Here is a 121,896-nt window from a genome sequence, read left to right on the forward strand (position 1 = left end):
ATAATTTACAACAATAATTTGCAGACAAAACAACGCCCAGAACCAACAGAGGATTTATCTGAATGGAAGTCGGACAGCCAAGAAGTTGAAGTAGACGCGTTCATCCAGACTGGTAGGAGAAGACGAGCCGGGCGGGCGTGGGGCTGGCGCGGTTCGGCGGCGCGCAGAGGTCGGGGAAAGTTTGTTGCGAAATCAGCGCGACAGCCATCTGGGGTGCTAGAACGCAGCGGTGATCCCTGAGTACGCAAGCTGCGGCTGGCAGACCCAGAGGGACAGCGATTGTGGACCAGGGCAGAACTCGCAGCCCGGGAGCCCAGAGGAGGGTCTGAGCCCAGGAGAATGAACTACCGCCATTGTTCCCTCCCGCTCCCGCCCCGCCCCGCCCCTGCCCCCACATATAACATCACAATCTAGCAACTGGTGTGCCCAGCCCCGGTGAACACCTAAGGCTCCACCCCCAACTGTAACAAGAGTGACCAGAACAGGAAAAAAAAAAAAAAGGAGAGACAGGGGAAAATATGTTTTCAACAGAGCAGATCAGTCCCCCAGGACTCATCCTTTTGAGCGACCAAGAAATAGCCAATCTATCAGATGCGCAGTTCAAAATACTGGTGATCAGAAAGCTCACGGAATTAGTTGATTTTGGACGCAATCTAGGCGAAAAGATGCAGGTTACCATAAAAGAGAGGCAGGAAGAGACCTGGAGATACGCGGAGATACGCGGGGAGATACGCGGAGGAGAGCCAATAGTGAAAGGGAGGAATCTGAGTCTCAAAACAATACAGTGGACCAGAAGGAAGATAGAATCAACCAAGCAGGAAAGCATGATGAAATAAGAATTCAAAAAATTGAGGAAAAGCTTAAGAGCATCCAGGACACCTTTAAACATTCCAATATCCGAATTATAGGGGTACCAGAATCGGAAGGGGAAAAGCAACAAATTGAGCACGTATTTGAACAAATAATAAAGGAGAACTTCCCCAATCTGGCAAAGGGAACAGTATTCCAAGAAATCCAAGAAGCTCAGAGAGCCCCAAAGAAGTTGGACCCAAGAAGAAACACACCAAGGCACATCATAATTACATTAGCCAAGGTAAAAATGAAGGAGAGAATCCTAGAAGCAGCAAGAGGTAAGGGGACAGTAACCTACAAAGGAGTTCCCATCAGACTGTCAGCTGATTTCTCCAAAGAGACCTTACAGGCAAGAAGGGGCTGGAAAGAAATATTCCAAGTCATGAAAGACAAGGACCTACATCCCAGATTGCTCTATCCAGCAAAGCTCTCATTTAGAATGGAAGGGCAGATAAAGTGCTTCTCAGAGAAGGTCAAGTTAAAGGAGTTCATCATCACCAAGCCCTTATTTTATGAAATGCTAAAGGGACTTATCTAAGAAAAGAAGATAAAGAAAAGACATGTATAGTAAAAGGACAGCAAACTCACAAATATTAACAACCACACCTAAAGCAAAACCAAAAGAAACTAAGTAAACAATTAGAACAGGAACAGAACCACAGAAATGGAGGGCACATGGAGGGTTAGCAGCAGGGGGGTGGGAGGAGGAGAGAGGGGGAAAAGGTATGGAGAATAAGTAGCATAGAATGTAGGTTGAAAATAGATAGGGGGAGGGCAAGAATAGTACGGGAAATGTAGAAGCTAAAGAACTCAAGTATGACACATGGACATGAACTAAAGGGGGGAAACGTGGGTGGGAGGGGGGTATAGGGTGGAGGGGAGAGAAGGGGGGAAATGGGACAACTGTAATAGCATAATCCATAAAATATATTAAATAAATAAATAAATGTAAGAAAAAAATGTTGAACTTAACAACTCATAATTCAAGATGCAACTATTCTAAGTTGTTTTGCCTATCCATCAGATTGACAAAATATTTAGAAATTTGGTAACACACTTTGCAGTCTAGACCTTGGGAAGGAAAACCTTTGCATTATAGGTGGAAGAATAAATTGGTACAGCCTCAATAGAGGACAATTTGTCACTCTCTTTCAAAATACAAATGCACATAGCCCAAGGCAGATTTACTGTGAAACTAATAAAGCACGAGCTTCAGGGCCCCTTACTTGCACAAGCCACTTTTGAGGCTTTAAGCAGAATTCCAACAATTTTTCAACATGTTGTTTTTGAAAACTTTGCAAATTAAGATATTTTATTCAAGATTTGTTAAGACCACACTGTTTTCTTTTCACTCAGACTTCCTCTGCATCACACTTTCCCTTGTGAAGGAATGGCATCAGCAACTTTTTGAATTTGGATAACTGGAAGTTGGAGATACACTTAGTTTGGATTTAATGGGATCTATTTATGTGGTATGTAGTCACCTCCATTATAGCCAGGTTTTTGCTAGGTGTCTTGCTGTGGAAAAAGTTTCCAGGAATAATATTACCATCTACTTTACCAACCACCTGCTATTTGGATTAAGAGTTGAAGGACTAAAGGTCATATTGAAATACAAACATGTCTTATGGTGCCTGATACCATAATTATGTAGGTAGTAGAAAAGAAACAATGCTTGAAATATATACAGCCAAAACCAACCTGTGAAAAATTATTTTAACCATCAGATATGTAAAATTATAAGCAGAATGTTTAGTTTTTAATAGACATCTGGTCAAAATGAATGTTCTCATCTGTTAGGATATACTTGATAATATAGCAATTATAAATGCACCATATATTTATAATCTTTTTATAAATAGAAATCATGTGAGATAGAATTTATCAAAATTTCTGGGTTGTAGACCACATGCCTATAGCTGAACTACAAGTAACAAGCATGCTTGTATGAAATTGAATACTTTATCCTACCTTTTAGATGGGCAGGTAAACTGGTACTGAACAAACTTACCACTAAGTTTGTTGGGCCCTCATCAACTGGTGGAATCTGTCAGGGACACTTCACCATGGCTCATCAGCTGGAACTGACCAGTGAGTGTCTCTGCCTTTGGTGGTTAAGTTTTTGGAATTATTATGAGCAGATTACCATAAATTCAACACCCAGGGTCTATGATCTGCTTTGGCTGAACTCACAAAGGACTGAGAAAGAGATGGGCATTTAACCAAGAACAGCCAAATATAATCTGGCTGAGTGACCACTGATGTAGCCTGAAGTAAAAACTGAATCTAAGTAAGCAGGGTGCTAATTAGCTGACCTAATGAGATTGCCTCTGTGGGGAAAATGAACTGAAAATATGAAAGGAATTTAGGAGTGGGTAATGGGAGCAGAAGACAAAACAGATCAGTTGTTAATGGCAGAGCTCTAGGGCAAAGCTTCCTAAATTGCTATTGATGATGGGTGACAACATGACAACCTGGTTCTTAGAGCTCTCTGCATCTTGAACAACCTTTACTTTTAGCCTGTGTGGCTCAGCTAGCTCTTGTTCATTCTGTGTTACATGAGGCAGAACTTCATGGACTGGATTCATGTCCTGTATATTTCTACAATTGTCATTCCTGGTGACTGAGGTAATCTGAGTAATTCCTTGCATCTAAAAACGCTTAAGGAAAATACCTCTGAAAAGAAGTTAGGTTGCAGATTCAAGAGCTTTATAATTATTTATACTATCTGATTTAAAAGTTTCTCTTGGGAACACAGTCTCAGATAACAATTCCAAAGTCAGCAAATATGCACAAAGAAGGTAATGTCAATTTTAGTTTAATGCAAGAAGTTAGAAACATGTTCAAATGTGGGCATATGATAAAAACAGAAAAATATAAAGTTACCTAAGTTATATTAAATATTTATTCAGTTTTTATGTATAAATAAGTATATGAAGAGTTTTGTATTAACATTGACATTGTCACATTATAATCTCAATTGGCAGAAAGCAAGAAATATCTATTCCTGTATAAAACACTTATAGAAAGAAACATGGCAAAATATAGTGATTATCTATGTGTGATTTCCCCCTATATTTAAATTTTTAAATGAAATGTGCATATGTTGCTTTTATAATGAGAAAATGCTTTTTAAAATAAAAGCAGAATGTAATGTGGCTTTTAGACAAAAATTTTCCTAAGGTGATATTTACATATTAGAAAATATGGTGTGAGTAGAAAAATAAAAGAGAACGATTAGGAAGAGTTGAAAGATTCAGTCTCTACTGTATTCTTGGAAGATGACATTCTGCTTTTCCAGAAAGTATAGGATACTGCCTTTTGTGGCAAAGACAAAGAACAGTTGGGGTAGCTAAGGATACCACCATTCTGGCAAATCTAAGCCTTTAATGTCCCAGATGGGTCAAGAAACAAGAGTTTATTAGAAAAAGCTTGTGTCAGACGGGAGTTCCAGATGACCCATGTGTGTCAGAAACATATGCCCATGATGCAGCCCTGTAGCAAGATTAGAATAGCAGGTTATGGAAACTATTTGAATATTTGTTTAACATAAATTTTATTTACTTTTCAAATATGCTACTAAAGAGTGCTCCTCAGTGCTGAGCAAGCTTCCATAGCTCATATAATGTCAGAATGGGCCAAAAGCTTAGTGTTGTGACCTGTTTTAAAAATAAAGTCTTGAAATAGTGTAAAAAAAAAAGGAAAAAATGATGAAAGGGAGAGATCAAGTACTTAATTAAATTAAGCACATACTTGTTGAGTGTTTACTGTATGCCAAGCACTATTTTGAACCTTAGGAATAAAAATTTCTGCTCCTGTGGGTGTACACATTCTACAGTGTGAGTTGCAAGGTGGGAAGAGGGGGATATAATAAACAAAAATAATAAATAAATTATATAACGTATTAGCTATTCAGAAAAAAAAGTGGAAGAAGGTAAGAGTCAGTTATCAGTTTCTTTCTTTTTAAGAATTTTACTTATTTATTTTAGAGAGATGGGAAGGGAGGGAGAAAGAGAGGGAGAGAAATTTCAACTGGTTGCCTCTTACACCCAACCCAATCCAGGGATGTGCCCTGACCAGGAATTGAACCAGTGACCTTTGGCTAAGCACTGTACGCCATGCTGGGGAGAGCAGTTATCAGGGTCTTAGAGTTTAAATAAGGTGATTAGGAAATGTGGTTCAAGGATATTTGAGCAAAGATGTGAAAAAGATGGGGGATAGAAATATAGAAAGCATTCCAAGCAAACAAAACAGTAAATGCAAAAGTATCAGTCCAGTTGAAGGAACAGCAAGGTCAACATGGCTAGGAGCAGAGTAGGCTCAGGTATGGTAGAGGGGGAAGAAGTAATGGGGGAGGGCCACTATAAGGAGAACAAAGGGAGCAAATCCATCACCAGATACTGATTAGCTACAGAATTTGGTAAAGACAGATGTAAAGGCCAATCACTCCAAGATCTCTAGCCCAAGTGACTAAGAGTAGACTATGACATTAGCTGAGACAGGCAACACAAGAGGAGGGAAAGATTTGTGCCAGGGAAGGTGGGAGTGAAGAGAAAGGGGAGAAATCATGAGTTTGTTTGGAAGATAGTTTTTTTGAGGGCCTCAAAAGTTATAGTTGGTACCTTCGAAAACAGGTCAGGGTGGAGATGTCACTGGTGAATTCCCAGCAGAGAGTGAGAGGAATGCTCAAGTTATGGGATTGGATGACCAATAGCAAATGCTAATAAATGGCATTTTGAATCAACCTAGTAAAATGGCTCAGGAAATGTATTGGTTAAGTTCTCCCACACAAAAAACAGATAAGTGATCTCAGATATTGAGGTTATTGTGAAGCTGCACAAAAAGCTAGAAGACATTTCTTAAATAGCAGCAGGACTCAGAGAGCCTGAAAGATTATCAAGATACAGTGAAGTTCTTGTAACCAGGCTATGTGTTTATCTGCCCAGCACAGGCATCCTTGTGGCCATGGAGTTACTCTCTGTCCCAACTTCTACTGATCCTGATATAGTATGTCTCTCATGCTGAAATTCAAAGCAAAGTTTGTCAATATCCAAAGATCAAGTCATTGATATATTCTCCAACATTATTTACTGATTGTACATTTGACACTATACATTGTTCTAGACACTCTCATGGAGCTTACATTCACGAGAGAAAAACAAGTCATAATTATTCTAAGTGAAGTAAGCCAGTCAGAGAAAGACAAATACCATTTGACCTCACTCATATGTGGAATGTAATGAATAAAATAAAGTGACAAAAAAATAAGACCAATAGGATCAGAGGCATGGATACATGGAACAGACTGACAGATCTTGGAGGAAAGGGGCACTGGGAAAAATCAACCAAAGAACATATATGCATATATCCATAGTCCATGGACACAGACAACAATGAGGTGAAGTCTAGGGGCAGGCAGCTGTGTGGAGGGGAGCAAAACAGAAGGGGGAAATGGGAGATATCTGTAATAGTGTCAATAATAAACAAACAAACAAAAAATAATTAAACAAAAATACATATGATTTTAAAAAGCAAAAAATGCCACATAAAATAAAACAGGATAGTAAACTATGAATTGATTGGAGATGGATTGCAGGGGGCAGTGTTCTAGGTTAGATAGACAGAGGAATCCTCCCTGGAGAAATGAGATTTGAGGTGAGATTTGAGGTTAGATATGAGTGATGATGAGAGGGAACCAACCATACAAAGACCTAGGTTACAAAGACAAAAGTTAAATAGCTTAGCCCTAGCTGGCATAGCTCAGTGGATTGAGCGCGGGCTGCGAACCAAAGTGTCACAGGTTCGATTCCCAGTCAGGGTACATGCCTGGGTTGCAGGCAATGACCCCCAGCAACCACACATTGATGTTTCTCTCTCTCTCTCTGTCTCTCTCCCTTCCCTCTCTAAAAATAAAAAGTTTTTAAAAATCTAAAAAAAAAAGAAATTTTAAAAAAAGTTAAATAACTTGAGGTTTTTTTCAGGCTAAGCAGTGAGATAAAGCCATTTACTTAAACAGAAAGTGTTCAGGAGGGGAAGGTGAGGGTGGGGAGAATCAAGAGATTTGTCCAAGTTTAGTTTGAAATGCCCATCTTACATTCAAATGGAGATATTATGGGCATTGAGATATCTAAGACCACATCTCAGTGAAAAGGTCAGGGCTATTGTGGCAGAGGCTGACATCCACTACAGAACCCTGATATTTAACTAGCTATGGTGCTATCTGAAATAAAGACTACATTTCCCAGCTTTCCTTGTAGCCAGGTATGACCTTATAACTCAGTTCTGGACAATAAGATTAAATGGAAGTTTTGAGAAGAAACTTAAAAAGCTCCTAAGTGTGAACTAACTCAATTGAAAAGTGAGCTCTTTTTTTTTTTTTCATCCTCTTTTCTCCTGTCTGCAGCCCAGGATGTGGATAATATTGCTAAAGCTTCAGCAGCCATCCTGAAATAATGAGATGCCCCTGAGGACAGAAGCCAAGGGAGAGGACAATAAAACAGATCAAGTTCTCTGGATCTCTGATGACTATTAAGCCACTACACACATCCAACTTTACTTTCCTTCAAATTTCTCATATATTAAAAAAAAAACCTCTTGTTTAAGCCATTGTCATTTTGGGTTTTTTTAAATATATGTAACCTAAACTAATCCTAAGGACTATTACTAGAGATTTATTTGAGAGTCAATACAGTACTAATGGTTTTCAAAGCAGTGAGATTGGTAAAATTACCGAGTAGAGACTGTAAAAAGGAGAAAGCTTGAGATTAAGCCTGGAATTAATCAACATTTAGAAATCAGACGCAGAAGGTGGGACCAGGAAAGAAGTCTGAAAAGGAAGAGTGAAATAAATGGGAAATCAGAAGAACAGTTCAACAGAGGCTAAGAGTAGAAATTATTTCTGGAAGGAAGCAGGAGTGAATTATGTCAAATGCTACTGGGAAATGAAGATGAGGAGAGAGAATTGATTATTAGATTTAGCAAAATAGAAGTCATCACCGACTTTGATAAGAGTCCATGGATTGATGAAGACAAGGTCTAGCTGAGCAAATTGAAAAGAACTGAAGTGGAGAAGGCAAATATAGCTTTTTCTCTAGAGACGTTTTACTATGCAGAAGTTCAGAGAGGAAGTCATGGAGTTAAGGAAGATTTGAAGATAAGCAATGTTAAAGCAGGTATGCAGACTGAAGGTTTACTATTGGAGTGATCCAATAAAGGGGAGAACTGATAATGCAAGAAAAGGTGAATAATTCCAGGAGTCAAGTTCTTTTTTTAAGTATTTTATTGATTATGTTATTATAGTTTTCCCAATTCTTCCCCCTTTATTCCCCTTCTGCCCTGCAATCCCCAACCCTCCAGCATTCCCTCCCCCACCTAGTTCATGTCCATGGGTTGTACATATAAGTTCTTTGAGTACTTTGTTTCCTATACCATTTTTATCTTTTATCCATTTTATGCCTACTAATTATGCTTCTTCTTCCCTGTACCTTCCCCCCTCCCAATTCCTCCCTTCCCCCTCCCCACTGAAAGTCCTCCATGTGATGTCCATTTCTCTGATCTGTTCCTGTTCTAGTTGCTTGCTTAGTTTTTGTTTTCATTGTTTTTCTTTTCTTTTAGGTTCATTTGTTGATAGTTATGAGTTTGTTGTCATTTTATTGTTCACATTTTTTATCTTCTTTTTCTTAAATAAGTCTCTTTAACATTTCATATAATAAGGGCTTGGTGATGATGTACCCCTTTAACTTGACCTTATCTGGGAAGCAATTTACCTACGCTTTTGTTCTAAATGAAAGCTTTGCTGGAAAGACTAATCTTGGATGTAGGTCCTTGCCTTTCATGACTTCAAATACTTCTTTCTAGCCCCTTCTTGCCTGCAAGGCTTGTTTTGAGAAATCAGCTGACAGTCTAATGGGAACTCGTTTGTAGGTAACTGTCTCCCTTTCTCTTGCTGCTTTTAGGATTCTCTTTTTATCTTTAATCTTGGATAACTTAATGATGATGTGCCTTGGTGTGTTCTCTTTGGGTCCAACATTCGTCTTTGGGACTCTCTGTGCTTCCTGGACTTCCTGGAAGTCTATTTCTTTTGCCAGCTTGGGGAAGTTTTCCTTCATTATTTGTTCAAATGAGTTTTCAATTTCTTGCTGGTGTTCTTCTCACTCTGGCACCCCTATAATGTGGATATTGGAACATTTCAGGTTGTCCCAGAGGTTCATAAGTCTCTCTTCATTTTTTTGCATTCTTGTTTCTTCATTCTGTTCTGGTTGATATTTATTTTTCCCTGTTGTTCCAAATCATTGCTTTGAGTCTTAGTTTCCTTCTTGTTCCTCTTGGTTCCCTGAATATTTTGCTTTACTCATTTTGGGTATCTTTCACTTGTTTTTTCATTTTTCAACCAGGCTTAATCAGTTCTGTGAGCATTTTGATTACAGGGCTGTAAATTCTCATCAGATAGGTTGGCTATCTCCTCATCACTTAGCTCTCTTTCTGAAGTTTTGCTCTGTTCTTTCATTTTTTCCAAATTTCTTTGTCTCAGTGCACCTGCTAAATTGTATGGGGGCAGGGGGGCTTAGGTATTCACCAGGGCAAGACAACCCGCTTTGCTGCAGCACTGCCTGTGGGAGATGGGCCAGAGAGGGAACAATGTAGCTCACCTGGTCAGCTCTAGCCCACTTTCCAATGAACTCTCATGTGAGACTGGGAGTTTCTCCCACCACAGCAACCACCATAGTTCACAGTCAACTCTGAGTCTCAGTTTTGCCTTCAGCCAGCCCTGCCCTCGTGGTCCACTGCCTCACCAGGCTTTTTCTCAGCCGGCCCAGCCCACATTGTCTGCCACCTCACCATGAGTTCTTAGAGGTCCAGTTGTTCTGGTTTGCTTTTTTCTTTAATTCCTTGGTTGTCAGAGTTCCATGCAGTTTGATTTTCTGGCACATCTGGTTGTTTATTGATTTTAGATTGGTTGTTATCCTCCTTTTGGTTGTGCGAGGAAGAGAAGAGTTTCTACCGACACCTCCATCTTGGCCGGAACTCCCCAGAAGTCAAGTTCTTGAGAAGGGAGATGAAATAGAATTCAGAGCACACCAGCAGGTTGCCTCTGACAGACAATGAACTATGAAAGACCAGTTTCAGGAAAATGGAGGAGGCAAAATCCAGTGGTGTGAGGTTCAAGACTAAATACAGAGCTAACATGACATTAGTGGTTGCCTCTGGATAATAAAGCATTTGGAATGATTTTTTTGTGTGCTTTTAAAAAGTATTTCTGTGACTTGCAAATTTTATAGAAAGAATACTTACAACTATCTTAATTAGAAAAAATTTTAAAAATAAAAGTCAGCAAGTGTGTTCATTTTTATCTGTCTTAGAATTAGGAAAGTCTTGTTCATCATGAAACCATTTCTTTTTTTTTTTTCCTACTCTATTCTCCTATCTATGTTGGGAGCTACTAACCCAATTACTCCAGAGAGAGGAGGAAGTCAGTCTCAAAGGCAAAACACAATGGCTACAGTCATTTCAGTTGTTCAGCACTGTGGCTGGTCCAGGCCAATTTCTGGGTACTCAATAGGTGAGCAGAAGATAGAAATGGAACATCACCAGCAGGTGAGGCTTGGAAGTCCAGGTAAACAGGCAGTTAGCACTAGAAATGTTTACCTTCAGGCAGCCATCCAATTCGAGTTCAAGAGTAGGATTGGTGGGGTCAAAGGTAAGCTTAGAAAAACAAAGCTAAGAACCAGTAGAACCCACTGTAGTGCTCCATTTAATGAATGCCTCACTTCCATGAAGGGACTCTGAGCCTGTTCTTGCCAAATGAAGTGTCATGTACATTACAGAGATGAACTTAGATGAATGAAAGAAGTCATCATACATCTTGGATCATGATTCTCATCACCAGACTATTCATCTGCTGTGCATAATGAATTATATTTATAATCACACAATTATCTTGTGAGCATCACAATTATATGGCATTATATTTTTGTTTTAAAAGCACCAACTTTTAAAATGGAGATATTTGAAATATACCAAATTTTAAATGAAAGCTGTTTTAGTGTTTTTTAATTAATCAACCTAACTTTTTAGAACAGTTTTAGATTTACAGAAAAATTGAGCCAACAGTATGGTTCCTATGGTACCTTCCCCCACTCCCACATACAGTTTATCCTATTAACATTTATATTAATGTGCTATATTTGTTATAATTGATGAACCAATGTTGATATACTATTTTTAGTTAAAATTCATAATTAACATTAAGGTTTACTCTTTATATTGTACAGATCTATGGATTTTGACGACTGTACAATGTCATATATCCACAATGTTATATACCCACCATTACAGTAGAAGAGTTTTGTTGTTTCAAAAATCCCATATTTTATCTATTTACCCCTCAACCCTACCCCTGGACTCTTGATAACCACTGATCTTTTTACTGTCTCCTTAGTTTTCCCTTTTACAGAATGTCATATACAGTTGGCCCTAGATAACAGGTTTGAATGGCACAGGTCCACTTATATGGGAATTTTGCATGTAAGTGAAATGGCATAGTTCAAACTCATTGTTCAAAGGTCAACTGTGTCTTCAATTCATGGTTGGGAATCCATAGATATGGGGGACTGATTGCAGTTATACAGGAATTTCTGACTGCTCAGGGATCAGCATCTCTAATCTCTGACACTGTTCAAGAATTAACTGTAGTTGAAACCATACAGTGCATAGCCTTTCCAGAGTGGCTTCTTTCACTTAGCAATAAGAATTTAAGGTTTCTCCATGTCTTTTCATGGTTTGATGGCTCATTTCTTTCTTCATTTTGGCAGGGGGGGATAACTACTTTTATTTATACATTATAGGTAAATAATTTATAGAATTGCAGCCCTCACTGGAAACCATGAGATTCCTCCACATACTGACAGGAGTGCACAGATGGTTGGGGTTGGGTTTTATTTTTTTCAGTTTTATTAAGAAATAATGGTCATATATAACTGTATAAGTTTAAAATATACAGTATGATTGTTTGACTTATAGTGAAATTATTACCACAATAAACTCAGGTAACATCTTTTCATATAGCTACACTAAAATAGTAAAAAGAAAAAAGGAATAATTTATTTTTATTACTGGATAAGATTCCATTGTCTGGCTGTATCACAATTTATTTATCCATTAATTTAATGAAGAACACCTTAGTTGCTTCCAAGTTTTAGTGTTTATGAAGAAACCTGCTACAAGAATCAATGTGTAGATTTTTGTGTGAACATAAGTTTTCAACTCATTTGGGTAAAATCAAGTACTGTGAATGCTAGATCATATGTTAAGAGTATGTTAAGCTTTGTACGAAACCACTAATCTGTCTTTCAAAGTGGCTATCATTTTGCATTTCCACCAGCAATGAAAGTTTCATTACTCCACATCTTCAACAGTGTTTCAGATTTTAGCCATACTAATAGGTGCATAGTGGTGTTTCTTATTTTAATTTGCAGTTTCCTAATGACATATGATGTTAAGTATCTTTTCATATGAGTGTTGTCATCTATATACCTTCTTTGGTGAGGTATCCAGGTCTTTGCCCACTTTTTAATTGGGATGTTTGGTTTTTTATTTTGAGTTTTAAGAGTTTTTGTGTATTTTGAATATAAGATATATCTTATATAAGATGAATATAATATATATCTTCATTAGATACATATTTGTTTTGCAAATATTTTCTCTTGATATGTATCCTGTTTCTTCATTCTTTTAACATTTATTTAATCTTGACCTCTGGGGAAATGGAGATGAGGTAGGTAATCTAGATGAGAATTTCTGGACCTATTTGGTCATGAGACATGTGGGGTTCTTAGCCCCTGAGACTAATAGTCACTGGGGAGCAAGTAAGAAAAAAGAAATAAGAATATCTCCCTATCATGTGCCAAGTATAAGACATTTTGCATACATTATCCCACCATTGCCTTATGAAGTAGATTAGATCATTTAGATGGGGAGAAACCATCAAATCTCTCAAGGATCAAAGAAGTTAAGCAAAATGTCCAAGGTCTCACATTATAACATGGTAGAATTGTGACTCAACCACATCACACCACAGGGCCAGATGAAGAATGGATGACAGCAAACCACTGTACCAGAGGATGCTGCAGCTGAAACATACCCTGGGCCAGTATGATCTAGGAGGCTCCTATCTCAGGAGGATAGGGGGAACTGCTCACATTAAGATGGATCCAGAAGGTCTGTTTATTTGAAGCAGGATCTCAGTGAGCAGATTATAGGGAATGGGGTCTAATCCTGGGGGGAGAAGACACACAAAAATGAACAGAGAATTAAGACTCCAGATGAACAGGCTGGGGCTCAACACAAGGCTGCTAACAGAGCTGGGAGACTGGAGCCCAAGTGAGGAAGTCCCAGGCATATGCGTGTACAGGGATGTCTAGGAATTCCAGAGAGTCTATAGTATAGGTTGAGGGAGGCCAGGCCATCACAGGTTCCTGCTCTGGAGAACAAGGACACTCCTATGCCACTGGTTGGTGGGTCTTAGTCTATCTTGTCAAGCATAAGCTCAGAGTCTGCACCATGGCTAAGGTTTCAAGTCAAACATCCTCAAAGCCTGCCATTGAGAGAAGCAGTAAGAAAGCTCTTAGGAAAACAGAAACCCCAAAAGAAGTTCAAGCTATAGGCCGATTTGGGGAAGAAAGCTGGAGTCCAGTTACCAGAAGTGAGGACCTCAGGGCTATTTGATATTTGTTCTTAGTGCCAAGCTGGAGATATTGAAATTCCTGGGACCTCAGGATTTATCCTGGGGATTAGCCCAGGGCTGAACCTGAAGGTGGGCCAGGTGGACCCCACTACAGAGACAAGGGCAGAGCCAAGAGAACACAAATGTGGGAGACTGATAATTGGAACACGATGGGGAAGAAGACTTGAGTAACAGACTATAGACCAGTAAGATTATACACTGCAAGTACAATTCCTTTAAGGTTCATGTGCACCACACTTAATGGAATGAAAATGTTCCTGTAAAAGATGGTTGCAGAGTAACTGGAAGCTCCATCCACTTAATCCCAGCCCTGGACCAGACTTGCAGCTAAATTGCAGAGCAATCAACTTGAAAAACCAGCTGAAGTGTAGCAAATCTAACATTTTATAAATAAGAGCTTGGAAGAAGATGGGAAGACACAAGAACAGGGTGAGCCCCTGACGCAGTTGCAGCGATTAAGTCAGAGGGATATTGCAGCAGTGGAGCTCCCTCCCCATGGGAGTGTAGGGTCTCACTCCCATGCAGGCGTCCCTAATCCAGATCCACAAGATACCGGAAGGGGTCCCTGTGTAGTACGAAGCAGTGGGAATCAGTGGGGATTCTGTCCACCTGGGAGACTCGGACAAAGTACAGCATCTCAAGGAAGGAGCAAGCCCATCATGACATGGCCAGTTTGGGAAGTGTGATCCAATCTCTGGCTGCTGAAGAGACCATGGGGGTCAGAGGAGGGGTCTGCTCCTACACCTAGCAGTGACTTTGAGGGATCCTCTATTATCTAGAAGAACTTTGGGCACAAAGCCAATTGGAATCTAGACTGTGAGGCTTGAGGAAGAGGACTACTCTTGCCCACATTGAGCACACACATGGTGCCTCTCTCCACACCTCCTGAATTGCTTGGTCAGCCTGTAGTCCTGTGATCAGTCTTCATAGGCAAATGAGTACAAGGTTGGGCTGAAAATTTGGCCTTTTGGTCAAACCCTGGTCTAACCAAAGCCTGTTTGGTTAGATGATATGGGGGAGTGGGACATTTGGGCCATTTGGACCCCAGGTGGAACTGGGAGTTTTGGCCCTCCTGGTTGTTGCTAACTGTGCTCAGATAGATTGAAATGCCAAGCAGGGCTAAGTTTTTTTTGATCCCCTTCTTGGTTAGGTGGTGCAGATGTGTCAGCCATGTGACTGTGTCTCCAGGCAGGCTTCCGTCTGGGAGTCGGAAGGGCATATGCTGAGCTCTGTGGCTGCATTACAGGAAAGTAGCGCTGAGCTCCATAGTGAGTTCATCCTGCTCAACCACTGGAAGGAGAGGAAGTGTCCCCCACCAGAATGTGTGCACACCCCCCCAAGACTATTTGAATCACTTCTGTCTGGTCCTAGATACCCTCGCTGTAGGCAGTTCCCTGGCAGAAGGGAGAGGAGTTCAGACAGCAACATTCCAAGGGCAAGACCTACAGCAGACCCAACCTCTGGACTCCAGAAGCTCTATCCTTGAGTCTACTAGAAGCTCCATCCTGGCGGGGAGGGGCATCTGACATGACTTACAACAGAGAAACGCTTGAGAGTCCAGAGACCAGCACAAGTGGCCAGCTTCAGGCAAGACTGGAGCAGAATCCAGCAAGCTTCACAATCAGCATATCCAGAGGCAGATTGCAGCAGGCACAGCAATATGCTGAGGCGAACCATATTTTTTTAATCTTTCTTTATTTTTTAATTTTTCTTCTTTTTCTTTCATGTTGTTTATTTTCTCTTTCCTAGTCTTACCTAGGCTTTCCTAGTATTTTTTTAATTATTTTTTCCCATTTTCATTTCCTATCTTTTAAATCCTCGGAGGATATATTTCCATTGATTTCTTTAGAGAAAGAGGAAAAAGGAGCCAATGAGAGAGAGAGAGATTGATGTGAGAGAGAAACATTGATTGGCTGCCTCTGGTATGCACCCCAACCAGGGATCAAACCCACAACCTATGTATGTGCCCTGACCAAGAATCAAACCTGCAACCTTTTGGTATACAGGATGACACTTCAATTAACTGAGACTCTTGGCCAGGTCCTGTTTTTATTTTATTTCATTTTTATTTTTTCCTCTCTGTATATATTTTTAATTATTTATTACAATTATTATTTTTCTTTTCTCTTGCTTCTTGCCTTTCATATTCTTTCTGTTTTTTCTTGTCTTTTATTATTCTTTTTTATTTTTATTTTCTTATTGTTGTTGTTTTTGTCTCTATTCTTTTTCTGATTCTTTTGTTTTAGTTGTTGTTGCTTCATTTTTTTCTTGAATTGTTTTCAGTTTTGTTTTGTTTTGTCTTGTTTGGTCAGCACCTGTACAACAGTTTTCAAAACAAGGTAGGTATTCAGTTGCACAATCAACTAGCCTGAGGATCAAGCACACCCAGGAGTGGGGCAACCATAATTAAGAAGCAATTACAACAGAAGGGTCCACATAACCCACATAAGGGTCATTCCTAAAGCACCCAATTTAGGAGATTAAGGAGAGTGCACCACTGGGTTCCAAGGACATCTATTACAGAAGGCCACCCCACAAAGTCTGGGAGTCATAGAAGTTCTATTTAATACATAGAAACAAACACAAAGAGATAGCCAAAATGGGGAAAACAAAGAGAAACAGGCCCAAAATAAAGAACAGGAATGCTCTCTAGAAAAATAGCTAAATGAAATAGAGGTAAGCAATTTATCAGAAGCAAGGTTCAAAGTAATGGTTATAAGGATGCACAACAACATGAAAAAAGACATAGAAAACATGGAAAATAATCAGGCAGAAATGAAGAATACAATATCTGAAATAAAGAAGACACTGGAAGGCATAATCAGTAGGTTGGGTGAAGCAGAGGATGAAATCAGCAAATTAGAACACAAAGCAGAAAAAAATCAACCAGAGCAACAAAAGGAAAAAGGAATTAAAAAACAGAAGGGTGTTTGAAGGGACCTTTGGCACAACATGAAATGTAACAACATCCACATCCTCTGGGTACCAGAGGATGTGGTACCAGAATGAGAAGAAAGAGCAAGAAATAGAGAACCTGTTTGAAGAAAGAATGGCAGAAAACTCCCCTACCTTGGTGAAGGAAAAACTCACACAAGTTTAGGGCAGCATGGAGTCCTAATCAAGATGAACCCAAAGAGACCCATACCAGGACACATAATTAAAATGGCAAAGATTAAAGACAAAGAGAAATTCTAAAGGCAGCAAGAGATAGGCAGTTAGTTACCTACAAGGGAGTTCCCATAAGGCTGTCAACTGACTTCTCAACAGAAATGCTACAGGCTAGAGGGAATGGCATGAAATATTCAAAATAATGAAAAGCAAGTATCTGAAACTAAGATTATACAGCAATGCTATTATTTAAAATCAAAGGTAAAATAAAGAGCTTCTCAGACAAAAAAAAAAAGCCTAAAGGAGTTCATTATCACCAAACCAGCATTGCAAGAAATGTTCAAGGGACTCTGTAAGAAGAAGAAATAAGAAAGAAGGGGAACACAGACATAAAGAATAAAAATAGCAATAAATAAGTAACTATCAATAATAACCTTAAACATAAGTGGATTAAATGCTTCATTCAAAAGACATAGGGTAGCTAAATGGCTTAAAAAATGACCCATATATGTGCTGTGTATAAGAGACCCACCTCAGAACAAAAATTCACATAGGCTGAAAATTAAGGGATGAAAAAAATATTCCATGCAAATGTAAACAAAAAAGTTGAGTAGCAATACTTACATCTGACAAAATAGTCCATAACAAGAGATAAAGAAGGTCACTACATAATACTAAAGTGATTGATCCACCAAGAGGGTATGACCCTGATAAAAATATACGCCCCCAATATAGGAACACTTAAATGTATGAAAATCTCTTGGTAGACTTTAAGAGAGATTGGTAGCAATACAGACATAGTAGGGAACTTTAACATCACACTGATATCAATGGATACATCTTCCAGACAAAATATCAACAAGGAAATAGCATCCTTAAATGACACACTACATCAGATGGGTTTAATAGATATTTATAGAACATTTTATGCAAAGCAGCAGAATATACATTCTCCTCAAGTGCACATGGAACAGTTTCAAAGATAAACCACACGTGAGGACACAAAATAAGTCTTAACAAATTCAAAAAAATTGAAATCATATCAAGCATCTTCCTGAGTCATGAAACCATAAAAATTGTAGGAGAAAACATAGGCTGTAAAATCTCAGACATCTTGCATGGCAATATTCTTGCCAATATACATCCTAGGGCAAGGGAAGTAAAGTAAAAATAAACAAATGGGACTACATCAATATAAAAAGGTTATGTACATCAAAAGAAACCACCAACAAAATGAAAAGGGATGGGAGAACACATTCACCAAAGATTCATCTGATATGGGGTTAATTTCCAAAATACATAAAGAACATATACAACTCAACACAAGGGAGACAAACAACCCTATTAAAAAAAACAGGGAAAGGACCTGAGTAGTCACTTTTCCAGAGAGGACAAACACATGGCCAAGAAACACAGGAGGTCTGTCTGGGAAGTATCCAGCCATAAAATATAAAAAATAGAGATATTTATAAAAGAAGATACAAGATATAAGAAACATGTACATTGGATAGTGATGCCTCAATCCCCTTAAAAGTAAGCACCTTTGGACCTCACACAGTTCTCCCAGCATCTCTTCCACTGTTCAAAACACTCTGTAAAATCCTTTGTTGGAATCTCTATCAGCTGCCCCATCATATTTTTCTAAATTTCATTAGCAATCTAAAAATCTCTTCCTTTTAGAAGTTGATTTTAGTTTTGGGAAAAGGCAGAAGTCACAGGGTGCCGAATCTGGGCAGTAGGGGGTCTGAGTCCCCTGGGTAATTTGAAGTTTCACCAAAAAACTCTGCACAAGACATGATGCGTGAGTGGGTGCATTGTCTTGATGAAGCTGACAATCACTAGTTGCCCATAGCTGTGGCTATTTTCATTGTATTGCATCTCTCAACTAACAAAATACATTGAGGTAGTGCTTATTAATTGGTTAGCCTGGAGGGATGTACTCATGATGAACAATACCTTCCCAGTTAAAAAACACAGTTAACATGGTCTTGATCTTACTGCAACTTTGCCTCACCTTCTATGGGTGTGGAGAACCAGATGCTTCCATTGAGACAACTGGGCCTTCATTCCAGATTGTAGCTGTAGACCCATGATTCATCTCTGGTTATGATCTTCTTGAAAAAATATGGTTCATTGGTAGCAGTTTGAATGAAGTCTTTAGCAACTGAAGCATGATGTTACTTCTGCTCTGGTAGCCAAAACCTTGAAATGAATTTTGCGACAATGTGTTTCACCCCAAAATCATGCATCACAATCTCTGACACAGTAGTTTTTGGAATCTCCAGATCAGCTTCTAAATCTCACACTGTCAGTTGCTGATCTTTGTTGACTGCAACCCATACATGTTCAGCATTCTCAGTTGTTCTGCTTGTTGCAGGCCTTACACAACATGGATCACTTTCAACAGATTCTTGAGCATCTTTGGAGCATTTGTGCCCCACTTTCATTTGTGCTTGGCTTATTGCATCATCCCGGAAAGCCTTCTGAATCATCCAAATAGTTTCCCTGGAAAAATGTTCAAGCTTAATGGAAAATTTGATGCAAATTCATCACTCTACTCTCTTGCTTATTTTGAATGTGACAGCCACACAGTACACATGCTCACTCAGTGGTGTCTACTACCCCCACTGACTAGTAGAGTGAAGTTATCATTGTTTACACATGTGCATTCCAGTCTACTCTCCTTGCCTGTCAGGTTAAATCAATGTCACGCAAACTATTCTCATGATGTTAACAATGGCTGGACTTTTCCTGGACAAACCTATGAGAAAATGCTCAATATTACTAATCAGCAGAGAGATGCAAATTCAAACTATACTGAGGTATCACTTCATACCTACAAGAATGGCTTCCATCAATAGATCAACCAACAGGTGCTGGTGAGGATGTAGAAAAAAGAGAACCCTAGTGCATTGGGAATGTACTAGGAATGCAGCCACTGTGGAGATGGGAATTCTGCTCTCCACAGTGGCTGCACCAGTGGGAATGCAGACTGGTGCAGCCACTGTGGAGAGCAGCATGGAGTTTCTTCAAAAAACCAAAATGGAAAAACAAACAAACAAACAAACAAACTAAAATGGCACTGTCATTTGAGCCAGCAATCCCACTTCTGGGAATATATTCTAAGAATCCCATAACACCATTCAGAAAGAATATATGCATTCCTATGTTCTTCATAGCAGCATTATTTACAATAGTCAAGGTCTGGAAGCAGCCCAAGTATACATCAGTAGATGAACGGATAAAAAAGCTGTGGTACATCTACACAATGGAATGTGGAATACTATTCCATTGGAATATTATGCAGCAGTAAAAAAGAAGGCATTCTTATCCCTTGCAACAGCATGCATGGACCTGGAGACTACTCTGCTAAGTGAAAAAAGTCAGTCAGAGAAAGACAAATACCATGTAACCTCACTCATATGTTCAATCTAATGAACAAAATAAACTGATGAAAAAAATAAAACCAGGGGTATGGGTACATAGAATAGACTGACAGATCTCAGAGGGTTGGGGGTGGGAAGTTTGGAAGAGATTAGCCAAAGAACATATACCCATATATACATAGCCCATAGATACAAACAACAATGTGGTGAAGGCTGGGGCAGGGTGGGGTTAGGGGCTGAGTGGAGGGGGCAAAGACAAGGAAAATGGGGGACATCTGTAGTAGTGTCAACAATAAAAATGTTTCTGAAAAGCAATATGTAAGCTGAATTTTTATAAAATGACTGATACTTTAAGTGACCTGGATAGATTTTTTTATGTGTAAAGAAAATGATACAGTGAATTACTTTTGTAATATTAATTATTAGTCCCTAATTATTATTATATCTTTTGTGAATCTGATTTCAATCCATTGGATTTTCTTAAATAAAACATCCTTTTAATCTGATATTTTTATCAGAGAGCAATATATAAGAATAAAATGTATATATTATTAACATATATGGTATATGTTAATATATGCTAATGCAATAATATATATTAATAATATATAACAATCTGACATTCTCTAAAAAAGTAATAGATGCTACTAGTACATCTTGACTTTAGTAAGCTTTAAATTTTAATGCCTACAATATATTCATTAAACTAAAAATATGGTCTAGTTGTTCCCAAACCAGTTGTTCCCAAACCTGACTGTACACAAAATTAAAGTGGGAGTTTTAAAGAATACAGATTTTTTGACCACACCCCTTGAGCTTCTGATTCCATGGGAAACATAGCAAGGCAGCCATAGAGATAGGGAGCAGTTTGGGTTAACCCAGAGATGATCTTATTGCTATGTCCCAGACCCTCCTTCCCCTAGTGTTTATGTAAAAGAGACTTCCAGCTTACATTGAACACAGTGATGCCACAATGGGGGGGGCTATTGGCCAAATGAAGTGGTTATCAGAGGCAAAGGTGTATCGCTTCTCTGCAGCTCAAAGCGGGAGCAGACCCTGCTCACAGCATGTTCTTCTGCTTTGAAAGTAGACCTCTGCTTTCTAAACAGGGTATGTCACTGTGCTCAAGGGGCTGTAAACTTGATCTACAGCTCTAGCAGGGGAATTTTTATATATACTCATATCTTACCTAAAAATTATTAGGAGAAAACTAAATATGCTCCAGTGGTAAACAGAGTAATGTTCCCTACCCTTAATGATGTCCATGACCTACTCCCTGAAACCAAATATGTTAGGATATGTGAAAAAACAAATGGTTGCTAATCAACTGACCTGAAAATGGGAAAATTGTCTTGGATTATGTGGGTATACCCAGGGTAATCACAAGGGTCCTTTAAAAATGGGATAGAGTAGTAGAAGGGAAGGCCAGAGAGAAAATAACATGAGAAGGACTCCACATTACAAGAGAAATGGGGCCACCAGCCAAGGAACACAGGTGGCCTGTAGAAACTGGAAAAGGCATGAAAATGGACTCTTCCCTAGTGCTGCCAGGAGGCCTGTGTCAGACTTCTGGCATCCAAAATTGTAAGATAATAAATTTGTATTTGTTTAAGTCACTAAATTGTATTCATTTTTTATGGCAGAAATAGGAAACTAAACTCCAAGTTCTTAAAATTTATTTTAGAATGCAAGAAAAGAAAAACTAGAACTTAAAGTCTGACAGCCTATCATTTCTTTACAAGGCTCTGCAAACCATCTTAAATATGTATTTTGCTTTTCTTCTCCTAGAAAAAACAAAAAAGATTCTGTGTCTAAGACAACCAGGATCATTCATCAAGCCACAAATTTACCATAGTATTTATAGGGTTGTTGTAAGAGCCAGGATCAGAATTTTTTAAATTTCCCTCAGTCTCTGCAGTATGCAGCCAGGTTTAGAAACTACTGTTCTAAAATTTAAATTCTAAACCATATAATTATGAGTGGCTGTATACCTAAAGAATTAGTACAGTAGATTATTAACCTGGGAGGACATAACAAACATTCTGTCCACAGAAATTGGGCCTGGTGATGTAACATTTCATCAGTGACCTGAATAATGGAATGGTGAGCATACTCATTAAATGTGAATGTGGTTACCAAAATGGAAAACAGGTGGAGGAGGGCATTTTAATTAATTAATTAAAGGGTTGTCAGAATGGAGATCATATTGATTAAAAGGACAGGTAACAGCAGGGTGAGGAAGTGTTGGAGGAGTTGCTGGGAACTGAATGAAGTTCAATGAAGGCAAAAGTAGAATAATACATGTTCTGTAGAAAGGAAGGAAATAAGCACAATAATGGGAGGGGTGGGGGAAGACTTTGTAAAATTAGAAAAGGAACCTGAGGCTTATCACAGAGTTGGGCGGGGGTTAGGGGGGCTGGGAGGAGGTGGAAGACCTCTTGGCCTGAGCCCCACATTCACATAAGCCCTGAAATTCAGAATTTTGGCATCATTTTGGTGTCTAATAAAGATGTTCACTTAGTAATGTATACATGCAAAGCTCACCACAGTTTTACAATTCCCTTATTGCAACTCTTCCCTTTTTAATGTACTGGGAGCCTCAAAAACTGAAAATGGCCTAGGTGTATGGGTTTCAAGAATGCTGAGTAGAGATCATGTTGGGTCACAGGATTCCATCAGTACTGCAGTTTACAAAGCAAACCTAAGTATGCAGCCATTGAATATTTTTGGAAGGATTCACAAGAGGCAGTGAGGGTCTCTAGCAAGCAAGGCTGGGAAAATAGAATATACATGTACATAATCCAAATGTATGTAGTTCTACCAGGCTTGCTGTGAAAAACAGTAATCCCTTAACTCCTCCTCACTGGTTTCCACATTTTCACACTTTCAGAAGATTTCTTTCAGTATATATATACCTCTAGGTCTTTAACACGCTTAAAATACTATGTCTCCCTTCTTCAATGTTAGCTGTTAATCTGATTTGTTGCTGTGATGGAAGATAAGGATTTGGTGTTTTCCCTCCTGCTGCTGCCCCTGCCAAACAATCTCATCCTTCCCCATTCCCCAGTCTTCCAATATAGTTATGCTGTGATCTTGGTTAGGCAACTATTCAGTATTTGCATTATTGTGATTGTAAAACACTACTCACAGCTGAACTATAATAATTTATGATAAATCTTCCTTTCCTGAACACTATTTTGTTGTCCTGGGAGCTTATAAATGTTTGGGTTTTGTTTGCTTTATTTTTGACATACTTATGTTTATCATTATTCTGTCTGCTCTCAAGCATTCATAATCTTCATATATTCTAAAAATTTCACCAATTTCCCAAACAATCTCTCCCAAAGCCTAAGAGGCAGCAATCTGGACCTCAGACACATCCTAAGATTCTCTGCCTCCCTTCTTGGTGGACATGACCTCTTCTTTTTTTTTAAATTTCCTCCATTTTGATGTGTGTGCTGGGGATTTCCTGAGGCAGAGAAATGGGATATAAATATTTGAGACCTCGAATGTCTGAAAATGATTTTAACCTACCCTGAAACTTAAAACAATAAAAATAATGTTATCTGGGTATGGAATTCTAAATTGGAAATATAGGAATTTTCCTTGGAAAGGTTAAGGCTGTTTCTGGCCTCGAAGGTTAGTGCTGAGAAATCTCAAACTCCATTCTGATTTGTCATTTTTTTATATAGGACTTTTCATACAGGAACTTTTTCTTCCTAATTATGGAAGCTAATAGCATCTTTGCTTTGTCCTCATTTTCTGAGATTTCAACCTGGTGTGCTTTGATATGGGTCTATTTCTAATCCTTATGCAAACATTTGGTGATGCTTTCATTTCAGAATGCATTCTCAGTGGTTGTGGGAAATATTTTGAATTATGTCTTTTCTTTCTTTTTGTAATTACTATTACTTTTTAAATTTGATTTATTGATGTTTAGTGATAATTGTCACAGCTTCTTCACCATTGCTCACCCCTACCCCATGCCCCCAACTCCCACAGTTAATACCTCACATTGTCCATGCCCCTGAGTCCTCTATTTGTGTTCTTTGCTTGTCCCTTCCCCTGGTTTCCCCTCCTCCATCCTCAACTCTGGTCACAGCCTATTGGTTTGTTATTTCAGTGTCTCTGGTTATATTTTGCTCGCTTGTTTGTTTTGTTGATTAGGTTCCACTTATAGCTGAGATCATATGGCATTTGTCTTTCACTGTCTGGCTTACTTCACTTAGCATAATGCTCTCCACTCCCATCCATTCTGTCACCAAAGGTAGGAGTTCCTTCTTTCTTTCTGCTGTGTAGCAATCCATTGTGTAAATGTACCACAGTTTTTTGATCCACTCATTTACTGATGGGCACTTAGGCTTTTTCCAGCACTTGGCTATTGTAAATTGTGCTGCCCTGAACACTGGGGTGCATAGGTTTTTTGAATTGGTGATTTAGGATTCTTAGGGAATAGTCCCAACAGTGGGATAGCTGGATCAAAAGGCAGTTCCATCTTTAGTTTTTTGAGGATATTCCACACTATTTTCTATGGTAGCTGCACCAGTCTGAATTCCCACTAACAGTGTACTAGGGAATTTTTCTCCACAACCTCACCAGCACTTGTTGTTTGTTGATTTGTTAATGATGGCCATTCTGACTGCTGTGAAGTGGTATCTCATTGTGGTTTTAATTTGCATCTCTCTAACGGCTAGTGATGTTGAGCATTTTTTGATGTGTCTGTGGGCCTTCAGTATGTCCTCCTTGGAGAAGTGTCTGTTCAGGTCCTTTGTCCATGTTTTAATTGGATCGTTTGTCTTCCTGGTGTGGAGGCATGTGAGTTCTTTATATATTTTGGACATCAAACCCTTGTCCGAGGCAAATATGTTTTGGCAAATACATTTTCCATATGGCTGGCTCCCTTTCCATTTTGCTGATGACTTCTTTAGCTATGCAGAAGCTTTTTAGTTTTATGTAGTCCCATTTGTTTATTCTTTCCTTTATATCCCCTGCCCTAGAGGATGTACTGGTGAAAATACTGCTGTGTGGAGTACCTAAAAATTTCCCACCTGTGTTCTCCTCTAGGACTTTTATGGTGTCATGACACATATGTAAGTCTTTTATCCATCATGAGTTTATTTTTGTGTATGGTGTAAGTTGGACAAGTTTTATGTTTTTGCATGTACTTGTCCAGATCTCCCAACACCATTTCTTGAGAATGCCATTTTTACCCCATTTTATGCTCCTGCCCCCTTTGTCAAATATTTATTGACTGTACTGACATGGGTTTATTTCTGGGCCTCTACTCTGTTTCACTGGTCTATGTGTCTTTTCTTATGCCAGTACCACACTGCTTTGATTACCATGGACTTGTAATACAGTTTGATGTCAGGTATGGTGATCCTCCTACTTTGTTCTTCTTTCCCAAATCTGCTGAGGCTATTCAGGGTCATTTATGGTTCCATATGAATTTTTGAAATGTTTGTTTTATATCTGTGAAATACGTCATTGGTATTTTAATGGAGATTGTGTTGAATCTATAAAGTGCTTTAGGTAGTGTGGACATTTTATTGATGTTAATTCTTCCAACTCATGAACACAGTATATGCTTCCATTTATTTCCGTCTTCCTTAATTTCTTTCTTCGTGGTTTTCTGAGTACAGGTCTTTTACCTCCTTGGTTAGGTTTATTCCTAGATACTTTATTTTTCCCAGTGCTACAGCAAATGGGGTTTTATTCCTGATTTCTTTTTCTGATATTTCATTGTTGGTGTACAAAAGTGCCTTCAATTTCTGAATATTGGCTTTGTATCCCCCTGCTTTGCCAAACTTACTTATTAGGTTGAGCAGTTTGGACGTACTTTGTTTCCCTCTTAGAGGTTAACATTTACTAGACTTGTGTCATCATTTGTGGCTATATGATATTCACCAGGTAGGCGACAGCTGTAGGCTACACATGCACATACATGCCCCTACTGCAGAAGACAGCACTTGGGATACTTGCAAGCCTTTAAAAGGCTTATTATTATTTCATGGTTCCTACATGCTATATTTTTATAGCTGCTTTGAAGAAACAATTGGATTGTCTTAACTTGATAAAGAAAAAATAAATAATAATTTGTAAACAAATATTGATTTAAAAAACATTAGAAAAAAGATAAAGAGTGAGAAATAACTCTTCCAGGTAAAGATGGAGAATTCAATGCACACATTTCCTTTTTTTTCTTTTCTGAAACTTCACTAAAATTGATTGTTAATAAATTTTTAAGGGACAAATAATAGCAACAAAATGATTTGTAAGTACTTGTAGCAACAACATTTCAAAAGCTGGTGACAAATGTTGATGACATAGCAGACACAGGGAAACTCAATCCTAAGGTAGCAAGGGGGAAATTCTGATCAACTAACCAGAATCTCCCCCTGCCCCGCCTCAGAAGGCACAAATACCTCAGGAAATGAGTTAGCATCATGCTAAAACCAGAAGGAGTGGCTTAGAGTCAATTTAGGAAGCAATTAGTTTCCCAGCTCCTTCAATCTCTCTACACAGTCAGGCCAGTGACTGCAGAGAGACTGGAAAAGAAGGTCTGTGGGTTGGAGAGCACCAGTCACAGTTGAGAACTAGGTGCTGTACCAAAACTAGAGAGTTAAATGAGTAGATAGAGACTTGGGGCTCTTTCTCCACTGTAAGCTTTCACAGTGCCTACACCCAGAATTATATTCTTCAGGTATAAGCCTGGAAGACCCCTACCTGGGAACTTGGTCTGCTTAGGAGGAAAAACTTAAAGGTATTAATGTGGGGGCCTTCCGATCAAACAGCCTACCCAGAGCATATAGTGGTGTCTCTGGACAATGAGACCCCTAAAGTTTCGGATCTTCAACTCAGCTTTTCAGTTGCTATTCTTAAATAGGAGCAGACAAGCAAGGTTTATCAGACATGATGAAAGCCTCTCACAGGAAATACGGAGACCAAAATGAATATAAAGAAGTATCTTAAAGGAAAGAGAGACTGAGCAGGTTGAGGAAAATATCAAGTGCCCTTTAATTCATATCCTGAGAGCTAACATATGTAGCCATCAAATGAGAAAAGAAGCATTCAGGAAATAAGACTTCATGGAAATTGGAAATAAGATAAAAATAAATATTCAATAAAAGATTAGAAAACAAAAATGCATAAATCATAGTGAAATTAGAAAATGAATCATCCTGAAATGAACTAGTGAAAGGAAAAATAAGAAAAATGAAGAGTCAAGAACAGGATATCTAATATATGAGAATAGGATTTCTAAAAAGAGAGGACAGAGAAACCAGAAGAGAGACGTCATTCAATATACTTCAGACACCTACAAGGAATACAATGAGAACTACAACAACATAAAAAAGAAAACAGAAATGTCCTGGTTCCCATAAACAAAACCAGGAAGAAATGACGATTACAATTTCTGAGCTGAAGAACACAGTACGGGGAATCAAAAGCAGTCTGGGTGAAGCAGAAGACCGAATCAGTGAGCTAGAGGACAAGGTAGAAAAAAATAACCAGGCAGAGCAACAAAATGAAAAAAGACTAAAAAAGTATGAGGATAGTTTAAGGGAACTTCAGGACAACATGAAATGTAACAACATTCACATCATAGGGATAGCAGCAGGAGAAGAAGAGGGCAAGGAATAGAAAACCTGTTTGAAAAGCAATGACAGAAAACTTCCCTAATTTGATGAGAGAAAAAGCTACGCAAGTCCAAGAAGCACAGAGGGTACCAATCAAGATGAACCCAAAGAGGCCCACTCCAAGACACATCATAATTAAAGTGCCAAATTTTAAACACAAAGAGAGAATCTTAGAAGCAGGGAGGGAGAAACGGATAGTAGCATACAAGGGAGCTCCAAGAAGGCTAGCAAGTGATTTTGCAACAGAAACACTACAAGCCAGAAGGGAATGGCAAGAAATATTCCAAGTAATGAAAAGCAAAGGCCTGTATCCCTGACCACTCTACCCAGCAAGGCTCTCATTTAAAATGGAAAGCCAAATAAGGAGTTTCCCAAACAAAAGAAGATTAAAAGAATACGACTCCACCAAAACAGCATTGCAAGACTTGCTAAAGGGACTGCTTTAAGATGAAGGTATAGAGCGAGAGAGAAGGGAACACTGGTACAAAAGGAAAAAAATGGCAACGAATACGTACCTATCAATAGTAACCTTAAATGTAAATTGATTAAGTGCTCCAATTGAAAGACACAAGGTAGCTAAAGATTAAGAAAACAGGACCTATGTGTATGCTGCCTACAAGAGACCCACCTCAGAACAAAAGACCTACACAGATTGAAAGTTAAGGATTGGAAAAAATATTCCAAGCAAATGCAGAGGAAAACAAAGTCGGGGTAGCAATGCTTATATCTGACCAAATAGACTTCAGAACAAAGGCCACAAAAAGAGACAAAGGACACTTCATAATACTCAAGGGAAGAATCCACCAGGAAGCTAAAACACTGTAAACATACATGAGTCCTAGATAGCAGCACCATAATATATAAGGGAAATCTTGCAGGACTTCAAGAAGTAAATAGATAGCAACACAATTATAGTAGAGGATTTTAACACCCCACTGTCAACAGTAGGCAGATCTTCCAAACAAAGTATCAACAAGGATATTGTGGAACTGAATGACACATTAGATGAAATGGACTTAACTGATATATATATACAGACCCTTTCATCCCAAGGAAGCAAAATATACATTCTCTTCAAATGCACATGGAACATTTTCAAAGATAGACCACATGATAGGACACAAACAAGCCTCAACAAATTCAAGAAAATTGTAATCATATCAAGCATTTTTCTCAGACCACAAGGGCTTGAAACTAGAAACCAACCTCAAGGAAAAAATTCAAAAATAATCAAACTCCTGGAGACTGAATAGCATGCTATTAAACAATGAATGGGTTAATAATGAGATCAAGGAAGGAATCAAAAAGTTTCTTCAGACAAATGACAATGAACATGCAACAGTCCAAAACCTATGGGACACAGAGAAGGCAGTCTTGAGAGAGAACTTCATGGAATGCAGGCCCACCTAAAAATGATAGAAACAACCTAACAACAACAAGAACTGGAGGAACAACAAAAAAACAAAGCCCAGAGTGAGTAGAAGGAAGGAAACAATCAAAATCAGAACAGAATTAAATGACATAGAGACTAAATGATCAATTTAAAGGATCAGTAAATCCAGGAGATGGTTCTTTGAAAGCACAAATAAAACCAACAAGCCTTTAACCAAGTTCATCAAGAAAAAACAGGAGAGGACCCAAATAAATAAAATCAGAAACGAAAGAGGAGAAATTAAACTTTGTATTAAACTTTGTAATTAAACTTTGTATTCACAGGAATACAAAGGATTGTAAGAAATTACTACGAACAACTGCATGCCAAGAAATTTGGATACCTGGGCGAAATGGACAAATTTATAGAAAAATATAATCTTCCAAAACTGAATCAAGAAGTGGGAAGCCTAAACGGACCAATAACAGCTGGTGAAATTGAAGCAATAACCAAAAATCTCCCATCACACAAAAGCCCTGGAATGGATGGTTTCACAGGAGAATTTTACAAAACATTTAAGGAAGAGCTAACCCCTATCCTTCTCAGACTATTCCAAAAACTCCAAGAAGAGGAAGACTACCAACCTCTTTTTATGAGGCCAGTATTATCCTAGTTCCAAAACCAGATAAAGACAAAACAAAGAAAGAAAACTAAATGCCAATATCACTGATGAACATAGATGCTAAAATACCCAACAAAATATTCACAAACTGCAACAGCAATACATCAAAAAGATCATACACCACGGTCAAGTGGGATTCACCCCAGGGATGCAAGGATGGTATGGTACAGTATATGCAAATCAATAAGTGTAATACATCACATAAACAAAAGAAAAGACAAAAATCACATGATCATATCGATAGATGCAGAAAAAGCATTTGATAAGGTACAGCACCCATTTATGCGGAAAACACTCAGCAAAATGGGAACAGAGGGAGCATGCTTCAACATAATAAAGACCATATACGAGAGACTACAGCCAACATCATACCCAGTGGGCAAAAACTAAAAGCTTTCCTGCTAAGATCAGGAACAAGACAGGGATGTCTGCTTTTGCCACTTCTATTCAACATAGTACTGGAAGTCTTAGCCACAGCAATCAGACAAGAAGAAGTAATAAAAGGCATCCAAATTGGAAAGGAGGAGCAAAAGTGTCATTGTTTGCAGATGACATAATATTGTACATAGAAAACCCTATAGACTCCACCAAAAACTACTCAACCTAATAAGTAAGTTTGGCAAAGCAGGGGGATACAAAGCCAATATTCAGAAATTGAAGGCACTTTTGTACACCAACAATGAAATATCAGAAAAAGAAATCAGGAGTAAAACCCCATTTGCTGTAGCACTGGGAAAAATAAAGTATCTAGGAATAAACCTAACCAAGGAGGTAAAAGACCTGTACTCAGAAAACCACGAAGAAAGAAATTAAGGAAGACGGAAATAAATGGAAGCATATACTGTGTTCATGAGTTGGAAGAATTAACATCAATAAAATGTCCACACTACCTAAAGCACTTTATAGATTCAACACAATCTCCATTAAAATACCAATGACGTATTTCACAGATATAAAACAAACATTTCAAAAATTCATATGGAACCATAAATGACCCTGAATAGCCTCAGCAGATTTGGGAAAGAAGAACAAAGTAGGAGGATCACCATACCTGACATCAAACTGTATTACAAGTCCATGGTAATCAAAGCAGTGTGGTACTGGCATAAGAAAAGACACATAGACCAGTGAAACAGAGTAGAGGCCCAGAAATAAACCCATGTCAGTACAGTCAATAAATATTTGACAAAGGGGGCAGGAGCATAAAATGGGGTAAAAATGGCATTCTCAAGAAATGGTGTTGGGAGATCTGGACAAGTACATGCAAAAACATAAAACTTGTCCAACTTACACCATACACAAAAATAAACTCATGATGGATAAAAGACTTACATATGTGTCATGACACCATAAAAGTCCTAGAGGAGAACACAGGTGGGAAATTTTTAGGTACTCCACACAGCAGTATTTTCACCAGTACATCCTCTAGGGCAGGGGATATAAAGGAAAGAATAAACAAATGGGACTACATAAAACTAAAAAGCTTCTGCATAGCTAAAGAAGTCATCAGCAAAATGGAAAGGGAGCCAGCCATATGGAAAATGTATTTGCCAAAACATATTTGCCTCGGACAAGGGTTTGATGTCCAAAATATATAAAGAACTCACATGCCTCCACACCAGGAAGACAAACGATCCAATTAAAACATGGACAAAGGACCTGAACAGACACTTCTCCAAGGAGGACATACTGAAGGCCCACAGACACATCAAAAAATGCTCAACATCACTAGCCGTTAGAGAGATGCAAATTAAAACCACAATGAGATACCACTTCACAGCAGTCAGAATGGCCATCATTAACAAATCAACAAACAACAAGTGCTGGTGAGGTTGTGGAGAAAAATTCCCTAGTACACTGTTAGTGGGAATTCAGACTGGTGCAGCTACCATAGAAAATAGTGTGGAATATCCTCAAAAAACTAAAGATGGAACTGCCTTTTGATCCAGCTATCCCACTGTTGGGACTATTCCCTAAGAATCCTAAATCACCAATTCAAAAAACCTATGCACCCCAGTGTTCAGGGCAGCACAATTTACAATAGCCAAGTGCTGGAAAAAGCCTAAGTGCCCATCAGTAAATGAGTGGATCAAAAAACTGTGGTACATTTACACAATGGATTGCTACACAGCAGAAAGAAAGAAGGAACTCCTACCTTTGGTGACAGAATGGATGGGAGTGGAGAGCATTATGCTAAGTGAAGTAAGCCAGACAGTGAAAGACAAATGCCATATGATCTCAGCTATAAGTGGAACCTAATCAACAAAACAAACAAGCGAGCAAAATATAACCAGAGACACTGAAATAACAAGCAAACTGATAGTACCTAGAGGGGAAGTGGGAGGTACATAATGGGAAAAGAAGGGAAAGGGTCATCAAGGGTCATGTATTAAGCACCCATGGAGAAACCCAAACAGGAGAAGGATGAATGTTGGGAAGTGGAAGTGGATGGTGTGGGGGCTAGTGATGGTGGGGAAATGGAGACAATGAATTCAAACAGCAAAAAGAAAAAATAGAAAAAGAAAAACACAGAATCCCAATAAAAGGAATTTGATTGATCAAAAAAATTGTTCATTATTGCTTCCCTCTTCAGTTCAATTTCCCAGTAACTGAAGGCCCACAGCAACCTTTTCTTACATACTTCTATGGTTATATATTCTAAAATGATAACATCAGAGCTTATTATTCTTTTTGCAGTATGCTGAGATATTGTAGTAAATCTCTGGCTATTGTTTACTTATCCAGTAAATTTTACTTGAGATTCTAAAAGGAAAAGAAAATATAGATAAGCAAGAAAAAAAGTAGGAAGAAAACAAAAACTCATCTATAAAGTTACCATTCCAAGATAACACTTAAATTTTTTATTAATAGCCTTCCAGAGATGTATGCCAATATACAGTATATTTAAAAGGGGGATCATACTGTACATGCTGTTTTTAACCTTTTTTTAAATTTGGTAATTATACTTTTTCCATGACAATAAGAATGAAATTTCCGATGAAACAGTAAACCGTGATGAGATAGCTGATTCACAGCACAGAACAGGGAGAGGCCACCTGAATCCAGCTGAAGGGCTGGGTCCTCTGATTAACATTGTCTCCCTGTCCTTTCTGATCTTCTGTTACTTTTATTCCCCTCTGTGTTTGCTTTTTACACATTCTTTTTCCTTCTCTTTTCTTTTACCTTCTATCTTCATCTCTCTGAACCAAAGCAATCATGGCCCTCAGGACAAAAGTTAATAGTTGACAGAAGTAAACTTCCCTGTAATATGACAAAGGATGCATAACTGAGGAGTTGGAGAGACAGCAGCACTCTTCTCTACAAAGGGGATTTTCTGAGCAAGCCCAGGCAAGAGCCCTCTGTTCTTGATGACTATCTATTATTTCCACTTGAGGGCCTATATTAAAGTTTCTTATTTGCTTTAGAAGCAAGATGTGGCCTGAAAGGCAGCCTGGGGTGCCCAGGTTGTTGAAGAGCCATTGCAAGGAAATTGCATTTCTGGAATTGAAAAAAAGGGAGATGGAAGTAGAGTTGACACAAGGCAAGGACTTAGAATGAGGCATTACACTTCAGAACATACCAGTTGCAGCACTTCCACCCAGAGGGTAATCAGTTCCCCACTGGTATTATAAACCAGTTGCACAAAACCAGTTCCTCTTGCTTTAGGTGGCAAGAATCTTCTGAGTGCTGGTTACCTTCTCACACACCTCCTCGCCCTGTTGCCAAGGGAGTTTCCACTTGTAGTTATTAATCAACTGGTAGTAAGGAATATTTCTTCAACTTGAAAACTTCATTGGGCTGATATGAAAGAAATTAAGCACTTTCCACCACAATAGAGCCAAACCGTGTTTTCTGGAGGCAGTGGGAAATTACTATTTTCATTAAATTCAGGTCATTGTTCTCAAATCAGCAATGTTCTTGGGGAAGAAATTGTCATTGGCTCCATTGACTAGGAGAGGCTACATTAACCAGCTCTGTAATGGCACTCTGCTATGAAAGGTTCTAGAAAATGAGTAGAAAGTAAATCACTCTTCACCTTCCACCCTCACTCTCAATACCAATACCTTTCCACACAGTAGCTCCTTCTCAGTTATCAATTGGAGTGTGAGAGTAGGGGCAGTGTAGCATGCTTGTGCTTATGATATGAAGATGCTTCAGCAAGACAGCAATTAAATGCTTCAGCATGGTGTTAGTCACAGTGGGTGGGACTCTTCCTGTCATCTTACAGAAGCAGAACTTGAGAAGCCAAAGAGTGATAGCTGAAGAGAAGGAGAGCCTCCTCATACAGACACATAACTTCTTTCTTCCCAGCAACAGCTACCTAGTAAGCAGCACTTAGCATGTGTACAAGGTCAGAAAGGGGGTGAGAAACTGGGAAAAATAATTTGATATAAATATTTGAAAAAATATTTTGACAGAAATATTTTAACTAAATATGTCCAGAAGGATTTCCTATAGAAAGAACATCTCTGGTGTATGACAGAGTTCAAACTAAAAAACAAAACAAAACAAATTTTAAAAACCCAAAAATGAAAACAACAACAACAAAAAACACCTGTTTGTCTTGAGGAACACTGGAAAATTCTTCTTTCTTCCCCTCTCAGAGAAATAAATCCTCACTTCTGGTGGCACCTAAAATTCTAACATTAGTGACTTATTCCTTATTCCTTATTGCAGACAACCTGGAATTTTAGAGGCCTATATCAAAATGCAGATATTTTATATAATGCCAACTAGTGATCCCCATTGGAATCACAGTCATTGAGATAACTTTTGAATGCAGACTCCTGGCGCGCGTGCGTGCGCATGCACACACACACACACACACACACACACACTCCATCTCCCCATCCCACACTCTGACTAGGACCTTTAACCAATAGGTAATTCTCCAGTTCTCTGGTATCTTAGCTCAGGATGCTATAACAAAACCAAAGACTGGGCAACTTAAACAACAGACATTTATATCTCACAGTTCTGGAGAGTAGAAGTCCAAGATCAATGTATTAGTTTCATTTCCTGGTTAGGGCCCTTCCTGCCTTGTATTTAGATGACCACCTTCTAGCTGTGTCCTCATATGGCTTTTCCTTGGTGTGTGCATGTGAAAAGGAAAAGATCTCTCTGTCTTCCTCTTCTTGCCAAGCCATTTATGCCATCATGAGGGTCCCACCCTCATAACTACATCTAAACCTAATCACTTCCCAAAGGCCCTGTCTCCAAATACTATCACATTGGGGTTAGGGCTACAACATATGAATTTTGGGGGGATACAGACATTCAGACCATAGCATTTAGCTTCTGATAAGATATTGGGGTACTTGACTTTCATTCCTACTTTTTCAGGTTAGAAAATGATTTCCACTGTGGATGATGATTGGGCTGCCTAATCAGAACTGTTGAAGATAAAAGCAGTGGTAAACTGAAAATAGTTGTTTTAAAACTTTTTTAACACTGCAAAGAGGAATGTACAAGAGTGAATTGTCACTTTCCTCCATTGAATCTAGGGCCTCATCCTATATTCTGTCTCCTTCTTTACTCTCTACTTTGTGTACTAACAGCTTTCCTTTCTCCCCTTCAAGAGGCAAACATGTTAGTAATGCAACTGTGTTTGGATTATCCTTAACTTAATCATTTTATACTTTCTTTTCTTTTAAAAAATATTTTATTTTTAGTCAGAGGGGAAGGAAAGAAGTGAGGTAGAGAAACATCAATATGTGGTTGCCTCTCACATACCCCTACTGGGGACTTGGCCCACAACCCAGGCATGTGCCCTTGCTGGGAATCAAACTTGCAACCCTTTGGTTTGCAGGCCAGTGCTCAATCCACTGAGCCACACCAGCCAGAGCTGTACTTTGTTAACAACAGAGATTTAATATTTTACTTGGGATATAGTTCTTTTAGGATGTTGACCATTTTTTACTTGATGGGTCAGTAGTTATGACAGGAGAAGAAAGTTCTTATCTCTGTCTCAAAGTGAAAGAATCATGCTTTAGGTGTTGAGGTACAAAGGACAACCTGGGGTGTAAGAGAGTAGTAAGGGGTGAATTTTGGATTTGATAAAAGAAGACCAAGGACAAGACTCTCCTACATTCCAGTTTTTCAAAACAAGTTTCTGTTACGCTGAAGTCAGTCCTGGTCAACAATCCATTGTGGAAGCACTGGCCTAAGATCCCCCAGGCTGCACTCTGATGTATATGGAGCTCAAAGTCTTTAAATTTTTACTTCAGACTACATTCTGTAAGATTGGGACAACAAAATGTGCCTCTCCTACCTTTTAGCTTCCTTTTCCCCACCCCAATACATATCAGTAAAATCGAATTGAAATGAACACTGAGAACCCCACAAAGAGTAAAGAAGCTATTACAAGGCCATGTAGTGAGGATATGTGGAAAGAAGGAGTGGGGAGGCCTTTACAGTTTATCTAGGTATTTAGGAGTACTTTGGGGGATTACATTTCTTTTATTTTTAAGCCTCAGCTGGCCAAGTCCACTTCTTCTCCCCATGTGGGGATGACACCATGAGCTATCCAGGAGGTAGCCTGTCATACCTACCAACTCTACTCAGGAACCCAATACCCCATTTTTTGGAGAAGATACAATGCAAAATGAACAAACTACCTCAGCTACTCGTTTTCTCAGACCAACATGGCTTTGTCTGCTTGTCCTAGACCATTGCTAGAGACAAGCATGTGACAGAGCCACAACCTCTGGTCACTGTCTGCAGTTCCTTTTTCTTTCTTTTCTCTTGATCTCATAAACAATGTCTGTTGAAGTTTCCACTATCTACAGATTCTGAGCTAAGATTAACTTAGGTTAAGAGGAAATTCTCCATTCTCTGCAACAGTGACCAAAATATTTTATTTTATGACTAGAAAATTTATTTTTCTGATATGGATTATTAAACATTCCTGTTTTTCTCCTGTAGTTAGAATATTGCAAAATTGATATTACCCAAGAAATAGACAAGGAACTTCTTGATAAAGAGAGGAAGTAACCAAGTAGTTGAAGGCAGAGGCCCAAAAAGTAGCTTAGTTCTCCATTCAGTCCCTTCTTTCATTTGCATGACCTCCCCCATCCAGAAAAATAAGAACAACAAAATCAATAAATTGTGTAACTCAGTTTCACAACTATCCTAAGAAATTGTATGTTCCCTCTACCATCCTTGACATGTACAGAATTAATGTAAACAGAGAAATCTACCACTTCAGGCAGATGGCTGTTTGCCTCTACTGTGCTTTCCAAATACAAGAAAAACTCTTTTTGGTCTAAATGGCAGGTACCAATGCTTATAAGGCATGAGATAGTCAGGAAGGAAGCTCCAGAGGTCCCGCAGGGCTGAGGTAGAAAACATCTATACATGACAAAGACCCCCTAAGACGGGTTGTTCCTGTTTTCTGGGATAACTCTGAATCATAGAATGCGCCTGCGCACTACCCCTGATTCATTATAATATCATTATAATGAAATAACATTGTGGGACTCCCTTCTCCAGTAGCCAATCAAGAAAATCATGGGAAACCACACATGCGCAGTAGCTTTGAAATCCAACTCCTTGTACCTGCGCAAAAAAGCCCACCAAAGATTAGCAAGGGGGCTTCTGCCCTATAAGAATAGAATCCCCCAGCCCACGTGCCCTTCTCTGCTCAGAGCTGGCCCACTCCCGTGTCCTGTGGAGTGTACTATCACTTAATAAATCTTCCCTCTTTCTTTATGCTATAAACTTTGTGTGTTCGGTTCATTTCTTTGTCCTCGATCACTAAGAACCTGGTTACCTGTGCACACCTGTGACAGTTTTTGGCGAGCCAGCCTAGGAGAAGACACCGGAGTGGTAAGCCCCCTTTGCTGCTCTGACACCCGGGATGCCCTTTTCCATTATCACCTATTCTGTTTCGGTGACTCTGATGTTCCGTGATGGAAGGTCGGCTGCTAATTTGCGGGCACAGGTCGGGCAGTTAAAAGCCACAAGGGCACCCGCTGCTTGAAGACTCCTGTGATAGGATAACTTGGATGCGGAACGGGGTTAGCCTTAGTCCCCGCCAGGTACAAGAAAATGTCCGCACAACAGTCAGGCACACTGTGGAAAGCACAAAACACTGCCCCACCCTGCAGCCACTCCCCCAGTAGGCATAGTCGGACCTTCCATGTGGGATATCAGTCACCACCTCACCTGTGCTATGACTTCCTTTTGCAGTCTCCTCATCAGGCCCACAGATAATCTTTTATGCTTTTCCTCCCCAACTGACTTCTGGTCTTTATACCTTCACTCAGACCCCACTTGCCTTTTATGTATGAAGGGTTCCTGCTGTCTTTGTACTAAGATATCTACCTTGGGGTCATTGATAGGCTAGCACTAAGTACAGTGCAGGAATGAGCCACTCCCATGTTTGCCATGTGTGTACCATCATTGTAAGCAGCAACATCACTCAGAACTGCACAACAGGTGCCTGCTGGTCGCTGGTTACTAGAATGGCTGCATAGAGCCACTCTTACCTAATTAATTGAATTTGGAATTCTAAGGTGGTTTACTTGTTCCTATAAGGATATTTTAATTGCCCCTCTCGGTTCATTGTCCCTCTATGAGATCCACCTCCAGTATGAAGGGTGGTGTTTTAGACATCTCTTGAGGTCCCTTCTGGGAGATTTCAGATGCAGGTGCAATTTCTTAAAGCTCTGGAAAATTACATAGAATATTTAAGGGTCTTCTTTGTGATCTGGAAAACAGTCATTTTATAATAAGATCATCTTGGTGCTCCTCTGAATGGTTTACAGGGCCAAAAATTATTTTTCTAGTAAGACACTTCCTTTGCCCCAGATCTTAAAGCTTACAGGAAAATGAGGGTCCCCATAGATGAAGAATACAGAAATGGAAATGTACTAGGGCCACAAGGGTAGAGTCTGGGATTGTCGGGATTATAGGCAATTGCTCAAGAATGCAGGACTGGTTCCTTCCCAATAGTTAGAGACAAAAGTAGACTGTGGTGATTCTCTCAAGTCTTTTAGATTTCTGTCGGCCGACACTCACTAGGATTTCTTTTGCCAGAGACATCTGGTAGTTCGGTGGGATCCCAGGGGACACTCTGTGGCCAACTAGGAAGCTCCTGAGGCAAGAAAAGGGGGACGCCTCTTGATTGCAAGGGAGTATCTTTCTCACTAGAATCTTTTTTGCCAGAGATGTCTGGTAGTTCGGTGGGATCCCAGGGGACGCCCATGGCCCACTAGGAATCTCCTAAGGGCAGCAAAGAGAGGGACGCCTCTAGTCTGCAAAGGAGTATCTTTGTGTTTCTTTTCCTTCTCTCTTAGGATCACCGCAGTCGAGATGGGAACTACATCTTCCATCCCTTCCAAATCACCATTGGGTTGCATTCTTAGCAACTGGGATAAATTTGACCCCGAAAATTTAAAAAAGAAGAGATTAGTTTTCTTTTGTAACACTGTTTGGCCCCAGTATAAATTAGGGGATGGAGAAATATGGCCTGAGAATGGGAGCAAAAATTATAATACTATCCTACAGCTAGATCTATTCTGCCGGAGGGAAGGCAAATGGTCTGAAGTTCCTTATGTGCAGGCATGTATGGCTCTGTACCGAGATCCCTCGTTTTGCTCCAGCCCCACCCTGACAAAACCTACAGGCCCAAGTGTTGATCAATTAGAAGATACCCTCCTTAGCTCCCCACCTGTCTCTCAAGGGAGATTAAGGGAACCCCAGAGTTCTGGAGTCTCTGCCCCTACCTTAGAGGGAGCGACCTCTCCACCACCTTATGCTATAAACAACCTAAAGCCACCAGCTGAGGAAAAACCCAGCCCTGCAGGATATACTAGAAGTGGCGCTTCTTATCTCCCTACCACTCCTGCACTCCTACCCTTGAGGGAGGTAGCAGGCCCTGAAGGTGCTATAAGGGTACAGGTGCCATTCTCTATAACTGATTTACAACAATGTAAAGACAGGCTAGGGAGTTTTTCAGAGGACCCTTCACGTTTCACTAGTAATTTCCAGACTCTTGCTCTAGCATTTAGTATGTCATGGAGGGATTTGTACATAATTCTGACCACCTGCTGTTCCCCAGACGAGAAACAGCGGATCTGGGAGGAGGCCCGTAAGTATGCAGATCAGCTGCATACCCAGAACCCTGGCACTAACCAGCCAGCTGCCCAAGCTGTCCCGGACCAGGAACCTGACTGGGGATACAATACTCAGGCAGAGATCCGGAGTAGGAATGCAATGATAAATTGCTTACTGGCAGGAATGAGAAACTGCATCAAGAAACCTGTAAATTATGAAAAGGTTAGGGAAATCTTTCAGGGCAAGGAAGAGAACCCAGCTCTCTTCAGAAACAGACTAGTGGAAGCCTTCCAAAAATATACAGACTTGGACCCTTCATCCCCGGAGGGTCAAATCTTGATAGGACAGCATTTTATAATTCAATCTGCCCCTGATATTCGCAGGAAGCTTCAGAAATCACAAATGGGCCCACAGACCCCCTTAGGTCAGCTCATGGATACAGCCTTTTCAGTCTTTAACAATAGGGATCTGGAAGAAAGAAAACAGAAAAAAAGGAAAGGGAGAAGCAAGCAGAGCTCCTTGCACTAGCCTTTAGTAGTGCCACTGGCAGAAACCAGCCCCATCAGGGGAGCTCGGGGAGGCCTCAAAAGAATCGGGCAAAAGGATCAGACCTGTTATAAGTGCAAGCGCCCTGGACACTGGTCAAAGAACTGCACTCAGCCACCTCTAAGGCCCTGTCCTCTATGCAAGAACTTCAGTTCTGATCCCTGGCACTGGAAGGTAGACTGCCCCCGTTCCCATAGTGGAAAGGGGTCATCTCCCAAGGCCATGGCTACTCTTGAGGACTGAAGGTGCTTGGGGAACAGGTTCGGCCCCAGGGAATACTCATATTCCCATCTGTACCGAGAAGCCCCGGGTAACTCTAGATGTGGCAGGTAAGAAAATCAACTTTCTTGTTGATACGGGGCCACTTACTCTGTCCTTAACTCTTACTCTGGACCTCTTTCCTCCAAATCAGCTAAGGTAATGGGGGTCAAAGGAAATCCTAAGGCATATTTCTATACATTCCCTATCACTTGCCAATTTGAAAGTCGAATATTCAAACACTCCTTTTTAATCGTTCCTCAGTGCCCTATTCCTCTGTTAGGCCGGGACCTTTTAGCTCGGATGGGAACTATCTTGTTCCCTGAAGTCCCATTTGAGTTAAGTAAGGTGATGATAATCAGTAGTGTTAGAAATCAGGAAGAAATCCCAAGTTCAGTTCTGGATGCAGTAAACCCACTAGTTTGGGAGTCAGGGATTCCTGGAAGAGCAAAGACTGTATTACTGGTTAAAATCCAGTTAAAACCCAGGTCAGATTACCCTCACAGGAAGCAGTATCCTATTAAACAAGTTTTGGAGGGGTTACAGCCCATCATAACTAAATTTATACAACATGGGCTCATAGTCCCTTGTCAGTCTCCTTGCAACACTCCCATCTTACCAGTGATAAAACCTACAGGAGAATACAGGCTAGTCCAGGACCTAAGGTTAGTCAATGAAGCAGTAGTCCCTTTACATCCAATAGTAGCTAACCCTTACACCTTGCTCTCGCAGATACCAGATGATGCTCAGCGGTATTCAGTATTAGATTTGAAAGATGCCTTCTTCTGCATCCCTTTGCATCCTGACTCTCAGTATTTATTTGCTTTTGAGTGGACTGATCCAAAGACGATGATACATCAGCAATATATTTGGACTGTATTGCCACAAGGGTTTAGGGACAGTCCCCATCTCTTTGCTAGGGTATTAGAAAAGGGTCTTAGAGATTTACAGCTACAAGGAGGGGCCATTTTACAATACGTAGACGACATACTAATCTGCAGCCCCTCAGAGGAGGCTTCTGATCAAAATACCATCCAGACTCTGAATTTCCTAGCTGAAAGAGGATATCGGGTATCAAAGAAAAAGGCTCAGATTACCAAACAAAAAGTAAATTACTTAGGGTATATTTTGACTCCTGGATGTAGGCAATTATCACAGGAGAGAATTAAAGCGATTACTGAATTAACTCCACCTGCTACTAAACAGCAGCTTCACTCCTTCTTAGGAATGGCAGGATTCTGTAGGATTTGGATCCCCAACTTTGGGCTAATCGCCAGACCTCTGTATGAAGCTACTAAGGGGCCAGACACTGAACCCATTATATGCGAAAAAGAATGTGATCAGGCTTTTAATAAAATCAAGCAGGCTCTAGCTGAAGCCCCAGCCTTAGGCATCCCTAACTTAAACAAGCCTTTCTCTCTATACATGGCAGAAAAGCAAGGAATAGCTTTAGGGGTCTTAGTCCAACAACTAGGGAATGAACCTCAACCAGTTGCATATTTCTCAAAAAAACTGGACACTGTAGCAGCTGGGTGGCCTCCATGTCTAAGAGCAGTTGCAGCCACAGCCATGCTAACCGAGGAAGCTAGTAAACTAACTCTCGGGCAGAAGTTAGAAGTTTTAACTCCACATCAGGTACAAGGGGTGTTAGAAATGAAAGGGCACCTCTGGCTAACAGGAAATAAACTAACCAAATATCAGGCCCTTCTTCTAGACAATCCTGAAGTAACTATAAAGACCTGTAACACCCTAAATCCAGCCTCCTTAATGCCTACAGAATCATCCCCAGATTTGATCCATTCCTGCTCAGATGTCATTAGTCTTACCCAATCGAGCAGGACTAACTTACTAGACCAACCCTTAGAAAACCCTGATGATGAGTGGTTCACTGATGGGAGCAGCTTTGTACAAAATGGGCAGCAAAAAGCAGGATATGCAGTAGTTAGTTTATATAACACAATTAAGGCACAACCCCTTCCACCCTCAACCTTGGCCCAAAAGGCTGAAATTACAGCCCTTACCCAAGCTCTCATCCTAGGACAAGGAAGAAGGGTCAATATCTATACAGACTCCAAATATGCCTTCCTTGTTCTGCATGCTCATGCTGCCATCTGGAAAGAAAGAGGGCTCCTCACCGCTAAGAATTCCCCTATTAAACATGGACCAGAAATCTTAAATTTATTGGAAGCAGTTAGGCTCCCTAAGCAAGTGGCAGTTATGCATTGCAAAGGCCACCAAAAGGATATGTCCCATATCTCTCAGGGAAATAGGAGAGCAGACCAAGAAGCAAAGAAAGCAGCGCTAGGGACTGATAGACAAATGGCTTTATTCCTCCCTGTAAATGTCTCAGATATCAAGCCCAACTATACATCTGAGGAAATATCTTGGGCTTTGGAGCAAGGAGGTGTCCATGAAGGACCCTGGATATATATTGGCCAGAGGCTCTTCCTTCCTCAAGCCTCCCAGTGGAAGTTCTTAAAGGCTTTGCATGACTCCTTCCACATTGGAAGGGATGCTACAATGACAATGGTTAACAAATTATTCATAGGTAGGGGAATAGCTACTGCCATAAAGAATATTTGCCAGGCTTGTACTCTTTGTGCCTATAACAACCCTGGGCAAAAGCCATCCCTGCCCCCACTGATAGAACCTATTCAGCGAAGAGGGACCTATCCTGGAGAGGACTGGCAGATTGATTTTACCAAAATGCCTCCTTGTAAAGGATACAAATACTTACTAGTCCTGGTAGATACCTTTACTGGATGGATTGAGGCCTTTCCAACAAGGACAGAAAAGGCCACAGAAGTAGTAAAGGCTCTCCTAAAGGAAATAATACCCAGGTTTGGTCTTCCACGATCCCTACGGAGTGATAATGGGCCATCCTTCACTTCTAAAATCACTCAAGCAGTTTCTGAAGCTCTAGGCATAAAATATTATCTTCACTCTGCTTGGAGAACACAGTCCTCTGGAAAGGTAAAAAGAGCAATTCAAACTTTAAAAAGGACATTAGCAAAACTTTGTCAAGAGACTTCTGAAAACCAGGCTAAGTTACTACCTATAGCCCTCATGAGAATTAGGGGCTCCCCTAAGGCCAATACTAAACTCCGTCCATTTAAAATGTTGTATGCCCAGCCCTTTTTAACTCTAGATCTAATATTTGATACAGAAACCCATCAAGCAATTAAGTATATAATAAACTTAGGACAAGCGCAGAAAGCTTTACAGGAATATGGAAATAAAGTTTTACCAGCCCCAAAAGGGAATTTTCCAACTGCCATATCTCCGGGAGACTGGGTACTCCTTAAAACCTGGAAGGAGGGATCACCAGCAGACCAACTCAACCCTAAATGGAAAGGGCCTTACCAGGTAGCCCTGAGTACCTCTATGGCTGTAAAACTCTTAGGGGTCGATAGTTGGGTTCATATTTCCAGGGTAAAACTAGCCCCCATGGATCCCAATCTGACTCAGGACCAGCTGGAGACCCAAAGCCCAGACTATACCTGCGAGCCACTGGAGGACCTCAGGTTCCTGTTCAAAAGGAGGAAGCCCTCAAAAGATAAGTAAATAACCAATAACAGTGCACTAAGATCACCATTGTTCTGGATAGTTGCACTTCTTAAAAACTTCATATTCGTACTGGTCCTCTGCTTCATATAAAGGCTTGCTTACTTCCTTCTGGGTGGAATCATATCTGGGTGGATTGTCTAAAATGAAAATGTCTTTGCTGTTTCTATTAACCATTCTCTACTTGCCTGTACCCTGTATAACGGAATGGGATGAAAATTTTCTAGTAAATGCTTCTCGAACCTTAGCAGCAGGAAAAAACCTGGCCCAATGTTGGATATGTCATCCTAACCTGGAAACTCCTTCCAGATATAATACCCATATAAAAGCCTACCCAATAGCTAATGAATCCTTAATCAATGCTTTGAATTCCTCTGCCAATTACACGTGTTCCTCTTTTTCTTTAAAAGTCAGATGGGAGCGAAATCCTCCTTTGTGTTTCCGTATAACCCCACTAGAATTAAAGCCATTTAATTACTCCAGCACCTCTCTTAAGTGCGACAGTACGATGGGATGCACCCCATGTTATAATAATACTCATACAAGAGCCATCGACCCATTTCAAGCCCTGGCTTCTCTTTCAAGTTCCAGCTTTCTAGAGAATCTTTCTGAGGAAGAAATTTTCAAACCTTTAAATTGGACACACATAGTATGCTACCCAGATTATGATTCTAACTGTATTCCTAATAGTACCCATTGTTGCTTTGACAAAACTCATAATGCAAATACAAACGATACTTCTAAATGTGTTACTTGGAAATTGAACCAATCTCTTCAAGGAGTATTAGCAAAAGTTCTACCACCTCCTGCAGGGGGGAAAGATCAGGGAAATAACTTAGGCCCTTTTAAGGACTGCCTTTCCCCCTTGCCATAGGCCCTCCTTAACAAATATAACTCCACTAATGCCACAGTTATTGCAGCACCCCCGGGGCTCGTCTGGCTATGTGGGACTCCCAATAACTGGCTAACGGATCATTCAGAACTTCAAGAAGCTATTGCTTATACACATCTCAGCAAATCTAAACATGGGGGTGACTGTACCTTAGGGACCTTGGCACCCCAAGACCTTACTGTTATAAATATAACCATGGGTCCTGGGAGTCCATCTCTCAGCAGAAGAAAACAAGCTTTTGGTCTAGTAGTGGCTGGAGTTGCTGCCACTATAGCCGCTGCAGCCCCCTGGGGAGGCTTCGCCTATCATAAGGCCACTCTAAGGGAACTCACTAAGATTATAGAATAAATCTCCAAAGATACTGCTAATACTCTAGCTGGACTCTCAAGATCAGTAAACTCATTGGCAAATGTAGTCATGGATAACCGCCTTGCCCTTGACTATCTTCTAGCAGAACAAGGAGGGGTATGTGCTGTTTTCAATAAAACCTGCTGTACCTATGTAAATAACTCTGGAATGAGCGAAACTAACATAAGGAAAATTTATGAATAGGCAGAATGGCTACATAAGTATAATCAACAGGGCCAAGGGACCTCCTGGTTCCCTAGCTTAACATGGTTATTACCCTTCTTAGGGCCCTTAATAACACTGCTGGTTTTACTACTTTTAGGACCTTGCTTATTTAATTTACTTGTTAAGTTTGTTTCTTCTAGAGTTAAGCAGTTCCACATCAAACTGATGACGCTCCAAGGTTTCCAACCAATCCCTGAGAACGATGTTGAAGCTGACCAACATACAGCATCTGCGGTGGCCTCAGGAATTCCTCTTCAACCTCTAGATAGAATAGGGAGAGAGTTCCGTGGTTCTCAATAGGCAGGGTCTACTGTCCAATCCAAGCCTGAAGCAGCTATGGAAGACGGATCTTCATCCTTCAACAATCCCAAAAAGATTTTTGAGAACCATGTCTCTCAGGGGGAAGTTGAGGCAGGAGATAGTCAGGAAGGAAGCTCCAGAGGTCCCGCAGGGCTGAGGTAGAAAACATCTATACATGACAAAGACCCCCTAAGACGGGTTGTTCCTGTTTTCTGGGATAACTCTGAATCATAGAATGCGCCTGCGCACTACCCCTGATTCATTATAATATCATTATAATGAAATAACATTGTGGGACTCCCTTCTCCAGTAGCCATTCAAGAAAATCATGGGAAACCACACATGCGCAGTAGCTTTGAAATCCAACTCCTTGTACCTGCGCAAAAAAGCCCACCAAAGATTAGCAAGGGGGCTTTTTCCCTATAAGAATAGAATCCCCCAGCCCACGTGCCCTTCTCTGCTCAGAGCTGGCCCACTCCCGTGTCCTGTGGAGTGTACTATCACTTAATAAATCTTCCCTCTTTCTTTATGCTATAAACTTTGTGTGTTCGGTTCATTTCTTTGTCCTCGATCACTAAGAACCTGGTTACCTGTGCACACCTGTGACACTTAGAGCTTTCTCTTCTTTTAAATATGTTTATTGATTTTAGAGAAAGAGGAAAACGGGGAGGGGGAGAGAGAGAGAGAGAGAGAGAGAGAGAGAGAGAGACATCAGGACAAGTGCTTGCCTTGTCTTCACAACAGAGCTGGTGTGAAATCAGCTTAGCTGTGAAGGCAAGGTTCACAAGGGTGCCATCCCCATAGAGATGTGGGTGCTTTAACAATTTTCTAGCTCCTAGATAATTTCTTCTCTTGCTCTATCTTTATTTTCTTCCCTTAATTAGAACTGTAATTAGATAGAAATGTGATTTCTGTCTCCCCTCTCTATCTGGGTCAGATTGTCCTGCCCAACCCCAAGAATAAGAAAGAACACAGGTTTTTGAGTGGGATGCTGGTTTGGGGATTGCTGGCTGGCCAGGTGGGCCTGATGAGAGACGATTCCCTGTAGACAGGCCAGAGAGAAACCCAAAACATCAGAAAGGTTTTTGTCAGTGTGAAAATTGAACAAAAAAAGCCAAGAATATAAATGAGATAGAAGCAGTCCTTTTAATAAAAGGTGCTGGGAAAACTTGACAGATACATGCAAAAAAAAAAAAACCAACAAAAACAAAAAATCAAAACAAAAAAGAAACTATCACTTTCTTACATCATATATAAGAATTAACTCAAAATTGACCAAAGACAAATATAAGACCTGAAATTCCATAAAATTCCTGAAGAAATATGTGCAGGGAACTATTTGACATTGCTCTTAGTAATATTTTTTTTCTGATGTATCTCCTTGGGCAAAAGAAAAAAAGTAAACAGATGGGACTACATCAAACTAAAAAGCTTTTACACAGTGAAGGAAACATATTACAAAATGAAAAAATAATCTATTAAATGAAAGAAGACATTTACTACTGATACATTCGATAAGGGACTAATATGCAAAATGTATGAAGAACTCATACAACTGAACACCCAAAAAATCCAATTAAAAAATGGACAGAAGACCCAAATAGGCATCTCTCTAAAGAGAACATGTAGATGGTCAATAGACATATGAAAAGATGCTCAGTGTCACTAATTATCAGAGAGATGCAAATTAAAATCATTGAGATATCACCTCGCACATGTCAGAATGGCTTTCATCAATAAATCAACATACAAGAAGCATTGGAGAGGATGTGAAGAAAAGGGAACCCTCATGTACTCTTGCTGGGGTTGCAAATTGGTGTAGCCACTATGCAAAACAGTATGGAGTTTCCTCAAGAAATTAGAACTATTTTATGACCTAGCAATTCCACTTCTGGGTATTTATTCAAAGAAATCCAAAACACTAATTCAAAGTAAAATCCATCCTTATATTCATTGCAGAATTATTTACAATGGCCAAGGTATGGAAACAACCTAAGTGTTCATCAGCAGACTACTGGATAAAGAAGTGGTATATGTAGGGCTTCCTGGCCAAGGTGGAAGCATAGGTAAGATATACTTTGCTTCCTCACACAATCGAATGAAGGATAACAACAAATTTAAAAACAAAAACCCGAACTGCCAGAAAATCCAACTGTATGGAAGTTCAACAACCAAGGAGTTAAAAAAAACATTCATTCATACTGATAGGAGGGGCAGAGACAGGAAGCCGGGCTTCGAGGACTGGTGACAAGGCAATGGCTGGTGGACAGGGACATCCCACATTCACATGCAGATAAGCTGGGAGGAATAACTGGAGAGCTTGACAGACCACACAACCCAGGGTTCCAGCACAGGAAACTAAAGCCTCAATACCTCTGGTTGTAAAAGTCTAAAAGGCTTCTAAAATTTTCCTACTCTTCAGAGAACATGATAGGAAGGGATTGTCTCTTTCTCATGCAGATGAGACCTTAAACTGCTGCAGGCACCTTGTGAAGGTGCTTGAGCACCAAGGAGGGAGGGCGATGCAGACTGCTAGAGCCAAAGTGCACGACCTATACCTGCTTTTCCTGTGCTGTAAACCAAAAAGGATCATTTAAGACACTTTTATTTAGATGTCCTGTTTCTCCAATTGAATACATCTTAAACAACATATGTTTCACCCTCCTGCACTGGTTTATTTTATGCATCAACATGGCTAGGCTAGAGGTCCTACTTATTTAAACAAACACTAACTTAGGTATTGCTGTGAGGTATGTGATTAATACGTACTTAAATTGACTTTAAATAAAGGAGATGGTCTTTGATAATCTGGGTGGGCTCCATCTAATCAGTTGAAACGCCTTAAGAGCAAAACTAGAGTTTCCCTGAAGGAGAAGAAATTCTACCTAAGGACAGGAGCATCAGTTCTTGCCTGAAAGTTCCCAGACTGCCCATCCTGGTGACCTGCCCTACAGATTTCAGACTTGTCTAAACAGCCCCACAATCACATAAACCAATGCTTCATAATAAATCTATCTCACATATATCTATCTCTTGCTAGTTTTGTTTCTTTGGTAGAACTCTGAAAGATACACTCCTTTTTTCCTCTATAGTGCTTTTCTCAATTTAGGATTATATACTTTGCATTTATTTATATAGTTATCAATATCCCTAATTAGATGGTAGGCTTTATGCATATATGTGAATAATTCGTAAAGTAGATCAGCAGGTAAAAAGTTGTGCACATTTGGAAGGTACAAAATGTTGTTTAATTACCTTCTCTACTAGTTGTACCAGTTTATATTCTCACTAGACTATGGGCTTTATGTGTTTGTGTGTTACTGTGTGTTCTCAGCATGTAGTAAGTGCTCAATGAATATGAACAAATGAAATTCCAGGAGAAGAAACACGAATTAAGGCAAAAAGATGTGAAGGTATGCTAGATTGAGGAGTTCTTGGTTTAACTAAATTACCTCTTTTTAAAAAACATCTTTTAGATTTATTTATTTATTTATTTATTTATTTATTAGAAAGCGAGGAAAGGAAGGAGAAAGAGAGGGAGGGAAACATCCATGTGTGGGAGATGGTTGCCCCTTGTGCACTCCCAATGGGGACCTGGCCTGCAACCCAGGCATGTGCCCTCACTGGAAATCAACCTGGTGACATTTGTTTGCAAGCCAGCATTTAGTCCACTGAGTGACACCAGTCAGGGCAAATTATCTCTTTTTCAAGGTCTCTTTTCTTTTGCAGGTGACCTGAAAATTTGGAGTAATTCATCCATTTAGTACATACTCAGCAGCAGCAGCAGCAGCAGCAGCAGCAGCAGCAGCAGCAGGTGGGACTTTTAGTTTGGGGTCAGACCTGAGTTTGAACATTCGCTGCAACATTTAAGTTTTGTGACCTTGGATAGATGCTTTAGTCACTATGATCTTCAGTTTCCAAATCTGTAGAATGAAGGTGATGACCTTTCAGACTGGTGTGAAGTTCAAAGGAGATAAATACATAAAGAACACGGTCCATTGTGTAGTCTGGGCATGGCAGTTGTAACAACATTTTCTTCCAAAATTTGGGAACAGGAAGCAATAACACTTTAAGAGTCAAAAATAACTGAACGCATGAAGTATCTGAGGAGAGATGTGAACTAACTATGAAGTGATAGCAAGACACCAGCCAGGTTGACATTGGTAAAATATCAAAAGGAGGCCATGACAACTAGAAGGAGATAAAGCCTAGAAAAAGCAGGGTCAGAGACAAAGTAGGGCTGTGCCACTGAAGTCTTATCCCCTAAGGTCCAAAAATTGAGGCTAAGAGGTAATTCTACTCATAACAACATTGCTAACTGGCTATCCAAATTTTGTGATTCAATTTTCACACTGACGAAAACCTTTCTGATGTTTTGGGTTTCTCTCTGGCCTGTCTACAGGGAATCGTCTCTCATCAGGCCCACCTGGCCAGCCAGCAATCCCCAAACCAGCATCCCACTCAAAAACCTGTGTTCTTTCTTATTCTTGGGGTTGGGCAGGACAATCTGACCCAGATAGAGAGGGGAGATAGAAATCACATTTCTATCTAATTACAGTTCTAATTAAGGGAAGAAAATAAAGATAGAGCAAGAGAAGAAATTATCTAGGAGCTAGAAAATTGTTAAAGCACCCACATCTCTATGGGGATGGCACCCTTGTGAACCTTGCCTTCACAGCTAAGCTGATTTCACACCAGCTCTGTTAGGAAGACAGAGCAAGCACTTGTCCTGTTTATTCCTGAAAAGACTTAAGGAACATAGGAATGAATAGCCATCTTCCTTTATTAATAATAAAACCAAAGTGGTAAAAGAAAGAGGTTTGTCTAAGATCACATAATTTTATATAGAAGTCCAGGAACAAAACCTTGACTTTGTACAGTGCTCTTGCCAAAGAAACAAACTGAAGTTGAGAAAGGAAGGGCATTTGATCCAAACAGAATGCTTGAGTCCAGAGACTTGAGGCTGGTCTTAGATTAGACCAGAGGTCTGTGATCTGTATCAATTTTAATGCTTCTATAATTTTTAAATTTCACTTTCTTAAGTTCTTTTAGATTTTTAAATTTATAATATAGAGTGTGCCAAATTGAAAAGAGTAAAACTTTTGATTCCAGCTATAACAAAGTGGCATATATGGAATCAACTGTCCCACTGAGAACAACTGTTAACAGCTGGACAAAATACATAGAAGTCATTTGAAGGCACAGGAAGAGGGAAGCAATGCAGATGATTCCTAAGAATAGGCAGACACATTAAGGTGTGCTCCACATTCACCCTGGCACAATTCATAGAACAAAAACAGAGTAAATCACTGTATTCCATTTGACTAAGAAAACAGATCGGTGTTTGAAACTGCCAAGGTGTCTGGGACTTGGGTACTAACATCCCAGATAAGAGGGAATTTCAGAGAGGTAAACTCAGAAGACAATCTCCCCTTAAGATGTTTGCCAGTTCCCAAGTTGAACAAGCACAGCAAAGACTGAAGAAAAATAACAGGAAGCAGCAGCAGCTGTGAAGCTAAAGTGTTGTGCCAAGGTTTTACAGCAGCATGTTACTGAAGAGATAGAGGTAGGAGTACAATGCCCACAAAGGTGGGATAGCAACACCCAAACTTCTAACTGAAACCTCAGAAAGATCACAGCCTGGTAATGAAAGCAAAACCAAAATGGACCAACTGTAACAAAACCTAAAACCAGTCATTGACAGGATTAAAGTGACCTGTTGCACTGCCTGCCCCCCTTTTAAATGGGACATTAAAGTAATCCAGAGCCTCTAAAGTTTAATAACCAGTTAGTTAAAATAGGAAGAAAAAATGGAATAAAAAAAATACTTGGCTTTTTCTCTCAAAAGAGAGAAGGAGAAATAAAGGACAGAAATAGAAACAAATAATGATAGATATAAACATTTCAATATTTACATTAGATGTTAATAGATCTCCACTCTAATTAAAAGATCAAAATTGCTTTAGATAAAAAAGCAAAATGTATATACTGTTTATAAGAGACCCAACTTAAATATAAGGACACAAATGTTTAAAGAAGAAAGAAAAAATATTAATATCAGACAAGATAGACTTCAGGGAAAATATTTCTAGAGAAAAAAGGGGACCATTTTAGAATACATAAAGTATCAATTAACAATACAATAAACATTTCTAATATTTGTAGGCAAACTAAGAAAATATAATGCATGAATAATTTGTTAAAAAAATGTAATGTGCCCTGGCTGGCATAGCTCAGCGGATTGAGCGCAGGCTGCAAACCAAAGCATTGCAGGTTCGATTCCCAGTCAGGGCACATGCCTGAGTTGTGGGCCAGGTCCCCAGTGGGGGCCACATGAGAAGCAACCACACATTGATGTTTCTCTCTCTCTTTCTCCCTCCCTTCCCCTCTCTCAAAATAAATAAATAAAATCTTTAAAAATGTAATGTATTTTAATATATATTCAGGTAAAGGTGACAGAAGCAAAAGGAGAAATAGGTAGATTCACAATCATTATTAGAGATTTGAACACCTCTTTCAATAACTGATAGAACAAGCAGACCAAAAAAGCAGCAAAAAAAAAAAAAAAAAAACATGTTTGAATAACTCAGGTAACCAATTGACAGATATAAAGCATTATTCTTAACAATTGCCACATCTATATTGTTTTCTTTTTAATATTTTATTTATTTATTTTTAGAGAGGGAACGGAGGGAGATAGAGAGAGAGAAACATCAATGTGCGGTTGCTGGGGGTCATGGCCTGCAACCCAGGCATGTACCCTGACTGGGAATCGAACCTGCAACACTTTGGTTCACAGCCTGTGCTCAATCCACTGAGCTACGCCAGCCAGGGCAGATATTGTTTTCAAGAGCATATGAATACTTATCAAAATCACATGTGAGGTCATGAAGCAAGTCTCAAAAAAGTTCAAAGAATAGAAATCATACATAGTGTGTTCTCTGATTACAGTGGGATCAAACTAGAAATCAATAATAAAAAGATATCTACAAAACCCACAAATATTTGGAAATAAGCAGTACATTTTAAAATAGCTTGTAGGTCTAAGAAAAATTACAGTGAAATTAGAAAATATTTTAAACTAAATAGTAATAAAAATATGACATCAAAATATTGATGTGGATAGGGCAGGGCTTAAAAGGAAACATGGCTTTAAATGTATATATTTATTTGATAAGAATAAAGACAAAAAATCCACATGATCTATGCCTACATCTTAAGAAGCTAGAAAAGAAACAACAAATTAACCCCCCAAAATTTAAAGGCAATAATAAAAATAAGAGTAGAAATCTTTAAAATAAAAAAACAAATATGCAATAAAGTCTATAAATTCTAAAAGAAATTTGAGGTGCCTATCTTTCTTATTCAGTAAAGCTATGTTTTAATTCTTCCTTCTCAATCTGTTTACCTTTTATATCTTTTTCTTGTCTTATTGCACTAGATAGTACTTTCAGGATGTTGTTAAATAAAAGTGATAAGAGAAGATGTGGTTGCCTTTTTCCCCACCTTAAGAGGAAACTCTACAGTTTCTCACAATTAGTTGAATGTTTATATAGTTTTTTTGTAGATTCTTTTCTTAAACAAGTTGAGAAAGTTCCTCTCTATTTCCAGGTTGCTGAGAGTTTTTATCATTTTCAAATAGGTGTTAGATTTTTGTCAAATACTTCTTTCTGTATCAACTGATATGAACATATGATTTTCTTTATTTTTTGTAGGAGATCTTGAAACAGATGGTCATATTCTATAGGAAGCTAATGCTGTGCCTTCAGAGGCACATACAGATGTATACAGATGCAGATTTATGCACACTTAAATACAACCCAGGAACCTAAACACAGATAAAAACAAGAGTTACATACTTTTCAGTATGTACATATCTATATACACACAGTCTGTCCTTTGTACATATAAAGATGGTTGACTTATGTTTTTAACTTTTTTATTGTTGTTCAAGTACAGCTATCTCCATTTCCCTTCACCACTACCCCCCTCAATTCAGCCATCCCCACTTCCCACCCTTGATCCTATGCCCCTTTGGTTTTGTCCATAGATGTTCCTGAAAAAACCCTCCCCCCTTGCCTCCCCACTAAATCCTCCCACCTTCCCTCTGATTACTGTCAGTTTGTTCTTAATTTCAATGTCTCTGGTTATATTTTGCTTGCTTGTTTGTTTTGCTGATTAGGTTCCACTTATACATGAGACGGAATGGTATTTGTCTTTCACCACCTGGCTTATTTCACCTAGCATAATGCTCTCCAGTTCCATCCATGCTGTCACAAAGGGTAGGAGCTCCTTCTTTCTTTCTGCTATGTAATATTCCATTGGGTAAATGTATCATAGATTTTGGTCCATTCATTTACTGATGGGCACTTAGGTTGCTTCCAGCAATTGGCTATTGTAAATTGTGCTGTTATGAACATTGGGGTGCATAGGTTCTTTTGGATTGGTGTTTCAGGATTTTTAGGGTATAATCCCAACAGTGGAGATGCGGGGTCAAAAGGGAGTTCCATTTTCAGTTTTCTGAGGAAATACCATACTGCTTTCAACAGTGGCTGCACCAGTCTGCATTTCCACCAACAGTGCACTAGGGTTCCCTTTTCTCCACATCCTCTCCAACACGTGTTGTTTGATTTGTTTATGATGGCCATTCTCACTGGTGTGAAGTGGTATCTCATTGTGATTTTAATTTGCATCTCTCTGATGGCTAGTGATGCTGAGCATCTTTTCATATGTCTCTGGACCCTCTGTATGTCCTCCTTAGAGAAATGTCTGTTCAAGTCCTTTGCCCATTTTTTAATTGGGTTATTTCTCTCCCTGGAATAGAGTTGTGTGAGTTCTTTATATATTTTGGAGACAAAACCCTTGTCTGAGTTATCATTGGCAAATATGTTTTCCCATATGGTTGGTTTTGTTTTCATTTTAATGCTGTTTTCTTTAATCATACAGAAGATTTTTAATTTGATGAGATCCCATTTGTTTCTTCTTTCCTTTATATCCCTTGCTCTAGAGGACATATCAGTGAAAATATCGCTGCATAGAATATCTAAGATTTTCCTGCCTGTGTTCTCCTCTAGGACTTTTATGGTGTCACAACTTATATTTAAATCTTTCATGCACCTTAAATTTATGTTGTGTATGGTGCAAATTGGTGGTAGAGTTTCATTTTTTTTTTTTGCATGTAGCTGTCCAGATCACCCAACACCATTGTTGAAGGGGCTACATTTATTCCATCTTATGCTTCTGCCTCCTTTGTTGAATATTAATTAACCACAAAGACTTGGGTTTATTTCTGGGCTCTCTAATGTGTTCCACTTGTCTATGTCTGTTCTTATGCTAGTACCAGGCTGTTTTGATTACAGTGGACTTGAAATACAGTTTGATACCAGGTACTGTGATCCCTCCTACTTCATTCTCCTTTCTCAAAATTACTGAGGCTATTTGGGGTCTTTTATGGTTCCATATAACTTTTTGAAATGTTTATTCTATATCTGTAAAATATGTCATTGGTGCTTCAATAGGGATTGCATTGAATCTATAAATGGCTTTGGGTAGTATGGACATTTTGATGATGTTAATTCTTCCAATCCATGAATATGGTGCATGCTTGAATTTGTTTGTGTCTTCCTTAATTTCTCTCTTCAGTGTTGTGTAGTTTTCTGAGTACAGGTCTTTTACTTCCTAGGTTTATTCCTAGGTACTTTATTTATTTTGTTACTGTATTAAATGGGATTTTATTTCTGATTTCTGTTTCTGATATTTCATTTTTGGTATACAAAAATGGCTTTATTTCTGAATATTGATTTTGTATCCTGCTGTTTTGCCAAATTCACTTATTAGGTTGAGCAGTTTTTTGGTGGCCTCTATAGGATTTTCTATGTGCACTATCGTGGCATCTGCAATCAATGACACTTTTACCTCCTCCTTTCCAATTTGGTTGCCTTGTATTTCTTTTTCTTGTCTGATTTCGGTGGCTAGGATTTACAATACTATGTTGAGTAGAAGTGGTGAAAGCAGACATCCTTGTCTTGTTCCTGATCTTAGCGGGAAAACTTTTAGTTTTTGTCCATTGGGTATGAAGTTGGCTGTAGGTCTCTCATATATGACCTTTATTATGCTGAGGTATGCTCCCTCTATTCCCACTTTGCTGGGTGTTTTTTGTCATAAATGGGTATCTTATCGAATGCTTTTTCCACATCTATTGACATGATCATGTGATTTTTGTCTTTAGTTTATGTAATGTATTATATTTATTAATTTGCACATACTGTACAATCTTTGCATCCCTGCGATGGTTCCAACTTGATCATGGTTTATGATCTTTTGAATATAATGCTGGATTCATTTGCCAATATTTTGTTGAGGATTTTCACATCTATGTTCATTAGTCATATTGGCCTATAATTTTCTTTCTTTGTTGTGTCTTTAACTGGTTTTGGGATTAGGATAATGCTGGCCTCATAAAAAGAGTTTGGAAGTCCATCTTCATGGAGTTTTTGGAATAGTCTGCAAAGGATAGGGGTTAGCTCTTCCTTAAATGTTTTGTAGAGTTCTACTGTGAAACCATCCATTCCAGGGCTTTTGTGTGTTGGGAGTTTTGAGTTTTTTTTATTCCTGCTTCAATTTTATCCATTGTTATTGCTCTGTTCAGGCTTTCTGCTTCTTTTTCACTCAGTTTTGGAAGACTATATTCTTCTAGAAATATGTCCATTTCATCCAGGTTCAAATTCCTTGTCATACAATTCTTCTTAGTAATTTCTTATAATCCTTTGTATTTTTGTGGTACCAGTTGTAATCTCTCCTCTTTCATTTCTGATTGTGTTTATTTGGGTCCTATCCCTTTTTTTCTTCATGAGTCTGCTTAAAGGCCTGTTGGTTTTGTTTATCTTATTAATAAACCAGCTTTTGGATTTATCAATCCTTAGAATTGTTCTTTTAGTCTCTATGTTGTTGAATTCTGCTCTGATTTTGGTTATTTCTTTCCTTCTACTTGCTTTATGCTGTCTTTATTGTCGGTCATCCAGTTCTTGTAGATGTAGAATTAGGTTGTTTACTTGAAATGTTTCTGTCTTTTTTAAGTAGGCCTGTATTGCTATGAACTTGTCTCTCAGTACTGCCTTTGCTGTGTCCCATAACTTTTGCATTGTTGTGAGTTCATTTTCATTTGCTTCCAGAAACTTTTTGATTTCTTTCTTGATCTTACTCTTGACCCATTCATTGTTTAATAGCATGCTATTCAATCTCCATGATTTTGAGTTTTTTGAGTTTTTACGAGATTGGTTTTTAGTTTCAGTCCCTTGTGGTCAGAGAAAATGCTTGATATGACTTCAATTTTCTTGAATTTGTTGAGTCTTGTTTTGTGTCATATCATGTGGTTTATTTTTGAAATTGTTCTATGTGTGTTTAAAAAGAATGTGTATTTTGCTTCTTTGGAATTAAAGACTCTCTGTATATATATCAGTTAAGTTCATTTGATCTGGGACATTGTTCAATACCACAATATCTTTGTTGATATTTTGCTTGGAAGATCTGTCTATTTTTGACAGTGGAGTGTTAAAATCCCCTATATAACTGTGCTGCTGTCAATATCTTTCTTGAAGTCCTCGAAGATTTTCCTTATATATTGGGTGTTCCTATGTTGGGTGCATATATGTTTATAATGTTTATATCTTCTTGATGGATTCTTCCCTTGAGTATTATGAAGTGTCCTTCTGAGTCTCTTTTCATGGCCCTTGTTTTGAAGTCTATTTTGTCTGATATGAGTATTGGTACCCTGGCTTTTTTTTTCCTGTCCATTTGCTTGGAATATTTTTTTAACCCTTCACTTTCAGTCTGTATAGGTATTTTCTTCCAAGGTGGGTCTCTTGTAAGCAGCGTAGGTGTGGGCCATGATTTTTATCCATTCAGTTATTCTATGTCTTTTGATTGTAGCAATTAATCTATTTACATTTAAGATATATTGAGATGTACTTATTCATTACCATTTTACTTCCTTCATCCCTGCATTCCCCTCACTCTGTTTTTTTCTTTTTTCTTTAGCTTTTTTAAAAATTATATTTTATTGATTATGCTATTACAGTTGTCCCTCCCCCGCCTCCATTATTCTCTGTCCTGCGCACTCTCTCCCACTCACATTCCCCCCTTTAGTTCATGTACATATGCGATAAGTTCTTTAGCTTCTACATTTCCTATGCTATTCTTGCCCTCCCCCTAACTATTTTCTACCTACCATCTATGCTACTTATTCTCTGTATCTTTTCCCCCTTTGTCTTCCTCCCACTCCCCTATTTCTAACCCTCCATGTGATCTCCATTTCTGTGGTTCTGTTCCTGTTCTAGTTGTTTGCTTAGTTTGCTTTTGTTTTTCTTTTAGGTGTGGTTATTAATAATTGTGAGTTTGCTGTCATTTTACTATCCATGTTTTTTATCTTCTTTTTCTTAGATAAGTCCCTGTAGCATTTCATATAATAAGGGCTTGGTGATGATGAACTCCTTTAACTTGACCTTCTCTGGGAAGCACTTTATCTGCCTTTCCATTCTAAATGAAAGCTTTGCTGGATAGAGCAATCTTGGATTTAAGTCCTTGCCTTTCTTGGCTTGAAATACTTCTTTCCATCCCCTTCTTGCCTGCAAGGTCTCTTTTGAGAAGTCAGCTGACAGTCTGATGGGAACTCCTTTGTAGGTAACTGTCTTGTTTTCTCTTGCTGCTTTTAAGATTCTCTTCTTATCTTTAATTTTGAGTAATGTAATTTTGATGTGCCTTGGTGTGTGCCTCCTTGGGTCCAACTTCTTTGGGACTCTGAGCTTCCTGGACTTTCTGGAAGTCTATTTCCTTTGCCATACAGGGGAAGTTCTCCTTTATTATTTGTTCAAATAACTTTTCCACTTGTTAGTCTTCCTCTTCCCCTTCTGGCATCCCTATAATTCAGATGTTGGAACATTTTAAGATGTCCCAGAGGTTCCTAAGGCTCTCCTCATTTTTTTGAATTCTTATTTCTTCATTCTTTTCTGTTTGGGTGTTTCTTTCTTCCTTCTCATCCACTCTATTGATGTGAGTCCAAGTTTTCTTCCCATCACTATTGGTTCCATGTGCATTTTCTTTCATTTCATTTAGCACAGACTTCATTCTTTCATCTAATTTGGGAACAAATTCAACCAATTCTTTTAGCTTCCTGATCACTAGTGCTTTGAACTGTGCATCTGATAGTCTGATAGGTTGGCTATCTGTTATTTGCTTAGTTGTATTTGCTGTGGAGCTTTGATCTGTTCTTCCATTTGAACCATTTTTTTTTGTCTTGTCACACCTATCATGTATAAGGGGCAGAGCCTTAGGTGTTCAAAAGGGTGAGGTAACCCAGTTGCTGGGTTGTGATGCTGTATGTGGGGGCGGGGTCCTAAAGGGAACAATGGCGCTTGCTCCGCTGTCAGATTTCAGTCTCTTCCACTGCTTCTCTCATGCAAACTTGGCCTTTCTGGTGCTAATTCCCATATGGGTGGGCTTGTGCATGTCCTAGTACCCTATGGGTCTCTCCAAGGAACTCTCCTGTGAGGCTGGGGGTCTCTCCCTGCACCTCAACCCCCACAGGTGTTTTCAATCAGTGCCCCAAGGCTATATTTCCTGGTGCTGAAACCCTGGGTTGCACAGTCTGTCTTGCTCCCTAATTTCACCTGGTTTATCTACATATGAATGTGGGACTGCTTGGTCAGCCAGCCAGCTTGTGCTCAGTGCCTCGCTTTACAGTCACCACCTTGCTGGGACTTCCAGTTGCCACCCTGAACCTGACATCTGCCAGCCACTTCCTGCATGCCCAGGGCCCACCTGCTGTGGACTTGCACGCTGGGTGTCACAGCTTTTTGTGCGGTGATCTCCACCCAGCTGCCAGACTCCACCCTTCCTACCAGTCTGGATGAAAGTGTCTATTTTAACTCCTTCATTGTCTGGCTTCCATACAGTTCAATTTTCTGCCAGTTCTGGTTGTTATTTTGTTTCTAAATTGTTGTTGTCCTTATTTTGTTTGTATGAGGAGGCACAGGGTGTCTACCTATGCCTCTATCTTGGCCAAAAGTGACAGCTCTTTTTATTTTTTTTCCTTAAAGCAGTTCTCTTTAGCATATCTTGCAGTGCTGGTTTGGTGTAGGTGTATTCTTTGAGCTTTCTTTTGTCTCGGAAACTCCTTATTTCACCTTCCATTTTAATTGAGAGCCTTGCTGGAGAGAGTAGTCTTGGTTGGAAGCCTTTGTTTTTCATTACTTGGAATATTTCTTGCCATTCCCTTCTAGCCTGTAGTGTTTCCATTGAGAAGTCAGCTGCTAGCCTTATCAGGGCTTCCTTGTATGTTACTTCCTGTTTCTTCCTTGCTGCTTTTAAGATTCTCTCTTTGTCTTGGAATTTTGCCATTTTAAGTATGATGTGTCTTGGAGTCAGCCTCTTTGTGTTCCTTGTAATTGGAACTCTCTGTGTTTCCTGTATTTGTGTGACTTTTTTCTCTCGTCAAATTAGAATAGTTTTCCTTCATTACTTTTTCAAACAAGTTTTCCATCCCTTGCTCTTCTTCTTCACCGTCTGGTATCACTATTATACGGATATTATTACGTTTCTTGTTGTCCTGCAGTCCTCTTAACACCTCTTAGTTCTTTCTTTGTCTTCATTCCTTTTCTTGCTCTTTCTGGGCATTTTTTTCTATCTTGTCCTCCAGCTCACTGATTCGATCCTGTTTCATCTAGCTTGCTTTTGATTCCTCCTACTGTGTTCTTCAGTTCAGAAATTATATTCTTCATTTCCTCTTGGCCCTTGTTGATAGTTTCTATTTCCTTTGTGATGTTGATGTAGTTTGCAGTTAGTTCATCATAGTTTTCCTATAGTTTTTGGTGATTCTCAGTGAGCTCATTGAGTCCTTATAACCGTTTCTTTGAACTCAGTGTCTGATAGTTGACGTGCCTGTAATTCATTTAGTTTCTGTCTGAGGCTTCCTCCTTTCCTTTTATTTGGGGTTTGTTTCTTTGCTCTTCTTGTTAGCCTCTGCTTCTTAAATTGATCTGTTCTGACTCCCTGAGCTTGTGGTGTGAACTTCTGCAGTAGAAAACCTTGAGATTAAGAGGTGCAGTCTCCTTGATCACCTGAATTTGGAGCTCTTGGGATAACATTTATGTCAGCTCTCTGGATGTATTTGGGTTTTGACTGTTGTTAGGTCTTTCTTTCATGAGTCCTTCCCTCTATCTGGTTGACTGAGGGTCACTCTGCCCACCTTGTCTTGTATGCTGTTGTGCAGGTGCTTCCAAAAGAAAACCACAAAGCCCAGGGAACAAACCCACATCCACAAAAATATTTCCCCCCTGCATTCTCAGGATAAATGGGAAATGAACCAGTATTAATAAGGGTGTAAAGAGATTAAGGCTATTACAAGAAAGGAGAGAAATAAAGTATAGTATACATTCTAGTGACTTAATATGCACAAACTTGCTGGACAAGAAATGAATGTTACAAAGCTATGCAGGAAAGAAAATATCACTAATCATGGAGAAGACCACAGTGGATTTCATCTTGGTACCCCCTTGTATTTACCACTGTTTTCTCTTTCTGGATCTTCCTCTGGCAGTGTCAGATTTTGACCCATTTGTCCTTAGGTAGTCTGCTCTGAGACTGCTAGAGATCTGCTCTGTATAGTTGTCTCTTTCAGTCACTAATTAGTCACTTTGCACTCATCAGTCAGGCTCAAGCCCCACAGAGCTAGGCAGAATTCTTCCTGGGGTTGGGGCCACTTTTTCCCCTCAGGCTGCTGCTGCCCAGAGGGTAATGGTCTGCCTAAGCAGGATGGCTGTTGCTGTATGGGTGATGACTCAGCACCAGGTATTCTAAGCTGGGAATGACCAGGTGGCCATTCTCTCAGTTCTCTCCCCAAAGCCTCCATCCCCAGTGTCTCCTTAAGTATCTCTTTTCCACTCTGCTCCCCCTTTGCCAGAAATCTATGTCTGTGGCTGTCTCCTTTTGTTATTAATCTAGTCACTCTGCACTCAGCAGTCAGGCTTAAGCCCCACAGAGCTGGGGCGGAGTCTTTCTTAGGGGTAGGGCTGTTGTTTCCCTTCAGGCTGCTGCTGCTTGGAGGAGAGTCTGCCTGAGCACAATGGCTCCCATCATTTGGGGGATGACTCTGAACTGGGTTCCCTGCAACGACTCTCTCAGTTCTCTCCCCAAGGCTTCCATCCCCAGTCTTCCCTCATATCTCCAGCCCACTCTGTTTCCACCTTTGCTGCAACCCCAGGTAAGTGACAACAAATGAAAATCTGTTCATTGGTCCTTTAAATGGCTCTTCACATCTCCAGTCATCCATCTCTGGCCAAGAGTAACACTGCCACTTTTTACCACTGGTTGTTATCTGTGTACTTTTTAGGCTCTGGTGTTCTAAGCTGGGAATCCCAGTTTAGAGTTTAGATCCTATTCTTCTTAGGGGGATCCAACCTGCCACTTAATTATCCCTCTGGTGCTGCCACCTGTGGGCACCCAGTCACTCCTCTGAGTCTCCACCACACTCCTTACCAGACAGGTTGTGTTGAAGCTGGTTCTTCTGTCTGTCCAAGGTTATAGGCTTTTCTCTCACTAGTGTTCAGTTCTTTGTTCTGGGTAATTTCTCCCCAATTTAGTTGTATTCTAGATTGGTCCTGGGAGGAGGTTAGTGTGCCTTCCACACACTCCTCTGTCATCTTGCTAGAATCAACATATGATTTTTCTTCCTTGGTCTGTTGATGTTGCGGACTACATTGATTTTCAAATGTTGAACAAGCTTGCATATATGGGATAAATCCAACTGTTTGTATATAATTTTTAAAGTTTTTTACAATTTATTTATTATTTTAAAATATATTTTATTGATTATGGTGTTACAGCTGTCCCATTTTCTCTTTATCTTCCTCCATCCTGCACCCACCCCACCAACATTCCCCCACTTTAGTTCATGTCCATGGGTTATACATATGTTCTTTGGCTTTCTCTTCTTATCTATTCTTAACCTGCCCCTGTGTAGGGTAAGTGGAGGCAGTCTGGGTCCTCACCCAGGTGTCTGTGTAACTAAGGGAGACAGTGTTCCCATAGCCTTGGAGAGGCCTGATAAGTAGTGTTCTCATAGTCTTGAGTCTGGGTTCAATAAACTGTTCCCATAACATGAAGAGGGTTCACATGCGCAGAAGTATGTAATGTTCTGGCATCTTGCTGGCTTTGCTCCCCTTTACTACTTAAACAGGTAGGGACTCCTTCCTGGGGGTAATGGTGCTGAGACACATGCAAAGAGAAAGGTGCCACCATGGGTGCCATGCTGGGGAGCAAGGGCCATGACATGTGCAACACAGAGACATACAGAGAGACACACAGCTTGTAGCATGTGTGGCTCACCCACCCATGAGAAAAGCCATGACAGACATCCCAATAGCTCCATGAATATTATTCTGTCTGCACAGATACCATGGACCTGCTTGGCCTTGAAGGGTCACAACACACCCTGTCTATTTTTACCTACCATTTAGGTTTCTTATTCCCTGTACCTTTTCCCCCATCCCCCTACTTGTTGATAATTCTCCATGTAATCTCCATTTCTGTGATTCTGTCCCTGTTCTAGTTGTTTTAGTTTGTTTTTGTTTTTTAGAATCAGTTGTTGATAGTTGTGTTTGTTGTCATTTGACTATTCATAGTTTTGAACTCTTTCTCTTTCTTAAATGAGTCTTTTTGACATTTCATTTAGTGAGGGCTTGGTGATGATGAACTCCTTTAACTTTACCTGATCTGGGAAGCACTTTATCTGCCCTTCCATTCTAAATGATTGCTTTGCTCTGTAGCAGAGGTGTCCAACTCATTTTCATTGAGGACCACATAAGCCTTGTGGTTGCCTTCAAAGGGCTGAATGTAATTTTAGGAATGTATAAATGTAACTACTCCTTAAGTAGGGGCAAGGAGCTTGGTGCCACAGCTGGGTCAGATAAAACAAGGTGGAGGGCCGGATTTGGCCCATGGGCCTTGTGTTTACCACCTGTGCTCTATAGAGTAATCTTGGATGTAGGTCCTTGCCTTTCATGACTTGAAATACTTCTTTCTAGCCCCTTCTTGCCTATAAGGTTTTTCTTGAGAAATAGAGCTGATAGTCTTATGGGAACCCCTTTGTAGGTAATTCTTTCCTTTTCTCTTGCTGCTTTTAATATTTTTCCCTTATCTTTAATCTTGGGTAATGTATTTATGATGTGCCTCAGTCTGTGCTTCCTTCGATCTAACTTTTTTGGGACTCTCTGAGTGCCCTAGACTTCCTAGAAGTCTATTTCCTTTGCCAGATTAGGGAAGTTCTTCATTATTGTTTCAAATACGTTTTCAATTACTTGGTCTTCCTCTTCTACTTCTGGCGCCCCTATGACTCAGATGTTGGAACATTGACAGTTGTCCCAGAGGTTCCTAAACCTCTCCTCATTTTTTTGAATTCTTTCTTCTTCATTCTGTTCTAGTTGAATGTTTATTTCTTCCTTCTGGTCCAAACTGTTCATTTGAGTCCCAGTTTCCTTCCCATCACTGTTATTTCCCTGTACATTTTCCTTTATTTCACTTTTCATTGCCTTCACCTTTTCCTCTACTTTGTGATCATATTCACCCATTTCTGTGAACATCCTGATTACCAGTATTTTGAACTCTGTATCTGATAGATTGGCTATTTCTTGATCACTTAATTGTATTTTTTTCCTGGAGCTTTGATCTGTTCTTTCATTTGGCCCATTTTTGGGTCTGAGCAAGTCTGTTACATAGTAAGGGGTGGAGCCTTAGGTATTCACTAGGGCAGAGCAATGCACATCACTGCTTTGTGGAGCTATATGTGGTGGGGGATGCGGTCAGAGAGGGAATAATGCAGCTTACTCGGGTAGACTTTCAGTTACTTCTCCTTTGCCCACAAGCAAGTTGGGACCTTCTGGTGCTGATTCCCAGTTTGTGTATTCTAGGACCCTATGGATCTCTCCAATGAACTTTTCTGTGAGGCTGGGAGTTTGTCCCACTGCTGCAACCCCCATGGGTTTTTTTTAGTTAGAGATTTTGAGGCTTTATTTCCCTGCACTGGAACCCTGGGTTGCATGGTCTGTCTCACTCCCCAGTTATTCCTCTTTGATTATACACACACAAATGTGGGACCTTCTGCTCCACTAGCCACTGCCTCACCCACCCCATTCCTTCAGCCACTACCTTGTCAAATGTTCTCTCTACCCCAGGTGCCTGTCTCCATCCCTCCTACCAGTCTGGATGAATGTTTCTTTAAATCTCTGGTTGTCATACTTCCATACAATTGGATTATCTGGCAGTTCTGGTTGTTTTTTGTTTTTAAATTTGTTGTTGTCCTTCTTTTGGTTATGTGAGGATGCACAGTGTATCTACCTACCCCTCCATTTTGATTGTACATAATTTTTTGTATGCATCATTGGATTTGATTTGCCAATTTTTTCTTGAGGGCTTATACATCTATGTTTATGAGAGATATTAGTCTGTAGCTTTTTTCTTGTAATGCTTTTATCTGGTTTGGTTTTTGGTACACTGACTTCACAGAACAAGGTAGGAAATAAAGGTTTTTTTTTTTAAAAGTTCCCTTGAGACATGCACAGTGCTGCTGGTTACACAATGCTATGAATCTGTTTAGTAACAGTGAGCTATACACTTAAAAATGATTATGATGATAAATTTTATGTTATACATATTTTACTGCAATTTAAAAATTTTGAGTCCCTTTGAACTTTAGCTATACTAAGCAGTAATCTATGTGAGCTAGAGGCCTTAGTTTACAAACTCAGGAGGATCTGGTAAAAATGGATGAGAAAACCAGGCAAAGACCCTGGAGCCAAGGGTTGTAGAGAGTAGCTATGGTTGTTCATTCCCCTAATATGTTAAAAATCTAGTTGGGAAGGTTATATACAGTTACAAATATACACAGAAATAACATATTGGCCCAAAATGCTTTAGTACCAATAAATGATATATGATTTGAGAAAGAAATGTCTGTTAGTCTTTTTCTTCTTTTATTTTTTAAATTTTAATTTATTTATTTGTAGAGAGATGGAAAGAGAGGGAAAGGAACATTTATGTGAGAGAGAAACATTGATCAGTTGCCTCTTGCATGTGCCCTGACCAGAATCAAATCTTTCACTTTGTGGGGCAATGCCCAACCAACTGAACCACGTCAGTCAGGGCAGTCCTTTTCTTTTAAATTAAGCATACTCTTTCTTTAACTCTTCTCCCACTTAGATTGCTAAGAGGGGTGACTGATAAGTGAAACGCTGTCACAGTTACATGAAAAGATTGGGCATTTCATACTCAAGGAAAAGGTAAGCATATCACATTAAGCCCTATTCATCTAAGTTCCTGTAATTCAAAGGTACCTTATTCTATCCAAGGTTGACAAAGCATACCTCCATAATATGGAGACAGAGACCACTGATCAAGTTAATGGTGTACAAAAAATTGTGTTGGAGGTAGAAATGTAGGAAGGAATGATTTGGACTTAAAAAGAACAAACACTTCAAGCCTACTAACAATTATGGTAGAGCTTCATTAAGTTGGACTTCACTAGTTTGGCATTTGTGTCAAAATTCAGTGCCAGTGCTAAATTTTAGTTTCACTAAATATAATCATTCTTCAAAATAAAAGGGATGTTTTAAAAGCTTATTTTCTCCTCTCATTTCTCAAAATACCATTAAGTACAATTAATTATGATTTTACAGATTCTTATTTTACATAATATCCGCTGTTTTAAGATACCATTAATTATGGTTCACCATTAAAACATTTTTTAATATACAACTTCTAAAGGCACATTCTAGTTTTGAAAATAGTAAACATAAAGAATGTCCTGTTTTAGAATTAAATAAATTCCAGAGCTCATTACCCCTTCTGGACTTCAGATCCTTATAACCCAGCTCCCTGCTGGGTATAGCCACCTCTGTTTGAACACCTCTAAAATTTGGTCCTTTATCCTGTCAATCTCTTCACCCTTTCTATTATCCATTATTAAAACCTTGCTCAAGTCAGAAAACTTCGTTTCTCCTTTCCTCTCATCCTCCACATCTCACCAGTCACTAAGTCCTGTTCTTTGTGCCTCCCAGACATGTTTGACCCATCCACTTCCTTATATACCCCTCTGCCCCATCTTGTCCACATCACCAGCCTCTCTTCTAGAAGACTTTAGCAGCCTCCCAATTGAGCTCTGCCTTTTCCTCACTGCAACTGAAGCCATCTTTTAAAAACTTTGTACTTCTTCAAATCTTTTCAATAATTGCCCAAAGTCCTTAGAATAAAATACCAAATCCTTATTATGGCATCTTAGGTACTTTGTGATGGGAACCAATGCTTTGTTCTCCAGTGTCATCTCAGTCCATGTGCCTCCCTATTCTAAAACTCCAGGCATACTGACTTTTTTAATCCTCAATGGAGGATATGTTTATTGATTTTTGAGAGAGAGAGAGAGAGAGAGAGAGGAAGAGGAAGAAACATTGTTTGGTTGTTTCCCGTATGTGTACCAAACAGATCAAACCTACACCTTTTGGTGTACAGGACAATGCTCCAACCAACTAAGCTATTTGGCCAGGGCTGTATTGACATTTTTAGTTCCTCAAGCATTCATGGAAGGCTGTGCCCCACTGTGGATCTCCCATCTTCCTTTTTGTTTACTCTCTGTATACAGAGCCTTCATGCCTTAGCTAAAACATCCCTTCTTCTAGGAGGTCTTCTTTGACTCTCAGATTAGATTAGGTTCTCAGCTCTATGCTCCCACAGTCCAATATTCCTCTATTTTCATAACATACATCAAACCTACAATCATTGTCCAAATCCATATTCCCCACTGCAGTGTAAGTTATATTCCTGCCCTGAGCTTGGTGTCTGGCACATAGTGAGCTTTCCTTAAAATTTTGATGAATGGATTAAAGAATAAATACTTTTAAAAGAATAAACATTCATGTATATGCTGCTTAAAAGGATGCACTCTGGGATCAGTCTGCTGGGTCCATATCCCAAATTCCCAACTGTTTACCAAGAAGACAAATTACTTAACTTTTGTGCCTCAGATATCCCTTTATAAATGGGTATAGAAGTGCTACTTAGTTTTCATAACTTGGGGGCAGTTATGAGGACTGAATAAATTAGTGTTTGTAAAGCACTTAGGACATTGTCTGGCATAGAGTACACATTCAATATTAGTTTTTACTATTATCTCATTTACCGGTCCCAACAGTCCCAGAAGGAATTCAAAATAGTTAGTAAGATGAATCTCCAGAATTTGAGAATAGGGTAAGGAAAAAGTCACTGCCTTGAGATGGAACTACCAAAAATCTACACAAAAAAAGCAGAATCTCTGCCCTCAAGAGGACTAGTCTTTCCTGCAGGGATGAATTGAATATAAGCTGCTGAAGATAAAGCTTTGGGAATCATCCAAATGAATCAACATAGTAGGATGCATCTTCAGTTCCAGACTCCAAGATTAAAGGAGACAATGTACCTTAAGATCACTTAGAAAATCATGAAGTATGATATAAACATTTGTGGTTACAATTGCTATTATTTGTAGTAGACTAATTCTATTACCCAATCAATAATATTGTAATGTGACTGTCTGAAGCAACACAATTATTTGTAATCACAAGGACTTATTAGAAGGGCAGAGGAACTGGAGTGGGAAGGAAAAAATTGGAATGTTTATCCAGTCCAATTCAATTAAGAGGGATGCTCACATGAGAAAAAAGATGTAAAATTCATGGAACAAAGTTTTTCCTGACACTTTACAAATATTTAGGTTTTAATTGTCCATGCTTATCAAGCCAGTAATTCTCCTTTGATTAGTTTTTCAGATACCAGGAAAATAAATAACTTGGATACTAATCACTAGAAAGTGAATAAGTGTGTATTAACCCAGTCAGTCTTCAAATACTTCTTGAGCCCCTAGTATATAACAGGCACCAGAGTGTGGTGATTTAATAGTAGGTAGTTCCTGCCCTGGTGTTATAGTCCAGAGGGGAGACTGACAAACAAGGTATCGTATGATAAAAACATCTTGTGCTGAATGCTATATTAGACTGGAAAATTAGAAAAGGCTTTTCTGACACTTTAAGAGGAGCTAGAAGTTAACCAGACAGTGGAATGCAGGGAAAGCTGCCAGACAGAAGGTGGTAAAGAGCTCAGGGGTGTTTGAGGATCTGAAAGGCCAATGAAGATGGGAGGAGATCAAGGGAGAGAAAGCACACATGAAATGAGCCTGGAAGGGTAGCAGGGACCAGATCACAAAGGGCCTTGGAGTCAGTTAGGATTTATTTTGAGTGTAAAATATAAAGATAAAATTATACATAATGACATCGTGCTTTTAAAAATCCTTCTGGTTGTTACAGAAAGAATTAATTGGAGGATCTAAGATGGCATCAGAGTTGGAAGGAGCAGATTCAGCTTTCCTCTGCTCAGGGGAGAAAATCCTGACCAATCTATGGAGTACAGAAGCCAGCAACCAACATACTTCAGCATATGTGAAAATAAGGGACCAAGGATTGTGGTGGAACTGAAAAACCAGACCCTAAGAAGAGTGCTGCAACAAGGTAGGGTCCCAGGGCCCTGTGTGTGGTCTGGGGGCTGCAGCCCCAGGCCCAGTGCCTGCTGCTGGGTTTGCCACAGAGTCCTTGGGAGAGAGCTGGGACAACTGCTCCCTCCCCAGCCAAACAAGGTCTGAGCGGCACTGGGAAGAATCCAGGTGCTAGCTAACACTCAAGGGCTGTAAGCACCTTTGGAGGCTGTGGACACTGGAGGGGTTGGGTTGCACAACAGGCCCTGATCCCCACAGTCATTGGTCTGACTAGAGAATTTGGCTGCGGGAGAAGGCAGGCCACTGTGTGGAGCGGCAGGCTTGAACAGGAGGAATTTCTCAAGAGGAAGGAGCGAATAGACAGACACTGTTTGGGGAATTCTCCTAAAGTGATCAATTGCTCCAGCCTCCCTGCCACCCAGCCAAGGGCAAACAGGCACGGGCACATGGGGAGAGCATCCCTGCACTCCAGTCCACAGCAGTAACCCTGGGGAAAGGCCTGATTCCCACACCCAGGGTGCAGGGCTGAGGACCCACGTTAGCTTCCCAGAGAGTGCGTGCTGCTGACCGAGGAAGAAAAGCCATACCAATCACCCATTAGTCTGCCACAGCCAGCAAGAGCAGAAAGACCAGTTTGGCCATTTTGAAACCAAGAGACTTTTTAATTTTATTCTATTTTTTAACAATTCTTAATTTTTTAATTTTTATTATTTTTATTCTCTTTTGATTTCTTTTTCCTCTCTTTCCTACTTCCTTGTTTTATTCCTTCCTCCTTCCTTTCCTCCAATTTTATCTCTTCTTCCTTCCTTTGTCTGCCTTTTTACTTGTATTTTTTAAAATACCTACAAGTGAGACAAAAATCCTGGATCTGTGAAAAGACCAAAGTTGAACCCTCTAAAGAAGGGGCATCACAACAGCTGGGACAGACATAAATTTCACTCTGCTATTAGAGAGAACCTGCAAGTTATTGCATATTTGTATTATTATTATTTTTCCAGTATTCTTACATCTTTTTTAATAGTATTTTTGTATCCCTTTTCTTTTTGTATAGTCTGCTTTGCTAGGCTGGTTATATTGAATGACCTGACAGCTTTCCCCTGATATCTCTTTCATAGTGTATTGCTAATCTACTGTCCTTTAACTCACCTGAGTCCCATTAGCAACTACTCAAGGTTCTGTACTCTTATTCTTGTACCTGGATCTCATAGATTCTGTCATATGATTGTGACCTAATATATTGTAAATAGTGCTGTTCCATGCATTGTAATTACTTCACAACACCCCTCCCAGATCTTAGCCCATTTCAAAGTTTCCTGAACTCTATTTCTGCAGTGGTTAACTCTATTCTCTCACACACTACACCTATTTACTATCCTTTACTCTCACCTTACCTCTGAATCTGACTTCCCACAACCTCACTGCTTCCTAGATCCAACTCACAATAATTCCTTCCCCAACAAGAGTCTTATCTTCTTTCCATCTTTTCTAAAAATCAGCTAGCTGGGTGGAAGATCATGGTTAACACTACACATAGTCAAAGGATCTCCTATCTCTTCTCTACTGGCTGCTACTGTAAATATCATAGAATACTATCTTGCTGTCTTAAACCATTTTTTCCTTGCACCTCCAACTGATCACAAAAAAGAGTAGGTGGAAGCAGTGAACACCAGGATACCCACTGTAAGAGGAAATCCAAAAACAAAGGAACCATTAACAGATAACAACAGAAGAAGGTGAAGGAGGGAGTAGTAACCACACAAACCTCAATCCAGGACCTATCTGGAAATACAACTAAACAGTAGAGACAGTACCCAATACAAAAAACTGAACAAGAGCAAGAGAGAATACTCAAAACCTTTTACACACAGAAGAACCAGCATCAACACAACCTGCCCTCACCAGCACAACAAAATACAAGAGGTGGTGGACAGAGTGACCCTCATTTAACCAGCTGGTGGGAAGGAACCACCAAAGAAAGACCCAACAACAATCAAAACCCAAATGCAAACACAAAGCCAACTTAAATGACAGCACAAGACCAGTGAGCTTGGGAGATCAAGGAAACTGCACCACTGAAACTCACTGCTATTTTACTAAAGAAATTCACACCACAAATCTAGGGAACCAGAACAGATCAATTTAAGAAGCTGGGGCTAACAAGAAGAGTCTCACAAACAATGGGAAGACAAAGAAACAATCCCCAAATGAAAGGAAAGGAGGGAGCCTCAGAAAGAATGATAAATGAAATAGAGACAATTCACCTATCAGATACTGAGTTCAAAACAATGATCATCAGGAAGCTCAATGAGCTCAAAAGGAGCTACCAGAAACTACAGGGAAGCTACAATGAACTCACTGAAAATGACATCAACATGAAAAAAAAATAGAAACTATCAACAAGGGCCAAGAGGAAATGAAGAATACAATTTCTGAACTGAAGAACACAGTGAAAGGAATGAAAAGCAGGATCAATGAAGCAGAACATTGGAGCAGTGAGCTAGAAGACAAAGTAGAAGCAAACACCCAGAAAGAGAAAGAAAAGGAAAGAGCCTCAGAAAGAATAAAGAGGGATTAAGAAAAATGCAAGACAATATGAAATGTAATAATATCCGTATAATAGGGATACCAGAAGGAGAAGAAGAAGAGCAAGGGACAGGAAACATATTTGAAAAAGTAATGATGGAAAACTTCCTTAATTTGATGAGAGAAAAAGTCACACAAATCCAGGAAACACAGAGAGTCCCAATCAAGAGGAACCCAAAGAGGCCCACCTCAACACACATCATAATTAAAATGGCAAAATTTCAAGACAAAGAGAGAATCTTAAAGGCAGCAAGGGAGAAACAGGAAGTAACATACAAGGGAGACCTGATAAGGCTAGCAGCCAACTTCTCAATGGAAATGCTCCAAGCCAGAAGAGAATGGTGAGATATATTCCAAGTAATGAGAAGCAGAGGTCTGAAATCAAGGCTACTTTACCCAGCAAGGCTCTCAATCAATCAAGATAGAAGGCCAAATAAGAAGCTTGCCAGACAAAAGAAGTCTAAAAGAATACACCTCCACCAAACCAGCTCTGCAAGAGATGCTAAAGGAACTGCTTTAAGGAAAGAAAGGAAAGAGAGAGAGAGGAACACACATACATAAAAGGCAATGAATAAGTACCTATCAATAATAACCTTAAACATAAATGGAATAAATGCTCCAATCAAAAGACATAGAATAGCTGATTGGATAAGAAAACATGACCCACACATATGCTGCCTACAAGAGACCCACCTCAGGATAAAAGACCTGCACAGGCTGAAAGTGAAGGGCTAGAAACAAATGTTCCAAGCAAATGGACAGGACAAAAAAGCCGATGTAGCAATACTCATATCTGACAAAATAGACTTCCAAAAAAGGGCCATAAAGAGAGACCCAGAAGGTCATTTCATAATACTCAAGGGAAGAATCCACCAAGAAGACATAAATATTGTAAATATATATGCACCCAACATAGGAGCACCCAAATACATAAAGAAAACCTTAAATGACTTCAAGAAACATATGGACAGCAACAAAATTATAGAGGGGGATTTTAACACCCCACTGTAAAAAGTGGACAGATCTTCCAAATAAAATATCAACAAAGATATTGTGGCATTGAACAATACCCTACATAAAATGGGCTTTACTGATATATACAGAGCCCTCCATCCGAAAGAAGCTAAATACACATTCTTTTCAAATGTACATGGAACATTTTCAAAGGTAGACCACATGATAGGACACAAAATAAGCCTCAAAAATTTCAAAAAATATGAAATTATACCAAGCATTTTCTCAGACCACAAGGGAATGAAGCTAGAAACCAACCCCAAGGGAAAAAAAACAAAACACTCAAAATGATGGAGATTAAATAGCATGCTATTAAACAATGAATGAGTCAAGAATGATATTAGGGAAGAAGAGGTTTCTGGAAACATATGAAAATGAACTCACAACAACCCAAAACCTATGGGACACAGCCAAGGCAGTCCTGAGAAGGAAGTTCATAGTGATACAGGCCTACCTAAAAAAGTTTGAAACATTCCAAACAAACAACCTAACCCTATGTCTACAAGAACTCAGGGGACAACAACAAAGAAAGCCCAGAACAAGCAGAAGGAAGGAAATAACCAAGATCAGAGCAGAATTAAATGACATAGAGACTAAAAGCACAATTCTAAGGATCAATGAATCCAAGAGCTGGTTCTTTGAAAACATAAACAATATTGACAAGCCTTTAAGCAGACTCATAAAGAAAAAAAGAGAGAAAACCCAAATAAACACAATCAGAAATGAAAGAGGAGAGACTACAACTGATACCACAGAAATATAAAGCATTGTAAGACATTACTATGAAGAACTGTATGCCAAGAAATTTGAAAACCTAGATGAAATGGACAAATTGCTAGAAAAATATAATCTTCCAAAACTCAATGAAAAAGAAGCAGAAAGCCTCAACAAACCAATAACAGCAAAAGAAATTGAAGCAGTAATAAAAAAAACCCCAACACACAAAAGCCCTGGGCCAGATGGTTTCACAGGAGAATTCTACAAAGCATTTAAGGAAGAGCTAACCCCTATCCTTCACAGACTATTTCAAAACATCCAAAAGATGGAAGACTCCCAAACCCTTTTTATGAAGCCTACATCATCCTAATTCTGAAACCAGATAAAGACACAACAAAGAAGGAAAACTACAGGCCAATATCGCTGATGAACATTGATGCTAAAATCCTCAACAAAATACTGGCAAACTGCATCCAACAGTGCATTAAAAAGATCATACACCATGACCAAGTGGGATTCATCCCAGGGATGCAAGGATGGTACAATATTCGCAAATCAGTAAATGTAATACATCACATAAACAAAAGCAAAGACAAAAACCACATGATCATATCAATAGATGCAGAAAAAGCATTTGATAAGGTACAGCACCCATTTATGATAAAAACACTCAGCAAAGTGGGAATAGAGGGTGCATTCCTCAACATAATAAAGGCCATATATGAGAGACCTAAGCCAACATCATACTCAATGGGCAAAAATTAAAATCTTTTCCACTAAGATCAGGAACAAGACAAGGCTGTCCACTTTCACCACTTCTATTCAATATAGTACTGGAAGTTTTAGCCACAGTGATCAGACAAGAAAAAGAAATAAAAGGCATCCAAATCAGAAAGGAGGAAACAAAACTGTCACTGTTTGCAGATGACATGATAGTGTACATAGAAAATCCTATAGACTCCACCACAAAACTGCTGGACCTAATAAATGAATTTGGCAAAAAAGCGGGATACAAAGTCAATATCCAGAAATCAAAGGCATTTCTGTACACCAACAATGAAACAGCAGAAGCAGAAATCAAGAAAAAAAATCCCATTTGATATAACAACAAGAAAAATAAAGTACCTAGGAATAAACCTAACCAAGGAGGTAAAAGGCCTCTATTCAGAAAACTACATAACACTGAGGAAAGAAATCAAGGAAGACACAAACAAATGGAAACATATACCGTGTTCATGGATTGGAAGAATTAATATCATCAAAATGTCCATACTACCCAAAGCAATTTACACATTCAATGCAATACCCATTAAAGTACCAATGGCTTATTTCACAGAAATAGAACAAACACTTCAGAAATGTATATGGAACCATAAACAACCCCGAACAGCTGCTGCAATTTTGAAAAAGAGGAGTAAAGTAGGAGGGATCACAATACCTGACACTAAACTATACTACAAGGCCACTGTAATCAAAACAGCCTGGTACTGGCATAAAAACAGGCACATGGACCAGTGGAACAGAACAGAGAGCCCAGAAACAAACCCAAGTCTCTACAGTCAATTAATATTTGACAAAGGAAGCAGCAACATAAAATGCAATATAAATAGCCTCTTCAACAAATGATGTTGGGAGAACTAGACAGCTACATGCAAAAAAATGAAACTCAAGCACCAACTTACACCTTATACAAAAATAAATTCAACGTGGATCAAAAACTTAAATATAAACCATGACAGCATTAAAGTCCTAGAGGAGAACGTAGGTAGGAAAATCTCAGATATTTCATGCAGAAACTTTTTTAGTGACATCTCTCCTAGAGCAAGGGACATAAAGGAAAGAATAAACAAATGGGACCTCATCAAAATTAAAAGTTTTTGCACAGCTAAAGAAAACAGTATTTAAAAAAAGAGAACCAACTGTATGGGAAAACATATTTGCCAATGATACCTCAGACAAGGTTTTAATCTTCAAAATATATAAAGAACTTACACGACTCCACTCTAAGAAGACAAGGAATCCAATTAAAAAATGGGCAAAGGACTTGAACAGACACTTCTCCAAGGAGGACATACAGAAGATCCAAAGAGACATGAAACAATGTTCAATATCACTAGCTATCAGAGAGATGCAAATTAAAACCACAATGAGATACCACTTCACACCAGTCAGAATGGCCATCATAAACAAAGCAACAAACAACAAGTGTTGGAGAGGTTGTGGAGAAAAGGGGACCCTGGTGCACTGTTGGTGGGACTGCAGACTGGTACAACCACTATGGAAGCAGTATGGAACTTTCTCAGAGAACTAAAAATGGATCTGCCTTTTGACCCAGCATTTCCACTGCTGGGACTATATCCTAAGAACACTAAAACACCAATACAAAAGAACCTTTGCACCCCAATGTTCATAGCAGCACAATTTACATTAGCTAGGTCCTGGAAGCAACCTAGATGCCCATCAGTAAATGAACGGATCAAAAAACTATGGTACATTTACACAATGGAATTCTATGCAGCAGAAAGAAAGAAGGAGCTCCTACCCTTTGCATGCAACAGCATGGATGGAATTGGAAAGCATTATGCTGAGTGATATAAGCCAGGCAATGAAAGACAAATACCATATGATCTCACCTTTAACAGGAACCTAAACAACAAAACAAAGAAACAAGCAAAATATAACCAAAGACACTGAGATAGAGGACAGACTGACAGTGACCAGAGGGGAGAGAAGAGCGTATTTCAGGGGAGAATGGGTAGGGTTTACAGGAACAAATTTAAAGGACACATGGACAAAAAGTAGGGGGAGGGTGGTAATGGGAGGGAAGTGGGGAGGGTTGGGTGGGTGGGCTGGAATGGGAGTAAAAGGGAGAAAACTGTACTTGAACAATGATTAAAATAAAAAAAAAATTAATTGGAGGGAGGCATTAAATTAACAATGGAAAGACCAGGTAGAAGAATTTTGTAACAGTCCAGTCAGGGTATAATGATAACTCAAATAAGAGCACAGACAGAAGGGGACAAAATTATATGTATAGAAAACAGGATTACTAGGACTTGGTGATTAATTGTATATAGGGCAGAAGCTTGATAGGGCAGTTTCAGGATTTTGGCTTGAGTGATTGGGTTGAAGAGTTGCCATCCAGTCACTAAAATGAGCATGGGTGAAGGGGAAATCAATTAAATGTGGCTCTGAGTGTGAATGTAGATGTTATGAGGTAAATAAGAGTTCAGTTTGAATGTTAAGTTTGAGAAGCATGTGAGATCTCTCAGGGAACATTTTGATGTATGGCAGTGAAGTTTAGTAGAGAGATCTGGATGTTCCTGAACATTACAGGTTATTGGTGTATAAAAAGCATCTGAAGGCTTGGATTACAGAGGTCATCTACAAAGAAAATGAAAACAGAAGCAAGGAGAACCATTAGTTTCCTGAGTCAGATTCTTATAAGCACCACACACTAACGGATTGCACCACTGGAGCTCTAGCTGAGTCAGATTCTTACAACCTATCAACTCAAAGTGTCTTAATAAAATCAGGTTTCTGAACTGGAATGATTCGGTGACCAGTTTTTCATTCATGATGATTATAGTAAGGTAGTTAGCCAAACGAGCAGCAGACCATTCCATGTATGAGAACTCTTTTCTAAAACACAAACAGATATTATTATTCCCATTTTACAGAAGAAAAAGTTAAACTATGAAAGTTTAATTGATTTGGTAAAATTGCAGATTCACTGAATGACAGACAGGACTGAGACTAAATTATGGACATGTAATTGCAGTAAGAACTCTTTCTGCCCTTCAAGAATAGATCCCTACAGTCATCACAAGCTTGTGAAGAAATTCAAAAGTCCATTATGCTGGTGGGAAGACCGTAGAACAAAGAAAGCTATTAGGCAAAATTAAATTATAAACTGTGGATAGAAGTGATCATCATGAACTCAGGAAGTTAATAAAGAGTCTGTGGGTGTGTAGACTGTGAAGACAAAGAAGGAGTTAGGGCAGTTGAAAGGGAGAGGTGGAAAAACTTTCAGATTTAAGGATAGGATGACCAAGTTGCAGAGCATACCACATATAGAAATAGCCAATGGCATATGGGCTTCATTTCACAGGTCAACCTGAATAGATTGGTGGTGGCTCAGTGCAGGGATTTAGCAAAACCTGTCAAAGGCAGGGGATGAGAAAGTGGGGGTGGAGCATCATGGCTATTTTTCCCAGACTAGAGAATCTGTGGGGGTGACCAACGAAAATATATTTGGATAGCCAAAGTCAAGTCAAATTATTTTTGCTTAAAAAGCCAAGTCCAAAATGTTGCATTTAGCTTAGATTACACAAGGAGCCTTTATAGATTGAAGAAGGAAGAAATATCACGAAATCTCCAAGAAATTTTATATGTTGCTGGAGGAGTGTTGCATAAAACAAAAAGGGAAAATACTGTAATTCTAACAGAAAACTAGAATGCTGTAAGCTTGATGTAAATTAGTGGCTTTTCTACTTTTTTTTAAAGCAGGGAATTCTTTCTAAAAATTAATTTTTATATGAAATCCCAATGTATAAAGCAGGAAAATAATGGTCTTTTTTATTAGGACAATTTATTTTATAGTTTTAAATGTATAACATATGCTTATAAGGTGAACCAAAAGATAAAGGAAGTTAATGAAATAACCATAAAAGTTTTACCTCTAGGATGATAAAAGAGATGAATTCTCATATTAGCTTTAGCATCCAAACATCCAATTTGTTTTTGAATTCTCAGTTGTACAGTAGCAAGGAAGCCCTGTTATACATTAATTCACATGGATCAGTACTAGCATATGGTAATTTTTGTTTGTTGTGTATTTTACAATTTGCCTACAATCACAGGGTACTCTTCAATTAAACTAATCCAGAAGAGAGTGTTATAGAAATTTTTTTCTTGACAAAAATATGGATATCAAGAAGCATCCAAAGCCATAAGTATGTACCCATGTATGGTGTAAGACTATCATTGCTGGCCAGGCTATTTGCTACTGTGCAATCACTGTGGTGTGAGGAGATCAGGCACATAAAAGAAGTTCATGAGTCTGGACAGACAGTTAATGAAGTGCAGTGTGCCTGCACCATAGTAGTGGCTAAGTCTGCAGTTTTATATGAGCAGATGTGCACAGACTGCAAGTGATAAAAGAGAATCGTACTGAGGTAAGGAGAGAGAAAGAGATGACAGATCTGAAACTTTTCTAGCTATAGAAGAGTTTTTGTAATTTATTTAGTGATAGGCATGGATTTATACAGATCATTAAAAAACTAAATGAGCAATTCCATTTTGTAATATGAAAACTGTTCAGAAAAAGTCCAGCCATTGTTAATATAATAAGAATGGTTTGCTCAACATTGATGGAACCTGGCAGCCAAGGAGAGTGAACTGGAATGCACAGGCATGAACAATAATGACTTCATTGTGCTAGTCAGTGATTATGGTAGATGCCATTGAGTGAGCATGTGTATTGTGTGGTTGTTGCATACAAACTGAGGAATTAAAGCAATGAATCTGCATCAGATTTTGCCTTAAGCTTGAACATTCCTCCATGAAAACTATTTGGATAATTCAGAAGGTTTTGGGGGACAATGCAACAATGAGTGCAGTGCAAATAAAAGTGTGGCACAAATGCTTCAAAGATGGTGGAGAATCTGTTGAAAGTGACCTACATTCTGGAAGGCCTAATGTTTGGTGAGACATCAAATCACCCAGATGTCACAGTCCCACTACAGCCCAGATTTTGCAGCCTGAGACTTCAGGCTTTCCCCAAAACTAAAATCACCTTTGAAAGGGAAGAGATTTCAGACTGTCAATGAGATTCAAGAAAATGCAACTGGGCAGCTGATGCTGATTCCAACAAAGGATTTGTCAGTGTTTTGAACAGTGGAAGAGATGCTGGGAGAACTGTGTGAGGTTCCAAGGTGCCTACTTTGAAGGGGACTGAGGCACTATTATATGTATATGTCCTATGTATAATGTTTCTTGTATCTTCTATCTTCTTCAATAAATGTTTCTAGTTTTCATAGCACATGGCTGGATACTTTATGGACAGACCTCATACAAACATATTCTACATTCCATGCCTGATGGTTAAAGGAGCTTTGTATTTAACAGGAAATTTAAAAATCTAATAATTCTCTTCCTTAGATTAAGAAGACTGTTGTGCACCATTTATATTCCAGAAATTTTAGGACCATAAGAAACAAAGAAATTTGGCTATTTAGATGTTATCTATTGGTTTGGCCAAAAAGTCCTTTTAGTTTTTTCCATCAAAATAAATGATACATTTTTCATTTTCACCAATAACTTTATTTATTTGGATATTTTCAGTATGTTGGCTATCTCTTGCTATTGGCTTCCACTGGGTACAGGCCAGGGTTGCAACTAAACATCTTCCAGTACCTAAGATAGCCCCACAGAAAAGAATTATTTGGCCAAATGAGAGTGGTACCAAGAAACTTAGCAAACGACTTTTTTAATTAAATATTTTATTGTTTATAGTTGTCCCAATTTTTCTTCCTTTTCTCTCCTCTGCCCAGCATATCTCCTGTTCCCACAGTTAATTCCCACTCTGTTGTCCATGTCCATGGGTCACTCATACATGTTTCTTGACTAGTCCCTTCCCCTTCTTTCCACCTTATCCTCCTTCCCCTCCCCTATGAACAACAACAACAACAACAACAACAACAAGCAAAATAGGGCCAGAGGCATGGAAACAAGGAACAGACTGACAGCAAACAGGGGGAGGATGGAGCAAACTACTTTTGATGCATTCGATCAGTCACAGCAGCTTTGACATATAATGTACAAATCTATTTTTGCATTTCTGTTATGTTTTTATGTTTCTTGAAACAATAAAGCATAAATATGCAGAAAAGGTTGAGTATTTTCTTCCATCTCCAACATTAAAATGGCTGCACAAAAATTAACCTATTTTAATATATTTTTTAAATGCATGATGATATGAGAGCTGTCATAATACAATCTAACTAAATTGTTATGAATAAAGTTAGAAACAATGAGGCACTACTACAGCCATCACATGGAAAAAACTAAATGAACTTTTTGGCCCACCCAATGTATTTAAACATAGTTAAGTTCTGTCTTTTGCTATTGTCAAGACCTTTACTTGTTTGTTTTTATGTCCTGAATAGAAATCTTGAGGAATAGAAAAAACTATATTATTTCATTAAAAAAATTTTTGGATTAAAAAACTAAGGAGAAAACTGTATTTGAACAATGATTAAAATAAAAAAAACTTTAATCTTTATTGTATTGTTTTAATACCATTTAGTTCCCTTATAGCCCCTCCCCCCAGCAATCACCTCACTGTAGTCTATGTCCATAGTCCTCCTTCCTTTTTGCTCAATCCTTCCACACCCTAAACCTTCTCTCAGCTGTTATCCTGTTCTCCATCTATGAATCTGCCCCATTTTCCTTGCTAGATCAGTTTGTTCATTAGATTTCACATACAAGTGAAATCACATGGTGTTTGTCTTTCTCTTACTGGCTTATTTCACTTAGCATTATGTTCTCCAGGTTCATCCATACTGTTGTAAAGTTTTTCTTTTTATGGTTGAATAGTACTCCATTTTGTAAATGTCCCATAGTTGTTTAATTCATTCATCTATTGCTGGACACATGAGCTGTTTCCATATTTTGGTGATTTGCAAATAATGCTAAAATGAATATAGTAGTAATTATGTTATTCTGAATTATTGTTCTGGGGTTCTTTCAGATATATTCCTAGAAGTGGGATCACTTAGTCAAAAGGCAAATGCATTTTTAATTTTTGAGATATCTCCATATTGCTTTCCACAGTGGCTGAACCAATCTTCATTCCCACCAACAGTGCAAAAGAGTTCCCATTCCTCCACATCCTGCCAGCATTTGTTGTTTGTTGATTTATTGATGACAGCCATTCTGACAGGTGTGAGATGGTATTTCATCACAGTTTCAATTTGCATTTATCTGATGATTAGTGACATTGAGCATCTTTTTGTATGTCAATTGGCCATCTGTATGACCTCCTTGGAGAAGTGTCTATTCACTTCTTGCTCATTTTTTAATTGGGCTGTTTAGGGTTCTTTTTGTGTTGAGTTTTATAAGTTCTTTATAAATTTTGGATATTAACCCCTTATCAGATATATTGGTAAACATGTTCTCCCATTCAGTGGATTGTCTTTTTATTTTGTTGATCACTTCCTTTGCTGTTAATAAAGTTTACATTTTGATGTAGTCCCATTTGTTTATTTTTTTTTCTTTATTTCCCTTGCCTGGGGAGATATATCAGATAAAATATTGCTGTGAGCAATGTCTGAGATTTTGCTGCCTATGTTTTCTTCTAAGATTTTTATGGTTTTTGGGTCAACATTTAAGTCTTTAATTCATTTTGAATTTATTCATGTGTGGTGTAGGAAGATGGTCTAGTTTCATTTGTCTGCACATATCTGTCTAATTTTCCTATTGAATAAACTTCTTTAGCCCATTGTATGTGCTTGCTTCCTCAGCCAAATATTAATTGACTATAAAGCTGTGGGTTTATTCCTGGGCTGTCTGTTCTGTTCTATGGATCTATGTGTCTGTCATTATGACAGTACCATGCTTTTTTGATTACTATGGCCTTTATAGTATAGTTTGATATCAGGAGGTGTGGTTCCTGCAACTTTTTTCTTCTTTCTTGGGATCACTGTTATTATGTAGGTTCTTTCATGGTCCCATAGAAATTTTTGAAATATTTGTTCTAGTTCTGTGAAATATACCATTGGAATCTTGGTAGGAATTCTATTAAATGTATAGATTGCTTTGGGTGGTGTGGACATTTTTTTAATTGATGTTCAAGTACATTTGTCTCCATTTTTCCCCTACTACTCCCCCCAACCCCAGCCATCCCCACCTCCCACCCTGTATCCTACCCCACTTTGTCTTTGTCCATGTGTCCTTTTTACATGTTCCTTGAGAGCACTTCCCCTTTTTTCCCCCATTATCCCCACTCACCTTCCCTCTGGTTACTGTCAGTTTGTTTGTTATTTCAAGATTTCTGATTATATTTTGCTTGCTTGTTTTTTGTTGTTGTTGTTGTTGTTGTTGTTGTTGATTAGGTTCTGCTTATAGGTGAGCTCATATGGTATTTGTCTTCCACTGCCTGGCTTATTTCACTTAGTATAATGCTCTCCAGTTCCATCTGTGCTGTTGCAAAGGGTAGGAGCTCTTTCTTTCTTTCTGCTGCATAGTATTCCGTTGTGTAAATGTACCATACTTTTTGATCCACTCAATAACTGACATTTTAACAATGTTAATGCTTTCTATCTATGAATTTAGTATGTGCTTCCACTTGTTTGTATCTTCTTCAATTTTTTTCTTCAGTGTCTTATAAATTTCTGAGGACAGGTCTTTCACCTCCTTAGTTTGGTTTATTCCTGGGTACTTTATTCTTTTTATAGCAATTGTGAATGTGGTTGTTTCCTTAATTTCCCCTTCTGTTAGTTTATATTAGCATATAAAAATGCAACTGATTTCTGGATATTAATTTTGTATCCTGCTACTTTCCTGTATTCATTTATCAGTTATAGTAGTTTCATGATGGAATCTTCAGTGTTCTTTATGCACAGTATCATGTCATCTGCAAATAATGACAGTTTTACTGCTTCCTTTTCTACCTAATTTGGATGCCTTTTATTTCTTCTTCTTGCCTGATTGCTGTGGCTAGGACTTCCAGTACTATGTTGAATAAGAGAGGTGAAAGCAGACATCCTTGTCTTGTTCTTGTTCTTAGGGAGAACACTTGTACTTTTTGCCAACAGAATATGATGCTGACAGTGGGTTTGTCATATATGACCTTTATAATGTTAGGCATGTTTCCCTTAACCCCACTTTGCTGAGAGTTTTTTTTATCATAAATGGGTGCTGGATTTTATCAAATGCTTTTTGTACATCTATTGATATGATCATTTTTATCCTTCATTTTGTTTACATGGTGAATCACATTTATTGACTGGCAAATGTACCTGTGCTTCATCTAAACTACTGTTTATTCCTTCCAGTGTATTTTTTTATTTTAGATATTGCATTCTTTATTTCTGAATGATTCTTTCTTATGGTTTCTATGTCTTTTTTTTCATCCTATTGACTATCATTATAACCAAAACCCTAAACTCTCTATGTGATAAATTGTCTCCATTTCATGTAGCTCTTCTGAAGAATTATCTTGTTCTTTCATTTGGGGTCCATTTCTTTGTCTTCCCATTTTGGCTGCTTCTTTGTATTTGTTTCTATGTATTAAATAGATCTGCAAAGACTCTGGTATAGGCCTTTGTCAGATACTGTTTATGACTGGCCCTGCTCAACCTCTTTGGAGCCATCAGCAATCCACAGCTTGTAGCTCCCTCTGCTGGGCCTGATTCTTTGCAAAAAGAACCAGGCTGTGCACCAAGGCCAGCTTTTATCAGCTTGGGCCTCTGGGTGGGTCAGCTAAAGTCTCACAGTGCTCTCAGAGATCCACCTTAGTTGTTAAGCTAATCAATGATTTAGTCTCAAGCTGTAATCAGCACCCCAACTTAAACTCCACATGGTGGGGCAGAGTAATTCCTGTGGGTGGGACCACTGCTTCTTCTCAGGCTGATGCCATTTGGAGAGGAGTGTTCTGTCAGAAAGATGGTTTCTGCAGTATGAAAAATGACTCACTACAGGGATCCTGTGGCTATTCCTTCAGTTCTCACCCCAGAGCCACCAACTCTAGATTCTTCTCAAGTTTTTCTAGTCCACTGTGCCCTCCTTCTAGTGGAGCCCTGTGTCAGTGGCTGCATATGAAATTTTGTGTTTTGGCACTTTAAGATGATCTCTGAGTCTCCAGGTGTCTCTCCCTGGCAGACAGAAACCCTGCTCCTTTTCATAACTGAGTGTTATCTGGGTTCCCTTTTGGCTCTGGTGCTGCAGGCTGGGAAGCCCAGCTTGAGGCTTATACCCGACACTTCTCAGGGGGAAACCCCAGCCACTGAAATATCTCTGGAACTTCAGCTGTCAGCTACGGGAGCCCAGCGAGCCCTCTCATGCTTCCTCCACACTTCCTACCAGTCTCATTGTGGTAAAGTGGTTTTTTCTCTCTGTCCATGGTTATAAGGCTTCTCTCCAGCTAGTGTTCAGTTGGTTATTCAGGATGACTTCTGTACAATTTAGTCGTAATTCCAGATTAGTCCTGGGTGGATATTAGTGTAACTTCTACTTACTCTTTCACCATCTTGGATATCCTTTGAATATCAGTTCTCCATTTTTCTTATTTCTAAGACAGGAGAGCAGAAGAAGATCCAAATTTTGCAGTTTTTTTAAACACATTATCATTCTTGTCATGTGATGGGCAACTGTTCCAGTCTTAGTAAATCAAGTGTTATCATCTCTGCCAGAACTCCATTAATTTGGAATTATATCTGAGTAAATTGGATGTCTGTTGATCCTTTCAAGCATGTGTCCCAGGAAAAGGTGAGAGTTGTAATCACAGAAGGCTCTCCAGAGGACTGCTGACCATATGTTTGCTGATACCCACAGCCTGGTCTTCAGTCCTCCCTGCATCTGTCTATCAGGCCCAGGATCCTCAGAGGGAGGATGAAAGGGTTGTCCTTATGTTTGGGACAGGCTCTCAATGGGGTGAAGGGAAGGACTCAGGGAAGAGCTGAGGTAGCTGTGGCTGCTTGTGCCACTGAGGTGGCCAATTCCCTGGTGCTAGATGTGTCCAAGAGGCCGTGTTCTCGGGATTATGGCACCTGTAGCATGGAACTTGCCTCTGGCGTGGAGACTGAGCAGTGGGACAGAGGAGGTTCTTTTTAATTTTTGAGGAATTCTAACCTAGGGGCATGTTTATCGATCTTAGAGAAAGAGAGAGAGAGAGAGCAAGAGAAAGAAACATCCATCAGCTGCGTCCCATATGTGCTCCACCCAGGAATCAAACCCAGAACTTAGGTATGTGTCCTGACTGGGGATCAAATGCACAACCTTTTCAGTGAATGGGACAATGCTCTAACCAGCTGAGCCACCCAGTCACAGCTTTTTCTAAATATGATTTTTTATGTTTCAATTACAGTTAACATACTATATTATATTAGTTTCAAGTGTATGACATAGTGATTAGACATTTTATTAGTTATGAAGTGACCACCCTAATAAATCTAGTACCTATCTAACATCATACATATTTATCACAATATTATAGACTATATTTTCTTCTTTTTTAAGATTTTATTTATTTACTTTTAGAGAGAGGGGAAGGGAGGGAGAAAGAAAAAGAGAGATACATCAATGTGTGAGAGATATATCGATTAGTTGCCTTTCACACAACCCCAACTGGGGTCTTGGCCCACAACCCAGGCATGTGCCCTGACTGGGAACTGAACCCACGACCTTCCTGTTCACAGGCTGGCACTCAACCCACTGAGCCACACCAGCCAGGGTGACTATATTTTCTATGCTATACTTAACATCCCTGAAAACTATTTACACTTACTAAAATATCAAATTAATATTTAATTTTTTAAAGTTATAAAATTAAAATTCTGTTTTCCTTGAATTTAAATTAGTAATCTTGTTATGTAATTTAAGAATTAATATCTCACTGTTCTTTGATTAATATTTGACTAGCTCATGTTAAAGAAAGTAAACAGTCAGTACAAATTTGGATAATTAAGTCCCTTTAAACATTTTAAACTGTGTTTATAAATTTAAGAGTAGATTTTTATTTTAAGCATTTCAAATGCCTATAGAGCAAATTTATAACTGAATGAATGCTTCCCCAAGTACTTAAATAACTTATAGATCTAATACATTAAATGCATAAATATGGCAAATTAAATTCTCTTAACTATTCCGCCCTCTTGGGAAAAAAGTGTTAATACTTTAAGAAATGAAGGAATTGGAAATTAGTGTGATAGAGACATGTTGATATGAGTCCTTAAAGATGTGCCAGAAGGAATTGGTACTACAAGATCTGGGACCATGATTCTCTGAAATTAGAATCACAGGTGTTCTTCAACATACATATGCCCAAACCCCACCCAGACCTATTTAATTGCTCTGTTGTGAATATTTTGAAAAGGCTCCCTAATTCCTGATGTTGCTCAAATCTCCCCAAACCTCTGATTCCCATACCCAAACCCCACGTCTTACATCATCAGCCTGCTTGTGAATCACTGTCTGGAGTGCAGGTTAGAGATGTAGATTTGATAGCAATCACCTAGATAATGTCTTCCTTGTAAGCAACCCCCATGGAGCCACTGTTTAGAGATTAGAGTATCAAGGCTTGAGAGGGGACAGAAGTAACAGAAGCCTTAAAAAATTATGGAATTTTATATTTAACTATGAGTTAGACAAAATAATAAAGTCATAAAATTTACTTTGTACTTAGCACATACGAGAAACCAAGGCATGGGTTTCTACTTCTTCCCCTAAATATTCATTATCAAATGCCTTAGAATAGAAATATGGTGGTAAAAAAATTTGAATTCTGAAAAGCGTATATAGTGTGGGTTTAACATATTCATTGCAGGGTTCAGGTAGAGACTTTTTCTTTTTCTTTTTTTTTTAATCATTGTTCAAATACAGCTTTCTCCTTTTTACTCCCAATCCAGTCCCCCCTCCCACCCCTCCCCACTTCCCTCCCGTTACCCCCCTCCCCTTAGTTTATGACCATGTGTCCTTTAAGTTTGTTCCTGTGAACCCTTCCTACTTAAATTCCTTTCCCCTTAAATTCCCCCTTAAATTCCTTCTACTCTCCCCTGTGGTCACTGTCAGCCTGTCCTCTATTTCAGTGTCTTTGGTTACATTTTGTTTGTTTCTTTGTTTTGTTATTTAGGTTCCTGTTAAAGGTGAGATCATATGGTATTTGTCTTTTTCAAAGAGGCTTTTGCCCTGAAGGACAAAAAGTTCAACGAATCTTTTTTCCCTTTTCTTTTCTTTTCTTTTCTTTTTTTTTTCTCTTTTCTTTTCTTTTCTTTTCTTTTCTTTTCTTTTCTTTTCTTTTCTTTTCTTTTCTTTCTTTCTCTTTCTTTTTTCTTTCTCCCTCTCCCTCTTCCTTCCTTCCTTCCCCTCTCCCTCCCTCTCTCTCTCTCTCTCTCTCTCTTTTTCTTTCCCTAGCACTGAGTGAGGTACTGTGGAAGTTATAGGTTATGGAAGATATTCAGATGATGTTCCTTTCCTCCAGATTGTACAATTTCAGTAAGGTGAGTCTAACCCAAATACAACAATATAAATGGTATGAGATCATGTACAATCAAGTGCTAGGTAGATTGTAACAATCTGTAGATTCAGTAGGAGATTGGAGAAGGAAGGTTTCTGAGATGATTGGAGAGGGAGGTTGGGCTCTACAGAGATGCAAAGACATCAGTTGATGTTCACAGAAGGGGTAGGACAACTAGCCCAAAATATAATACAGAGGTCTCTGTATACCTTAAGGGACAGGTCCATTAGAGGAATACTAAAAATTATGGAACAACTGACCACATTTTTCATAAAAATATCAGGACACATGGTTTCACACATGCTCTAACAACAGGAATGAATGTTTTTAATTAGTGCTGTCCCAGGAAATCTAGAACATATGGTTACTGTTTGTACAGGCCAAGAAAATCCTAACTACAAGAGAGGACTGAACTGACTAATCCTACATAGACAAGAAACAGTCACACCATCCAAGAAGCTACTGAACAGTTTCCCAACAGTCATCAGTTAATGTTCTTCATGAAGGTTTCTGTTAATCTTTTCAGAAAAAAGGTCAGTGCCTGAACAATATAAGACAAGCTGGAGAATTTATATTCAGATTTCTTAAATTACATTATTGTACATTCTCTTAATTGCCTCAATTTTTGTAGTAGGCAGGGTATAAATAATGAATGCAAAAATGTTTCTACCACCCAGGGTAATAAAATAAAGTCCAATTTAAAGTTATATTTCTGTAAGTAAAAGAGAATATCAACATCCCAAAAAGTTCCCAGGTGTATCATCTTATCAGAGACCTTATTTATATTAAAAAAAAGTTTTTTTAAATACCAAGATTGATATGTGTAATTTTGTCCTTTACATCTCTGATATTTTTCTTACCATTTTAATTGTTGATTGTCTGAAATAAAATACATGCCAGAAGTTTCTTTATCCAGTTTTGCAATTTAATAATCTTAGCAACTATTGGAAAAGAAACAGTTTTAAAGGCTTAGACTCAAGTTTTGGCAGGTTAAAATATCTTTCATTTCACCTTTCAGCAAATTCAAGAGCTCAGAGATTACAACTCATTCTGAATATTATCAAGGAAATGCACATTTTTCTCCTTCTATGGTCAGTAAATATATTGATCAAGATGAGGTGGTAATAATTGTCAAAACATAACAACAAAACCACACATTCGAACAGTTCTCCTTTATTTCTAAAACAAAAATCTTATATGTGTCTTAAAATATATGTATTTCTGATAAAAGCAAAAAATATATGTTTTTAATGGAACGTCTCGGATACTAGATGTGTTTTTTCCTAATTTTCTACTATTTCAGTTCTCAAAAGATCTGGGTACATTTAAACACAGAGCGCAACTTCCACTAGTTAGAGTTGCTAAAAAAGGGAAATACCCAAACATACAATAATAGAAAGAAAATGTTTTGCAACCATTAAAATAAAAAAAATTGTATTTAGCCTTAAAAAAAGAATGAATTCTGACACATGCTGTGACATGGATGAGCCTTGAAAACATTATACCAAGTGAAAACAGGCAGACATAAAACACAAATACTCTATTATTCCATTTGTATAATGAGATACCTGGAGTAGTCAAATTCATAGAGATAGGAGTAGAATGGTGGTTGCGAGGGACTGGAGTGAGAAGAAAATGGGAAGAATGTAACCATGTTTAAAGGTTACAGAGTTTCAGTTTTGGAAAAGAAGAGTTCTGGTGTGGTACTTATGGACAATCTGCATGTACTTAATGCCAATGATGTATATATTTAAAAATGATTAAGATGTTTTGGAGATTAAACCTTTGTCCAATGTTTCATTGGCAAATATGTTCTCCAAATACAGTGGTTTCCCTTTCATGTTGATGATGGTTTCTTTAGCTGAGCAGAAACATTTTAATTTGATGTACCCCTGTTTGTTTATTTTTTCCTTTGTTCTCCTTGCCCTAGGAGAAATATTGGAAAAACTAATGTATGTGAAATATCTGAAATTTTACCGCCTATGTTTTCTTCCAGGGTTTTATATGGTATTGAACTTATACTTATGTCTCTTATCCATTTTGAGTTTATTCTGGTGTGTGGTGTAAGATGGTGGCCTAATTTCATTTTCTTTCTTTTTTTTTTTTTTTTGCATGTACCACTGCAGTTCTCCCAACACCATTTGCCAAAGAGACTATCTTTACTCCATTGCATGCTCTTGCCTCCTTTGTCAAAAATTAATTGACCATGCCATATGATCTCAATTATAAGTGGAATCTAATGAATTAAATAAACTAATGAGAAAAATGGAACCAGAGGCATAAAATCATGGAGCATACCAACAGCTATAAGTGGGGAAAGGGGGGTGGGAACTGGTTGAAAAACGTGAAGAGAGAGTATGCAAGCACATACGATAGGCTAAAGATAGTTTATTCAATAAATGATGTTAGGAAAATTGGACAGGTACATGTAGAAAAATAAAACTAGACCACCTTCTTAGACCACACAAAAGAATAAATTCAAAACAGACCAAAGACTTGAATGTTAGACCCAAAACCATAAAAATCCTATAAGAAAACATAGGCTGCAAAATCTTAGACATTGTTCATAGTAATTTTTTATTAGATATATCTCCCCAGGCAAGGGAAACAAAAGAAGAGAAATAAACAAATGGGACTACATCAAAATAAAAAGTTTTTGCACAGCAAAGGAAGTGATCAACAAGATAAAAATACAACCCACTGAGTGGGAGAATATATTCACTGACACACCTGATAAGGGGTTAATATCCAAAATTTATGAAGTACTTACAAAATTCAACACCAAAAAACCCAAAAACCAAAAAACCACAACCCAGTTAAAAAGTGGGCAAAGGACTTGAATAGACACCTCTCCAAGGAGGACATATAGATGACCAATAAGCATATGAAATATGCATAAGCATAGCTCAATGCCGCTATCAGAGAAATGCAAATTAAAACCACAATGAGATACCTCATACCTGCCAGAATGGTTATCATCAATAAATCAGCAAACAACGAGTACTAGCAGAACGTGGAGAAAGGAGAAACTTTTTGCACTGTAGGTGGAAATGCAGAGTGGTACCACCACTGTGGAAAGCAGTATGGAGATACCTAAAAAAAATAAAGAATACATCTGCCTTTTGACTAAGTGATCTCACTTCTGGGAATATATCCAAAGAAACCCAAAACACTAATCTGAAGAACATAGGGACCACTATGTGCATTGCAACATTATTTACAATTGCCAAGATACAGAAGCAACCAAAGTGTCCATCAATAGATGAGTGGATAAAATAACTATGGGACATTTGCACAATTAAATGCTACTTGGCTATAAAAAGGAAGAAAATTTTACCCTTTGTAACAGTATGGATGGACCTGGGGAACATTATGCTAACTGAAATAAGCCAGTCAGAGAAAGACAAATACCATATGATTTCACCCATATGTATAATCTAATGAACTAACAAGGAAATCTAACAAGGAAAATGGGGACAGACTCACAGATGGAGAACAGAATGACAGCTGAGGGGAGGATTAGGATATGGAGGGATTGAACAAAAAGGAAAAAAAGACTATGAACATAGACTATATTGTGGTGATTGCTGGGGGGAAGGGGCTATAAGAGGATTAAATGGTATTGGAAAAAGGTACAATAAAGATTTTTTAAAAAGAAAGAAGGTGAAGGGATTAGTGAAACAACATATATGAATGACCCATGGACATGGACAATGGTATCGTGATTGACTGTGGGAGAGTGGGTGGGCCAGCTAGAGGGGGACAAAGAGGGCCAATTGGGACAACTGTAATAGCATATCATTTATGTAATAGTATAAACAATAAAAATATTTTTACAAAATCGTTAAGATGCATCCTGGCCAGGTGGCTCAGTTGGTTGGAGTGTCATTCCTGCATGAAAAAAAGGTTACAGGTTTGATTCCCAGTCAGGGCTCATGCCTAGTTTATAGGTTCAATCCTCAGAGCACATACGGGAGGCAACTGATTGATCTCTGTTTCTCTCTCTCTCCCTCTCAAAATGATAAATATATCCTTGGGTAAGGATTAAAAACAAACAAATAAATAAAATAATTAAGATGGTAAATTTTATGTTATATATATCTTTTCCCAAAAATTTTTAAATCAAAAATTTAATTATGAATAAACCTCCAGATATTTGTATCACCAGTTGTCTAACTGAATAAAAACCCTCTATCCAAAACTGACAGGTGAATTATCAATAGTGTTTGGAGAATCCAGTAAAATTCTGAGTACTCAGTAAATGCAGGTGTGATATTAATAGTTATTTTGCTTGACTCCTTGTATAAGTAAATATCAATACATTTTAATATAATTTAAATAAAATAATAGCTACATTTTTCAAATGTTTACTATATACCGAGTACTAATCTAAGTATTAAAATCCTAGCAAATCTATAAGATTTCATATGTGAGGAAATTAGTGAAAGAGAAATAACTTGATCTCCATGACCAGCTCCTAAGTGATAGAACTGCAATATTAATCACACCAGCCTAGCTCCAGGACCCACACCTTAAGGCAAGTCTTAGGCAACAATTTTCAACCTTTTTCACTTCATGGCACATATAAACTAATTACTAAAAGTCTGCAGCACAGCAAAAAACATATTTTTTGCTGATCCGACAAAAAATAGGTATAATGTACATCAGACAAAAATTTAATACCCAAAATATAGAAAGAACTCATACATCACAACACCAGGAAGATAAACAACCCAATTAAAAACTGGGCAAAGAGCCTGAATAGACACTTTTCTAAGGAGGACATACACATATGAAGCATATGAAAAAATGCTCAACATTACTAGCCATCAGAGAGATACAAATTAAAACCATAATGAGATATCAACTCACACCTGTCAGAATGGTTATCTAATTATCTAATGATAATAAATCAACAAACAAGTGCTGGTGAGGATATGGAGAACAGAGAACCCTAGTGCACTCTTGGTGGGAATGAAGGCTGGTGCAGTGATGGTGAAAAACAGTATAGAATTTCCTCAAAAAACTAAAAATGGACCTGCCTTATGACCCAGCAATCCCACTGCTGGGAATATACTCTAAGAATCCTTAAACCTTAATTCAAAAGAACTTATGTACCCTTATCTTCATACCAGTGCTATTTACAACAGCCAAATGTTAGAAACAGCCTAAGTTCCCATCTGTAGGTGAGTGGATTAAAAAACTGGTACATTTACACAATGGGACACTACACACCAGAAATAGAAGGAAGTCCTACCTTTTGTGACCACATGAATGGAACTGGAGATTATTATGCTAAGTGAAATAAGCCAGTCAGTGAAAGACAAATACCATATGATCTCACTCACAACTGGAATCTAATGAGCAAAATAAGAACCAGATACATGGAAACGTGGAACAGGCTGATAGCTATAGGAGGGGAGGAGGGAGAATGGGTATGGTGGAAAGAAAGGGAAGGGATTAGTCAAAGAGCATGTATGAAATCACTCATGGACATGGACAACAGAGAGGGGATTGACTGAGCAATGGGGGGCAAAAGATTAAAAAATAGGACAACTGTAATAGAATAAACAATAATAAATGTAGAGATATGCTAACATAAGACTTGGCACAGTGCTGGTCACAGATACAAAAGGTGGTTTAATAAATCTTAGCTATTAAAAAATAGGTATAATTTTTATTTATTCACAGCAGATGGCTATTGTTGTGTTGGCTGTTGTCATTTTTTTATTTGACAATCTAAGGGAAAAGAGGTCAGTGCCCCTGATGAAATAGTGAGGTACTGCATGTTTTCAAAATTCTTGTGGCACACCAGTGTGCTTCTTGTGGCACAGTGGTTGAAAATTGCTGGTCTAAAGCAAGATTTTGGAAAACAAGGGAGCCTAGTGTAAGTACTACTATTTTCATGGGTAAATTTCTGCTCAATCTTTCATTTCTTCAATAAACATTTATTAAGCACTTACAATGTTCCATGTAATGTGTCAAGTGCTAGAGATTAATAAAACTATAGGACATGATCTTAGAGTCCAATAAAGAAAGAAAGCTATGAAAGGTATACAAGAAAGTATGATAAAACACTGTCAGGCCACAAAGAAGGCTCAGTTTCACTTGGGGTGGGGCATTATTTTTTCTCCTTGTATTCTCTGAGAAACAGTTCAACCTTTTAATTTCACTGGTATGGCATATAAATAGATTGGGCAACAGAGAAAAATGCAAAAGTATTCAAAGATATTGAGGACATGAGATACAAGAAGATAGATGGTGTACATTACAAACTACAAGGAGACCAGCTAGAAAGACTGGGTTACAAGGTTAAGAAGATTAGCAGATTTAGAGGGAAAAAAGTAATAAAAAACAAAGTAAGCAATAAGCAATATTTAGTGTATATAGTAGGATAAACTACAAAAGAATTCAGGTTCATGTGCTTCATTGTTATAGTCTAAAAGGGAAAAGAAGCACAAATAAGGAACATTTTAAAGCAATAATTTATATGGACAAATTAGCATACTGTAAAAGATATATAGGTAATAACCAGGGAACAGGCAGAAGAATAAAAGCAATGAGATCCCAGAGATTTGAGGTCCAATTTGGAAATAAATGAAGGATAATGTTGCAGAGGGGGGAAAAGGATATTGCAAACTGGGAAGAGCAACAACAAAGTCCTGGAGATGGGAACAAACTGAGTCCCAGGAGCCTCATGTGAGAACTTTAAAAAGAAATAAGCACTGAGAGTGACTGCTATAGATGACTGAAATTCACAGATGACATGGAGGGATTTAGGGGAATGAGAAATATCTGTAAGTTCACAGAAGAACACCTAAAAATATACTTCTAAGTCATACAATTTAATTTTGCTAGTCATAGCAAGGGGAATCCCTACAATTGTGTGGATCAAGCTAGCCAAAAGCTGAACTTCAAATAGGTCAAGTATTTCCCTTATTAAAATATAATCAAACAGAAAGGTTCCAAGTTGTCATGCAGTACTCACTCTTGACTCTAAACTAGATATTGGGCAACTGACAAGAGCTAAGTCTGAACACCATGTGGAAAAAGAATCAAAATGGAAAGTCTCTGCAAATTCTAATATTAACAACTTTCACGTATTGTACACATCACTGTGACCCAGGCACAATTCTATGGGCTCTCCGAGGGTTCACTTATTTTATCTTCATGATCCTACTGGAGGCGGAAAGTGGTGTTGCTGCCAACAGAGTTCAAGCCCTGAACTACCACTGCTCTGTCTTTCTACTGGTTTTCAAAGGGCTACAGAAAATGTCTTTTCTCGGAACAGTCGGGCAATTAGTTGTATATACTTGTATGACTGCAATATAGCAAACATTTTCCAACTGTGATCTATCCAGCCTCAGTAATCTGTTTTAGCCCTTGACCAGTGTGGGTCAGTTGGTTTAGTGTAGTTCCCTAAAGAGAAATATCACCAGTTAGATTCCTGGTCAGGGAACATGCCTAGGTGGCAGGCCAGGTCTCTGGTTGCAGGTGTGCAAGAGGCAGCCAATCGAGTTTCTCTCTTGCATCAGTGTTTTTCTCCTTCTCTTTCTCCCTCCCTTTCCCTCTCTCTAAAATAAATAAATAAAATCTTTTAGAAAAAGAATCTGTTTTATTTTAATGAATTTTAAATAAATTTAGTTATAGCCTGCCACATATCATGAAGGATTTGAGACTAAAAAAATACAGGGACTTTTGGCTAAGATGGAAGCATAGGTAGACTTGCTTTGCCTACTCACACAACCACAAGAAGGATAACAACAAATCTAAAAACGAAAAACAACAAGAACTTCCAGAAAATCAAACTTTATGGAAGTCCAACAACCAAGGATTTAAAGAAGAAAAATTCATCCAGATGGATAGGAGAGGCAAAGAGGACATGCTGTAGTGCGGTGAGGTGGTGGCAGGTAGCAGTGGTGAGGTAGCTGTGGCAGCAGCCTGGGGCATGGGTAGTCCCATATTAACATGTGGCAGATAAAAACCAGGAGGGGAGCAAGCAATCCAGCCCCTGTTCAGACTGTACAGCCCAATGTTCCATCCATGGGGGGATAAAGCATAATCTCTGGCTATAAACCAGTGGAGGCTATAAACCAGTGGAAGTTGGCCCTGCATAAGAAATCGCTTGTCTCTCAGGAGAGTCTGTTTAAAGGGCCAACCGGGTCCTAGAAAGTCTATTAAACCCACCCACTCTGGGAATCAGCACCAGGACAGCAACTAGAAGGGTGCCAGATGCTTACAGGAAGTGGAGGAAGTAACTAGAAGTGGGGCAAAAGCCAAGCAAGAGGTATTATTCCCTCTCCGACCCCTCCCCCACATCCAGTGCCACAAAGCAGTGAAGTGGGCTGCCCTGCCCTAGCAAATACCTAAGGCTCAGCCCCTTGCAACATAATAGGTACACCATATATGTGAATCACAGCAGCTTTACCTAACACATAGAAACACAGGGAGGCTGCCAAAATGAAGAAACAGAGAGATAAGGCCCAAATGAAGGAAAGTATCAAAACTCCAGAAAAAGAACAAAGCGATCCAAAGATAGCCAACCTATCAGATGCAGAGTTCAAGGCACTGGTGATCAGGACGTTCAGAGAAATGACTGAGCATGGCCACAAAATAAAGGAAGAAGTGAAGGCTATACAAAGTGAAATAAAGAAAAATGTACAAGGAACCAACAGTGAAATGAAGGAAGCTGGGATTCAAATCAACAATTTGGAACAAAAGGGAGAAATAAACAGTCAACCAGAACAGAAACAAGAAATAAGAATCAAAAAAAAAAAAATGAGGAGAGGTTTAGGAACCTCTGGGACAACTTTGAACATACCAACCCACAGAGCTCAGGGTTCCAATGCCAGGAAGATAAATTTCCATTTCTTCTGGCCATAAAAACCAGTAGGGGTTGGGACAGCAGAAGAAGCTGCCAGATTTTCAGAAGACTCAACTTAAAGAGCCTGCATGGACTTAGAATGTATATAGACCCACCCCCTCTAGGATTCAGTAGCAGGTCAACAGCTGGAAAGGCACTAGTCACATATGGGGAGTAAGTGAGGTGACTAGAAACAGGGTGAGTATGGGGCAAACCTCCAGAAGTCAGGCAGCAGTGTTGACCCCTTTCCAGACCCTCCCCTGACACAGAGCCACAAAGTGGGGAAGAGGAGTACCCTGCCCTGGCAATTATCTAAAGGTTGGGCCCACACAATTTACAGGTGTCTTTTCTACAACAGGCCACACTACTAAGACAGGGAATCAAAGCAGCTCTACCTAATATACAGAAACAAACACAGGGATGCTGCCAAATTGAAGAGACAAATAAATATGGCCCAGATGAAAGAACAGAACAAAACTCCAGAAAAAGAACTGAACAAAACAGAGATAACCAACCTATCAGACGCAGAGTTCAAAACACTGGTGATTGGGATGCTCAAAGAATTCATTGTGTGACAACAACATAAAAAAGAGCCAGGAAGAAATGCAGGTTACGCTAAGTGAAATAAAAATCTATAGGGAACCAAAGGTGGAGTGGATGAAATCAGGATTCAAATCAACAATTTGGAACACAAGGAAGAAATAAGCATTCAGCCAGAACAGCAAGAAGAAAAGAGTTTAAAAAAAATGAGGATAGTATAAGGAAACTCTGGGGCATCTCCGAACATACAAACATCCAAATCATGGAGGTACCAGAAGGAAAAGAGGAAGTGAAAGAAATTGAGAACTTATTTGAAAAAAAATGATGAAATAAAATTTCCCTAATTTGGTGAAGGAAATAGACATAGAAGCACAGAGTCCCAAACAAGTTGGACCCCAAGAGGTCTATGCCAAGACACATCATAATTAAAATGCCAAAGGTTAGAGATAAAGAGAGAATCTTTTTTAAAGATTTTATTTATTTATTTTTAGAGAGGGAAGGGAGAAAGAGAGAGAGAGAGAAACATCAATGTGCAGTTGCTGGGGGCCATGGCCTGCAACCCAGGCATGTGCCCTGACAGAATCGAACCTGCGAGGCTTTGGTTTTCAGCCTGAGCTCAATCCACTGAGCTACGCCAGCCAGGGCAGTATAAAGAGAGAATCTTAAAAGCAGCAAAAGAAAAGCAGTTAGCTGCAAAGGAGTTCCCATAGACTATCAGCTAATTTCTCAAAAGAATCTTTGCAGGCAAGAAGGGACTGGAAAGAAGTATTCAAAATGATGAAAAGCAAGGACCTACAACCAATATTATTCTTTCTAGCAAAGCTATCATTTAGAATGGAAGGGCAGATAAAGTGCTTCCCAAACAAGGTAAACCTAAAGGAGTTCACCATCACCAAAACATTATTACATGATGTTAATAAGTTAAAGTTATTTATTTTCTTAAATAAATCTTTAAGAAAAAGATCAAAACTATAAACATTAAAATGGCAACAAATTCACCATTATCAACAACTGACTCTAAAAAAACATACTAAGCAAACAAGAACAGGAACAGAATCATAGCTATGGAGATCATTTGGAAGGTTGTCAGTTGGGAGGGGGAAGGAGGATAATGGGCAAAAGGTGCAGGGATTAAGAAACATAATTCATAGGTATAGAATAAACAGGGGGATGTTAAGAATCACTTAGGAAATGGACAAGTCAAAGAACTTATATGCCTGATCCATGGAAATGAACTAAGGAGGGATTGCTGGAGGGGATGGGAGTACTGGGCAGAGGGGGGCAAAAGGGGAAAAACTGGGACAACTATAATAGCATAATCAATAAAACATATTTAAAAATATAGGTTTATAGGAAGTGGATTCTGAATGAAGTAATTTCCATATATGGCATCATAAGTAGTATTCTTCTGAATTTTGAAAATGAACCCACAGAGAATTTATTACACTGGTCAGAATTTGTGCCTCAGATCTCTATTTACAGCTCTAGAGCAGGGGTATCAAACTCATTTTTCACCGGGGGACACATCAGCCTTTCAGTTGCCTTCAAAGGGCCAAATGTAATTTCATCTTCTTAACAGTTAAGAAATAGTTACACTTATACACTCTTAAAATTATTTCGGCCCTTTGAAGGCAACTGCGAGGCTGATGTAGCCCCCGGTGAAAATGAGTTTGACACCCCTGCTCTAGAGGCTTAGAACCTTCTTGGGAATCAAGATAGAAGCTCATTTGGGAACTCAGCAGGTGTCAATTCACAATCCAATCTGTTCCCTGAGAAATAATGAATGACTTTGTAATTTCAGGCATCAAAGAACAAATATTCATTTTTGACGGTTCAAAGAGAAGGTAAATTTAAAATGTCAGTCATATTTCATTATAACAGATGAAAATTTGTTCGTTTCCTGTTATTCTGTTAAACAAGGAAGCCCAAAACATACAAACACACTTAAAAAGAAGACTAACAGCAGCAAGCGTTGCAGTACAGTAAAAACAACACTGTTCCCTGAGAGCAATCAGTAGTGCTTGGAGTGCAATGACAATGTTTAATGTTTGAGCACAACTTTTCTAGTCCTGGTGCAATTGCTTATTTAATGTTATAGGATAAACATGTTATAGGATAAGTTGTATCTCACTGAGTTTCATATGAGGACATTCTAACCTCAGCACATTGGACCACTGAGAAGGTGATTGTATTTGGAGGTAAGATCTTTAAAGGGATAAGTCAATTGAAATGAGGTCATGAGGGTAGACTTAAATCCAATATGACTGGTGTCATAAAAAGAGGAAATTTGGACAGACAAACACAGTTTGAAGATGTGAAGACACAGGGAGAAGGTGACTATCTGTAAGCCCAGAAGAGAGAACCTAGAAGAAACCAGCTCTGCTGACATCTTTATCTCAGACTTCTAACCTCCAAAATTGTGAGAAAATTAATTTCTGTTCTTTTAAGCCACTTGGTCTATGGTACTATTTTATTACAGACCTAGAAAACTAATGCACTATACCTTTGCTAGATTGCCAGCCCAGTGAGGGCTAGCCTGTGTCTGGGTATCTTCTCTCCCCTTGTATCCCCAGTACATATCATGGCTGGATGCCTAATAAATACTGTTGAATGAATATTGTTGACTGTAGCTGGACGTCTTGGCCCATTTTATTGGAGCACATACTTGTAACCATTACCAAAAATGATCAAAGGGATTTTTTTCCCTTTATCAAAAAATGCCTTTATATTCACATTTTTTAAAATGATGCCCATCCATTGTGAAACAATAGCAACATAAAGAAGAAAAAACAATCACTTAGAACTCTGCTGCTTAGAGAAAATCACTTTAAATTTTAAAACTTTCTAGTTTTTTTCTATACATATACATATTTTAACATGGTAGAATAATACTGCATCACTTACCATATCATATTTCCCCATATCATTAAAAATCATCCATAAACAGTATAAATACCTATAAAATTTATAATATCATGTGTATCTTTTATAATTAAAATCCTCATTTTTAGACATTCAGGTGTTTCTAATTTTTTCCCATCATGATTAGCACTGCAATCTTTGTGTGAAAAAGTTTTTGCCCACTTTTCTAAATTCTTTAGAGAATGATATCATAGCACTATAATTATTGATTCAAAATGCATTGCCATTTGAATCAACTGTTAAAGCAATTGATTGCTTTTTAAAAAAATAAGCAGTTGATACTCTCACAAGTAGTCCATGAGATTTCCCATCACACTTTACCTTGAAGTATGATTTTTACTAATCTTGCTAAATTTGATAAGATAAAATGGTATCTGAGTGTCATTTTAATTTTCACCCTTTGAATATTAATGAAGTTTTCCATTTCCCTCCATGCATTAGCCATTTATAATTTTGCCTTTTGAATTGTCTGTGTGTGCCTTTTGAAATGGGCTTTTCTGAATGCTTTTTATGAAGTAGTTTTCTAGCTAGGCCCCTACTGCAGTATTGCCTGTCCTTCAAGAGGCTAAAACATCCTAGAGCTGTCCCAGAATCTTATAACTGGTTACTGCACTATAATGAAGTCTTCAGTCTCCTGAATAGACAATTTGTTCTAATTATTCCCCTTCTACTAACAAAATTTTGATACTTCAGGTGCATATGGATATATTTAATTTAATCATCCAAGTCTGAAAACATTTTTCTTTGTGGAATGAAAAGAAAGTTCTCAATTAAAAAAAAATTTTGTGTGAGGAAGATAGGTAGCTTCTACTTCCAACACAGTTTGTGTATAAGTGTGCCTATTTCTAAGCTGCATTTATTAAATTCAAAACACAGAGGAAATTATAGTAAAAATACATATATTTGTCAACTGGTTTATTCTAAAATTCACAACCATAGCAAAATAAAATGTTGTGCTTTGTATAAACCTTAGAGGTCTCTAATCAAAGGCCTCTATGTTCAAACAACGGAAACTTCAACATTGTTTTTTTAAGTGATGGTTAGTAATATATCAGTTTTAGAGAAATTGACTAGATCAGTTAGATTTTTCAGGGATATGAGTGATAATAAACAGCTGAGGGAAGCCAGCTGAGTATCGTGAATTAAGGATCATGCAACTCTTTTTTTAAAGATGATTTTATTTATTTATTTTTAGAGAGAGGGGAAGGGAGGGAGAAAGAGAGAGAGAAACAATATTGTGTGGTTGCCTCTTGCGTCCCCTACTGGGGACCTGGCTCCTGCTGTGCCCTCCCTAACTGAATTAAACTTTTGATCCTCTGGTTCACAGGCTGATACTCAATCCACTGGGCCACACCAGCCAGGGCAAATCATGCAACTCTTAATGCTTTAATCTGCTTCTTTGTAATGTCCTCACTTAGCTGATTCTCTCTATCCTTGCTCTTTGTCTCCTAGTCACAGTGGAATAGGTGTCCAATGCCTTTCCAAGGATAACCTTGCCCCTCCCTACCCCCTTCTTCCCTTCTTCATCCTCTCCCCTCAGACCTCCAGATGTCATCTGTTTCTTCCTTATTTTCTGTTGTCATCCTTCCCTCTCCATCTGTTCCTCAAACCAAAAATACATTTGACTTTCCTTTAAAAAAAAAACTTCATTCTAGGCTTTTCTAGTTAACATTACCCTATTTGTCCCCCTTTCAAACTCCTTAAAATGTATATTGTGTTTTTGTTTTCCTCCAATTTCCTTCCTACATACATATGTTAAGGTAGCTGCTATGTTGACTCTACCGCCACCTCCAACTACGTTTGCCTATTCTTGAACTTTGTATAACTGGACTCATAATGTGTACTTGTTTGTATTTGGCTTCTTTTATGCATTTATTCTTTTTTATTGTGGTAAATTATGTAATTTAAAATTTACCATTCTAACCATTTTAATATATGGTTCAGTGGCATTAAATACATTCATACTGTTGTGCAACCATCACCATTATCCACTTCCAGAACTTTTACATCTTCCCAAACTGAAACTCTATATGCATTAAACAATAACCCTCCATTCTCTCCTCCCCTTCACCCCTAGTAACTTCTACTTTCTGTGTCTATAAATTTGCCTGTTCTAAGGAGTTTATATAAATGGAATCATATAATATTTACCCATCAGTATCTGACATATTTCACTTGGCATAATATCTTCAAGATTTATCAATGCCATAGCACGTATCAGAACTTTATTCGTTTCTAAAACCAAATAATATTCCACTGTATGTATATATCATATTTTGTTTATCTACCATCCAAAATGGGCATCCACTTTTTGGCTACTATGAATAGTGCTGTATAAACGTTGGAAGACAAGAATCTGAGTCCCTGATTTCAATTATTTTGAGTATACTCATATACATAGGAGTGGAATTGCTGGAACATATGGTAATTCTATGTTTAACTTATTGAAGAATTGCCAAAATATTTTCCATAGCAGCTGGGCCATTTTACATCCCCAGGAATGCACCACTTCTCTACATTCTTGCCAACACTTGCATTTTATTTATTTGTTTTAATAATAGCCATCTTAACCAGTGTGGAGTGGTATCTCTTTGTGTTTTTTAAAATTATTTATTCATTTATTTTTAGAGAGAGAGGAAGGGAGGGAGAAAGAGATGGAGAGAAATATCAATGTGTGGTTGCCTCTAATGTGCCCCCTACTGGGGACCTGGCCTATAACCCAGGCATATGCCTCACTGGGATTTGAACTGGCAACCATTTGGTTTGGAGGCCAGCACTCAATCCACTGAGCTACACGAGCCAGAGCTCACTGTGGTTTTGACTTATGCATTTATTCTTAAGATGCTCTCTGTCCTTGGTTCCTGCCTTCATATTGGTTCTGTGTGTGTGTGTGTGTGTGTGTGTGTGTGTGTTTTCATTCTCCTTCGCTGGATCTTTTTCTCTCTCTGCCTTTTTAATATGGGTTTCCCTGGGTTCCTTCCCAATAGCTCCTGATTTCTTTGCACACTGTCCCTAGAGATTTTGTTCATTCCCATGATGGAAGAATTATGCTCATGCTGGTATCTATCAAATTTGTATTTCTGTTGTCAAGACTTCTCTCTGAGCACAGCATTTGCATTTAAATAATCACCTTTGGAAAATAAAAGTCTGAGATGCTTGATACTTGGTTAAAAATATAGACACAATGGTGTTTGTTGCTGTTGAATGGGATTGGGGAATAAGGAAACCAGAAAAGACTTCCACATTCTTTTATTGTGGTAGAAAAACATAACAAAATTTAACATCATAATCATTGTTTCAATAGACTTTATTTTTTACATAATTATTAGTTTCACAGAAAAATTAGTGGAAGGTATAAAGACTTCATATTTAGCCACTGCCTTCACATATGCACCATCTCCTTCAATATCAAAATCTTACAGCAGACTAGTACATTTATTGCAATCAATGAACCTACATTGACACATCATTATCATGCACAGTCCATAGTTTACATTTGGGTTTACTCTTGGTGTTGTATGTTCATGGATTTGGACAAATACATACTGACATGTATTCACCATTATAGTATCATACCAAGTATTTTCTCTGCCCTAAAAATCCTGTGTGTTCTATCTATTTATTGCTCTCTTTCTCTTAAACCCTGGCAACGATTGAGTTATTTTCTTCACTGTCTCCATAGCTTTTCACTTTTTCCAAAGTGTTATATAGTAAGAATCATACAGTATGCAACCATTTCAGATTAACTTATTTCACTTAGCAATGCATGAAGTTTCCTCCATGTCTTTTCATGGCCTCATAACTCAATTATTTTCAGTACTGAATAATACTTCATTGTCTGGTTGTACACAGTTTATTTATCCTAGTGAGGATAACACCTAGTGAGGGACATCTTGGTTGCTATAATCAAAAGTGCTATGATCATCTGTGTGCAATTTTTTCTATGAACATAAGTTTCAACTCATTTGAGTAAAATCAAGGAATGTGATTGCTGGATTATATGGTAAGTGTATATTTAGTTTTTCAAAAAGTGCCAAGCTGTCCAAATAGGCTATGCCATTTTGATTTCTACCAGTAATGAATGAGAGTTCCTGTTGCTCCACATCCTTGCCAGTGTTTGGTGGTGTTAGTGAAAGACAGAATTGATAAGCTGGACTTCAAGAAAATTAAAAACTGCTATTCTCCAAAAGATATTGTCAAGAGAATGAGAAGAGAAGCCACAGATTGGAGAAAATATTTGTAAAAGACATATCAAATAAAGGATTGTTAACCAGAGTATACAAAAAACTCTTAAAACTCAACAATAAGAAAACAAACAACCCAATTAAAAAGTGGGCAAACACTTGAACAGACACCTCACCAAATAAGATACCAAGATGTCAAATAAGCATATGAAAAGATACTCAACATAATATATCATAAGGATATTGTAAATTAAAAAGCAATAAGATACCACCACACACATAGGCTGGCCATAATCCATCATAACCATTTTAAGTATAAAGTTCAGTAGGGTTAAGAACATTCACAATGTTGTAAAACCAATCTCCAGAACTCTCTTCATCTTGTGAAGCTGAAACTCTATACCTGTTAAATAATAACTCTGCATTTCCTCCCTCTTTGGTTCCCCCTGGCAACAACCATTCTGCTTTCTGTTTCTATGATTTTTTGGACTACTTAGTTACCTCATATAAGTAGAAGCATATCATATTTGTTCTTCTGTAACTGACTTATTTCTTTTAGCACAATGTCTTCAAGGTTCATCTATGTTGTAGCATGTGACAGAATTTGCCATATTTTTAAATTTTAAAACTATTAATGTTTTCAATTGGTTCATACATGTTGTGCTACTTTTTTGCCCCACCTGCTCCTCTCCCCACAAACATCTATTCCTGATTCTTCTCTCCTGTCTCTGAGTCCCAGATGGCTGATGTCAGATTGCTTTGCCCTTGCCCTCTGGTTTCTGGCTGGGTCTGGCTAATGGGAAGTACTAGCAGAGACTGGAGGGCATGGAGTGTTTACATATTCCCCCACACAGAGCACTCCCTTTCTGCTTCACCAGCAGCTGCTCTGCATTCCTCTTTCTGCTGTGGCTAGTCCGTGCATGCTTCACCATCCCTTTTTTTTTTTCTTGTTCCTTTAACCTCACTCATGCTTTTGTAAATAATATTTTTATTAAAGTCTCTTTATCAAACCCTTTTGGGTATGCCATCTGTTCACACAATTTCTGCTGTGATCCTGAGTCAGACATGGAGATACACACACAAAAAAAGTTTAGAAGTGAAAAAAGAAAATTTGTATCTATTCCCATAGCTCTTTACTCCCTTTCGTTTCATTTAAAGTTGCCATTTAGGTTTCTTGGTGTTATTTTTATTTGGGGCTTTTTTTTTGGTAGGGGAGATGGCAGATAGGATTGGCTTGACTAGCCCCTTGGATGAGCTTTAATTTGCCTCACACACTGCTAAATCCTTCTCCCTTCCTCCAATCCAATATATATTGGATTACTGGTTAAGAAATCCAGTCCTAAGCCATGGGGGTAGGGTATTGTCCTGTCCCAGGGTCTGTGCTGAGAAGGAGCCCAAGAGTCACTTCCATGATCCCGTTCAGACCAATGAGACGAAAGGGGAAGCTGCTGGAGGGTTTTCTGTCAAGAGAACCATGTTTGTAAGAGAGACCCAGAACTGCTAAACCAATTCGAGGAGTTAGTGGAGGAGGTTGAGCCAGGAGAATCAAAGAAACAGAGAGGTGGGCAGCTGGATTAAGACACTAAAGCCAACTCTAAACCCAATAGGCCTCTACACTTCCATTTATGGGATCTAATAAATTTAATGCATTTCTAGGTAACTATAACAAAAAAAAGCATCTTAACTAATACACATATATAGTGTAAAACACACACACACACAAAGGGGATCATAGTACAGATTTTCTACTACAAATTACTTTTTTCACTAAGTCATATATTCTGAACATCTTTCCCAGATAAGCACATTTAGTTCTGATTCATTATGTTATATATTGATAGTATTTTGTTCAAGGAAAGCATCATAGTTTATTTATCTTTTCCCCTTTGAAAAAATATTTAGGTTATTTTACAGTTTTTCCCTATATCAAACAGTGGTACAATAACACATGTTTTGATGCGTCTGTCTTAATATATACATAAGATAAATTCCTAGTACAACTGCTTGGCAGTAAGTCTGAGAATTTAAAATATTCTTAAGTACTGCTAAATTGTCTACCAAGAGGCTATATCAATTGTAATTCCCACTAAAAAAGTGTGAGCATACTTATTTCCTCACAGCCTTGCCAGTACTGGGTATTATAAAAACATTAACTTTTGAGGAAGACTCCCAAACTCTTTTTATGAGGCCAGTATTATCCTAATTACAAAACCAGGTAAAGACACACCAAAGGAAGAAAATTACAAGCCAATATCTCTGATGAACATAGATGCTAAAATCTTCAACAAAATATTGGCAAACCGCATCCAGCAATACATTAAAGAGGTCATACACCACAATAGAGTGGGATTTATCCCAGGGATGCAAGGCTGTTACAATATTTGCAAATTAAAAAATGTGATATATCATAAACAAAATGAAGGACAAAAATCACAAAATCATATCAACGGATGCACAAAAAATGTGATAAAATCTAGCACCCATTTATGATGAAAATACTCAGCAAACTGGGAATAGAGGGAGTATACCTCAACATAATAAAGGCCATATATGAAATACCTACTGCCAACACTACACTCAATGGGAAAAAACTAAAATCTTTCCAATTAAGATCAGGAATAATACAAGGATGTCTGCTTTCACCACTTCTATTCAATATAGTACTGGAAGTCCTAGCCACAGTGATCAGACAAGAAGAAGAAATAAAAGGCATCCAAATTGGAAAGGAGGAAGTAAATTTGTCATTATTAACAGCCAACATGATAGTGTACATAGGGAACCAAATAGGCTCCACCAAGAAACTACTCAGCCTAATAAGTAAATCAGAAAAATAGTGATATATGGAATACTGGCCAAGACAGACACGTAGGTGGATACACTTTGCTTCTTCCCACAACCAAAAGAATGAAAACAGCAAGATCTCCAAAATAAATAAAAAACTCACAGGACTCCACTCCAGGAAAACAAACAACCCAATAAAAATGGGCAAGGGACTTGAACAGACACTTTTCCAAGGAGGACATACAAAGGGTCCAGAGACATATGAAAATATGCTCATCAGAGAGATGCAACTAGCCATCAAAGAGATGAAAATTAAAACCACAATGAGATACCACTTCACACCAGTCAGAATGGTCATCATAAACAAATCAACAAACACCAAGAGCTGGCGAGGCTGTGGAGAAAAGAGAAACCTAGTGCACTGTTGGTGGGAATGCAGACTGGTGCAGCCACTATGGATAATAGTATGAAATTTCCTCAGAAAACTAAAAATGGAATTTCCTTTTGACCCATCAATTCCACTGTTGGGATTATACTGTAAGGATCCTGAAACAACAATCCAAAAGAACCTATGCACCCCGATGTTCATACCAGCACAACTTACAGTTGCCAAGTGCTAGAAGCAACCTAAGCACCAATCAATAAATGAGTGGATAAACAAACTATGGTACATTTACACGATGGAATTCTATGCAGCAGAAAGAAAGAAGGAGCTCCTACCTTTCATGACAGTATGGATAAAATTGGAAAGCATTACGTTAAGTGAAATAAGCCAGGCAGAGAAAGAGAAATACCATATGATCTCACCTATAAGTGGAACCTAATCAACAAAACAAACAAGCAGCAAAACACAAACAGAGACATTGAAATAAAGAACAAACTGACAATTACTAAAGATGAGGGGGGAGAGGGATAATAGGGGAAGGGCTACCAAGGAGCATGTACAGATATTTGTACTCCTGGCCAAAAATGAAGTGTAGGTAGATATACTCTGCCTCCTCACACAACCAAAAGAAGGACACAACAAATTTAAAAACAAAAAACAACCAGAACTGACAGAAAATCAAACTGTATGGAAGTCTGACAATCACTGGGTTAAAGAAGAAACATTCATCCAGACTGGTAGGAGGGGTAGAGACAGGCAACTAGGGAGAAGAGGACTCCCAGCAAGGCAGCAGCTGGTGAACCAGGTGGTCCTACATTTGCGTGTGGATAAATCAGGAGGAACAACTGGGGAGTGAGACAAACTGCATAACCCCAGGTTCCAGCATGGGGGAAAAAACCCTCAAAACCTCTGACAGAAAAAACCTGTGGGGGTTAAAGCATCAGGAGAAATTCTCAGCCTCACAGAAGAATTCACTGGAGAGATGCACAGGGTCCTAGGACATACACAAACACACCGACCTGAGATTCAGCACCAGATGGACCCAACTTACTTGTGGGTAGAGGAGGAAGTGAAAGCTAGCAGAAGGCTGAACAAGTGGCATTGTTCTCTCTCAGACCCTATCTCCACATACAGCACTACGACATAAAAATATGGCCCAAATGAAAGGACAGATCAAAGTTTCAGAAAAAAATATAACTAAGCGATGAAGATACAGCCAACCTATCAGAGGTACAGTTCAAAACACTGGTAATCAGGATGCTCACAGAAATGGTTGAGTATGGTTACAAAATAGAGGAAAAAGTGAAGGCTATGCAAAGTTACATAAAGAAAAATCTAGAGAGAACCAACAGTGATGGGAAGAAAACTGGGACTGAGATCAACAGTTTGGAGCAGAGGGAAGAAATAAGCATTTGAACAGAACAGAATGAAGTAAACAAAGAATTCAAAAAAATGAGGAGAGGTTTAGGAACCTCTGAGACAACTGTAAACATTCTAACATCTGAATCATAAGGGTGCCAGAAGGAGAAGGGAAGAGCAAGGAATTTAAAACTTATTTGAACAATAATGAAGAAGAATTCCCTAATCTGGCAAAGGAAATAGACTTCCAGGAAGTCCAGGAAGCTCAGAGAGTTCCAAGAAGTTGGACCCAAGGAGGCACACACCAAGGCACATCAAATTACATTACTCAAGATTAAAGATAAGAAAGAATCTTAAAAGCAGCAAGAGAAAATGAGACAGTTACCTACAAAGAGTTCCCATCAGACTATCAGCTGATTTCTCAAAAGAAACCTTGCAGGCAAGAAGCGGCTGGAAAGAAGTATTTCAAGTCAGGAAAGGCAAGGGCATACATCCAAGATTACTCTATCCAGCAAAGCTATCATTTAAAATGGGAGGGCAGATAATGTGGTCCCAGGTAAGGTGAAGTTAAAGGAGTTCATCATCACCAAGCCTTATTACATGAAACATTAAAGGGAATTATCTACAGAAAAGGAGATCAAAAATATGAACAGTAAAATGACAACAAAATCATAACTATCAACAACTGAACTTAAAAAAAAATCTAAATAAACAACTAGAACTGGAACGAATTCACAGAAATGGAGATTACATGGAGGGTTATCAGCAGGGAGGGAAAGGGGAGAGAATGGGGGAAAAGATACAGGGAATAAGCATAAAGTGCAGATACAGAATAGACATGGGGAGGTTAAGAATAGTATGGGAAATGGAGAAGCCACAAAACTTATATGTACGACCTATGGACATGAACTAAGCTGGGGGAATGCTGGTGGGAGGAAGGGCAGAGGAGAATAAAGGGGAAGAGAAAAAATGGGACAACTGTAATAGCATAATTGAGTTAATATATTTAAAAATAAAATTAGTGAGATACAAAGTCAATTTTCAGAAACTGATTGTAATTTTGTACACCAACAATGATCTATCAGGAAGCAAAACTAAGAAGTAAATTCTCATTTCCTTTAGCAACAAAAAATAAAGTATCTAGGAATAAATTTAACCAAGGAGGTAAAAGACCTGTACTCAGAAAACTATAGAAAACTGAAGAAAGAAAATGAAAGAAGATACAAATAAATGGAAGCATATACTGGTTCATTGATGGAAGAACCAACATCATTAAAAAGTCCATACCACCTAAAACAATTTATGGATTCAACACAATTCCTATTAAAATACTAATGACATATCTCACAGATCTAGAGAAAATATCCCCAAAATTCATATGGAACCAAAAAAGATCCTGAATAGCCTCAGCAATCTTGAGAAAGAAGAACAAAGGAGGGATCACAATACCTGGTATTTAACTATACTACAAGGCCACTGTAATCAATCAAAACATTCTGGTACAGGCATAAGAACAGACACATAGAGTAATGGAACAGAGCAGAAAGCCCAGAAATAAACCCACATCTCTATGGCCAATTGACATTGACAAAGGAGACAAGAGCATACAATGGAATAAAGACAGTCTCTTCAATAAATGGTGTTGGGGGAACTGGACTGGTACATGTAAACAATGAAAAGAGACAACCATCTTACAGCATCCATCAGAATAAACCCAAAACAAATAAAAGATTTAAATATGTCATGGACACCATAGAAATCCTAGAGGAAAACATAGGCAGTAAATTTTCAGATATATCACATAGCAATATTATTGTCGATATATCCCGTACAGCAAGAGAAATAAAGGGAAAATAAATAAATAGGATTTCATGACATTAAAAAGCTTTTGCACAGCTAAAGAAACCATCAACAAAATGAAAGGGAACTGACTGCATGGGAGACCATATCTGCCAACAATACACTGGACAAGGGTTTAATCTCCAAAATATATAAAGAGTTTATATGACTCAATACCAGGAAGACAAACAATCCAATTAAAAAATAGGCACAGAACCTGAATAGATACTTCTCCAAGGAGGACATACAGATGGTCCATAGACATATGAAAAAGTGCACAATATCACTAACCATCAAAAAGCTATAAATTAAGACCACAATGAGATATCACTTCACACCTGCCAAAATGGCTATCATCAATAAATCAAAAAACAGGAGGAGATGGCAGCGAGATCAGTGGAAGAAGAGTACACTTCCCCCTGTGCATGGGTGAAACACCTAGCCAATTTTCTGAGGAACAGAGTGAACAGGCAACTGTATTCCAGAATATATGAAGATTAGAGACCAAAAATTATAGACATTGAAAAATGAGATGGTGAAACAATAATACCTGGAGCAGAGAAAAGATCAGAGTTAGACCCAAACAGGGGTCATCTGAACAACATAGACAGTGAGACAAAATTCACTTTGCTTCTCCAGAGAGTTTGCAAGGTGGGAGCTGTGAAAACCAGTCCACCAGCTGGAAGAGGAAACACACCAACAAAGGAACCACCAACGGATAACAGTGGAAAAAGGTGAAGGAGGGACTGGAAGACACACAAACCTCAATCCAGGACCGATCTGGAAATACAACTAAATGGTGGAGAAATGAACCACAACAAACAACTGAACAAGAGTGAGAGAGAAGCCTCAAACCCTTGTACACATTGAAGAATGACAGTCAACACGAACTTACCACACCTGCACAACAGAATACAAGACGTGGAGGATGGAGTGATCCTCAGTTAACCAGGAGGAGGGAAGGACCCATGAAAGAAGGACCCAACAACAATCAAAACACAAAGATATAGAGAGCCAAAATAAATGGCAGCCCAGACCAGCGAGCACAGGAGATTAAGGAGACAGCACCACTGAATCTCACATGTATTCTACCACAGAAGTTCACACTATAAACCCAGGGAGTCAGAACAGATCAATTTAAGATTAAGAGGCTAACAACAAGGGTCTCACAAAAAATGGGAAAAAATAAACAATCCCCAAATGAAAGGAAAGGAGGAAGCCTCAGAAAGAACACTAAATGAAACAGAGGCAAATCAACTATCAGATATTGAGTTCAAAGCAATGGTTCAGGAAACTCAATGAGCTCACAGAGAAATGCCAGAAACTACAATGAACTCACTGAATACTATATCAACATGAACAGGAAATAGAAACTATCAACAAGGGCCAAGAGGAAATGAAGAATACAATTTCTGAACTGAAGAGCACAGTAGAAGAAATCAAAAGCTGGCTTGATGAAGCAGAAGATTGGATCAGCAAGCTGGAGGACAAGGTAGAAAAAAAAGACTCAGAAAGAGCAAGAAAAGGAAAACAGGCTCAGAAAGAATGAAGAGGAATTAAGGGAAATGGAGGATAACATGAAAGTAATAATATCCATATAATAGGAATACCAGAGGGAGAAGAAGAAGAGCAAAGCATAGAAAACCTGTTTGAAAAAGTCATGATGGAAAACTTCCCTAATTTGATGGAAGAAAAAGTCACACAAATCCAGGAACACAGAGAGTCCCAATCAAGAGGATCCCAAAGAGGCCCACTTCAACACACATCATAATTAAAAGGGCAAAATTTCAAGACAAAGAGAGAATCTTAAAGGCAGCAAGGGAGAAACAGGAAGTAACATACAAGGGAGTCCCGATAAGGTTAGCAGCTGACTTTTCAATGGAAGTGCTCCAAGCCAGAAGAGGATGGCAAGAAGTATTCCAAGTAAGGAGAACCAGAGGCCTGCAACCAAGACTACTTACCCAGCAAGGGTTTCAATCAAGATAGAAGGCCAAATAAGAAGCTTCCCAAACAAAAGAAGTCTAAAGGAATACACCTCCACCAAATCAGCTCTGCAAGAGATGCTAAACGGCCTGCTTTAAGAAAAGGAAGGAAAAGAGAGAGCAAGAGAGAGAGGAATATGGGTACAAAAAATGGCAATGAATAAGCACCTATCAATAATAACCTTAAATGTAAAGGATTAAATGCTCAAATCAAGACATAGAATAGCTGAATGGATAAGAAAGTATGACACACATATATGCTGCCTACAAAAGACCCACCTCAGGACAAAAGATTTACACAGACTGAAAGTTAAGGGCTGGAAACAAATTTCACAAACAAATGGACAGAAAAAAAAAAAAGCCAGGGAAACAACACTCTTATCAGACAAAATAGACTTAAAAAAAAAAGTGGGGGGGGCCACAAGGAGAGACCCAGAAGGTCACTTCATAATACTCAAGGAAAGAATCCATCAAGAAGATATAAACATTGTAAATATATATGCACCCAACATAGGAGCACTCAAATACATAAAGAAAATCTTGGAGGACTTCAAGAAAGATATCGACAGCAACACAATTATAGTGGGGGATTTTAACACTCACTGTCAAAAATGGACAGACCTTCCAAACAAAATATCAACAAAGATATTGTGGCATTGAACAATGCCCGAGATTGAATGGACTTAACTGATATATAGAGGGCCTTTATCCCAAAGAAGCAAAATACACATTCTTCTCAAATGCACACGGATCATTTTCAAAGATAGACCACATGATAGGACACAAAACAAGCCTCAACAAATTCAAGACAATGGAAATCATATCAAGCATTTTCTCTGACCACAAGGGACTGAAACCAAAAACCAAACACAAGGAAAAAACTCCAAAACACTCAAAATCATGGAGATTGAATAGCATGCTATTAAACAATGAATGGGTCAAGAATGAGATTAGGGAAGAAATAAAAAAGTTTCCGGAAACAAATGAAAATAAACTCACAACAACCCAAAACTTATGGGACACAGCCAAGGCAGTCTTGAGATGGAAGTTTTAGTTATACAGGCCTATCTAAAAAAGATAGAAATATTTCAAAGAAACAACTTAACCCTTCACCTACAAGAACCCAAGGAACAACAACAAAGGCAGCCCAAAGCAAGTAGAAGGAAGAAAATAACAAAGATCAGAGCAGAATTAAATGACATAAAGACTAAAAGCACAATTCTAAGAATCAATGAATCCAGGAGCTGGTTCTTTGAAAAGATAAACAAAATCAACCAGCCTTTAAGCAGGCTCATCAAGAAAAAAAAAGGGAGGACCCACATAAACACAATCAGAAATGAAAGAGGAGAGATTACTACTGATACTATGGAAATACAGAGGATTGTAAGAAATTACTTTGAAGAACTATATGCCAAGAAATTTGAAAACCAAACTGAAATGGACAAACTTCTAGAAAAACAGAATCTTCCAAAACTCAATGAAGAAGAAGCAGAAACCCTGAACAGACCAATAACAGCAGACGAAATTGAATCAGTAATCAAAAAACTCCCAACACACAAAAGCCCTGGACCAGATGGTTTCACAGGAGAATTCTACAAAGCATTTAAGGAAGAGCTAACCCCTATCCTTCACAGACTATTCCAAAAAATTGAAAATGTGGGAAGACTCCCAAACTCTTTTTATGAAGCCAGCATCATCCTAATCCCAAAACCAGGTAAAGACACCAGAAAGAAAGAAAACTTGAAGTCTATATCAATAATGAACATAGACCGATAAAATCCCTCGACAAAATATTGGCAAACCACATCCAGAAACATGTTAAAAAGATCATACAACATGACGAAGTGGATTCATCCCAGGGATGCAAGGATGGTTCAATATTCACAAATCAATAAACATAATACATCACATAAACAAAAACAATAAAAAAATCACATGATCATATCAATGGATGTGGAAAAAGCATTTGATAAGGTACAGCACCCATTTATGATAAAACACTCAGCAAAGTGGGAATAGAGGGAGTATTCCTGAACGTAATAAAGGTCATATATGAGAGACCTACAGTCAACAACATACTCAATGGGCAAAAACTAAAATCTTTCCCACTAGGATCAGAAACAAGACAAGGTTGTCACTTTCACCACTTCTATTCAACATAGTATTAGCAATTTTAGCAGCAGCAATCAGATAAAAAAAAGGGAAATAAAAGGCATCCAAATTGGAAAGGAGGAAACAAAACTGTCATTATTTCTTGATGACATGATAGTGTACATAGAATACCCTATAGACTCTATGAAAAACTCCTTGACCTAATAAATGAATTTGGCAGAACAGCGGTATACAAAGTCAATATCCATAAATCAAAGGCATTTTTGTATACCAACAATGAAACATCAGAAGCAGAAATGAGGAAAAAAATCCCATTTGATATAGCAAAAAGAAAAATAAAATAACTAGGAATAAATGTAACTAAGGAGGTAAAAGACCTGTACTCAGAAAACTATACAACACTGAAGAAAGAAATCCAGGAAGACACAAACAAATGGAAACATATACCATATGCATGGATCAGAAGAATGAACATCATCAAAATGTCCATACTACCCAAAGCAATTTAAAGATTCAGTGTAATACCCATTAAAGTACCAATGGCATATTTCACAGATATAGAACAAACACTTCAAAAATTTATATGGTACCATAAACAACCCTGAATAGCTGCTGCAATTTTGAGAAAGAAGAGCAAAGTAGGAAGGATCACAATACCTGATACCAACTGTATTACAAGGCCACTGTAACCAAAACAGCCTGGTACTGCCATAAAAACAGACAGATAGACCAATGGAACAGAACAGGGAGCCCAGAAATAAACCCAAGTCTCTGGTCAATTAATTTTTGACAAAGGGGGCAGTAGCATGAATTGGAATAAAAACAGCCTTTTCAACAAATGGTATTAGCAGAGCTGCACAGCCATATGCAAAAAAATGAAACTCGAGCCAACTTATACCATACAGAAAAATCAATTCAAGGTGGATAAAAGATTTAAATATAAGTAATGACACCATTAAAATCCTAGAGGAGAACACAGGCAGAAAAATTGCAGATATTTCATGCAGCAGTATTTTCACTGATATGTCACCTAAAGCAAGAGACATAAAGGAAAGAATAAACAAATGGGATCTCATCAAAATAATGGCTTCTGCACAGTTAAAGAAAACAGTGTTAAAATAAAAAGAGAACCAATTGTATGGAAAAACATATATGCCAATGATACCATGGACAAGAGCTTAATCTCCAAAATATATAAAGAACTCACATGACTCCACTCTAGAAGACAAGCAACCCAATTAAAAAATGGGCAAAGGAGTTGAACAGACACTTTTCCAAGGAGGACATACAGAGGATCCAGAGACACATGAAAAGATGCTCAGTGTCACTAGCTATCAGAGAGATGCAAATTAAAACCACAATGAGATACCACCTCACACAAGTCAGAATGGCCATTATGAACAAATCAACAAACAACAAGTGTTGGAGAGGTTGTGGAGAAAAGGGGTCCCTAGTGCACTGTTGGTGGGATTTCAGACTGGTTCAACCACTATGGAAAACAGCATGGAATTTCCTCAGAAAACTAAAAATGGATCTGCCTTTTGACCCTGCAATTCCACTGCTGGGATTATATCCTAAGAACCCTGAAACACCAATCCAAAAGAACCTTTGCACCCCAATTTTCATAGCAGCACAATTTACAATAGCCAAGTGCTGGAAGCAACCTAGGTGCCCATCAGTAAATGAAGGGATCAAAATCAATGGTACACAATGGTACACAATGGAATTCTAGGCAGCAGAGAAAAGGTAGGAGCTCCTACCCTTTGTGACAGCATGGATGGTACTGGAAAGGATTATGCTAAGTGAAACAAGCCAGGCAGTGAAAGACAAATACCATATGATCTCACCTTTAACAGGAACCTAAACAACAAAACAAACAAACACAGAAGATATAACCAAAGATACCAAAATAGAGAACAGGCTGACAGTGACCAGAGCGGAGAGGGGAGGGAATTTCAGGGGGAAAGGATGAAGGGTTTTCAGGAACAAGTCTAAAGGACAGATGGACAATAAGGGGCAGGAAACGGGAGGGAGGTGGGGAAAGCTGGGTGGATCGACTGGGGTGGGGGGAAAAGGCAGAAATCTGTACTTGAACAACAATTAAATTAAAATAAATAAAGAAACAAACAAATAAATAATCAACAAACAACAAGTGCTGATGAAGATGCAGAGAAAAGGGAACCCTGCTGCACTGTTGGTGGGAATGCAGGCAGGTGCAGCCACTTTGGAAAACAGTGAAATTTCCTCAAAATGAAAACAATAAAGTTTCTTCTTCAAAAAACTAACAATAGACCTGCCTTTTGACCCAGTGATTCCACTGCTGGATCCAGAAACACCAATTCAAAGGAAATATGCATCCTCATGTTCACAGCAGCATTACTTAACACAGTCAGGATTTGGAAAAACCCTTAAGTGCCCATCAGTGGATGAGTGGATTTTAAAAAAGGTGGTACATCTACACAATGGAATACTATGCAGCCCAAAGAAATAAGGAATTCCTGTCTTTTGCAACAGCATGGATGGAACTGGAAATTATTATGCTAAGTGAAATAAGCCAGTCAGTGAAACACAAATACTATATGATCTCACTTATGACTGGAATCTAATGAACAAAATTAACTAATGAGCAAAATAGAACCAGAGGCATGGAATCATAGAGCAGACTGGCAGCTGGAAGAGGGGAGGGGTGAGGCAGGGATTGATTTAAAGAAGGTGAAGGGATTAACCAAAGAACATATATGAAAGATGCATGGAGAGGGACCACAGTGTGAGGATTGATTTGGAAGGAGACAAAAGGGAAAAATTGGTACAGCATAAATAATAAAATATTTTAAAGAAAGAAAAGTTCCCCATTTGCTCCCTGTGCTTCAGCATAATATCAGTCTTGATATAAATGTGGATTTTTGGTGATAGAGAAGGATGTATTTGAGGAACTATCTCTGGGAAGTAGTGAGGAAATGCCCCAGCAGACCTGAACCCAGGGAGATGGCGACTGAGCCAGAAGTAGCAATTTCTGCCTGAGAGAGTGGTATCCTAATGAACTCTGACTGACAACTGGCTCTCAGCTTCCCAGGACTCTTTCGGGCCTCCAGGCTGCAGGGTGATTTACCATCAGAGATGTGCAAGGACATCATAGCCTATGATGTCTATGAAGGGGTCCACTCAGCAAGGCACAGAGGGCACAGGATTAGAAGTCCAGGCTCTGGCAGACCCAAGGGTGATCTAATTTCACCCATTAACATCAGTATTATGATATATAAATCACTGCTCCCAGTCCCATTTAAAAAAAAAAAACCTTTAAACTTTTGGTAATTTAGATGAAATTACATCTCACTAGTGTATTAATATTTTTATGTGTGAGGTCAAAACATTTTTACAATTATTGTATTTTATAAACTATTCATAAACTATTCATGTTCTTTGCCTTTTAATTTTAATTTTATTTTCTTACTGATTTGAAGTAGCTCTTGGTATAAATAGCTATTTATTATAGCTGTTATAAATTTCATTCCTGGTGCTTTTGAATGGTACCTTTTTATAAGAAAGTTTTATGTAATCTAACATATTTATGTTTTCTTTCATCTTTTATGCTTAGGGTCTTTTGCTCATTCTAAGATTTTCATTAAAATTCCCTAATGTTTTCTTCCAGTAATTTTATGGATTCATTTTTATGCTTAAATCTCTAATTAAGTGAAAAGTTTTTGCTCTATACAAATCTGTACTCTTCAATGTTTTTGTTACAATGAGCATAAATTATTACTAAAATTTTCTGATATATGTCACTAGCAAGTATAGTACAGATTTTTCTATGAAAATCTTTTTATAAGCCCTGGCTGGCGTAGCTCAGTGGATTGAGCTCGGGCTGCGAACCAAAGTGCCACAGGTTTGATTCCCAGTCAGGGCACATGCCTGGGTTGCAGGCCACGGCCCCCAGGAACCGCACATTGATGTTTCTCTCTCTCTCTGTCTCCCTCCCTTCCCTCTCTAAAAATAAATAAATAAAATCTTAAAAAAGAGAAATTTTTTTTAAAGATTTATTTTAAAAAATAAATAAATTATCTAAAATCTTTAAAAAAAAAGATTGCCAACACTTTGGTTCACAGCCCACGCTCAATCCACTGAGCTACGCCAGCCAGGGCTAAGAAAATCTTTTTATAAAAACAAAACCAATAACAGATATAATTTGAAAAACATCAATATGGTAAAAGAATGAAACTAGACTTCCCATATTTTGTTTTAAAATTTGAAAGATCACCATATATGAGCCTCCCTCTGCTGTGGTTGAAGTCCTCTCATGTGCACACACTGCTCAGCACATGAAGACTGCCAGCTTGTTATTGGCAGCCACACCTCCTTAGGCTTCATATCAATCCCACAGGAAAAAAAATGAAGAAGTCAAGAGAAGAGTAACAGAGTAAGATATAAGTAACCTGTTGGAAGCAGAATCAGTATTCGTTGCCAGGCAGCAACAGTTCTTTTTGAAACATCTGAACTACCCAATAGTACAATTTATTTCTTGACTCTGGCCCCATAGAAATTCTTCAGTTTTCCCAGCCCCAGCAGTCCATAGACCAAAGTATCTCCACTACACACAAAATTAAGAACACAAGCTCTGAAACCAAACTACCTGATTCACAGTGGACTCTGTACTTACCAGCTCTGAGATCTTTTCACATTGTTTGAACATCTCTGTGTCTCAGTTTCCTCATCTGTACAATGAGAATAATAATAATAATAATGATAAAAATGATAATAATAAATTTTACATTCATCTCTTATGGATCAATTATCTGAGTTAATACTTACAAGGCACTAATCAGTGCCTGGAATATGATATTGCTCAATAAATATTCACTATATCTTTATCAGAGTTAAATCTATCAGTATCTGAGTCCTAAGTCCATTGTAGAAGTCCAAAGGAATTAGAAAGTCAGGAATTCCAAGATTTTCTAATTGTTCTCTTGTTTGACAGGTTTAGGAAGATCATGCAATGTTTGCCATTCTACTTTGCTAAATTATAATGTGTGGGCAATTAGTACCTTATTACAATTAACTACCACAGTAAATATGTGGATTGAGGGCTACTATTATTAAAGTAGTTCTTACTCACCTGACCTATGACAAGCAACTTTTTTCCTCCAACTGAGTCAATGATCTACTCACTACTAGTGTGCAATAAAGTTAGAGAAAGTTATTGAATCATTTCAGACCTGTTTATTGATGCCGAGATCCCACTGTGTAATGGAAAAAGAATCTTAGTCACACAGTTAGATACCGGCATTATGGTAGAAAGAAAAGTTTCTTCCTTTAGGTAAACTGTATAACCAAGGTGCAGGCTCATTTTGGAAAACTATATACCACATCTAAATGTAGGTACGTTATTTATTTTTACCTTTTTTCCAAAAAATTCATTAATCAAATTAAGATGCATTAATTTATTATTTTACTCCTTTTTTGTGCAGTATGTTCTGTCTCTGTCTGGTACACTCCATTATGGCTGAATTCTTTGGCTCATTTCTTACAGTTCACTAATTTATACTTTGATGAATTTGTTTTGTTATTTGGTTTACCTACTAAGAACTTTTATTTCAATTATCATATTTTTCATTTTCAAGATTAACAAATTAACAAAAGACTCTTTAAAACGTCAATGCTCTTACTGCCTTCTCCTTAGCGTATAAACTGCCTGCTGTTATGATTGTTCTCTCCTGTCATATCTCTGAGGTTATTGTTAATTACAGTTCATTTAAAATCATATTTGCTTAACTGTTCCCTTGGGCATTTGTACTTTGTTTTATTAAGTTCCGTGCCTATCTTTCATGGTGTTGGTTTTCTTTAAAAGCCTGGTGATTTCTGATTTGGACATCTCTGTCTGTGGAAGTTGGTTCTGTTCCCAGGAGCTTGTTTCTGGTCATTGTGGATGAGCAGGAGCAGAGGTGCTGAGAGGAGCCCCACCTCCTCCCATTCCTCCTGCAGTTTAGTACTTTCTGCAGCAATGTTTCTCAACATTTTTGTCATTATTGTCCTTCTAAGAAGCCTTTTTTAGACATCCCCCACTTCACTGCCTAAGTCCAATGAAATTTTAATACCAGAGATATGCTGCATATCTGTTTATCTACTGTGGCCCTTGGGAGGGCCACAAACTATTGCAATATCTAAGTTTTTTGCTTTCTTCCTTCCTGCCATCCCCCTCCACCTACAAACAATTTTTTTCCTCAGTGGAAGGAATATCACCCACCCTAGCAGAAAATGCAGGCTCTGAAGAATGTTCCTGTCTTTCTTCACTGAATATCCTGGAGGTAAATGCTCTTAACTGCCTTCTCCTTAGAAAGCAGTTGCCAAAAACAAATCTCCTACTCCTTCAGACAATGCCTGAACTTAGAACGTTCAATATTTTCCGAACGACTCCTATCAGTGTGTCTCTGATACAATAGGTTTTGTTGTTGTTGTTTTAATAAATAGACTTTATTTATTACAGCAGTTTCAGTTTCACAGCAAAATGAGCAGGAAGTACAGAGTTCCCACATTCTCCCTCCACACGCCACACACAGCTTCCCCACCATCAACATCCTCAGCAGTGTGGCACACCAATTATAGTCTGTACCAGATTTTAAACAGAGGTTTGCTCTTTTAATCTGATATGTGCTTTCAATATTTCTGGAAATTTTAAAAACTCACCTCTATTGATAGCACTATTTTCAAACAATAATATTAATTCTTTGTGTCTTTATAACTGTTGAAATTTTGAGGAACTGGGGCAGCTGGTTAGGGGAAGGACTTTCTTCACAGTCCTCCATCTCAGCTCTAGCATGACAAAAAAAAGGGTGGAGTTAACTTTCATA

General features: G+C 38.5%; 1 long non-coding RNA gene across 1 annotated transcript; it reads right to left on the minus strand.

Annotated features, from left to right (window-relative positions):
- Positions 1–49,560: 49,560 nt before the first annotated feature.
- On the minus strand, positions 49,561–121,486 carry LOC118497357. Its single transcript, XR_004899882.1, has 3 exons — positions 121,293–121,486; positions 119,709–119,763; positions 49,561–49,897 (listed from the first exon to the last, which is right to left on the minus strand). It is a non-coding gene; the product is annotated as an uncharacterized LOC118497357 (long non-coding RNA).
- Between the last annotated feature and the right edge of the window lie 410 nt (positions 121,487–121,896).

This window comes from Phyllostomus discolor, chromosome 11 (genome assembly GCF_004126475.2).
Source record: "Phyllostomus discolor isolate MPI-MPIP mPhyDis1 chromosome 11, mPhyDis1.pri.v3, whole genome shotgun sequence".
Taxonomy (NCBI): domain Eukaryota; kingdom Metazoa; phylum Chordata; class Mammalia; order Chiroptera; family Phyllostomidae; genus Phyllostomus; species Phyllostomus discolor.